This window comes from Protomyctophum parallelum (assembly GCF_964188405.1).
Source record: "Protomyctophum parallelum genome assembly, chromosome: 4".
In the NCBI taxonomy this organism is placed as follows: Eukaryota; Metazoa; Chordata; class Actinopteri; order Myctophiformes; family Myctophidae; genus Protomyctophum; species Protomyctophum parallelum.
The window spans coordinates 12323177-12448517 of NC_139700.1; the positions used below are offsets into that span (position 1 = coordinate 12323177).

Genomic DNA, 125341 nt, shown 5'->3' on the forward strand with positions numbered 1-125341 from the left:
TTTTTCCATCACTTTCGAGATGGAGCTTAGAATAGAAATAGGGCGGTAGTTGCCGGGTTCTAATTTACTCCCTTTTGACGTATGTGCAGTCTGCAATAAGCGCATGCGAAACGCTCCTGGCTACATCAGATCGCTGAGCCGCACAGTTTTGCTCAATTTGTTTCCATTTGGGGACATACGCACTTACAAAGATATAACCGATTCTATTTTTAGAGCATGCATATCCAGGGCTCACACTATCCGAGTGTCTGTACGTGTAGCTGGTATCATTGACATCAATTGGATCTTTCCAAACGTGCTGTACGCACGCAGTAAATTCCACGCTCAGACGTGCACAAAGGCTCTGTGGTGTTACTCGCCGGGCCGTAAGTCATTACTATGACATAACCATAAAAGAAGTGTGTGGTCCGCCATCGGGTCATTGGGAAATGCGATGCCACGTAGCCTATAGGTATCAGACCCATAGTGGCCCGAGTTCTAGATGTGAGGGCTGCGACGCGTGGCTGCCTGAACGAAGTCAACGAACCTTTAGTAAATCATAAAGCCCTTGATCTTGTTCAGCACAATACACAATACACAAATACATCTATGGAGTTCTTACTTGACTTGATCTATGGGGTTCAGTGGTTTCAAAATTCTTAGGATTATGGAATACTTTTACAAAAAAGAAAAACATTTCTATCACCCTCGCCATGTTTAAAACCACACTCAAAACCCTACCAAATCCCTCTTATCATATAGTGGTTTTTATTTTGTTTCTGTTTTTTGTAAAGCGTCTTTGATTATTACAGAAATAAAAAGGGCTATATATATTGTATGTATTTATTATTGTATTTTATTTAACTCTTATTACATTACGATAATGCTATAAAGTTTGTTGTTGAGGAAATGAGCAGAATTCATGTCAAAAACAATTCTGGGATAAGATCACCACACTTATGATATTATTGCCCCAGGGAACGGAAAACAATTTGGACAAAATTGTCCTGCCCACTTGTAAATGGTGCCAGTGTCCTCTCTATGCAATGTATTCAGTAGAAATAGGCCTAGTAATGTCAGTATATACTCTTATTCACAGTTCACACTTATGGGAAGTGTAGTTCTAATTGTCAGTTTGTAGTTCTGTCTACAGTAAATGGTGGTTGAATATTCATACATTAAAAAAGCTAAATATATAGGACACAATCAGAAAAACATGTCTAGCCTATAATGTAAATGTCAGAAACAAAATAACTGCACAGATATTTGGCCAGACCATCACTGCCGCTCAGAGCCTTAGTTATTAAATCACAAAACCCCACAAGTACTCCCTCTTATAACCAGTATTTGAAGTAAACCCATAGGATGCCTGGTATGTGTATCCAAAAAAGCATAAAAAGGCCAATCCGGCCTAACATGTCACCATATCCCAACAAGTGTGCCATCAGAATATGATGCATTTTTATAGCGCCTTTATCCAAGGCACTTTTATAGATTGTGCATTACATTCACCCATTCACACACACATTCATAGTCCAGTCCCGTCCCAGACGGCACGACACATGCACGTTATGAGTATAATTTATCACCATAGATTTCACTGTGTAGGCTAGTTTATGAATGGAACACATTGATAAAGGTCCGCAGCAAATTAAATATAAGTATTATAAGTATTAGTATTAGTATTAGGTGAGAATGTGACCTCAGAGTCCAGGCAGGGACTGAGCTTTATGGGTCCAGGTAGCCACGCCTCCAAGGTGCCACAGGACTGATTAGCCAATAGAATCCAAGCATGGGCCAATCAGGCCCTCCTCTCAAGGTGGCAGGCAGCTCATTAGGGACACATCACTCATCATCTGCAGGGGACAGAAGCAACACACAGTACCAGGCAAAATAATAGGCGTCCCTCTAACCTAGTACAGCTAAGCAAGCCTACTAATAAATATATATAGATAATAGCATTAGCCCTATATATATTTATCACTACTAATCAAACACAATAACAACTAGAACTGCACTCTGTCGAGTGCATACTTGCTTGTTGCACACTAGTAGGCCATAAATGGCCAACTAGTGCGCAAGCAGAGCGCGCATGTAATCTTTTCGCCCGCTGTAAACTGCCAAATTTCAGTATCTCTGTGAAGGAACGTTTGAAATGATTAATGTTTAGATGTAATTATTTGCTACCTACTATACATGTAATCATTTAGTATTAAGTATGATTCTAGTTTCTATCTATATAAGAAATACTGTTTTATTGTTGTAGATATATTCTGGATCCATTTTTTGTTTTTCAGAGACAAATAAATCATTTATATGTGTTGAAAAAAAAAGGTATATAAACTGAATTAAAATATGTTATACAGTATACTTTTTCTGTAAACGGTGGAATCTCAATATCTCTGTGAAGGAACATTTGAAATGTGTAATTATTAGGTGTAACTATTTACTACCTATCTAATTTATGTATGTAAACGCCTATAAAAAAAAGTATATAAATTGAATTAAAAATGTAATTTTAATTTTAAATCTATTTCATGTTAGACTATAGTGATATTAATACTAAATCATGGTCAGAGTAATATGTGTCTCTAACTTCAATTTCTATAATAATACTTTCACATTTGTTAAAATATACATGATCTAAAATATTTCCGTAATCTGTAGTTGGATTTGTATTTAATTGTTTAAAGCCTAATTTTGACATGTAGGTCTTTATACTTCTTTCTATCTCAGTATTATGGTCTTCATTGAAATCTCCTATTATCAAAATTGCAGAAGTCGGAGATGATATGTACTGTATCATGTATTCGAGAAATGTGTTTAATTTTGAAAGGTCTGTTTTAGGTGATCTGTACATAAGAATGATATATAGATTTTTATCTTTTACATGTATACATATATGTTCTACTTTCTCTAATATCCTGCTTTCAGTTGGAATTCTTTCAATGGAAATATCTTCTTTTATAGCAAACATAACTCCCCCACCTATATCTTTTTCTCTGTCATTCCTCATTGTATTGTAATTCGTGTTCGTTGTTTTTAATTTAAAAGTAATGTTATTATTTTTCTTTAAGTGTGTTTCAGTAAAAGCTATTAGATCCAACATTTCGAGTTGGGAATCTGAGTTTATATCTTCTAAATGTGGTAGATAACCTCTGACGTTCAATAATCCAATATTTAATGAATGTTTTAATGGTAATTGAGTTATTTTACGTATATTAGGATTTTCAAGAGGTGATTGTCGTAATCGTATCATTTCTCTCTCTACATTCTTATCTACTTTGATCTTCGTAGGATTAAAGTCAAGTATATATAGATCTTTTATCCTTTTTACTCTGCTGAATGCTACATAGGCTTGTCCCGGGTTAAAATGTGAGCCCTTCATAGATACGACAATCTCTTGTATAGTTAAACCTTGGACCTTATGAATAGTTAATCCCCAAGCTAATGTCAACGGGAATTGAAATCTATTTGTTGATCCTGTTTTTCTGCCTCCATGGAAAATGATAGCTTCATGTCTGTAAATTGGAACTGCTTCTGGATATTTTTTATAGGTACTATTAGCCTTCGCATTAAGACCAACATATTTGTCTTGGAATTTAACGAGTATTACTGTAACATACGTGCTGTTTTTCCCAAAGTCAATATACTCAACAAATCCTCTGATACCGTTGACTAATCCATCAGATACCATTACATTAGTAGTCAACATCACTTGTGCACCAATTGCTATACTGAGTGTAGTTGGTAAACCTCCTGTTTGTGATAGTTTCCTATTTGTGCAATCCAGATCAAATAGTCGTGTGTCTTTATCTTTTCTACTATCTTCTGCCTTTATATGATAAATAGTAATATTCAATTTTTCAAGTTTGTAGTTATTGTGTTCATCGACAGATTTATTCTCTGCAAACACATGAAGTGCATCTTCTGGGTAATTATCAGCATTAGCATTTATTTCTCTTGATTGTAACTGTTGGATATCCTCATCTGTTATTTTTCCTTCTCTGACTCGATTCAACATTACAGCAAAGTTCAAATCATCTTTCTGGCGCATTACTTCATTAAGTTCCAACAATTTAAATGAATCCCATCCATTACCACATATATTTGCAATTGCATTACTTGTACCTTGAAAGATGTATTTTTGCATTACTGGTGGTAATTGGAATAGATCTCCAACAGCTAAAATAGATACATTGCCAAATGGTTCTTGTACCTTTGAGCCATTTTCCATAACATTTGTGCCTTTAATTTGACTCAATCGTTTATGTACTTGGAGAAAAATGTCTGCACCAATCATAGAAATTTCATCTATAATTAATAATTGCAGATTTTGTAAGGAATTTTCTAGTAATGCTACCTTTTCTTGATTCAGTGGTAAGAAAGAATTTCCAAATCTCGATGATTTTAAAGATAAAGCTGAATGGAGTGTCACACCTCTAATATTGAAAGCTGCTATTCCCGTTGATGCCGTAATCATAGAAATAGTGTCATCAGGTTGTATGAAGTTGGCTGTTTTGAATAATCTCATGCAGTCGTAATGGATCAGTTTAATAAGATGACTCTTTCCTACCCCACCTGATCCACTAAGGAAGATGTGATATGGGACAGTTTTCTTTCCTTCCTTTAAATCAATAACTGTATTTTTACACCATTGACGATGGAAATCCATTAATTGTTTTTGTTTCTGGTTCAATGATCTCATCATTTTACAATATTCTTGATGAGATAATATATCTCTCCTAACTTCTTGTTTGAAAAGATCCCTTGTGTAGTGTCTTTGTTTGCTAGATACAAGTTCTGTGTTAGCATCCAGGTCCTCTTGACTTATTTCTCGTTCCGTCTCTTCATCCTCTTTTCGTATAAGTATTTCTTCGTGTTCCGTACAAGGAGCGATATTTTCCCAAGCATGTTCCGGTGGACCATTAGTTTCAAGGTTCCTTATAGCTGCATCTATTGCTTCTGGATTTATACTGTATTTCTTCTCATTTTTGAAAATGACATCAATCTTGGCATTATAATGATTTTCATAATTAATGTATTTACTTATTAGATCATCCTCTTCATTTCGCCAGGGTAAATACAACATTAACTCAGCACGGAAGTGTTTTTCCTTTTCCGTTTCTTTATTGTATTTATGAAATCGAATGACAGCTTCTTTACATCTTTTGTACATAATACCGAGTCCATGTTTTAGAACTATGAACTTATTTCTTTGGTTTTCTTCCTTTTTTTCAGTATAATTTCAAATTTTTCGCGGTCCGTAGAATATTTTGCATTTATTTCTTTAAATTGTCCGTCAGTGATGAAATAACATTGGTTTACTTCAATCAAATTAAAATATTTGTCACATTCTTGAGTAAATCCTGTTACCTTAATTGTTGCTGTACTGTCTGTAATCCGAAAGAAGAAGTATATTCCGTTAGTAAATTTACGTTGTTCACTTTTAGTAACTACCTTTCCACAGATTTTCCATCTTTCACGACTTCCAAATGATAATGAACTTAATGCTGAGATTTTAATTACGGGGTCCTTCTTCATCCTTTTATTTGAAGGTATATCTGTAGATAGTTCCATTGTTTTTCTGTATGTTTCGGTGTGGAGGTGTCCTATTGGTCTAGATCTGTGTTTACAACAGGCTTCCGTGTGAAATTGTCAAATGATCTGGAGTGTTGATATGCCCGAGTCTGTCTGCGTCTTCCTCGGAGAGTCCTGGTTTCAATATCTTCCTTCTTTCACTGTGCATAGGATAGCTGAGAGTCTTTGGCTGAGAGTCACCCCAGCTAACTGGTACACCTGAGAGTCTTTCACCCTTTCTAGCCTTCCCCCGTGGACGTGTCAAATGATCTGGATTGTTGATATGTCAGTTTCGGTGTGGAGGTGTCCTATTGATCTAGATCTGTGTTTACAACAGGCTTCCGTGTGAAATTGTCAAATGATCTGGAGTGTTGATATGCCCGAGTCTGTCTGCGTCTTCCTCGGAGAGTCCTGGTTTCAATATCTTCCTTCTTTCACTGTGCATAGAATAGCTGAGAGTCTTTGGCTGAGAGTCACCCCAGCTAACTGGTACACCTGAGAGTCTTTCACCCTTTCTAGCCTTCCCCCGTGGACGTGTCAAATGATCTGGATTGTTGATATGGCCAAGTCTGTCTGCGTCTTTCTCGGAGAGTGTTAAATGACTGAGCTTCTTGCGATATTATAACTTAGTTTTTGCATATATAATTATATACTTAGATATATATTTAATTTTGCAAACCACACTAATATTAATAATTATGGTAACATTTTTGACACGTTGTGACTTTTATACATTCCAGAATCATAATGTTGTATTACATACGTCATTACTGAGAGCAGTTATACAATATCTATATACGTATATAGGCATATACTATATACGTATATCTATATACTCTATACTCTATACTGTATAAAGTGTGTAGTTGTAAGTTGATTAGCGGTATTCTGTGATCGGCCTGGTCCAAAAACCGTGACAGCAAAAAAAACGTTCCGCCATTTCAGGACCCCCCCAGAAAAACATCAAATCTGTGCCCGTATTGCTGGACCAATGATGACGAAATGACCATATTTCTTACGTCATCATTTAGAGCTAGTCATACACATACGTGTATGACTAGCTCTAAATGATGACGTAAGAAATACGTGTATGACCAGCTCTAAATGATGACGTAAGAGATATGGTCATTTCGTCATCATTGGTCCAGCAATACGGGCACAGATTTGATGTTTTTCTGGGGGGGTCCTGAAATGGCGGAACGGCTGTCACGACAAATGGACCAGGCCGATCACATTACTTGCGCGCTCTGCTTGCGCAAGTAAAGACAGCCAACGGCTGTTACACCAGATAAACTAGATTTCAGTCAGTGAAGTGACCTTTGAACACCGATATGACTGCATGTGGGTTTTTTATTAAGAAGAAGACATTTCAGAATGAATGGTGTCTCTGTTCGTTGATTATTTATAGAGGGCCTGGGGAAATTTCACATACTTCCTATTGTAACCTGCACTGGCGAAACATGTGGCAGCTGTCCGGTCACAGTCACAGATGAACTTCTGGCATCGACTGTTTCTCTTCCCTGAATGACAAAAATGAATCCATAAAAGAAGATCATTAAGGTTTTGTACAACAGGTCATAAGCTTTGGACAGGTCATCAATTCTCATTTCAAGTGGATAGTATTAATGTAGAGACACATTGGTGCTTCAGCGAGATTCTTCACAAACAAAATAGGAAGGACTATAACCAACCCAGAAACAGACACTGGAGCAAATGGATCCGTAAACATGACTCTGATGAATGTCAAATGTTGATCAGGTTTGCAGTCGGTCGTGTTTTCTGATTAAATTATTTAAGTGTGTCTTTCATGGGTCAGCCCTTCCAAAATGAAGTTCCCTGGTGTCTTTATTGGATGAGTAGCATGAATGTTGGTCAAACTTTTAGTTACTGTCAAGTTTGAGTTTCCCACTGGGATTCCTGTTGTAGCCTATAGTGACTATAGTCATAGTGTTATCGGTAATTTCCATGTATAGAATACACCTAGAATTAAGGACATATCAGTGACCATCTATGTAACAAAAATAAAAGCTTGGGTACTGAGGCTAGAATACAGAGTAGAGTTTCACAACATTGATGACTGTCATATTGCTATCTATCTCAAAGTGCTGCCAGCAGGTGGTGGCTGATATAGATCAGGGTGGGAAGATGTGGTCTGGTTAGTTCTCTAAACTTGAATGTGCAAGTCATTGGCATCCAGGTTGAGCTTAATCCTCACATAATTTCTGTGGGTTGAATTTGAATTGTCTCAATACTGTAATGATTTAATCGACAAAACTTTTGACCATGGAATGACCATTCATGGCAAATTAACCTATTCATCCATCCATCCATCCATCCATCCATCCAACCATCTAGGTTCTCATCCAGTTATTGTTGAAAGGAGTTCTTTGACTTGTGTCAAATGCTGATGACTGTGCCATGATTGCTGTATACAAGCTCAGATGGGCTATAATATGTTTGGCAAATAGGTGTAGCTATAGGGACAAAAGAGCAGATGGAACTGGCCCTTGAAAAAAGTCCAAGCCTATCACAATCAATAAATGCCCCCCAACTGTTTAATGTAGGCCTACATATTTTTCTTTTTGATTACTAATCGTTCATGTGATTTTTTGGCAAAGTATCATATTTCATTAAATGCTTTGACAAATTGAATAAACAATTAAGTCATAGTGTTTTCTTGGGTTTAATCCTTTGGCCTTTAGCATCCTTTTGTAACTGTACATTCTGTGCTTTTCTTTTTTTTTGCAAGCTGTTAATAAAGTATTCAATCAATTAATCAAAGACCAGAGTGAAAGGGTCAAGTTTACTGTATTGACATTTTAAGACGGTTACATGTCTGAAAATACATATATGAATTCAACGAATATGAAATCTATGAACAGGTTGAATCTGAATTGAATCCAGCTGGCCCTGCCCACCACTACGGAGGTTGCGGGTTCGAATACACCGTAGTGCATCCGGCTTTGTCAGCCATCTATGCCAATGGTTCCCAAAGTAGGGTCCGGGGACCCCCAGTGGTCCTTGAGGGAGATCCAAAGGGGTCCTCAGATAAATGATAGTTAGGAACCAAATTGACCCTAATGGGTCGGTAACTCTTTGAGAGTGTACAAATTAACTTTGATTTTACAATATACATTGGGTTCCCAAAGATAGAAATGCCATATGGGGGTCCGTAGCCTAATTCGGGTCAAACCTGGGGTCCTTGAAAATCAATCAATTAATTAATGAATCAGTCAGTCAATCAATCAATCAATCAATCAATCAATCAATCAATCAATCAATCAATCAATCAATCAATCAATCAATCAATCAATCAATCAATCAATCAATCAATCAAAATGTATTTGTATTTGTATCGCAAAACTAGACTTTGGTGTTTACTGTTTACTAGTCCGCGGTAGTCTGGGAGCAGACCTATTTGACAACCACACACACATAGGTGACGAGATGGCATCACCATCATTGGATCTGCTGACATCTAGCGGCCAGTACCTGTAAGTACAACAACACAGTTGTACTTCCGGGTCTTGTGGACTTTGTGCAGTTGAAGTTGAGTTGACCGCTTCTGTGTTCTGTGTGTTTAGTGATTGAGTTAATTGTGTTGTGTTTAGGTATAAATAAATGCAACATGCACCACCAGCAGCAGCAGCCTGTACTGAAGAACAGACGGACTCTTCTAGAGAGAGCAGAGAAATTCATATCTGATATTTATTTCACAGACTGCAATCTCAGAGGACGGTAATATCATTGTCATCCATTCATTTCATTTATCCATCATTCATCCATCCATCCATTTATTCCTTGACTTGTGCATGCAAATATGCACATTTTATATGCAAATTAATAATCATAGTGTTTAGGCCCTATGTGCCCTCTCCGTACGCTCCCCCTATTCCCTTTTCCCCTCACTGTATATGTTTCTTTTCCCTTTTTGCTTCCTTTATGATGAATTCCTGTTCTGTTCTTTAACTATATAGAAGTGTCTATTTGTACGTCTCTAAATGTTTTGATGAATTGAACATGGTGGACCCTGTTGTAAACAAGTGTAATGCTTAATTGGGTCGTCCACTCACAGTTAACAGTCTTTGTATTGAGTTTGTGCTTGAAATGTACTGTAATTCTGCAAACTGTTAATACATATTTAAATCAATCAAAAACTCATTCTGTAGCTCCGAGCGTAGGGAGAGGGCACCTATGGGGCTAAGTGATCACACAGCTTTAACTGCAAACTGATGTTTAAAATGTAGGACGGCTGATGCATAGTGTGTGTGTGTGTGTGTAATTATCTGTTTAGTATCTATCTATCTATCTATCTATCTATCTATCTATCTATCTATCTATCTATCTATCTATCTATCTATCTATCTATCTATCTAGTATCAATCATTTTGGTTTTCCTCTACAGACTCTATGGAGACTCTTATCCACTGGAATGTCTCACCTCATTCCTGTCACCTACACGTATTCCATTCACGGAGGCTGCCAAGCAGAGCTTTGCACCATATAAAGTTGGCGACCCTTTTGGGCCTACGTAAGTTAGTACTAAGTATGGTGTGTATGTATGTTTTATAGCCTTGCTTTGTAAATACGAATGTGATATCGGCAATAAACAATAATGCTCATCTGAAGCTGTGATTGATATGTCTACATCAGATGGTGGACCTGCTGGTTCAAAGTGACCATGTCGATCCCAGAGTCCTGGCGAGGGAAGGAGGTTCATCTTCGGTGGGAGAGCGATGGGGAGGCGATGGTTTGGAGAGAGGAACAGCCTGTGCAGGTAATAACAACCGCAGTGATATTCAAGTTTTAGAGACCAGGATTACTGCATGTTTTTGTGAGGGTACCTACCCTAGGGGACACGGGGAGAACATGCAAACTCCACACAGAAAGGCCCTTTCGCCAACCCCACCTCGGGTATGGGCACTGATGGCGTGTAGGAGAGAACACACCCACAGCGTCCCGAGCGGGAATCAGGACCTTCTAGCTGTGAGGCGACAGCACTACCGACTGTGCCACCGTGCCCCAGCTTTTAACCACTTTAAAGTTTAAGGCTAAAGTTTTAAATTACGGTTAAAGCTTTTAACCACTTTAACAGTTATTTTAAACTTTAGCTGTTTAACATGATTCTTATTCATAAACGTAACCTCAGTAAAACTATGCCTAAAACTAGCCTTTTTTTCTAAACGTAACCTCAGTAAAACAATGCCTAAAACTAGCCTTAAGGTGGTTGCACACTGGAAAACCGACGGAAAAACGCAGCTAAAAATCCGAAAACGTGTGCAGGGACCTTTATTCCTTTTTTTAAATAATATTTGTTTTATTTGGAAAAAGAAGTACAGTATAGACAACATTTCAATATATACACATAGGACACAAGTGCATTTCCCAATATTTCTTTTTTTCTCACCCCTCTTCCCTCCCTCCCCCTCATCCCCCCTTCAAGTGGCTCCAGGGGACCTTTATTCCTAAACGTAACCTCAGTAAAACTATGCCTAATGCTAAACGTATTCCTAACCTTAACCTCAGTAAAACTATGCCTAACGCTAAACTTATTCCTAACCTTAACCTCAGTAAAACGAATACAAGAACCACTGGGGGCGAGCGGTCTGCAAAACAAATAATGGCAGAGTGTGTGGTTTGGGGCGAGCGTTCCGGTTATTTTTAAGTGGTGCAACCACTTTAAGTGGTGCAATCACCGGGGCGCGTTCCTGGGGGTCTGGATGTTCCAGAGACCCCCCCGGGGACCCCCGGGGACCAACACACTGTAACTCTGTCATTTCTCAACCGTTTCGGACGCGGGGCTGCCCGCCGGACCGGGCCGGCACCCTGAGCAACCCCCTGGTGTCGGAAAAAAGACATGCACCCCGTTCCTGCGGGTCTGGAGGTTCCGGGGACCCCCACACGTACTTGCACCACTTACTTCACAGGGGTGTGATTTTAATCTTTATTTCACCGTTCTCCTATTCTGAATCTCACCTAGCTGTGTGTAACATTATGTCATTGTAGGGGCTAACTAAAGAAGGAGAAAAGACCAGCTACATCCTGACCGAGTGTCTGACAGACGAGGAGCCACACAGGTCAGTCAGTTGATTTGATGATTTTCGAACCACTTTCCCCCTTGTGTCCCCTTGTTTTTTATGTAATGTCGTTTAATGCAATGCAATTGGATGGGACTTTTCTTTTTGGATGTATGGGTCAAGGCCCGAAAATAGTTTTTTGCCACTCGGTAGGTGTTCCCGCATAACTTCCGGGTTTGATGATGATGGCACGTGCATACCCTCTATATAGGTCATTATAGGCAAAATGTTTGCATCTACAAATGTGACACGATGTGATATATTGAAATATCTGTAAGTATACAATGATTGAGGATATGGTCCTCATTAAGTACAGAATGGCATGCCAAGTTTGTCACAGATGTTGCAATACAGGTGGCATCAAACCTTTGTCGTACCTTTCTGCCGCTCACCGAAAATAACATATTTTCTTCCTATGTCCAGCTTTGTGTGTTGTGTACCCCATAGCGATGATTTGATTGGCTAGCCGCTAAGGGTTTATAAAAATAACACCTGTGTGAAGTGAGGGGTGCTCTTATCGTCTTAATTAATTAATTCATGAAGAAATATATTCATTTTTTATTGGATGATGTACATCCAATAAAAAATGAATATATTTCTTCATGAATTAATTTGTCAACTTATGTTATTATCTTTTAACCATGATACAATGTTTAAAAAAACTCCTCTTTTCACCATGACATGTAAGATGACAACTGAATATATATGTACTGTATATATGTATATATAAGCCCTGAGCTGATTTAAAACCGTTGCACTGTGTTTAGAAAAGTAGATTTACTCGTCCACATATGACGTAAATTCTCAATTCATTGTCAATGGTTTGTGTTAGGACAAAATGGCCTATTTGCTCGTCCACATATGACGTGAATTCTACTTTCATGCATATTTCTTTTTTCATTTCATTTCAACGCATATTTTTCAATGTCGTTTCTTGGTCTTTAGGATCACCCTCTACGTGGAACTGGCCTGCAATGGTCTTTTTGGAGCGGGTCAAGGGTCCATGATAGCCGCCCCAGACCCAAACAAGAAGTATTCTGTCCAGAAGGCAGAGCTAGTGGTATTCAACCACGACGTGAGGGAGCTGCTGACTGACTTTGAGATGCTGGTTGATATCGTGAAGGTAAATTCAGAGATATTGTGGCATTTAACCATTTAAAACCGTTAGTTATACGTTGACTGACTGATTGAGTAGCTCTAGATAGTTGAATGAACATACAGTAGTTTACAGTAACAGTTTTTATCCCTCGGAATCTCTCAAAATAAAGGCGTTGGAGTACCCATCAGATGACAATTTAGGCATTTAGCAGACGCAGACGCTAAGATGGAGTCTGAAGAGGTGCGTTTTCAGACTGTGGCGGAAGACTGGGAGTGAATCTGTAGTTCTGATTGCAATGGGAAGTGCATTCCATAGTTTTGGAGCCAGAAGGGAGAAGAGTTTGGGACGTGTGGAGCGTTGTCCCGGCGTTGTCCCAGATGAGGCAGACTTTACTCTGAAAAACCCCGCCTTCCATTTCCCCCCCCAAAACCGGGAGGTATAAATGTTCCATTACTACCTCGCGCTGTGAAGTCTGATCTCTCTTTAGAAGCGTTAATATCGAGAGACGAGATGCTTGGTTTGGAAATTAGGACAGAACATCGGCGTTCTGATCAAAACCATGGACATCGTCATAGATTCAGAGATAATAGCAACATTTGTCGGCCCGTAAACCAATGAAGCTTAGAGAAGGAAAGGTCACGGTCACGTGACTGGGCTGCGCCATGACACTTTTATGGACACTTTAACTGTATGACTGCCAAGACTAAACTTACGCTGACACTTTGTCCTGCCCGTCTCTGTCTCAGCAACTGGGTGAAGGAGAGCAACGTGGCTACCAGGCACTTTTCACCGTCAATGAGATGGTCAACCTGTGTGACCCGGCGGATCCCACATCTTTTCCAAAAGCACACGGTCTGGCCCACAAGTTCTTCAGCCAGCGCAACGGACAGAGCCAGCACAACATCCACGCAATGGGCCACTGCCACATAGACTCAGGTCTCAATGTCTCACTTCATTGGGAAGATCTACATATACATGTCCTGTCATGTGGTCACTTTAGAAGAATGAGTAAATAAATTAACATCACCCTATATATCCACAGCCTGGCTTTGGCCTTACGAGGAGACCATTCGCAAATGCGGTCGAAGTTGGGTGACAGTGATCCGCCTTATGGAGAAGAATCCAGAGTTTGTGTTTACTTGCTCTCAGGTAATTGTACAGTCCACAATGCAACAATAGGTTATTGCAATAACGATAGTGTATTGCAATAACGATAGATTATTGCAATAATGATAGGTTATTGAAATAAAGATAGATTATTGCATTGCGAGTGGTTGAGTTAAAACCAGGGCTAAAAATAAAATTAGGGTAATTGCCAATGTTCACCCAGGCTCAGCAGTTCCAGTGGGTGAAAAGCTGGTACCCAGGACTTTACTCACAGATTCAGCATTACGTCAAGAAGGGCCAATTCATCCCGGTTGGAGGCACATGGGTTGAAATGGCAAGTATACAACCTATGAAATCACTATATGTTACTTTACTGTGCTTTACGGTTCTGGACCTTTTAACCACTTTAAACCCTGCCATCTCTATTTTGAGCACATTCTCTAATGTTTTCAAAGTAATTTAAATAAAATTCACACTCGTGTGAAGCCCACTGTGGTGCTACAATAGCTAATAGTGTGACATTATCATCATTATTGTATAGACTTGGCTGGCAAACAGTTTACAAGCATTTAACAAGCATAGACTTGGCTGCCACATGATGTAATCTTCAAAAGCCATGCATTTCTGAGGGGCTGACGGCCCTCAAAAATAGCTTATCTATAAGCTCGCTCGTGTGTCATGACCTTGTAGATTGGCTATTTCTGCTATTATGTCATACAATGTTGTATATAGTGCTTAATAGGTTATTAACCCTTGCTATTGTTATTATTGTGTATATAAAGAGGAATTGTTTGTTATCAGGACGGGAACCTTCCCTCAGGTGAATCCATGGTCAGGCAGTTCCTGGAAGGCCAGCGGTTCTTTCATCAAGAGTTTGGAATCTACTGCAAAGAGGTTAGCCTCGGTCCCCCAGCTTTACTCATCTGCCAAGAGAAAAGCCTGGTCACAACCTAAAGCAGAGCGTGCATAGCCGGAAGTGTCTAGCCGGAACATCCGTCAGATGTATTTCCCCCGGATACGATATCTTTTGACCAATCACAACACTTGTTTCATTCACAGAGAATGTAAACAGATGGATATTGTAATAAATAACGCGTCACATTTTCAATTTTTGAACTTTTAACATACTATACTGTATATTATCGTCACAATACCGATATTGAGGTAAATAAATGTTTAATATTTGTCTGTATTACCCAGCCCTATTGTACAGTAATTGTCCTTGTCCTCCTCGTTAGTTCTGGCTACCAGATACCTTCGGCTACTCTGCCCAGCTTCCTCAGATCATGCAGGGCAGCGGCATCTCTCGCTTCCTGACACAGAAGCTCAGCTGGAACCTCGTTAACGTATTCCCCGTAAGTCACACACCACAACCGGCGGCACCAATGTCAGTAAATAAATAATACGTCAAATTATATTTTCCTTTTTGCAGCACAATACATTTTTCTGGGAGGGTCTGGATGGCTCCCAGGTACTGACTCATTTCCCGCCAGGAAATTCGTACGGAATGATGGGCAAGGTTGAGGAAGTGAGTGAGCCTTCTCTGGCAACACATGGTTTTGAGTGTTACATGTTTGAGGGAAACGGTCATATTATGGCTCACATTCGTCATTCTCTCGTTTCCCCAGCTGGTAAACACGGTGAAGAACAACAAGGACAAAGGCCGAGCCAATCACAGCGCAGCTCTGTTTGGTTTCGGAGACGGCGGAGGCGGACCCACGCAGGTGATGCTGGACAGACTGCGCCGCGTCCAGGATACCGATGGACTTCCCAGGTCACTTCCTGTGGTGATTTTTATTTTTTGGCAGGAAATTTTGATTTTAGTTTAGTCATAGTCTTTGGAATAAAACCTTTTTCATTTAAAGCTATCCCCCCCCCCCCAATGGGTTAGTTCAGTCAGCACAACTCATGAATGGATGAAATATATATTTATTGAATATAAAATGAGCAATATATTTATTATAGTTTGGCGATGAATTGGATCTGCTTTTTAGGTGCGCATCAGTCCCAACCATAGGTACTCCGAATCCCTCGTACCTAAACGGCAGATCCAAAACGACAGATAGTAGCTGGGGTGGAGGAGGTTGAGCAGCAAAAGTTTAAGCAGACAGCAGCGCAGCGGAATCGGTGTGCAGCAGCAAGCAAGCAGGATGAGCAGTGCAAACTTTCAGTTTAAATGAAAGTATGAAGATGGAATGAGTGTGTGATTGGATGAAGCGAACCATGTGAATGAGAACGTGATGCTGAGGCAATGAACGGCCGGAAGAAACTGCACTGAGTTTAGTGACTGAACTTGCATTGTGCATGTGACTTGTCTGTGACGGGCACGACGCTCATTTCAATGAACTGTTGCACCGCTATTCCCCAGAGTGCAGATGTCCAGTCCTGACAGGCTGTTCTCTCAGCTCCATGCTGACTCAGCGTTGCTGTGTACATGGGTTGGAGAACTCTTCTTAGAGCTGCACAATGGAACCTACACCACACAGGCACAGGTAGGTCTTTGATTTCAACCCTCAATGCTAATATTCCACTCACTGTCTTCAGCCCTAAAAATGTTATTATTGACCCTACAAATTGCAACCTATACTCTGTGGAACCTAATCTGTGGAAATCAAACCAATTAATCGAATCGTTCCCGAGCGCGGTGCGGCTCACCGATCCAAGAGATGGGTCAAATGAGAACAAATTTCACTGCTGTAACGTGTGTGACAAAATGGTTCGACTTTTGGACTGATCCATCCCCCCAACAGTGTTAATTTTGTTGACTTAACACTAAAGACTAAGATTTTTATATTTAGTTGACTAAGTCTAGACTAAGACTAAACGATGTCAGATGACTAAAATAGGACTAAGACTAAATGGTGTGTATTCAAAAGAATTAGCTCGCAGTCCCACCCCCTTTCATGACGACAAGTGGGAGCTTTCTGAAACGTCTATGGGAAAAATGAATTGTAAATTCTCTTCCTCGTCGGGGGTGAGACTGCGGCGCTATATAGCTGCTAAAACCGCTTTTTTTCCAGATAAAGCTTGGGAACCGCCAGTGTGAGGCATTACTCCATGACATTGAGGTAGCCAGCAGCTTGGCCATGTGGAAGGACAAGGCCTTCCAGTACCCTGCAAAGCGGCTACAGGAGCTCTGGAGGTACACATACAATTGATTGGACTTGGCTAGTGTTGATCTTGACAGTACATTTTTAGATTTTTAGTTTAGTCTTTTGAATAAAGCCTAATTTAGTTTTGGTCATATTTTAGTCATCTGAAATGTTTTAGTTTGTCTAGTTTTAGTCTACTAAATACACAGTTGATTTAGTCGACTAAAATGTATTTTGGCGGGCCTTGATGCCGTCATAATGATTGATTTTACACTTGCAGCGCGACACGTTGTGAGCTTGTAGATCGACTATTTTCAGCATGCAACCAAGTGTAAAATGACTTCTACTGGATCTCTTGTCCACTAGTCCCTTCCCAACATTTCAGTCTAGTTTTTATTTTACAAAATTGTCAATATATTTAGTTTTCGTTAGTGAAAAAAGGCAGTCGAAGAACATTTTTTGTCATAGTATTATAGTCGACGAAATCAACACTGCACTTGGCTAAGAAAAAGCAGATTTAGATGGTCTGATGGGCATGGTTTCTATGATATGCTCTGTCTTGCAGGCTGCTTCTTCTAAACCAGTTCCATGATGTGATTCCTGGCAGCTGTATAGAGATGGTTGTGGACGATGCACTCGCTTATTACCAAGGTACGCTGAATCATTTGTGTTCCAGTGTGTATATATATATTCACCACAGTAAAATTGTGCCGACTGCAGCCATCTTAGGGTTTAAAATAAATGCATGAACAAAGGGGAAATCCCGTACGGCGTAGACCGTCTTCACTTCACAACCATAGTATTTATTGAGACAATGAGAATGCAACATTCCGATCGCACTGACCGTCATCAGGTATTGTATTCTCAATAAATACTACTGTAAGTGAAGACGGTGTGCCGGATCCACTTTTTTCATGCATTGACTACTGACTGTCTTTGACGTACATGTAGGTACTAGGTGTACAGAAGGACCATTCTTTTTAACAGGGTTTAACTCATTAAGACCTGGAATGCATCTGTGTCACGTTAGTTTTTAACCACTCTTAAACTTTACCTGTTGAAAAATAGCAGTTCTACAAACTCATAGCGTTGCACCGAGTGTCGCGCTACGAGCTTGTAGATCTGCTATTTTGAAAAATCGTGAAAGTGTGCAAATCTTTGGATATATATTCTTTCACAGCAAATGTTTTTAACTCATATCTTTGCTTCTGGGGGGGGGAGTCCCTGACTCCCTGAAACAAAATATTTTCAGATGGGGGTCAATTACATATAATGGTGGGGGTCCTTGACATGAAATTGTTTGAGAACCACTGGTATAGAAACATAGGTTTTTCAGAAAACTGTCATGATTTAGAATACATTTGTAGAATCTGGTCTCAGCTAAAAACACTCTTTTTCTCTCAGACATCCGTAGAGACGGTAGCCAGCTCCTGCAGGATGCCTGTAAATCTCTGGGGCCAAGGGAACAGCAGGGCCACTCCACTGCCGTGTTTAATACACTGCCATGGGAGCGCAATGAAGTCATACAGTTTCAAGATGCCACCGGCCAACCTCGTCTCGGTACATCACACATTTTGTTACATTAGGTATTTTTCGGTGGTGCTTTGAGCTTTCAAATCCACACAGGGCGGCCGGCAGTGGCTCAGGGGTAGAGTGGCCGGTAGACTGGCCGGATGGGAACCGTGAGGTTACCAGTTCGAACCTGCGCTCACCCAGAGTTAGTGTTGAAGTGTCCTTGAGCAAGACTGAACCCGTAATTGCTCCCGATGTGCAGGTTTGGTGCCTTGTATGGTTTCCTCCGCCATCGGTGTATGAATTGGTGAATGTAATGCACAATCTATGCAAAGCGCTTTTGATAAAATGCACCATTTATTTTACATTCATTTTATTTACCACATCTTGTTGTCTGACACACTACATGGTATTGCAGCTCTGGTGAAAGTTCCTAGTGTTGGTTTGACCATATTCGAAGACACACAACCTGTGATTCCGGTCTCTGTCACTGTGCAGGTATGCTATAGGCCTACTGTAGTGCATTGGTTCTCAAAGTGGGGTCCTTGGGGGGGATTCCAGGGGGTCCCTAGCATCACAATCATTTTAACCATTTTATCCAAATGTTGGCTATTCACAAACAGCAGATCTACAAGGCAACATTAACAGCGTTTATTTTTTGGATGACATTTTTTAACAAATCTCTTCTGGGGGTTCATTTTGAGAACCACTGCTGTAGTGCATATATGACATTTTATTCAAACTGCTATGGCATTATTGAAGTTGCATGACTCCAGGCCTCGTCCAATATTGCAGGCAGACGGTACTGTCCTCATGGAGAATGGGATTTTACAAGCCATCGTTAACAAGGATGGAAGCTTGGCACGTCTATATCTGATCAAGGAAAATCGGTAGGATCCACACAACATTGGGAAGGACTGTGTAGTCTGCAGTACATTACACATGGATTTCTCAGTCGCTGCGACTGATTTCAGTTGGGATTCCATAGAAGTCAGCATGTCTTCTATAGAAATGTTTTGCACACAAAAAAATAAGTTATTAGTTATTTCAGTCTTCCAGAAAACCCTAATGATCTCAGATATTTCGTAACCGCCTTCATTAATGCCTCAATCTGCAATTTCTTCAACTGGTTAGCTGTATGGCTACAAAAACAACATAATTGTACATATTGTGTTAAGTGTGTAAGGACACACGGCGCTAGTGTGTGGTGGCTCCTTTCACGCTGTTTCACAAATTACATTTTACATTACAAATGACATTAGGACTTGGCCTAGCAACAGTTTTCAGTCGTGAGATTACATTTTTGCTTTAATCCATGATCACATGTACACACACAGAGTTGTTGACTTGCTTCCTCTTGCCACTTGTTGCTTTCAGAGAGGCCGTCTCTGACGGCTGCCAAGGAAACCAGTTTGTCATGTTTGATGATGTCCCCTTGTACTGGGATGCTTGGGACGTAATGGACTACCATCTTCAGACGAGGTCTCTGCTACAAACATTACTTTCACCTTCCTTTGTTTTCTTTCTAAAATACAACTAACTTTTCTACAACTACAACTTTTCATCTATATTATATTAATCAAAGTTTTTTACTTTTGTTGGCAAAGCTGGATAGGAAATAACAAACTCACTTGTAGCATATTCAATGTATCAATGAAATACACCGTATTTTCATTAGCTCAGTTTGATTATTGTAAGCACAACATAAGCTCAGCAGCTGTGTTGACCCCACAGGAAGCCAGTGTTGGAGGTATCGCAGCCTGTCAAGGTGGTGTCCGCAGGTGGACTAAAGGGCAGTGTCAGCTTTGCTCTCAGGATCAGTGACAAGAGCACCATCACTCAGGAGATTGTGTTGGACGCCATGAGTCCTTACATCAAGTTCAACACACAGGTGTGCCATTCTTGTTCCACTTATGTACTTGTAAGGTACTGTATATCAACACAATCATTGCTGAAAAACATTTCTGGAAATATTTTGAAATTAGAAAAAACATTTTCCAGTCCTGGAAAAGGTTTGGAATTCATCAAAGGTCCTGGGAAATGTATTCGGATATGCATTGTTTTTGCCCATTGATTTAGTTAATAAAAGACATTTTCCAAAACATGTATAACGTTACACAAAATATGTAAAGTCATTTTTCGCCGAACAGTCTGCGTGATTTCAGCCTAATGTGTACCGGTACGTGAGAAAATTGACAGATCTACAAGCTCACAACATGCTGCAGTCGCATAATCCTATGATAGGTGTAGCAAAAAGGTTGACATGAAATTTGGAATGGAATTATACTATATTAATTATATGCTTTATTTTTGGTACACTACCTGACTTTGTGCAATGCACATTGCACATAGGATTAAGTAAGAGACGCATTATTGCGCTGAATTATTGTTCTATAGGCCTGGAAATTGGGTTAAATATTCAGGAAATGTTTTGGAAATTCGGTGGTGAAAATGTGTGGGAACCCTGGCGTTAGCATAGCATTTTAACTAAACTGTTTTATCACCAACCAAATCAAAATTCCAGGTGGAATGGGCAGAGTCGCATAAGTTCCTCAAGGTGGAATTCCCAGTGCGAGTACGCAGCCCCAACGCTACATACGAGATCCAGTTTGGCCACCTGCAGAGACCCACACACATGAACACATCCTGGGACTGGGCCAGGTTTGAGGTATAGTACAATTTAGACTTTCATCTATACAGTATTTAGACAAAGACGTTTTGGTTTGTTAAGTATGACATACTTTATATGAAATGATGTGATGTGAAAGTAATAGCAGTGAGAATGTCAAGCTGTACAAAACATGAAAGGGTGTGACTGTCTAAGTATTTAATGGAGCTCATGAATGATACATGCAGTCTTGTTTAAATTCTCAGGTCTGGAGTCACAAGTGGGCCGACCTGTCGGAACACGGCTTTGGCGTTGCTCTGCTTAACGACTGCAAATATGGCTACTCGGTTCATAAGAACACTATGACGTTATCACTGTGAGTATTATTGTTACGTACAACCACCACCACAAAATATGAATCCTCACAACTAGCTTAGCTCATTTACTCTACTACCGTACAACGGTGTCGCTCACCAGAAATCAGTTTTGTTCAACCAGGGCAAGTATGAGACTTTACTGTGAATGTCTCTCTCACTCACAGACTTAGAGCTCCAAAGGCCCCAGATGCCAACGCAGACATGGGGGTACATCATTTCACGTATGCCGTCATGCCCCATACAGGTGGGTTTCAAATGTATTGTGCACTGTGCAGGGAATTTACCCCCTGGGATTAGAGCAGTGTTGATTCCGTCTAATAATACCGTGACGAAAAATGTTCGCTGACGAAAAACTAAATGGAAACTATATGAAAACTAAGCTATGATGACTAAAACTAAATATTATTGACAAGTTTGTCGACAAATAAAATCTACACTAAAATATTAGGAAGGGACTAGTGGACAAGAGATCCAGTATAAGTAAAAGACAAGTCATTTTACACTTGTTGAATGCTGAAAATAGCTGTGAGCTTGTAGATCGGCTATTTTCAACAAGTGTAAATAAAATCAGCCATTAAGACGGCATCAAGGCCCGCCACATTACATTTTACTTTACATTTACATTAAATCTACAGTTGATTTAGTCAACTAAAATCTTATATTTAGCCTGATGGAGGGGAAAGGAACTGGTTGGAATAACGTGTTGCTTCCACGCGCTACGTCCAACCAGGGAAACTCCCCCCTGTCAGGTGTAAAGGAGCAACTTGGACACTCAGGCATGAAGGAAGCATGAGTTCAAGTCCGTTGCTCTCTCCTTGTCCCCCATAAATGGGGACTAGGTTGGTGGAGGGTGTGTAGAGCCCAGGATCACATTAGATGATTGACACAGGGGTGAAAAATGGGTTACAAAATCGTGGGATAGAAAATATTTAAAAAAAAAAAAAAATCTTATATTTAGTCAACTAAAACCAAACTAACAGTAAAACATTCCAGATGACTAAAATGTGACTGAAACTAAATGAAAACTATTCAAAAGACTATGACTAAAACTAAAATCACAATTTGCTGTCAAAATCAACACTGAATTAGAGCTTTGTGTGAATGGTGAAAAACAGCATGGCAGGTTGAGATTTGACTTCATGTGTGCTGTGAGTGACAGGTACTTTCCAGGACGCATCCGTTATCCAGTGTGCATATAACCTCAACTACCCTCTGAGGCTGATCGAGTGCTTCCCACACACCGCACCGTGGAGTGCCTTCTCTGTCAGCGCTGCAGCGGTCATCCTTGAAACGATTAAACCGGTAATATGCTCCCACTCTCAGCTTTCCACTCCAACCTGTTTGTCAGGGGATATTAATCAAATCTGGTAATACATTTATTACCAAGAATCTTCTTCACCAATGTGTTTGTAAGGGTGTCTACTAACATATCCCACATTGTTTTTTATTCAACCACCCTAGGGGAATTTTTGACAGCTTCTGAAAGTTGGGGTACCATCAACAACCAACATATGGCAAAATGTTCTACATTTTATTATACTTTTAAGTAGCATGTGACGTGTCAAACTAGTTTTTTATTTAATGATTCTGAACCCATTCCATGCATTAGTTTTGCACGAAAAACACTCCTTGGGCTAAATTCGGCCATAGCCACGTCAGCCCACGTTTTTAGCCCAGGGAGTGTTTTTCGTGCAAAACTAATGCTTGGAATGGATTCACAATCATAAAAAAACCCTAGTTTGACACGTTTCACATGCTACTTAAAGCATAATGAAATGTAGAACATTTCGCCTTATTGGTTCTAAAATGGTACCCCAACTTTCAGCAGCTGTCAAATGTTCCCCTAGGGTGGTTGAAAAGAAACCAATGTGGGATATGTTAGTAGTACCTTTACAAACAGAAGATTTTTGGTAAGAATTTTATTTCCAGATTTGACATTATTCTGATAATATTCCCGGACTATGTGAAGTTATTCCCTGATGCTGATTTATTTCCCCTACGCAGGCTGAGGACAGAAAGGATTCACTGGTTGTCCGCCTGTACGAGTCACATGGAAGCAGCGTGACAGCAACTCTCTGCACTTCCCTCCCTGTCCAAGAAGCCTGGCAGTGAGTATTTTCACCATTTAGGCTACCTGTAGTTTGCGTCAAGCAATGTTTTTTCTTACATTTTATTATTATATCATAAGATGATATTGAATCTGCCTTTCCATTCCATCCTAGTTGTGATCTTCTGGAGCGTGTGGATGCTACTCGGCCAGCAAAAATGACCAACGATGGCATAATGTTGAGCTTCACTCCCTTTCAAATTGTGTCTCTGCTTCTCTGCCTGTAAGTGAAGTAGCATCCCTCCTGTTCTAGATTTTCATTCCTGCAAAATGCTTTATTAGAATCAAATTAAAAGAATAGTATGATTGAAATTAAGTATATGAAGGTAACTCTGTTCCTAAGCTACGTCTGAATGAATCATGACACGTGTGGTTTTGGACAGGAACCCCTTTTTGGGAGTTTTACCCTTCTGGACAGGAACCCCTATTGGGGGTCTTGTTGCTGATTTTTGTAATTTGTTGAATAAATATTTGAAGTTTTTCAGAATATAATATTTTTTAGAATCGGACTCAGTCCTAAATGGGTTAACTTGAAAATCGTTCATGGCAGGCTGAAGACTTTTGTATCCAAGAGACAGAAGCTCTTGGACATTTTTTGATATTGTATAGTTGTATACAATAGTATATAATGTACAATACCTGTTCCTGTTCAGCTAGACACTTAACATCAACATGTATTTGTTTTTAATGGTATAGTTTCATATACTGTACACTAGTATATTCTGTTTTCTAAAACAATATGTATGTCTGTATAAAACAATACAAAACTGGTCCCATACAATAGTTTTGCGCCATCGTTAATGTGGTTATTGTGTGCTTAGTCTGCTCACTCTCCCACTCCGCCTCTGTGGAACTGGGGGAAAAAAGGACTTGAGTTACACCTCTACAACAGTACAGATCTACCAGCAAGTCCATTCATTAATATTCTGCTTCACGTATTTCTAGACTTGAATTAAAAAATATGGATCACCACCCACATTACTCACTTGGTGTCTCTGCACTGCTGCTTTCCCTGATACGTGCGGCCAGGCTGTTTTTGTCCCCAGTTGTATTGACTAACCAGCCTTTATGTCCAGACTTCAGTCTCTTTGAATCAATTTCTTTCTTTAGCTGCTTTGGTACTGGTTCCAGTTTTACTTGCTTTTCCTTTTTTATGCGGTCAGAATGGCTTTTGACCACCTAAAGAAAATAAATCAAAACTATTGTATTTTAGTGTTTGAGTCATTACCACTGTACAGGATGAAAATTGTGTTTTCTTTTTCTTTTTTTTATACCTTTTTCTTGCCTTTGTAATCATCGTCATCGTCTTTCTTTGCTCTCTTTTTTGCTTTGGGTGATTTTGAATCTGTGGGACAATACCAGACCATGTTCAGTCATGTAAGAACAAGATGGCCTAGTCACATATTTTTTTTATTCAATACAAACTATTCCTTACCCTTAGGTACCATGGGCCCAGGATCACCCTGCAATAGAGACGGTGGTTTTAGTGTCAATTGAGCAACATGAAATAATCTAAATTTGTTCTGTATATTTTCCTTACACGACTCATTAATGACAAATCCATCTGCAATAGTAATACAATAAGAATAACTTAGTATGCAGTCATAATAAAGGACCTACTGTAACATATAAAACAAATGCTAACTACAGTACACTACAGTTAGCATTTGTGTCAGGTAATAGATTTTTATGTAAGCTGCACCAGGCTTTCCACCTCAGAGGAATCATAAACCCGAAAAGGAATGCTGCCCTGCTGTATGTTAGGACCTGGCAATGTCAGTGTTACGAGGTGGGTTCAAGTAAACATTGCCTGCTAGTATACTCACACTGAACCACATAGTTCTTCCATTGTGGTCTCTGATAGATGTCATCCCATCCACGTAGTAACATTTCAGCCATGCCTTAAAGTCAGAGTGATCTGCCTTCTCGGGATCATAGCCCTTTCCACCTTAGAACGTTTAAATCACAAAGGAATGTGTCAAAGGAAACTCATGCATGCACTTCAAAGACAGAAATATGTATACTAACTGTGTTACAACTTATGGTAGACATGCTACCCAAAACACAGTTATTGATTGATTGATTGAAATGTTTATTTCACAGTATGCAGATTGGGTACATTTCAAACAAGTGAATACAAAAACTGTTAACTGTGGACGACACCATGATTAAGCATTACACTTGTTTACAACAGGGTCCATCCAGCATTTTCAATTCATCAGAACATTATTTAGAGACGTACAAATATAAACTTCTATAAAAACAGGAAATCATCATATAAAGAAAGTAAAAAATGGAAAAACAAGTAGTGTTGGGGAAAAAAAGGGGGTGTGGGGGGGGACTCAGACTTTATTTACAGGGGGGCCAGTTTAGAATTGCAGCCGTCCGTAGGTGTTCTTTGAGACCGGTTTTGAAGGAGTCAAGGGATTCAAATGTCTTAATGGCTGTTGGTAGTGCGTTCCACATTTTAGTGGCATAGGAGTGAAATTAATTACTGAGGCTTACTCAGCTGATATGGTGTGTACGGTTTTAACCCACTCGGCATGTTCTTATTTTTTACATGGTAAACACGCCTCCATAGACCAGAGGTTCCCAAAGTGGGGTCCTTCAGGGAGTTCCAGGGGGTCCCCCAGCTATAATGCATAGTTAGGAACCAAAACGTACCCATGGATCGGTACAAATGGATCTGTACAAAAATGTCACAATATAAATTGGGGTCCCAGAGATAGAAATGCCATAAAATGGGGGGTAGCCTAATACATGTCAAACTGGGGGTCCTTGAAATGAAACGGGTTGAGATTCACTGCTGTAAAAATCTTCTCTTATCCCTGGCATATCTTTTCAAATGGGGGTCATTAGCACAAACACATTTGGGAACCACTGTCATAGAAGACAAGACAGCAAACACAATATTGCCTACCTAAGTTGACCACCTCCAGAGGAACTGTGTGACACAGAGTTAGCAGGTCGGCAGCAGCATCCACTTTCACATTCTTCCTTGTGGTGCCGTCACAGGTCTATTGATCAGGATACAAAGTGGTGCTGTTAGAAAAAGCACAATGAATGGCGTTGCCTCTCAAGATCAGATAATCGCACATTTTGAGCTTCTCTGGATCAAAGGTGGTTGTGTGAGTATTTCACCTTCATGTCTATGAGTTGATCGTTAATAGCCGTCTCACTCTCAAAGACTTCCTCTGACCTGTTAAGGCCTTCTAGCACCTTCCGCGCCAGCACAAATGGTGGTATATTTAGCCTGTCAGGAAGGAAGGAAGAGAAATTGAGGCTCTATTCTTTCAAAAGTAAACACTATTGTTTTTTCGCCCAATGTGTGTGTGTTCTAATCATTGCCTCCCATGATTGTTGTAGGAGGGAAAAACACTATGGAATGTCATTAATTTCAGAGCTGAGTTTGAATCTTGAGTTTGAATCTAAACTTTTAGCTCAAGACCCTCAAAAAAAGCGATTAGACGTTTGCCCGGGACCCAAACTAATGAAAATAGCATATCTACAAGCTCATTGTGAGCTTATAGATCTGCTTATTTTCACAACTTATTTATGGAATTTCTTTTATCTTTATATTTCTTCATGAAATTACATGCAAAAAGTTGCTTTTCATTATAATAATAATGAAAAACAAAATATAGTAAACAAAAAAAATAAAGGGACCTACTGGGAAACAGTGATCCGATTCTAAACAATTGAACAATTTATTGTTCAGAGAAGAAAAGCAGTTATGACTTTTCTACAATTACCTGAAAAGAATCTCTGCCCTCAAGTAGTTGCCGATGCCATTGAAATACTTTTGATTGAGCAGAACTTCGCAGATGGGCCTGTCAAAGGCACGGTCCGATAGGTGTGTCAAGACGTTCTCTCTGCGGAAATACACCGACCAAGTTCATGGTCACAAAGTCAAACCTTGGTGGAGGCCGTGACGGCGTGGAGCCAATGATTTACCCAATACACTTCGTCATACACAACACAAAATAGGGACAACACCAGGTTGAAAGAGGATAAGTAACAGAACCAGTAAAACAACCAACAGATCTATTATAATGACTCACTCATTATAGACCTTGCATTGCTAGGGAATAGTTTGATTCCAATTGTATTCCCCCGTCAGCTGCTGATATTCACAAACACTGCAGCAATAAAGAAACTCAAGACCCATGGTAATTTGGAATACAAATCTAAAGACACTCTGAAGTTTTATCTAATCTCCGGCCCATCATTTCATTCCAACCTTCGTCCACTGACTACTACCAACCTGAAGCCTTTGTTCTCAAACATGACGCAGGGTCCTCTGCCAGGCTGCCAGGCCCCGTTGGGCTGCCAGCCACCGAACCTACGCGCGTCCACAAAGCTCAGCACTCTGCTGGGCTGCTCTTTGGAGTAGAATCGCAGGTGGGCGTGCTTGGGGAGCTCGTCTTCGGCGGTGAAGCGAAAAAAGCCTGACATCCCGAAACGGAAGACGATGTCCATGATGGGCTGGCAGTGGTCAGCCTGCCCGGCCTCGACTCTGCTGCATGCTCTCATTGCTCTGTCATCACCTGATTGATTAATTGAAATATGTATTAACAGTATGCAGAATAGGTACATTTCAAGCACAACTCAGTGCAAAAACTGTTAACTGTGGACGACACCATAAAGCATTACACTTGTTAACAATAGGGTCTACCATTTTCAATTAATCTGAACATTTAGAGACAGGAAATCGCATCATAAAAGGAGCTAAAAGATAATATACAGTAAAGGGAAAAGGGGGTGGGGGGGACTCAAGACTTTTTTACGGGGGCCGGTTTAGAATTGCAGCCGTCCGTACGTGCTCTTTGAGAGTTTTTGAAGGAGTCAAGGGATTCTTATTAATGACTGTCGGTAGGGCGTTCCACATTTTGGTGTCATAGGAGCGAAATGAGTTTAGTCCATTGTTTGTACCGAATCTGGGTTGCACATGGTTTGTTGAACTCTCTCTGGTGTACCTTTCATAGGGGTCAGCGTGAGCATCACTTCCTTGCCTCTGGACGTGGCTTTGATGCGGTACTCGTCGCAGGTGAAGGGCACCTCGGGACTCTTGCTGACCTCAGACTTCCTGACCGGTCCTGTGAAAACTACTCCTTCACACATTCTATTTACAAAAAGGCTTGCCAAGTGGAGTTCTGGTCCTTCAGGCATTATGCTGCAGCTCCTATAAGAACACACTTGTTTAAATATTTAAAAAGGAAAGGAAAATAAAGTGGTGACATTTAATAGGACATAAAATATGTAAAAAATTAAACCAATAAAAACTATACTTAAATAGGCTTGTTGTTGACCTTTTCTGTATTTGGTACAGAAAAGGTAAACAAGGGTCCCGAAAGGGGCTAGGCTAGGCTATAACACAGATACAATAAAGGATCTCGGTGAACAAAGATAAATGGTTGGGTCAGAGACTTGTTTGCAATGCATGCATGCGGCGGTTAGTTGACGTTGACTCACAGAAACAAACACGGCAAGCTCCACAAAACGACTTCACGTGTGATTGTTACTAAACATGTTTTAGGTAACGCTCCACGCAACACTACGCAACAGCAGCCCGCCTACTGTATCCGGTCCTTTAGTACACCATGTCCGCTCCGCTCTAGACACAGGCCGGATGAGCAAAATGCAACGCGACTTGTCCCAGTCTAAAACTCTAAAGTCTAAACTAATAAGCCAATATAGGTAAAGGCTGAAACAACACCGTTTCAAAAAGTGCATCCGCTGGAAACAGCAGCGTGAAAATAACTCAAGAGTGCGATTATGGGATTTGTAGGCATTGTGTTGATTGAGATTGAACGAAATCTGCCCCTGTAAATTAAGAGTGACTGAGTCACCCCCCCCCCCCCATACTGTACATGTTTTAACCTTTTTACATTTTCTTTATGTGATGATCTGTTTATTTTTATAGAATTTGTTGGTCTTTAAATGTTCTGATGAATCGAAACATGTGGACCCTGTTGTAAACAAGTCTCAGTGCTTAATCATGGTTCGTCCACAAAGTAAGTTTTTGTATTGACCCAATGGGATAAAAAAAATTCAATCAATCAAAAAACGACTGGGAACAAAGAATAATTTATGTCAGCTTTCAAGCATTTTTATTTATAAAGCAAATAGGATTTTGTTAAGTCAATTATTAATTAATATAATTAATATAATGATTACAAAAGTCAACTTCAACATATAGCATACGATATATACAAACCTGGTCCCCTTTGCTTCAATACTTGCATGGAATATCCCAGGAAACAGTCCCCCCCAACCATTCATTACACGGCTTGGTTGAATGCTTATTTCTTATTGGTCAATCGCTGAATTCAGCGGCGTGTTGTTTATTGATAACAGACCGCTGTCTAATCAAAGCCTCAGGAGCACCTGGCTACGATGCTTGGATTTTATGCTGTAACCAATATGACAGCCATGTAAACACAGTTATTTTAACTAAACATGAATGCTTTGTTTTTTTAAACATTTGAAGCGAGAAATAGACGAACCAGAAATTTGATTCCATTTGATCAACACTCACTTCCAACTTGGAATACTTTCATTACCGTAAGCAAGGAAATAACTTTGTCACTTTTGGGTCAATTTATTAATTTGTGTATTAAGTAGCTGTGTAATAAGCAGGATAATGTATGGCTGAGGCCGATTGTACAAATGCCTTCTAAATCCTGACAAAACCCATATGTTTCTATGTTAGTCAGTCAGTCAGTCGTGACATTTTCATGTCAAGGACCCCCAAAAATATATGTATTGGCCAACGACCCCCATCTGAAAATATGTTGTTACAGGAAGCAAAGATTTGAGCTAAAAACGTTCACTGTGAAAGAATATATTCAAAGATTTTCAGCACATTTTCACAATTTCAAAAGAAATAGCAGATCTACAACCGTAGCGTGGCACCGAGTGGGCTTGTAGATCTGCTATTTTTCAATAGCTAAAGTATAACATAATGCTTAAAACACCAACAGGAGTTCCTGTCCTGAATGGGTTAATCACCCTGTCTGTGATTTATCTATCAACAATGACCACCCAGCCTTACATTATCCCTTACTTATGGAAGAACAGGATACTGATATCATTATTAGTAATGTATTATTTAAATATATATATCCAAACGTTGACAAACTAGATAGGTAATGTTCTGGACACTATTTTATATTGAGAAAACATCCACAGATATTCCTACCCAGAAATATCTGTTTGTTTACAAACATTCTGATCCGGTCTATTTCAATAATTACTTGGGTAGCTATGTCACAGAAGTACGGCAATTTTGCAATGGGGTTATGTTTTGAGATAAAGCAGCAGGAGCCCTTTTCTTTATTTAATACGGCAGGGGCCCCTGAGATCAGGCAGGGTTAGGAATCACTGACAAATAAATATGGCACTTTAAGAAGTCTATCTGTATCTCTGGTTGTGAGATACCATTCAGATTCAGTCACAGTCACAATAACATGTATCCACCAGTTGATGTGCATACTTCATTGTAGTGCATTCATCATAGCTTGGGCTTGCTTCAGCTCTGTAAAAAACACAAAGGAAAAACTGTCGTTAGGCATAAACCTGTAACTGGCTGTAACAACCTTTACTGATCCACTAGTCCAGTCTTGCATACCCAGATAATCAGAGATCTATCAGCAGTATCAGGTACAGTCGCCCATAATCCATCTCGCCCTGGTTTCTTTCCTGCCGACCTCACACCGACCGCTCGGTGCGGCGGTTCTTGCATTCTTTATTTTACAATAATTGTTCATCAGTTTTAACAAAACACAGAACTAACCTGTCAGCAAGACTCTGAACTTGTCAGCAGAAATGGAGACAACAGTGGTTTCAGTGGAGCCTGACTCTGCACCTTGCGCCTGCAGTTTAAGCTGCACCGTCGGTTTGTTCACCTCCCTCAGCTCACTGGAGCTCAGCGTGTAGTCCACCCGCCAGGAAACTGCCTCTAGACGGCCAACTGAAACACAACATAGCAAAGTGGTGTCCTCACCGTCATTATGAAAGTCCCTGTCAAAACCGCAACAGGTTAAAGTGTGTGTGTGTGTGTGTGTGTGTGTGGGGGGGGGGGTAGAAGGGGTACTTGTCATTAGTGATGATGTGACAGGTTGAAGTGTGTGTGGGGGGTACTTGTCATTAGTAATGATGTGACAGGTTGAAGTGGGGGGAGATACTTACGTCTCAAGCTTGTCTCTCTCAGTTTGTCTTGCAGCGCACTATGCTTGTCCTCGTATGACTTGCACAGCCCAGTTGTGTGTTCTAATAGAAAAAATGCATATACATAGTAATAATGCCCAATGAATATTCATCTCTCTCATATATACACACACACACACACACACACACACACACAGTGTTCATATTATAATTAAGAATTTCACCCACGTGGGGCGCCCGCTGGCCAAGTGCTCCAGGCGCATGCCACATTTAGGCTTTGGCCTGACAGTGCGTTGTGTCTCGTTCATGACGACCTGCAGGTCTCCCTCCTTCTCTCTCTCCCCCATTCCTTTCAGTGTTCACTTGATACTATCAATAAAGGTAATCCAGCCTGACAGCGTGTAGCGGGTTCGAGTCCCGATCCCGACAACCGCTGCATGTTCCCCCCCCCCCCATCTCTCTCCCCCTTTCCTGTCAAACTACTGTAATCTATCAATAAAGGCAAAAAGCCCCAAACAATATCTTAAAATAAGATATTAAAATAATAATAAAATATTTAGATGTGTAAACCTGTGATTTATTTGACAATAAAGTTGAATGACGTACACAGCAACATACTGCATTCATTATGAAACTGTGGCAGGACAAATGAGACTGTGGCGGCTCACCACAGTCTAATTGATGGAAAAAATTAAGGGAGTCGCCTTTCATGCGGTGTACAATGTCACATTCACAAATCACAAATACAGACAATGAGACATTGAAAAACATAATCATTCTGAGCTGCCCTTCAAAATAAGCATGCCCCTTTCTAGGAATTGTCTGTGTTTTGTCTGGAGATGAGTCCTGAAAACATGCTTCTCGTGCAATTCTTCTCAACAATGTCAACAGTGTCCATTACAACCATGTTGCATCGGCAGTGAGTGTACAACACTTTAACCAAGAGACCCCGTTTCTGGTGAAGCCCGACCCTTCACCCTTAGGTACTTTTCAATAAAAGGAGTAGCAAAGGGGCTTTTTTCCCCCTACCAAGAGACTCTAGAAACTACTGCCAAACTGACCCCAATTGTGCAGGATTATTGTCTCCACCAGGCCGAAGGCATGTGGGGAGAGTATGTTTTGCACTCCGTCCGTCCGTGTGTGTGTCCGTGTGTGTGTGTGTCCGTGTGTGTGTCCGTGAACAGCTAATCTCGGCCACCGTTAACCCGGTCGATGCCATATTTTGCACACACACTCCCTGGATGCCAACCATGAACCTCTGCCCCAAACTTTCCAGAACGGCCTGTTATAGCGCCACCAGGAGGCCGCTTTGTGCAAAACAAGTTTTTCAATGCCATATTTTGCACACACACTCCCTGGATGCCAACCATGAACCTCTGCCCCAAACTTTCCAGAACGGCCTGTTATAGCGCCACCAGGAGGCCGCTTTGTGCAAAACACGTTTTTGCACAGTACACCTACAGATTTTGTCCAAACATCACGCAAATTGGTACACAGTCTCTCTAGAGCCATTCAACGAAACGGGTCTTTCAGATTTATCAGACTCCATCCTGATTGGTTAAGATTGGCTTCCAAAGTTCACAGGAGTGCTCAGTTTCAAACAAAATGCTGCAAATCATGAACACATCGCGTGATTTCCGTGAAATTGTGCACCCACATTCCCACTAGGCCGAGGACGAAATGCCACATGAACAATTTCAACTCAGCCTCAAGGTGGCGCTATAACTGGCCGAAAAGTGTTTTTACCTCTAACTGCACGGATCTGTGGATAACCTGGTGGAGACCTGTGCCCGGAAGGGCACTTTTTCTAGTTTCTCCCTGGGTCAAACAGCCCTCCTGTCTGGCGTCTGCCTTACCAAACCCTGCCTTGTAGCATAACTCTTCAACTGGCCTCGCCTGTCAAGTGAGCACCATCTGAAAACAACCTGTAGCATAGACATACGAGACCTCTCAAATCTTCACAGGCAAGTAGAAAGTGTGGGACCCACCTTTAGGCAGACCAAGCTGCTGCAGCTCACTGGATAGGGATTCACTGTCAACGTCATGCTTTGCTGCACTGGACAGAATGAAGCTGAGCACTGCAACACTGGCTTTGATGTCTCCACTCTCTTAAAATACATTTACAACATAAACGTAAGCCAAGGCATAGAAATAAAAGAAACATACTAGTGCTGCAGTGCATTGCTATTGTGAAAGGGTGGACAGTGTCCAGTCTAGCTGCAGCCACACACAATTCAAATTTAGAAGAAAAACAATATACAGTGTATATAGCCAGAGGCCAAAACCGTTTTGTGCAATTAAGTTTAATCGTTCCCTTAGTTTTAACAGTGCAACATCAAGCAGAATCAAATTATCTTACCAAACTTGGCATCTGCAGTAAGTTTTGCAACTTTATCATACTGAAAGAGAAGTATGACAATTAAACATTAGGTGCGCGACATCTTAATATTATATGACTTAGCCTAAGATTTAGACTCTCATAGATAGTATTTTATCGATTTCGACATTTTCAATGCACGAGAGAAAATGTAAGGTGCTTACCCTGATGCCCCAAATGTTAGAGAGGTCTAGAGTGCTTGTGCAATGTATTTGTTAAGACATGCTCTTAACATTGTAACTTCTATTATGTACAGAGGCAAACTATTATTGTTTTGATGCTTGTTTATGAGTAATTGAACACTGATCAGTGCCACCTGCGGTGGGCGTGCCGTGTATCTGATTTCGGTGTGTAAAAAGCCTTCCTTGCTGTGAGGACAGCGTCCTGTGGAGCTGTGAACGTCTCCATTCTTTTGATTTCCCTCGTCAGTGTGGTGCTATTACAGTGGTGGTCTACAATGCTGGGGCTGTGATGAACTTTGTTTAACAGTATTAGTCCGTAGTTTTCAATAAAGAAGTGTTTTAAACCGGTTTGTGGACGATCCTATCTGAAGTTCCCACTGGCCATAGATGGCGGTACAAGTGAGGGGGCGCATCCGGTGAAAGACGGAATTACGCTCAACGTAAACAAGAAGTAAACGAGGAGGGAAAATGGCGTTCGGCCAGATACGGGATTAAAACCCTTCTTTATTGAAAACTACGGACTAATACATTACACAAGACGTCGCAGGCCTCTCTAACATTTCGGACATCAGGGTAAGCGCCTTATATTTTGCATGTTTACATGTTCGGTGCCCTAAGGGCTCAGCTGGTGTCCGTCCTTTACCCTCAGGGAAATAAAGCCTCTCGTAGTGTCGGACATCTACGAGGGTCTAAAATCTAAATAGTAGGCTAAATATAGCTATGCATTGATTGATATTGATTGAATACTTTATTAACAGTTTGCAAACCCGTACAGAGGTACAATTATACATCATGCTAACATGATTACACACAGTCTTGCAAGGCTGCAATTTGCAACTCTAGATCCCATTATATATAAAATATAGAGTTGCAATTGCGGCTAATTGTGGTCCTGCATCAGGCAAATCATTGAACTCACATCAATGCCCTCTCCGAGTAAATCTTTCAGTACTTGAGCGCAGAGGAGTTTCATCTTCACACTTGACTGCAAGGCAACGCAGAGATGGTAAAGTGTTTTTGATCATTTATTGTAGCAGCTAGCTAACGTTAGCAATGCATTTAATTTACTAGAGACTAGTATACTTACTATCTTCGCCAATGTGCTTATTTCGGCGAGCACCCAGTCTGGGCAATCCAAATCTCCACAGAAACGGAACCGCTAAGAACAGAACAAGTGTTATGTTATTATAAGCATTATTATTAGCATAGCTAAGCTCGCTAACTTAATTGGTCTGTCTGTATTCAGAATCGTTGTTTGAATCGAAACAACGAGGTCAGTGAACGCATTACATGCATATCCACATTATATGCAAGCTATACATAAAGGCGACTGGGAATAGTTAGTAGTATGACAACTTTGTACTGAAGAAAGCGAACAGTAAAAAAAAAAAAAACTTTACCATAGTTGTGTTCTGTTATTGTTGTTGCTCTGTCAACGACCTATCCTATCGCGATAGTCACGAGAGACACCACGTTCGGTGTTGCCGGATTGTGGGAGAGAAATAAGCGAGCAGGTCCAATAAAACAAGCCCAATAGAAGCCTGACTAGGCTATTTAACATTTATTCAATTTATAGTTCTCTTGTTTCTTCCCAAACATCCTACACTTTTTTGGATTGAAGTATACATGGGAAAGATAATTTAGGACTGCGGGAGGATTTGTGGAGAGAGGCACAGACAGTATTTACTCTTCCTGCGAGTGCGACTGTGCCTGTATGTGTTTAGTTCAATTCAAAGTAGTCCACAGGATTCATTACACTAGGGCCAAGCTGAGCATCATTCCCCTGCAGACCACACACATACTTTTTTCTCTGCTTACATCTTTCTTTGACACCCTGTCCCTCACTGTCCAGTGTCCATTGATCGCTATTTTTGGTGTGTCTCCTGCAGTAGGCAGATTCAATACCGGAAAGATCTGGTTGCATTTGCTTCTCTTATAGCTAGACGGGGGAGCATATTGCTACAACATCCTGGTTAAAAGACCTGTCATCATTTCTTCATTTAGAGAAAATAAAACTTACAGTCAAAGAGGCCCCTTGAATGGTTTCCACAGAACCTGGGACCCATTTCTTGCATATATCAACTCTCTCACTGAGATTGATTGATTTTTGTTCTACCTTCTTTTCTCTACCCATTATTTTCCTCTATCTATACATATTTTTCTTACTCTATATTTGTAATTACTATTATTGATTGATTATTTATTAACAGTTTGCAGAATTACAGTACATTTAAAGTACAACTCAATACAAATGAAATAAACTGAACAACTGTGAGTGGACGACACCATAAAGCATTACACTTGTTTACAATAGGGCCCACCATTTTCAGTTCATCAAAACATTTAGAGACGTACGAATATACACACAACTATATAGTCAAAACAGGAAATCATCATAGAGGAGCCTCCTCTGAAGAGGTAAAAAGAGAAAAGAAACATAATATACAGTGAGGGGGAAAGGGGTGGGTGGGGGATTCAGATTTTACGGGGGCCAGTTTCGAATTATTATTTATTATTATAATACTATTCTCCCCTCAGGGCGGGTGGGAGATGTTTTTATTGTGTTTCATGTTTTGTATTGTTCCTTTTTACAATAAAAAAGTTGTTTAAAAAAAAGAAGAGAGAATCACTGGTTTAAACGACATTAGGAAACAAGCCCAATATTTACAAGCTACTTTACAGAAAAATAAGTTCAAAGTCTCTTATAATAAGCGGACATGGCAACACTGCCAACGAGAGTAAGCTCCGAGTTTCCAGCCACTACAACTACACTGATTAGTCACTGACTACAGCCAGTGAGCACTGTACTGTAACTGTAGTACCTTTGGCTTTCACAGTAACTTGAAGTACACATCTCGCCGTGGCTGGAAACGCACACGAAAATGGCACAATGACCACAAGCAAGAGGGGGGAAAATGAAACCATTCATTGTCATTTATCTTATTTGTTGGTATTTTCATTCAAAGCTTTGTGATGGATTCAGAGATACACCACCCAGTCTCGGAGAGAGGGATATTCCCAGGTTGCTGTTAAACCAAGGTAAGCTCTGCCTGCATGCTGCTGTGGGTTGTTTGAAAAATAATCAGTCAAGTAGTGTGGTGTAAAAAGTTTTCAGATTATTATTTATGTAGAAATACACCCTGCAGCAGCTGCCAGCTGGCAAAGGTTTGATTTGATTTGAATTACTTTGTGTTTGCTGCTGGGGTAGTTTAACCTGTCCTACATCATAATTTATAAATTATTGTATGATTTGTAGTATCACTTAAACAAAACAAAGTGTTTTGTTAAATTAAAGCTATATTCTGACAATTTTGTTGTTTGTCCAGCTTAAAAAATAAAATAATAATCAGTTTCCAATTCCAAATTGTTCTGCTCATTTATTTAATCACTTCCAATTGCACTTGTTTATCCTGTATGGCATGCTATATCAGATATCGCTCCTTCTTGGATGAAATTGTTATCCTGACCTGAACATGTAGCCTAATTTATGTTTTCTAAAGAGCTGGAGATATGGGAAGACTTACATCTGCAAAGTAACTATATGACTGTAGGCTATGGATGCTTTAGGCTTATGATACTTTTTGCGCTTTGTAATTAAAATATATTTTCTTTGCATCCAAAGAGCCATTTTGGACAGATTCTGTGAATAAGCATTGCAATACTATTACTATATGACTTTGTTGACATTGAGCCATCACATACATATGCCCATTTTCTGAAGTCAATTCGAAAAGAAATCCACTCCTTCTGAGACGGTGCAGTTGAGCTATGCATGCTGCTGACCATTCACAGTAATTACTTACTGGCACAGATCAATTTGTCTTCCAAAATTGCTCACAAACACAGACTATTATGTCCAACTATCTCACAGAAACTAATGGTCAGCTGCCATATCCCAGCACTCAGAACCATAGCGTCTTCTTCCATCCAGAGGATTCTGATGAACTGTATGTGGGAGGGACTGGCTTTGTGTTAAAAATCGACGTGGATAACAATAGTGTTATTGAGGTAGGTCACTTCAGATAACTCTGTATGCTTTATTTCATGTACCCGTTTTTATTCTCAACTTCAATTCATTAATTTCTAAACTTCGCTGCTTCATTCACTTGCCACTCCAATTAAAATACAGTGTTTTGTCTTATTCAATATATAGGGCTTCAGGCCTGAAGGATTGAAACCCTATTGTTTTTTAATTTCTTCTCTATTCTTTTCCTACTCGTAATTTACAGCCAGATCTGTGCTATGCCATGCACTTCTTCAGCAATGCCATCATCCCCTACTTTTCAAATTTAAACCCATTTTGTCAGCTTAATTAAACACATTATCAATCATGCACATTAGTTCCATGTGCATGATTGATAATGTGTTTAATTAAGCTGACAAAATGAGTGCACTGTACACACATGGGTCAACCACTCAAACCTGTTATGAAACATATACCCTTGAGTTTGTTTTATGATTGGACAAAAATGTTCTATTTAGGCCCAGGCGGTGGCGTAACCGTCTGGGCACCCGACTGGTAATCCAGTCACAGTGTGCCGCTGGTTCGACTCCCGAGCCCGACACGGCCTTTACTGCATTTCTTCCCCCATCTCTCTCCCGTTTCCTGTCAGCCTACTGTCTGTCCCTTCAAAAAAACAATAAAAGGCCTAAGCCGCAAAAAGAAATCTTAAAAATAAATAAAAAATAAAAGTTCTATTTATAATTGGATTTGTGTTCAGCCACACATTTCTTGCATTTGTAATGACCCTAGTGGTTGATTTGAATGAAACATTGAGGATATCTTTCAGGTTGTATACAGTTGTACTGATAGTATGTTGACATGTTTGGCACATTTTGTGATGAAATGAACCTTGGCAAAAGGAAAAAGAATAAGCATAAAAACAATAGAGGTTCAGCATCCCTAATTACAATTAATAAAATGTGTTAGAACAAATCTATGGAAATTGGAAATCCATTTCCAAAATAGGAAGGAAAGCAATCATGCCCTTCCTCAAAAACAAACAAAATAAACAGACAAAACAACATCCCTTCCCTTGGAAGGTCTACTCTACGCAATGAGAACCAAGTGACATTCAGTCATACACCAGATAACAGCTTTCAGGACATCACACACAAATTTGTACTTTACTACTCTTAAAATAATCTACTTTTAGGTGCTTTAAAAAGCTTTACTAGTCTATTTTATTAAGTGGTAGCACATAATCCTACAGTATATTGCCTGTTTGGTGTCTGTCATTGATATACTGTATGTATGTGTACAAATCTGACTGTAGTTTATAGACTTGCAATAAGTAGCAGTGTTTTGTAACAGGTTGTCGTCTGTTATGCTATTGTGTGAAACACGATGAATAGGTAGTCTGGAGTGGAATAAAGCTCCAGCAGAACCACAAGGCTTGTCAACGGCTGATGCCTAACACAAACAGGCCATGAAGACCACAGATACTACTGTGTAGTTTCCTTGGAGTGGTGCAGCCACTCCAAGGAACAGCAATGTGTGTCCCTTTGTATGTCTGTACCAACAGGTGACAAATTGGTGCTGTTGAGCTTTACACTTGATGGGACGCTGAGTTTTTAGTGTAACACCATCACAGAGCACAGTGCAGTACAGACTACATAGTCCGACAGCCAATAGTCCGACACCCCCAACAGCACCCCTCAAGTTCAGACGGGTCTGATTTTTATTCCACAAGTGTAAATGAGTTAGGCTCATTAGGGTTAATTTCCGAGCTACAATCGGAATTGAAGATTAATTAGTCCGTGCAGGTTACATCTATTTTGGAAATCGTGGGCAAAGTCTTTGGCTGATCTTATATACCGTAATACAAACAAACCCAACTTGAGCTTGGGTAAGTTGGGTTTGTTTGTATGACTTGTTTCAGGGTGTAGGAGCCAGAGGACGGAGGAGGTGTAGTTCTATTTCAGAAATCTATGGCCATGTTGATTCACATTTTTCAGATTCTTTCTCCTCCCATGGATGCTTAGTCACATGACAACAAAGCATTGTCAGACTAACGGACTACCATTGACCTTGACAGAATTTATTCCTGGCCAATATGATCGTTGTTTTCGGCTCATACAACTCTTTGCATCCATTTCCGATAATTATGTGGTGGAGCATATATAACATTTGGTACAAAAGAGAATTTCTCTCTTAGCCTGAATGAGAGAATTTTCGTCCAGATATACCAGACATTCTTTGGTCAGAAAAAAGTGTTGTTTGGGCACTGGGGCATGGGAATGTGGATTTTGGATGGATGGATGGTTCAGCTGCTTCTTGACAGCTTTGAGGAATCGCTTTCTTCTTCTTCTTCTTCTATTGAGAGACCTCATTTAACCTAACCTAAGTGGTATTACATTGAATTTAAAGGACAATAACATTTCTTTCCCCTGCAGGAATTCTTGCTGAAAACAACTGGCACACAGGAGGGTTCAGAGGTTAGTAAATAGAGAATGATGTGTAGAATTATATATACTATTTGCTAATTCTACAGCAGTACTGTTGATAACAGACTCTATATTGCAGGGCCCACATCAAAATGTCATCACAGTTATTCAGAGGTTCCAGGACAGTCTTTTTGTCTGTGGAACTAATGGCCACACGCCACAGTGTTGGAAGCTGGTGAGTGTGCATACGCCATACAGTACTTACACAGTTTTATGCACAGAGATACTAGAAATCCGTCTACCATGTGTTCACGTTTTCTTGTGTGGTGGCCTAGTCATCAAAAACAGGACTTATAGGGGCTTATGTGGTTTTTGGGGGCGTGAAGCTGTAGTGTAGCTGTAGCATTCATTACACACGTAATGAATGCGAGCGTCTGGGTGTAACATTTTAATTGAGTGAGGCTGAATTGTTATGTTCTGCTGTCTTACAATACACTGTTTGCTCATTGCTCCCTCAATTCTATGGGATTTCCTATGATGTTAATCTTCATCTTTGCAGTTTTCCCAGGTGAACAATCAGTCACAGGAGATAATAGAAAGCTATGAGGGAACTGGAATTTCTCCCTATGTTTACACACATAACTCACTGTCTCTCATAGTAGGTATGTGAAATACAGTTTCTTGCATAATGTTGATATGTGTCGTTTAGATTTAGAAAAGCATATTTAAGTCTGTTACATAACCACTGTGAGCGATGAAGTAGAGAGACTAGCTAGTGCAATAACACAGAGATACTAAATTATGGAAACTAAGCTTTTATCCATGTAATGTCTGTGCTATTCTTAGAGGGAGACTTATATGCAGCAGCACCCTTGGATAGTGATGGGAGTTCCCTACAGTTCAGAAGGAAAGCAGGAGGTAGAACCAATGTCTGGATGTATGAAAAGTGGGTGTCAGGTGAGTGTTCACATAATCATAAAGAATCATACTTCCCCATCCTGAGGTCATTGCGGCGCATATCAAGTTTGCCAATGTACTGACTTGAAATGGGGGCGGGGGGGGGGGGGGACCTATGTAGGCCGGGGGGCTAGGTAATGTAGGTATATAGGCTTTAAGTTATTAAATGAACTTTCTCTCTCCTCACAGAGCCCACCTTCATCTCTGCCTCCTGGGTGAAACGGGAGAACGACCCAGACAACGAAAAGATCTATGTCTTTTTCCGTGAGAAGAACTCTGACAGCAGTCCAGAAGCTGACCCGTGGATTTCTAGAGTGGCCAGAGTCTGTAAGGTACTTAACTGTACACGAACAACTGTACACACACGAACAACTGTACACACACCACAGAGCATTCAGTAATGAGGCCAGTGACCTGGTTGTTATTGCTGGGAAAGGAATGCAATGCTCACCTACGGTAAGCAGACGGAGTGAAGTGTCCCCTGCTGAGAGATTAAGCTTCTTAACTTCAGCACAAATAGCCTGCCCGATAACGGTCTCAATCTCGTTAAGTAAGGTGGTGTAAGGACATTACTTGTGATATGGACTTTTGTAGGCACAATAAGAACACAGTGTAACTACTTAAGTAAGGTGAAAAGTAAAATGTGTATGCAAAGTAAGTGCAGAACACAGGCCATAGATATTTACAGCAGTTGTTCTCAAACCATTTGCATGTCATCAACATTTTTCGACCACTGTCGAGATCATGGATTTCACAATGCCATGCCAGACTTCGGTTCCTCATTGCCATCGCCAGTTCCTGCTTACTGATGCATGTGTCCGTAGCGACGACATCAGGGAACGACAGTTTTCTACCTCTGGTCTGGTTTGAGGCAGGAACAAACTGTGTTCTTCTGGATCGGACTAGTGAAGAAACACTGGGAACGTTGCCGTATATTAGATTAGTCGAATTTGCATGTAAAGGACCCCCTTCATTTTAGAGTTACAGACCCACAAGGGTCCATTTTGTTCCAAAGTATCATTCAGCTGGGGACCCCCTGGAACTCCCTCAAGGACCCCTGGGGGTCCCCGGACCCCACTTTGAGAACGACTGATTTACAGTACACACTGTAATATGAAACAAGCATTGTTTTGAAGTTGAACAAATCTGGAAAAATGCAGAAAATGATGAAATATTACATAAAAAATAACCATACAATATCTACTACAAAATGCCTACTGACATTTTAACACGTATTTCACTGAGCTAATCTATAAGACATCCCTCAATGTAACACTGTAGCTTTGCATGTTTGTCACTGCATTTCTTTCATTTCCGCTCTACAGTATTTGAAGACGGTGAGAACATACAGTGAAACCCCATTGCCAAGCAGTTTTCTGTTTAGACTCTTAATCAGATCTCATCTGTAATATCAGCCACTATTCATGCGTTTCATCTCTTTGTTTTTACCTTGTGCATTTTTTATATGTCCACTCAAATGAATTATTTATTACACTGACTGCGCTGAGAAAGAAGAGATGGTAAATGCAGCAGGTGTATGTAATGACAGCCTCAGGCCATGATAACCCGATGGTTAGTCTCTGTCCAGAGTGGGCGTGTCAAGCCCAAAGCGGGGTCACCCAAGTGCAGAGGCGGTATGACTGCTTTAAATTATGGAACTAGGAACAAAGAATCAGGAAGAACTGGAAACATAGACGGGTGGATACAGTAGAACATTTGACATTTAGTACTACCCAGACAACCAAATGCAAAACAAAACGCTCCCAAACGTAAATCTATTCTGTGAGACCATACATAAATGGTAACCGGTACGGTTGCCCCTTTTCCATCTCGCCCCAATACTCTACCTAGCTGTAAATAACAAACATCATTCATGTTGGTGATTATTTAAAAGGTATTATCATATTAATTTATCATTGTTAAGTTCACTCTGTATATCTACGGGCATAATAGCATGATGATGCCATTACAAAACATGGGCTACATGGAAGAAATGTGTTTAATAAAACGAAATTAACTGCTAGAAGGTCCTAAATTAACTTAATTAAGCAGTCACCTTTCTACATTTTACATTTTACAGAGTATAGAAATCGACTACTATACAATCAAATAAATCTGTATACAATTTAATTTCAGAGAGTGAGGGAAATACTAAATTAACTGTTAACTACATAAAAAAAAAACGCGGGGGCGAGTTGGTAAAGGGGCAAGTCGTTTGGTATTCTACATAAATCACTCAATTGGTCGGCCCTACCAACGTGTGCGTGTGTGCATGCACTGTGTATGCACCTCGGAACTGGACAAAAATACTGGACAGAACCATGACAGTGCAGGGGCCCATGCCTCGATCCAGGCCAAAGTCAATGTGACTTCAGCCATTTGCAGTCCAACCACCTGTACTCAGTTACTCACACTATGCACATCATCACCTCATCAGGAGGCATCATGTGCAATGGTGAGGGCTGTGTTAGAACAGCTAGCACAGCATTGTAGCTATTTACCTAGCTGAATCTCCTTTTCCAAGGAGACCTTTACAGTGCGGCTGTGTTTTATGTTTTATCTGGCATCAGTGGCATGGATACCCTTGGCTTCTGGACATACCAAGACTATACTAGCCTTCTCAGTGGTTCGTTTGTTCTAGATCAGGGGTGGGCAACTTTGACGATGGAGAGGGCCACTATTATTTCCACACTCACTCCAGAGGGCCACATTGCATATTTCTGTCATAGAAAAATAGCCGATAATAGCTCAACCGTCTGAGCCAGCCTGACGGCGTGCCGAGGGTTCGACTCCCGATCCTGACGGCCTTTGCCACGTGTCTTCCCCATAGAGTATTAAAAGGATAGAGACTGATCTGGCGCGAAGCTCCGCCCCCTCCGCTATTCATGTCAGTGGAAGTTGCTCAGTGGCGTTTTGAAGCAGCCCGAAGGACCGTCTATTTCCGCCTTTTTGGGCGCATTTCCGTATGCGGAAATGCAACCGAGCGCTCAATGTTAAAGCCCAGCTGCACGGGGTTTCCTCGTCATGAATCCACGGGTCCGCCTGCAGTCCTTCCTCTTACCACTAGGGCCCAGCGCTTCAACATTGGAGTGCCTAGCTGGCCCCTTGGTCTTCCCCCCCATGTCTCTCCCCATTTCCTGTCAGTCTACTTTCATCCTGTCAATAAAGGCAGAAAAAGCCACAAAAAAATAATATATACTGTATATCTTAAAAATAGCCAATCTAGCACTTGCCCTAGCCCCTCAGATAAGCAATTTATGTAGACTTAGATAGCATTTTATACAGACTTATAGCATGTTACGTAGACAGCACTAGAATTGCATTTTATGTAGCCATAGCACTTTATAGTATAGTATAGTATAGTATAGTATGTATAGTTTATATGTATAGTTTCATTATATAGATATTCCACGGTTACGTTCTTAGCTTAAGCATGTTAATGATAACTACTTTTTATATATGTGATGTATTGCCATGCTTTTTTTCTTGCTTAATGTAAATCGCTCTGGATTAGGAGCATCTGCTAAATGCCTAAATTGTAAATCTGCTGCTATATTTGAATTTAAATGCTGAATTCTTTTTTTTGCTATTTTTTTATTGGAATCCTGAAAAGTAACCTTTTTTATTTAATTTCAAATACATTTAGTTATAGTTATATTTAACTTCATGAACTAAATTCAAATACATTGGACATAAAAAGACAATAAAATGTTAATAGTCATTAAGCTACTAATAGACTGACGTAATTAATTATTTGGAATAGCAGAAATCATTAATCATTAAGTGAAGGTGGGGGCCGCATGTGGACTCCGGGCCGCCAGTTTTTCTGCATTTTCTGCATTTTCTAGATTTCCTGTCTGAACTGATCCTACTGATCAGAACTGTTGCATGTGTATCTACATGAAAATTGGAAACCACTCTTAGAACTCTTAATCGACCAACTTAAATGATTGCAGGTGGATGAAGGTGGTTCAAAGAGATTCTTCCAGAACATGTGGACCTCTTTCCTGAAGGCCCGGCTTGTGTGCGGCTTTCCAGATGAGCCACTCTATTTCAACCGTCTTCAGGATATCTACGTGCAGCACGCTGAAGAAGACTGGCGTAAGACCAAGGTCTACGCTCTTTTCACAAGCAGCTGGTTAGTCGTTCTCCCTGCCTGTTTTATTGGCAACCAAGTATCAACACTTAATTTGACCATTAACACTTTAGTCCACACACACACACACACACACACACACACACACACACACACACACACAGACCAGTGCAGTACAGCACAGTACCACTCACTTCAGACGGGTCTGATTTTTTCTTATGGCATAGGCATAGCTCCTCAGAGGCAAGCCATCTAGAAGAGGGTCTGTCTGTATATCTGTCTTGTCTGTGTGTCTCTGGAGCTAATCTCGCAGCTGGACTGATCACGGCCAAATCTCTTGTGCTCACTGCCAGTAGGTGACAGAAGCATCTCCACCACTAATCTCTTTTCACTTATGTTTTATACTCTTTGACATAGTTTCAAAGCATTTTATAATGAAAGGCAATGGGGTTCTGAATGGGCTGAAACATTGCCCCATTTTAATTGATTTCTAACACTTAACTATTAACTCTAGTTTTGTTCAATGGCAAGTTGCAGGGATAAAAGGGTGACAAAATAAAGTAACAGTAGCTAATAAACAGATTTGTTATGCACGGAACTGTCTAACTTCATCTCCATTTCTTTCTAGGAACTCCACAGCACTTTGCATCTACTCCATTGCAGACATTGAAGAAATATTTGACAAGTCAACCTTCAAGGGTTATGATAAGGAGATTCCAAACCCTCGGCCAGGAACTGTAAGTCATCTTTTTTTTCTTTTGTTTTTAATGTGAATGTATGACTAACTACAATGGGTGTGCTGGAAAATGTTTTGATAGATGGGAGGAACTGTAGAAAATGTGCTTGTTTCTTCTCCATGAGAGCAGTTGTATCCTAGCAACAGCTAGTGTACAACTGTACACATTTACATGTTAAGCTCGGCTAGATTTTCAACTGTACCTCTGTTAATTATGTGTTTTTAAATGGCTTTATGTTTTGCTCCAACGTAGCTCGCCAATCTCAGCTTGTTGTTTCCATCTTTCCATGATAAAACTGTGGTGGGCTCCATAACGTTTGTACAAGGAGGCGGTTGAGATTTGGATTTGTACAAATTGTTTATCTCCACCCATCTCAAACCACATTTTGTTTGGTCTGTTACCGTTAGAATAGCCTTGGGTACCGATTCGTTGTTCACTGTTATGACTGCAGTCTGCTCTCAGTTTGTGAACTGTTTGTGCACAGTGTCTTTAAGATCACCAGCTCAGTGGCCTTGTGGTTAGAGTGTCTGCCCTGAAACTAGGAGGTCGGGGTTTGATCGGCAGAGTCAGCATCAAATGGTTGGTTTGGGGGTTAGATCAATTACAAAAATGATTCCCGGGTGTGGCACGGCCGTGGCTCACCGCTCCAAGAGATGGGTCTAAATGCAGAGAACAAATTTTGCATACACATGTATGATAGCCTGGCTCCAGCCCTGAATCGCTAGCCACGCCCATTAAGAAAATATGTTCTGGCGATTCAGGTCTGGAGTCGTATGATAAATAGTTTCTTTACAGAAACAGGTTTTATAAACATCATCATCCGACATATTTGACTGCTTTTGTTCACATGCTAGTAGTGCTCGTTGGCTGTGGTTTGTTTGGTTCGCAAACGGGTTAGCCATAGCCTCATGATTGACAACAACGTCATCTTGTCACACTCCAGCTCTGCTTGACTAGTGCCTGAGTGCTCAGTTTCTGACCCCTCAATGATGCAACTCTCCCATCTAAAACTGGTGGATACATGGATATGTAATCTGACTAATCTCCCAAGACAGATTCAGCACCACTGCCTTAATCATGTAGTTTTGTTAGTAGGAATAAATACAGAAACAAAGAGGCAAAAACACAGAATGGGTTCCGAGATTGGTGGATATTGTGAACTTGAAAAAAGTGCTTCATGTCCGTTTGTCTGCTTGCAGTGTATGAAAAACAGCAGGAGCCTGTCACTGGCCACCGTGAACGTTGTGAAGGATCACCCAGAGATGAGTGACTGGATCCACCCATTACACCATCATGCTCCATTCTACAAAAACAACTACAACTATACCAAGATAGTGGTGGATAGGGTCCAGGCTGCAGACCAGAGGACTTACAATGTCCTGCTCCTTGCCACCGGTATGTCATTGATGGATACTCTGCCTCATTTATACTTCATTGATAGACAATGATACTCATTTATTTTTGTTATTGTTGTGTAACTGTCATACTACAAGTAATAATACATATTATTACTTGCGCAAGCAGAGCGTGCAAGTACTGTTTTCGGCTGCGTACTGTATGTCGGTGACTGCCTCGGCCAATCAGGGATTGTGAATTTTTGGTGGTCCCCTTGGCCAATCTGGGGTGTATTATTGGTGGCGTCGCTCGAATGGTGGTCCCTTATTGGCCGTTGATGGTAACCTAACGTAACGTAACGTTTCAAGGTTGGTATAAGGTCAATAACGGGTCTAAAGGATTTAGAAAAGCAGTTGTAATAGACATTAGTTAGTAGCAGTACTTGCGCTCTCTGCTTGCGCACAAGTAGGCCATGTATGGCCTACTTGTGTGCAAGGCAAAGTTGGCACCTCGACAAGAGTGCATTTCTAGTTATTATAGTAGTCGATTTTATCCCAGGGTCAGAGGATGTTGAGAACAATGGACTGAGAATATATAAATATATCTGTTTAAAATCAAACCGAAAACAATCTAATGGCATGAACTATTCACTGTTCAAACTATTCACACTGTCGTCACCACACAGACTCGGGGAAGATCCACAAAGTGCTAGAGGATGGATCTGAACCTTTTATCATCGCTGAAACGGAACTCTCCAACCACTCAGCCATTCAGTCGATGACACTTGACTCCAAAAAGGTACAAATATCATTACAGTAAAGGGTGATCAATAGTAGTTTATACATTATAGTGTATTAGTGTTTTGTCATCTAATAAGCAGAAAAATACCAGGTTGCCTGTGGATTATTGTCACTTTGCAGTGCGTTGATCAGCGTGGTCGGGTTTCAGTACCCAGCATTGGCCGGGTTATTACATGGGTGAAATAGAGGCTCACAAGCTCCTTCTCTCCCTCACCTTCTCTACTCTCTCTGTAGCGATGATTGAGCTTTTTTTCTGACCTCAAACATAACTTCCATCCCTTTCTCCCTCCCACTCCCTCCCTCTCTTTGATCGAGCTCTGTTGTGACACACATGGCTGTGCAGAGAGCACTAAGGGGGCAGGGGCTCAAACCCCAGAATAGGGCACATGTGTGGGCGTGCGTAGCGTGCGCAGATTTTTGGGGGGTCCGTCCCTTGTGCCATTTCATGTCATTGGACGGTAAAATAAGCAATACGTTCTCATTAGTCTGAAACTAAAACTGACTGATTGCAGCCAGCATAGCACATTATGATAGTGGAATTATCATTTCTTGTCAAATGTCCGTCTTGTGATTTGATGTAAAAATGCAGCATGTCCTTGAATTGTGATTTAGAATTGTTTTCTTTTGAATATATTTGTATTTTCCGTTTTGCCCTTCCATACAGAAAAAGCTAATAGTGGGCTTCCGAGAGAAAATCTCCATATTGGACCTCCAGCGATGTGAAGACTATAACAGTTCCTGTGAAGCGTGTGTCCTGGCCCGTGACCCTTACTGTGCCTGGACTGAGTTAGGATGCAAACCTACAGTCCCGTAAGTAGAACTATTGAATGTCAGAGCCTATATGGATTCATGCATCATACTGTACAGTGGTGAGTCCATAGCTGAATGCGTAGGGAGTATACCAGGGAGTTGCAATGCTCTGGTCATCAAGTTGCTGGTTCGATTCCCCGGCCGGCCATAGTATTTGCTGAATTTCATCCCCCTGCTCTCCCTCCACTGTCAATCAAGGTTGCTTTTCATTGTCCAGTTCTAAAATAGTCAAATGCACCCATGAGTAATACTAATCTAAGAATATTATTCTTAAATATAGTGTCTGATATTTCTCTGTTTCTACAGACTGTTTTTGTTATGAAAAACACAATGCACAATAGTGAGCTGTTTTAGGTGAGAAGTAAGGAGAAGTGGGAACCTGTTATCTCCCTTCCTCCAGACATGGGAGGGAGAGAGCAGAGCGCTGTTCTCTGTGAATGGGTTATTGTCCTAAAAACATTTAGCTTTCTCTCAACAGCAGCTGCGAGCTGCTGGTCTTGACACAATGACTTACTGTAACATGTTGATTTACTGTCCAGGGGTGAAGGCTAGCGAGCTTTAAGACAACTTAATGGAATTAATAAATTATTACTCTGACACATATTGGTTATTTCCTGGTAGGGATGTGCCGATGAGACATTTTGGCCGATATCAATATCCGATATAATTAATTGGTGTTATGGCCGAAAACCGATATTACCAATGTCGATATGATCTCATTCTGAATTAAAAAATATATAATAATTTTATACATTCTGAAGAATGCATGTATCTGCACTGCAGGCAAGTCAATTTTAAATGTAATACCTTTATATTTAATATTGTGAGCTTGTAGATCTGTTCAAGCTGTTACTCTGGGCTCGTTTATCTGTAAAGACAATCGGACTGATGCTGATTAATCAAAAAACAACTAGAATCAGCCAATACTGATGTGTTTGCCGATTAGTCACTATTTCCTGGGCATTTTCAAGCCTTTATAGTACAATTACGTCAGTGGAATGAGACAGGAAATGTCAGGGAGGGAGGAATGCAGCAATGGTTCTCTTCACTTTTGCCCCTTTCTATTACCTCAAAGTTGTAGGTGTCCCAAACCAATTACGATCCAAAATGTAAAGAATAAAACATATTGACTTTTTTTCTTCTATTTACGTCATATGTTTTTACTTTATTTTATTTTATTAATATGTTACAGCGTGTTAAAAAGTGAAGACACAAAATGCTAATCTTGTAGCGAAGCAGCAGTTAAATTGCATTTTGCATGGGTCAGTGTGGGACATCAAGTGGAGCTGTCATGTGGGAATATTATAGCCTTGAAGCTGCAGGCCCCACGGAAGACAAACGTGATAAGATGGCTTTCTATTTCCAGACAGTTTCCCACTAGAATCTAGTGGGAAAATCATTAGATTACCCTATGGTGAAGCAAAAGAAGACACTGCCAAGGATCCCTTCATGTTGTTTCCTTCTCTCCACCACTATACTGAAATAGTATTAATGCTGCTTTAAATGTAGTTCTTGTCGAACCAGAATAGTTTGAAACATATTAACAATGCTGCTGTTGTTTACAGAGGGGCTATTCAAAATATCCCTGGAGTCCAAATTAATATCTCCTCCTGCCCTAACACTGCAGCAGTAGGAGGTAAACTATAAAGATTACAAGCATTAGTATCATACCATATTCAGATTATAAGTGTGGAACAGCTGTCCAAATCTCTCCATTTGGTTATCCTCTTTCCCTCTAGATTTAAAGAAAACAAACAGGACCAGGCGGGAGAGTGCTTCAGCCATGCCGGGGGTTTTGAGGGCAGTCCATTCTGTTCCCTTGGGCGTCCCGTTCTATCTGTCTTGTCCAATAGACTCGTACCACGCCCAATACACGTGGAATCACCAGGACCAGAGCAGCCCCTGTCAGCAAATGCAGTCTGACTGCCTGCACCTCATCCCTGCTATGACACAGGAGAACTACGGGAACTACCAGTGTGTGTCCACAGAGAGACAGTACACCAAAGTGGTGAAGGAATATCGGCTCGCAATGCAAAGCAGCCCACGCACAACCATCAGCATTGACGAGAAGAGTGTGCCCGAAGGTAATGGTGTGGGACTTGTGCCTCCGATGGGATGGGTCATGTGTGTAGCAACTGCAGTTACTGTGTCACAGCTTTTCAAATAGTATCCTTTTTTGGAATGAACATCTGTATCACCGTAACACGCCTGACTCTCTGTGAAGTCTGACTGCTACACATCATTCAATATGTCCTAATGAAGTTCTGACATGTGTGCACTGCGGATACGAGTCCTTGCAGGCGCTTCCGAGGCCAGGGCATGGGTTGGACTGCAGGAAATCCACATACAGGTCTGAGTCCCTCAACTCCGGCAATCTTCAAGCACTTGGCTTCCTTTAACAATTGAAATATTAACAGATGCTCTTAGCTATTAGCATGAACTGAAGTAAATAGAGTGCAATGAAAACGATTGTGGGATACCGAGTAAACATCAAACATAGCATCTGTCTAATAAACATGCAATCTAAATAACATACTTCACATCTGTGGACCAGGCAGCAAACAGTATGTGTCCCTCTAAACAACATAAATAGCATACTGTATGTGAACAAGTAACCAACATAAGTCTGCAATCTACAGTATAACTAGCGTCTATGGAGGAAAGCTAGAGGTTGAGGTATGGAGTCTGAAGGGTGAGTTTTCAGACTTCAGTAGATTTATGAGTCAGTGGATGTGCAGCACTGACTCAGGCCGTCGGAGGCGGGGAGGTCATTCATTCCACAGCTCCGAGCAAGGAGGGAGAGGAGTCTAGGATGATTGCAGTGTTGGCCAGGGCGAGAGACAGACAAATGTCCTGTGTTAGCTGATCTGCAGTATATTTAAAGTGTGTGGAAAGAGGTAGGGGTGGATCACAATAACACAGCTTGGGAGCAAATACGGAGGGTTAAGAGTCTAGAGGACGCTTTAGTGTTGGCAACTATGGTCATGGTGTCGTATAGGGAAGGGACAGACAGGCGTCCTGTGTTAGCTGATTGACAGTGTACTGTTAGTGTGTGGGGTGGATCATGTCCGGAAGACAACTGGGTGCCATGCCCTTGTTTCCCTTGGGTCAACACCAGTGTTTTAAATTGGATGCTGGTAGCCAGTGAAGGGAATTCAGAAGGGGGAAGGCATGAAGACTTAGGGTAAGTTAACATTAGATGAGTTAGACAATTTTGTTAGTGGGAAGAGTGGAGAAAGAGCTTCTAACATCAATGATGTCTTATCAGCTTCACTGGAGGGCGGTTACAAAGGGAGGAGAAGGTGGAGAAGGTTTAGAGGTAGAGGACTGAATCTAAAGGCCTATTCATACTCCAGTTTTAGGTGATAAAGTGACCACCAAAAACATGGTGACGTCACGTTACGCTATACGCGACTCACCGCTGACCTCAACACATCTCTCTGTTTTTACTAACCGCCGTTTCGGTGGTCACCTTATCACCTAAAACCGGAGTATGAATAGGCCTTCTAGTAGTATGAGATGAGTGTCACCTGCCGGTACAGAGATGATGATAGTATCCACTCCTGCAGAGTGACGGGTTATGTAATTGAGGAGTACAGATTTGCTTGATTGAGTGTTTGCAGCAGGTGTCTATGCAGGTGTGTGGGCTGTGATGGAACAATTGACTGAAACTATAGACAAATTGATGTTTAATTATCCATACTCGGCACTGCAAATTAAGCACACAACAAAACAATTAAAGGGACATTTCACCGTATGGAAGAAACTCCAGTCACTCAATGTTAATAGTATTTGTAGTAGATAACAGTAGCACAATTTATGGCCAGAAAAAGAATGTAGTCTGTGTTTGACTGGATTGCTCGGTTACCACAATGACCATGATCCTTTGGTGCATTTACCCCACCTTGTGGAGAGGTGGAGGGCTGTCTTACTAACATGTAGTCCAGGAAGGACCAAATCAGTATGGGTATTGTAGTTCAGGAAGTGAACCCTGTGTCCATGACATCATACATGGAGCCCATGAAATACTGAAATATCTAAAAACACAAATTACCCACGTAAAAATCCCAGGAAAGTGTTTCTTGACTCCCAAACATCATTAAAATAAGATCTGGTTGCAAAAGGGGTGAAGTGGCCCTTTAACTACTTCATCTAGTCCAGAGACATACTGTAAGTTCAACACTTCACACTTCCTAAACTTGCACACTTGCACCTTTTTGAAGATGAGCTCACATGGTAGATTTATATAATATTTATATCAAATAAATCATTTATTTTTAGACAGAAGACCAGATATCCTGTGTAACTACCTCTAGGCTCAGTCTATGCCCTCATTTTTTGAATGTTTTGTTTTCATTCGTTAGGCGTTCATAGTCATCTGATGTTTCTTTTTATTTCATGCATTTGCCTACTGTAGCACTTTGAGAATGGAATGTAAAGTGCATTATAAATAAAATCCATTATTATTATTATAATTATAATAACCGACTTTGTGATTGGTGTAATTACGGTACACATTATTATAGCTATTCTGAAGCCCAAACATGGTTGACTGTTTGTTATTTACTTGCCTATACTCTCTGCCCTAGACCTAGTGCCCAACCTTTCTATTTCCATGAACCGTGACCGTTCATGACTGGGGGGTGGGGTTGTGCGTCGCGGTCACGCATCATCGTACCAAAACACGAAAGACAGTTGACTGGCCTCAAGTAGCCTACCCGCTGCTACAAGTAACACGTGCGAACGCAGCTCGTAAATTGCAATAACAACAATGATGTATGGTACTGTAAAATTAGTGAAAACAGGGCCGGCTCAGCACCGCTAGCTATTTATTTTTGGCTTCCATAGTAACTGCGCCCTATCCTGTTAGAACTGGCTTAATTCCAGGCGTGTCCATTCGATGTTTTGGGAAAACATGCCATGGAAACGGCCCTGTTTCTGACCTGTAGCATGGGTCAATTCATGGTTACACTTTATCAGTGGGCTTTACACAAAATGACATTTGCTGGATCTTCAAATGACAGAAACGGGTGTATTCTTTTACACCCGTTTAAAAAAACATGACTTTACGGTTTTAATGATTTGCTATCCTTTAATATAGCCCTTGCTCACTAATGGGGCTGAAAGTGGAGAAAAAAGGATAATTTAAAGTTATTATTGGTGGGGAATTTGGGTGGGAGAGTATATTTTATATTAGCTGAAGGATTAACGTATTTTAAACGGCAACAAGTAAGACGCGTGAACGCTGTGTCAGACTGTGGCAGTCTGTGGCAGTCTGACACACACACACACACCTTCTTTTTTCACGTTTATTTATTTTTGTTCTCTTTTTTTGTAAAGTTTCCTTTTTTTCCTTTTTTTTAGGTTTTCTTTTCTTCTTTTTTTAAGTTTTCATTTTTCGGCACATTCCAGTAGGTGGGACATTGTCTGACTCTGCACTGATCCACAGCTGCAGTGTTTTCTTCTTGATATTACTACCGGTACTTGTTTGGTTGTCTGGATGGGCAGGACTGTCTGCATGAAACTGGCTCTATAGATGGGAGTCTGCGTGGCGGTGCTACGAGGCCATGCAATGTCCATCTCCTGTGTTCTCCGCTCATCTGATGTGTGAGGGGGGGGATGCCGGCTAGCCCATAGAGGAATGGTTGAATCGGGGAAACGCTGGTTGAATGAGATATACATCCAAGAGGACAAAATCTGATACAGCCGGTAGCTCAATCTCTGTATACTTACCTTATATACCTGTAGTGTATACTTACTCTGTATACTTACCTTATATACCTGTAGTGTATACTTACTCTGTATACTTGCCTTATATACCTGTAGTGTATACTTACTCTGTATACTTACCTTTGCATGTTGTTCTGCGATAGCGCTTGACTAGAGGAAAGGCCGTCACCAAATTCAGTAGAGTTCAACCTCTGGGGAGCACTAAGGTACACAGCAATCCAACCAGTAGTTTTATTAATTATCTATCTTGTTTTGGTTTGGGCTACACAACCAACCATATATTATGAACCCTTGTGAATATTTGGCAAAACATAGCTGAACTACAAGCTCACAACGTGTCATGTTGACCTTGTAGATCGGCTATTTTTTAACAAAGATTTGGTGTAGACGGGACCTATTGTAGACCCCCGGGGGACTCCAGTTAATGAAATATAATTTTAGGGTTTAAAGAATATATGTAAGTGTAAGTCATGTAAGTGTAGATTAACAGTAGTTTGATAGGAAAGGGGAGGAGAGAGATGGGGGGGGGGGGGGGGGGACATGCAGCAAAGGTCGTCGGGATCGTGCCTCAAACTCGAACCCGGATTACCAGCCTAGGTGCCTGCATGGACCGCTCGGCCGGCCCAGGCCATGTAAGTGTATTTTAAGTCAAATACATGAGTGTAAAAAGGCAGAAATCTCCAATCTGCACAGTCAAAACTGCAAACATCATAGTTTATTTCAAGCTTATAGACTTTCAGGCATAACGCAATGGAATGTAGCAGTATAAAGGCCCATTCATACTCAACTGTGGGCCATAGCCTTATCAGCTAAAGTCCTAAACGGTGATAAGGAGTCGAGGCCATCATACTCCCTCCGTCCGGTTCAGATGTGCAACCAACTAAAGGCCTTCATACTCCAGTTTTTAGGTGATAAGGTGACCACCGAAAACTACAACATATCATGCCGCGGTGATAAGAGACTCACCGCTCACCCCAACACATCTCCCTGATTTTACTAACCACCGTTTAAGTGGTCACCTTATCACCTAAAACTGGAGTATGATGAATAGCCCTTAAGGGGACCTCCCACCCAACATCTAGACCAATCAGTGATCGGGGTGATGTTGATCAGTAAAAACAGAGAGATGTGTCATGGTGAGTGGTGATTTGCTATAAGTAAATAATATGTTCCAAAAAACTGCACTTTTTGGTTGCCATAGGGTTTAGCTCTGGCTCATCTATTTTGTTTTTAATACTGAGAATCTTTTGTCATAATAAGCTTACAGTAGATAGCATTGATTTGTATTTTAAATTCATGAGCTTCCTGTTGGTGAGTGACTTTATTAACAGTTGCAATAAGTACAGAGATACAGTTATTAGGCTATACAATAATGCTAAAAGGATAACACAAAAAGCCCTGAGGGCTTGTTTCCAATGTGGTCTATTTTCCTCAACAACTATGCTGTATGTGATTCATAGGCTCCTCAATGTGATCCTTAACTGTAATTATGAACAATTTGGAATGAAACTGAATAGATTTTCACCATCTTCCAACTCAATGACGGGTCTATAAGACCGGGGTAGTTCAGTTCCTTGGTCATGTTAAATGAAAGTAGCAAAATGGAGTTGTATAACACGTTTTTCTCCCAAACTGTTTAGGTTACAGTAAGGCAATAAGGCCACATACTTTAGTATGTTTGGCTGTTTGCTATGTGTTAACTATGTATGCTCCCCTGGTCTCTCAGCATGGCAACGTGTGACATAGTGAACACATCACCAAAGTATGTCTTGACCTCCACACCATTCATACCAGCTCATCAGTTGAGTCAAATGGAGGCTGAGTCAGCCTTAAGCTAGTACTAGCTCTGGTCCATAGCGTTAGAGAAGCCCTTAATGCTATGGCTAGTAGTGAAGATATATGGGTTGTGTTAACGGTGTGTAACAGTTGCCTATAGTCAGTGACAGGAAGTTGATGATTCTGTATGTGGTCATGCTGACTCTCCATGAGTCATTTGCTGTAGTGACCCAGGTCAGGCAAGACAGAGTGAAATTTGACCCAAGCTCTATGAATGAATGAATCAATGGCTGAATAATTGTATTTTCGTGTGTGAGTGCCTCGACAGACACAACCTTATGGGATTATTGAAAGAACACAGAGTAGGCCTATTTCCAGTGCCAACATGCTGACACCAAAATTATAAACAAAATAATAAATAACAGACAGTTTAGTAGTCTAAGATTTCTGACAGAGAGAGAGAGAGAGAGAGAATAAAAGGAACACAGACTATTTTATTGAGATATTGAGATACAGTATCAAGTTTTCGAGAGGGTCCTAAAGACAGCAATATATACTCTAAACATAGAATACAAAACAATTGACAGAGAATAAAAAAAGAAAACAAACGAAACCAAACGAATAACAACAAAACGACACAATCAGGGTATTATAAACTATGCGCACAAAAAACGGATCATTTGTTGAGTCAAATATCGACATATTTAGTTTAGTAAATCATAAATAAATATATGTATGCATAAGTATTTATGCATAAATCATAAACCAGTGCTATTGAACACCCTTTATGTCTGTGTGTTGTTTAGAAAATATTGAACCAATGGAAAGTAGTAAAAAGAACGCTTTGGACAAAACTTAACTCCATTGGACCCTCAAACTGTCTGCTAAAGCAACTCACTCCCATCACCTCTTCCCCTCTCATGCAAGTAATTGACAATATATAAAGTCACAACACCAACTTTGATGAGGCAGTATTGCTTTGTTTTCAAAATATAAGGTTTTCTTAATTTTCATTTCCTGAAAAATGAACATTTTGGAGTTAGGTGGTTTCTTCCCGACAGCAGAGATGCCATCCAAAGACCTCAAAGCATTCAACATCAAATCTAAAGAATGTCATTGGTCTGATCTCACCATGTGGTTAATACCCCTACCATTAGGTTCTTCTTTTTCCCCTTCAAGTGGCATTTCTTTTGGAATTTCATTAACCACTTCCTCACTATCAGCAGCACTGAGAAAAGGTCTTGATGGCACCACTGCGTAGTTTACAATCTTGGCTCTGAACCATGACCATGCCATTCTTGTCTGCAGCATAATATGTGCAACAGTCCTTGATGTTTTTTGGTTTTTTTCTGTACTAGTAGGCTACAGTTGTTTCCTGTTGGTTTCCCTTGTGCTTGTCCTTCTACTTTGAAAGGAAAGAACGTTGGAAGCAACCCAAAACTTTCTTTGTACTGAAACAAAACCCTGAACCTGATGTTTTGTTCTTGAATGACGTTTATTTATCCTCAAAGGAGAAACTACTTTGCCACATTTAATAAAGACATTTATACACAACAAAGACCACCAGGCAGAATCATTGAAATATAGGAACATGCATTGCATGTTCCATTGCAACAAGTCAACAGGTGAGAGACAGCGAAATGCCTTCACGACGGACGACGTACGTCGCGACGTATATTTTTCCGTCGCAACGTATATTCGAGTACGTCCTGGCGTAAATATCAATTCGTCCCGGCAGAACGGACTCGTCGCGGCTATATCTACCCGTTTGCGACGTAATATGTTGGCTATTATATTCCGTCGCGCCAGAACGGGACTCGTCGCAGCTATATCTACCCGTTGTGGCATGAGCTGGACTCGTCGCGGCAGAACGTGACTCGTCGCGACTATATCTACCCGTTTGAGACGTGCGCCTCGCTGGTCCGGTCTCCAGGCGAGCCTGCGTCCTTCATATATTTTTTTTTCTGCTCTCGTTGGACTTAACTTTAAAAGTCCAATGGAACACCTCTTTGTAACGGGTCGCTGTAGTATAGTGGTCTAATTCCTCGCCTCTCTATTCTTTTTTTGCTGAGGACGCTGGTTCAATTCCCGCTCGCGGCAAACCAAAATTATTATATTTTAGACAGACAGACTGCCTGTCTGCCTGCCTGTCTGCCTGCCTAATGTATTGTAAATAATGTATTCATTCCATACGGCTATTTTCTTTTAATATAAAAACTTTTGTCTTTCGCGCGATTCGAACCAGCGTCGTCAGCACCAAAACATTGAGAGGCGAGTGATTAAACCGCTGGACTACAGCGGCCATACGTTACAAAGAAGTGTTTCATTGGACTTATAAAGACAATAGCACCCAGCTGCAGTCTCGCAAGGGGAGGGACCGGAAGTGCTTTTATTTCCGGCTTCCACGTGCACAAGCGCACATACACGCACGCGAAATATAATGCGCGTGCACGACACGCACTTGCTGGTGCGCGCTTAAATGCCGGGTGTATATAGTACCATCTGTGCTTAAACATAATTACGTGGTCGGTTTGGAAAAGTTTGAAGTAGTTTGTTGTAGGTAATATTTTAATTGAAAGCTTATTAGTTGGTGGTATAAGTGTGCATATTTGAAGAAATGCAAATCTAACAATAATAAAATGATATGCAATAATAGGCTAGGCCTATATGGTCGATTATAACATAATGATATCAAGGCATTTAAGTAATGTAATAAGTTGCTATAACCCCGTACCCCTGTCCCACACACACCATGTCCAGACCATAGATCACAGACACACGACCATATGCATTTAATTTACTATGAAAACCTGCATTTCCCGTCAGTCAGTCAGTAAGTGTGTCATGTCACGCCTCGTGTCATGCCTCCATATATGGTCACGCCTCATGACACGTCACACCGCCATATATGGCCGTTTCCATATGATATAAGATCCCGACACTGACCTCATCAAACCCTGGATAGCCATACATTGAAAAGACTGGATCATCACCTAGATCTCCATATATGGAGCTGAGGCGGCCAGCAACTCTACATCTGACCTCATAATGTAATAATCAGCTCATAATGTAATTAAAAGACGAGCACATAACTTAATAGATTTTTCTATAATGTAATAATGTGTTACATTAAGAACCTCCACATAGGCGACTCATACTGTAATAAAACTTCATAATGCAATAATGTCTTTATAATGTATGAGCTGATTATTACATATTGCATTATATTTCGCGTGCGTGTATGTGCGCTTGTGCACGTGGAAGCCGGAAATAAAAGCACTTCCGGTCCCTCCCCTTGCGAGACTGCAGCTGGGTGCTATTGTCTTTATAAGTCCAATGAAACACTTCTTTGTAACGTATGGCCGCTGTAGTCCAGCGGTTTAATCACTCGCCTCTCAATGTTTTGGTGCTGACGACGCTGGTTCGAATCGCGCGAAAGACAAAAGTTTTTATATTAAAAAAAAATAGCCGTATGGAATGAATACATTATTTACAATACATTAGGCAGACAGGCAGGCAGACAGGCAGTCTGTCTGTCTGTCTGTCTGTCTGTCTGTCTAAAATATATGAAGGACGCAGGCTCGCCTGGAGACCGGACCGGCGAGGCGCACATCGCAAACGGGTAGATATAGTCGCGACGAGTCACGTTCTGTCGCGACGAGTCCAGCTCACGCCACAACGGGTAGATATAGCTGCGACGAGTCCCGTTCTGGCGCGACGGAAAATAATAGCCAACATATTACGTCGCAAACGGGTAGATATAGCCGCGACGAGTCCGTTCTGCCGGGACGAATTGATATTTACGCCAGGACGTACTCGAATATACGTTGCGACGGAAAAATATACGTCGCGACGTACGTCGTCCGTCGTGAAGGCATTTCGCTCCACCTGGAGAAGGTTCTATAAAAATACTAACGATACAATAAATGTGCAACCAATAATATGTTAACAGTATATACAGTAAACACTCATCAATACGCATAAGTAATTGCCAGATACAATGAATAATTTGAAGAATATTGCAGCATTCATTAACAAGCCTATATGTGACTGCTGCATGGATAAAAGACTCCCTGGAACTTTCATTAAACCTATGATTTTGTCATTAGGAGCCAGCTGATCCTCACCTCACCTGGGCCTCTGTATCCTGTTTTAGTAGGCTGCTAAAATAATAATCACACATTATTAGTAGAGAGATTGCTTTGACATCTAGAACATTAATTACAACAGCAGCATATGCCTTGCCTACGTGTAAGCAGTGTAATTGCATGCTGTGTACTGTAGATGTCACTCTCGCCCAATATAACTTAAAGAGAGAGCGAGAGATTTTATAAATATCAAACGGGAGCATTTAAATGATCACTTAATCACTTAATAAATGAACTAAAATTAACACATTGCAATTTGTATTTAATTTAAATGTAGTATCTCTACTTGTCTGTATTGGTTCATTTGTTTTTGCCTACTATATTTGTAATGTAGTAATGTTGGCTATCTTTATTCTATAGTTCACATTTGGAGAGAGAGAGAGAGATTCATTGGGCATTATTACTCATTATGTAGCCTATGCACTTTTGCTATTAGAACACACAACTGGGCTGTGGCTATGCAAGTCATACGAGGACAAGCATAGTGCGCTGCAAGACAACACACACACACACACACACACACACACACACACACACACACACACACACACACACACACACACACACACACACACACACACACACACACACACACACACACACACACACACACACACACACAGAGAGATTGTCGGCCTACCAGATGATGGCAGTATTTCAACAGAAGATTGAGGTTAATAGTTATTTAGTTAGTTGGTTCCCACTTCAACACAACAGCCTATATGAAGTTATTTTTTTATAAATAGCTATAGTATTATTACAGAGTAAAAAAAAGGAGAAGGGAAGACCTCAGATTGATCAGTTTGTGAAGGTTTGTTTTTAGGATACAGACTAATTAAATAAAATCACTGACAAGTTATAGTATTTTTCTTTTATGAAACAATATGAAAGCCATCGACATCCTCTGCTCATTGACTGCAGTTTATCCTAGCTGATAATGAATCCAAGTTACCAAACCAAGCCCTTTTCTGAATCTTAGTCTAAAACACAATAACCAAATTTCATCCAATTTCCTTGCATTGTAAAAGTATGTCCAAATGCTCAGCCTAAAGTCATTATATGCACCCGGTCAAATTTCATCTCACCGGGTTCCACTTAATTTAGCTTATGGCTGCAAGTCTTTGTGCAGACTACTGCACAGACTACTCCTCACAGAAACTTCAAATATTTGCCACATGACGTTGGAAAACACTCGGTCGGATGGAACAAAAACAATGTTTTTTTTTTTCTTTCTTAAAGCTCCCAAAGCGAATGAGATCAAAGATTAGTTCGACAGTGTAATAAATAAAACACCAGGGGTTGCGAAATTATGAATTTTCTTTGAGGGTGGAGACTGGAGAGCAGAGCAGCCCAGACTCTGTATCTTTAATAGTGAGGAGAGACTGGAGAGTGAGTGAGATGGGAGAGGCTGCGCGTGCACAATCCCTCCACTCCACTCTCAGCTGCTCCGCAGACGCGTGAACGCGCAGTGGATGGAGACAGGAAAAGAGGCGTCGGATTGCACAGGTTTTTTTTTTTACCCACCGGAGAAAAATGTTTCCTCCACCGCCCATCATCACCAGCGCTGTCGTGGTGCTCAAAAGTCGCGCAAAAGGACTGAAATTATTCGAGGACATAATCTTTTTTGACCTTTAAACTTGAACTTTTATTTCAGACGACTTTGTTGTGCCCCAAGAGAGTGATTTTCTTAAAAGCACCGGGATTGGAAATTGACATTGGACAGGTAAGACAATTCAATAAGTCTAGGTAATTATTATGGAGTTATGTCATGACAACCATGCCTAATCAGATCATCTTTTTAAGGGGGTAAATTTCAATTTAGTCGCAATTTAGGAAGTCTATTGCTCAGAAGAAAAAAAAACATCAAATTATTTACTACATGTATAGGCTATGTTTAGTATGTTAGGCTGGACTCTGTTAGGATTTGCTTATGAAAAATATCAAAGATTAGTTTTTGTACCTGCAAACCCGGCGATTTCAGTACTATATACCTAGCCCTAGTACCACGGACAGCGTCCGGCGCGGCGCGCGCTGGCAACAAGCGCAGTTTAGAAATGCTGACTCTAAATTATAACCTATTTCTGTATTTCCGCATTGCAAAGTCGTTAAAACCTGTGCTGTGCATAGACCAACCACACACACACACACACACACACACACTCACACTGTGAGTGTGTGAGTGTGTGTGTGTGTGTGTGTGTGTGTGTGTGTGTGTGTGTGTGTGTGTGTGTGTGTGTGTGTGTGTGTGTGTGTGTGTGTGTGTGTGTGTGTGTGTGTGTGTGTGTGTGTGTGTGTGTGTGTGTGTGTGTGTGTGTGTGTGTGTGTGTGTGTGTGTGTGTGTGTGTGTGTGTGTGTGTGTGTGTGTGTGTGTGTCAGTCATACAAGCACCAAAGACACAACACATTGTCAATTCGGTATTCATTTGAAATATATTCCACCAGGACACTTACATTGAAATGACCTGATAGGCAATAACAACAACAGTTGCCCTCATGTTGCAGTATAGACTGTTTTGTTTGTATAACATGGCATTGCATCAAACTGCATATCTTGCTGTTGCATGTCCTCACTGATACATATTTCCATTGACAGAAATGTTAAGTTCACAACTCATACATTTGAACACTGTGGACTATGTCTATGATGATGATGATGTCTATGAACCCTTGACAAAGCACATGACATGGCTGACAACAACCCATCTATCTTTGTGTTGCAATCATCTTGCAGGTGCTGAAAATGGCGTCAAGGATTCTGCAGCTCCTTGCCTTGTGGACTACTATGGTTGGCGTTGTCCATTGCTGCCCTTCTCCATGTGTCTGCACGGATAAATATTCCCACCAGTTCGCTGACTGTGCTTACAAAGACCTGCTGGTGGTTCCCACCACAGGCTTCCCCCCCAACGTGACCACCTTCAGTCTTTCTGCCAACAAGATCACATTTCTAAAAGCCAAAACCTTCATCAGTGTCACCCAGACGACTTCTCTCTGGCTGTCCCACAATCAGATAGTCACCGTGGAAAGGGACACCTTGGCTCCGCTGATCCAGCTGCGCAATCTGGATTTGAGCCACAACAACATTGTCGATTTTCCATGGGAGGACCTGTACAACCTCACGGCCCTGCAACTCCTAAAGATGAACAACAATGAAATGACAAACCTGCCCAAAGATGCCTTTTCCACTCTCACAGAACTCAGGTCCCTGCGCATCAACAACAACAGGTTCACCGTCATTGTGCAGGGCACATTCGACGCCCTCTCCTCCATGTCTCACCTTCAGATATTTAACAATCCGTTCACTTGCTCCTGCAACCTTCAGTGGCTGAGAGATTGGATTACGACAACCAAGATCTCAGTTCCTGACCAGGAATCCATTCTGTGTGAGGCCCCGGAGCAGCTGAAGGGTGCCATGGTCACCAAGACTAGACTGGAATGCAAGGCTCCTGTTGCCACTATAACCTACCAGCCTAACATTGAGAACACTGAGCTCTATGAGGGATCCATGGTCACATTGAACTGTGAGACCAACGGAGCGCCGCGACCTGAAGTCACTTGGGAAGTCAAAACGGGAAATGAAGAAATTCTGTTCACCTTGCCTTTTATTACCGAGAGAAGTGATGCACCCATCAATGACAAAACCACCAATGGTCGATTCCTTGTCTTTCAAAATGGCACCCTAATTATTCCTCGTATGAGCAAAAAGGAAGATGGAAACTATAGCTGCTCTGCGGTCAACGAAGTAGGGAGGGCAAATGGTAGTGTCAAAGTAGCACTGGCTGGTACCCAGAAACATGCCACCAACTCAATACTGGATACGGCAGAGAACCCAACAGTTCACAAGTCTGACATTACCCCATCGGTTCACAAGCCTGTGGGGCCCAAAACCTCCAAAAACAATGTAATTAAGTCCGAAGACAGGCTCAAGATCGGTACAACTGGTTCACTGGGCAAACACAATGCCACGGGGCAGGCCGGTGACGGGTCACCTGCAGACAACTCACCCAGCAGCTGTGGTGTCAACGATGGAAATGAATACATCTCCAACCACGCGTTTAACCAAAGTGTGAACAACCTCAAGCAGTACACATTTGACTTTGGCGTCATCGCACTGGAGGTGTCAGAAACGGAAGCTAAAGTGCAACTCAATCCACTCAAGCTTCCAAGTAGCAAGGATAACCTCCACATCAGTCACACGCAAAGCCAACAAAACCTGGAAACGGTGTACAAGGAGCTGTTCAAGTTAATACAAACCACACCAAAGAAAGAAGCACCCATAGATATGCTGTATCTCTGTGTTGACACGGGCAATGGACACTCTAGGGTGCAGTGGTCCAAGATAGAAGAGGGAGTGAATGCCTATCGCTTTCATGGTCTGCAGCCCGGCACCAATTACACCCTCTGTTTCACCTACGGGGGGCAGGATTGCCAAGTTCAGGTTGTTTTCACGACCAGAAAGAGAATCCCCTCTCTGCTGATCATCGTGGTCGTCAGCACTTTCTTGCTGGCGTTGGCCACCGTTCCCTTGCTGGGGGCCACCTGCTGCCATTTGTTGTACAAGTATCAGGGAAAGACGTACAAGCTGTTCATGAAGGCCCAGAATCCGGATCAGCTGGAGAAACAAATGGCCGGGGATTTTGGGGATCATCATAGGGCGTCTTTTGTGGAGTCTGAAAAGACTTTCAACCCCAGTGAGCTGGGCGAGGAGGGGGAGGGGGTAGGACGGCTGGCCGAGGGAGAGGAAGACGAGGATGAGGAGGGAGAGATAGAGGGCAGCGTTGAAACGGAAGCCATCCCCAGTTCTTCATCGAAAACCAACAACGAGGAGTTCGAGATGTGCTCAGAGTACAGCGACAGGTTACCGCTGGGAGCCGAGGCGGTGAACATATCTGAGGAGATCAACGGCAACTACAAGCACCCGAGTCGCTGAACGATCGAGTTTGACGTACGTCGGCGCGCGTGGATCATATCGTTATTGTATAATACTTTTAAATAGCCAACATTTCTCATTATTACACACTTTTAAAAAGGTATTCCTGCGAGAGAAAAAAAAGGATAAACAAGCCTAATTGTGTTACCTCAAGTCAGAAGGTAGCCTATAGGCCTATATACTCCGGCAATGACGGGGATTCGGAAATGTTTCTTTGTAGAGAGACATGTTATAGATCAAACATGGTGACATTCCTCAATATGTAGCCTTATTTACCGTATAAGCACAGCTTTCTACATGTTTTGTCAGACCTCAAAACAACCGGTTTATTAAAGCACGTTTCTACATTTTTATCAAACCCTCAAAATATCAATTTAAGCACAGGTTTCTACGTTGGTTGTTTTTTCTAACCGAGAAAACATCCTTATATGTTGTTGCCTGTTGTGTGGGTCTTGGTATATCAATGATAACACCGTGTCAGTTTCAGGAGGCTGTGACGCTGGACAGCGCATTGCAGCCTGTCGGTCCGTCCGTTCCCAATGCCCCGTATATCCGAAGAAAGAAAGAAATTATAAGAAAAGACAAGACACACTTTTACCTGTTGTTTAACGGAATGTGCTGTGCCGGTGCTTTGAGGAACACCAGGTCAATTTATTACCAGCTGTTGTTAAATGTAATGTAGGGCTTTAAAATGTGTGACTTTAACCTATCAGCTCAACGGATGCTTGCTATATAGGCCCAGGCCTGATTTCGCTTTTTACAATAATATTCTGAAAGTGTCTTTTCTCTTTCGGAGATTTGTCCATGGCATGTCACATTTTCATGTGGTTTATTAGTGTAGTCTTTAGATCTTAATGTGATGTAGCTTATATAGCCATGTGGATTTTTTTTTTTTTACTATTGTAAAAAGTCTATGAAGTATCAAGAAAGCAGGCTTCACTGTCCTGTAATTTTATGTAGGCCTATAGTCAGTTTTTGTGATCAACTGAACGTGAGCTTTCAAGATTTTTTATATAATTTTATGTACGTGGAATTAATAAAACAGGTAAAGGTGAAGTTTTTATTTCTCATTGTTCATCGGTCAATTAAATGTAGGCTATGTTTATGACAAAGGCTATAGCCTAGATGTTGGAATTCGCTTGTTAGAAATTACATTACTGCACAATTCACACAAAAGGGCTGAGTGTATGAGAGCCACAGACGCTGCTTTGATATAGCCTATTATGTTAAACGCAACATTTCGTTTGTGAAAATGGTGGTTTGTTTTAAATTAAAAACAATAAGAGAGCCTACCCTATAATTAGACTAAATCATATCGTAAATTACTGGCTTGGTTTATTCTTAGTTTATGATAATGTACACAACGTTTTTATTTTTGTAGACGCATCGATGCATTAATTTGCAATCGTTACATTGTTAATCACGACGATTAGCCTACGTTGTTCAATCACAATATTATTTTTGTCCAATCAAATGTCACTTGAAAGCCGTCGTCACACAGTTGCCACATTTGGAGAACAGAAATCAAACGAGAGTAGGCAATGGGAATTTATACAATCATTTTAATCGAAAATATATTTAAAGTCTTATTTTCATAGAATTACTACAAAAGGACTGAAATGTAGAAATAAACCATGACATGTGGATATAACACAATTAAGAGGATCCTGTGTGGATGCTTGGCATTCATTTTCACAACTAGACAAGAAAGAAACCACACACTTTTGTCTCTCTCTCTCTCTCTTTTTGGAAGATAAAGTCCTACAAATAAAACAAAGCCATGGGCTTTATTTGTCTGGTTCAGGTTGTTTAAAGTCAATTACACAGAATAAGTGAAACATTTAATACCAATTCTCACAAAAACAGTCAAACATTACATTCTGTACATTCATAAATAGTCACAATCTAACCTCACGGAAATGGTTAGACAGTTCAGTGCCACACCAGCCTGCCTGCTGGACTAGAGCTCCTGGCTATCATACACAATGCAATGCAACACTTGGTTGGATATAGGCTGCACAGGATAGATATCGCATGCAGTAAATGCACAGTAAATTGGACTCTACTGAGGCACCAAGCTACAAATGCGCCAGACAATTGATATATGTCAGACTCATTTGTCCAAAAAAACATAAACCGGGAGAGCCTTTGCTCGCAAGAGAGACACACAATCCTTAACAGCCGGAGGAGGTGTGTCAGCGTCAGGTTCAGTCGCTGACTGCAGCCTCCGTCTCCTTGCTTCCTGCCTCCTTCTTGGTGAGGCTCCCGTTGAGAATGCTCTCTGCGGTGCAGTGGCGCTGCTGGAAGTGCTTCCTCGTGCCCACCAGCGACGGGTTGCTGACCAGGGTGTACAGGAGCTGCCAGTGTCCACGAGCCCTCTTAGCGTGGGACACTTTGTTCAGCTTCTTCTCCTTTTGGACCAGCTGGATCCCTAAGAACGTTCAGAATGCCACGTCAGCGCTGAGGTCTTTCCGGCAGACACATTCACGTCACAAGACTTCATGACGAGGGCTGTGTGAGTTATAGCAATCATGGCAATACCAAAATCTATAGTCTCATGATCAGCACATTAACCCATTCTGGGCGGGCACCCATTTTGGTGTCAGCATCATGTTATGCTTTAGCTATTGAAAAATAGCAGATCTACAAGCTCATATCGCGCCACCGAGTGGCGCGATACGAGCTTGTAGTTCTGCTATTTTTTGAAAAATCGAAGAGCGACTGACATTTTTAGAATCTGATCTCAGGTCAGAATGGGTTCATCAGACCAGTGTGTGTCCGGCGGAAACCTCGTATGAATCTGATCTCAGGTCAGAATGGGTTAAAACCACTACATAGTTGACCAGAGTCCCCTAGGGGTCTATACTGGGCCCCCTCCTTTATGCCTAGCGATGATTTTATTGGCTGAAGGTTTAAAAAGTGAGGACGCCAAAAGTGATTGGCCGGAATGTGATGTATGATGATAAGAGTGCCCCTAACTTCACACAAGTGATTTTCTTTCTCTCTACACCATGCAAACATTTGATGAAACTAGCCGATCCAAGCTCAAAACACGTCGCAACACAATGTATCTTGAGCTTGTATAGATCTGCAATTCTTGCCAAATATTGGCCCTAGAATACCAGAGTTCATATAAATAGTCTTTCCTTATCTAAGGAGAGTGTTGTAGATAAGGAAGGGTACAGCAGTTACTTCACAGAGTAATAAGGTGAAGCAATCCTATTATAATCCTCAGAGTGTGGTTTGGAGCATATTAATTAACTCATTTTGGACTGAGGCCGATTCTAAAAATGATTCTAAATCCTGACCTAAGTTTTCTGGAAAAAATCAAATATTTATATAGCAGCATCAAACATTTTTGAATACTGTACAGAACCCCAAGAGGGGTTCCCGTCCAGAAGGGTTAGAAGTTAGAACACCAAAAGGGGTTGTCGCCCAGAATGGGTTTTCTTGCCATTAGACACACTGAAAGCTTAAGCCCTGTGTGCCACATGAATATGAAACGGTCAATTAGACTCAATATACTAATCTGGAATCAGCTATTCTATGCCTGATTTCATAATTCAAGAGATTACTGATAATCAATGCATTGTTCTTTAGATGCAAAGTTGCAAACAAGTAATAACACCAATTGGTTTCTTTATTTTATTTTATTCCAGGCCTATTACAGGCAGCTGGTTTCCACTATGCTGTGTGAATACTAAAGCATTTGCAAATCTCTCTATGTTGTAGAGCCTCCAGTGACCATACATCATCTAGTGACACCGTGGCCATTTACCCTCACATGGAATGCCCTTATCATGGAATTCAACAACCACGTTGACCCACAAGACTTACCTAGAGTAGGCTACCAATTAGCAAATCATAATTGTTTCCCTCAGTACATTAACCACATAACCCCCCTTCTCCATCTAGCCTAAGCCAAATCTCTTCACTGAAAATAGCTGATCTACAATTGTCATGTTGTAAGCCTATACAAAAACAAGCACTTCTACATAAAAATAACACTGCCTTTCACAGTGGCTGAGCTCTAAATACAGCCATCACCATAAGGATGGCCCATTAGTCAAAGACAGGTCTGATTGAGGCCAGCAGTAGGATTGTAAATGATTCCATATGAAGACTCAATTTTCACAGACTAATTCAATCACAGCCACTGAAATCCCATTCCTTCTCTACGACGTGCAAAGACAGTGTTCATGATCTTATTATGTATTGAGTGACCTGTCAGTCTGTTTGAATTCTTTACACCTCAGGAGAAATTAAAGGTGTCACAGCCCTGTTATTTAAATAAAGATTATGCAGTATAACCCCCCCCCCCACACACACACACACACTTTCATTTTTTCCCAAATACTTTTGGTTGATTCCATTGACTAATCCAATAAAAACATTTACAATTCTACAGTCTTTACAAACCTGTAATTATGGAGATGTATACATTTCTATTATAAATGTATAACTCCTACTGTACAGTACAGCTCTACCAAGGCGTACAAACCTTCCTCTGCATCCCGCCCGCTAAGTGCAGCGTTGCCCCCCTGGCCGGCACACTGGAGCAGCATCCCACAGAAGGCCTTCATCACAGGATGAGACTGGCTCACCTCAATCTTTAGATAATGAGCATAACAGCGGTAGGCTGCGGAAACACAGAGGGTGGGGAATCACTGACTGGGCAAAAGCAATAAACACGAGGGGATTTCACCCAGGCCTGCCTCAGAGGCAATCACACCTAATAGCCATGATTGTTTTTTCAATCTCATCTATTCCTTTCCCAAACAAAAGATGTCTCATAGCTGCAACCATTTTTGTAATCGTCGTGCACGTATGTATTGTACTGTATTGTATAGAGATCATAAAGGGTTTGTTTTAACAAGCTTCTATAGTCTGTTAAAGTGGATGTGATTTCTGGCCTCTAAGTGGGCTCATTAGAGAAACATACATTTATAGTAAAGTGCTTTGCTTTGCACGATGATCTGAAAGCACTGTATCTGCAGCAATGGAGAGAAAATACAGATAATTAACAAGGTGGAAAAATAAACATACTGTAGGTGAAATAGTGTTCTGACCTGTATACTTCAGGTCAATATCTACATGTAATTCTTTATGATAAATAAAACAAAAATCCATTAATTAGGCACTGAAATCCATCATGAGATGCACACTTAAACATTACTATATGGTGATAAGTATTCAAAAACATTTCTACTGTATATGGTGATATACTATCTCACAGAAAGGTTCAAAATGGAACCAAACAGTTCTTTATAAAATAATTAAGTGAAGCGAGGGGCGCTTTTATCATCATACATCATCATGCGACATGCATCATCTCATTCCGGCCAATCACAATTTGCATCCTCACTGTCTTCAATTTTTGTGTTTGCACACTTTTATCTTCAATGTTTGTGTTTACGTACCCCTCAAAAAATGTATTTTTGAGAGTGCCTGTCAAGCGGTGTGAAGCCTGCTTCTTCTGACTTATATTAACACATACCCTGCAGATCACGACATTCCTGACTAATTGATAAAAAGATCTCTCCCTGCGGATCACGACATTCGCGACTTTTAAGACATACATGGTTTCCGTAGGACATCTGTGACACGTCACACGTTTGGATCACGTGACCGGGGGAAAAAACATTGACGCTCGATTCTCAGGGTGAGAATGCGGGTCAACCACACAGCTATACAAGAAAGCTGAAGAAAGCTATAAAAGCCATTTCCATGTTCCAACTGTTCTTTTGGCAAGTGTGTGGCCAAACAATTTTTGTGTGGCCACACAGGTGACACAACAGCTAGCTCACTGGGGTGGTTCAGACGGATATGTGCTCACCTGGGTCAAATACCTCCACATTGCGGTTCATCAGACTGATATCTGTGCGGCCCAAATGGACTATGTTGAACAGTGCTGTGATGACCATGCGCCATACTCCCAGCAGCACCCCAATCAGAACATTGACCGGAAACAGCAGGTAGGTCAGTAGAAACAGCACTCCCCTGCAAATAATTCAGGTTAGACCCACATTCGCTGCACAACACCCTCTTACGATTAAGCATAAAAGATGTTGACATGACCGTAACCTTTGAAACCCAAAAGTTAATCATCTCTTTGAGTCAACCTACTGATGATCATTCCCACCCAGCCATCCTTTCGACGTTGACCTACATAAAGTGTGCAGTCACCTACTTACAGTAGCATATTGTCATGCTGGAAAAGCTTACAAAAATAGTATACTTCAATAAAAGCATCATAAAACTGAATTTAAAAGATCCAGTACAGTAGCAGTTTTACCTGTTGTCTAGATCGCGTGTGCCTGCTGTCTTTTTAATGAAGAAAAACCTGGCAGAGATGTGTTGAAACAATACTGCTAAAAGCAGCATCAACCAGAAGGGCCTAAGACAACAGATACACAATCACACATCAATGGTGAGAAGAAAAGGTTACTCCAAAACACAAATTCCTTAATGAGAAGATAATATGAGAGGCCACAGTGGTTACTGAGCAGAGGATATTATAGAATGGAGTTTAGATATTGAAATTAGCAAGGCTGTGGATTCAGCAAAACAACAGTCAAGATATCACAAGCAGCATCAAGTAGTACACACTTCAATGCACACCAGGTCAGACAAAACGCAATTCAGTCCAGACTTATTAGATTGTAAATGAGGGTCTTAGCCATGCAGAATGTTGACAAGCAAAGATGAGTGTGCTCGAGCACCCACCACATGCTCCACAGCATCTTCAAGAGCATAAGATTCTGTCCATGCAAGATGGGCATGATGATGGAGAAGACAGCGATCAGTAGACAGAGAAAGAACACCATGGTCTGGATGATCATGCCTGTAGGGGAGACCAACTTTCAGTTCCAGACCTTGAATACATGAGTACATGAACCCCCCCTGTTAACACATTACAAGCACCCTCTAGGGAACCAGTGTCAGAGAAATCAGTGAAAAAACAAAGAAGAGGAGCAGCCATCTGACTAACCAGGAAGTGTAGCAATCCATAGCTGTTATGGTCTCCGATGGATACAATATTAGCAACCTGCGGTGGTAGCATCATTAGCTTAGCTTGTTTTCAGGGGTTACTATACTTTGATCCGACGGAGCATTGATCCGATCGACAACCTACCTCAAACCCTAACCCTAACCTCCCCCGGGGCAGACACCAAAACCTAACGCCAACCCTCTCCCGACCCCCAGCGCACCTCGGACCATTGCTCCTTTGGAGCAATGCTCCGTCGGATCATAGTATGCCTCCCGTTTTCAGGTTTTCTAAGGTCCAAAACATCCCATATTGACTGGGATAGAGCAGAAAAACAGCAAATAAGCACGGGTGTGTGCACGTCGGATGCAAAAAAGAAATCACATTAAATAATTTTTAAAAATCGAAATTTTTTATTTATGTTTTAATCCAAATTTAATCAAATCTCATAATCTCATTTTGGCACAGTGGGGTACAGTAGCTATTAACGAGATTTTCTCGTTTCAGCACAGATTGTGTTTTAAGTACCGAAGCAGAAGTGTGCTGCCGTGAAGCTGGTGTATCCCATCCAGCAGACCAGAGCAGGGCGGGACGGCCTGATACTCCTCTGGCAGTTGTACACGTTATAGATGTCTCCTCTGTACAGGCTCCTCAGGTTTGACCTGGGGGAACATCAACATTACTATGACTGTAGATTAGAGACACTCGGCCACAGATCGGTGATCGGCCGATATTCACTCCAAATGAGTCGAACGGTGATTTACCCTATCGTGTACAGGCTTTAGTTCCGAACTTCGAATACTATTGGTCCAATTAGACCGACAATCTACTTCAAACCCTAACCTAACCTGTGTGTGCACTGTGCATACCACCCTATCTGGAGAAACCTTTTACACCAGTTAAGTGGTATAAAAGTAAAATCAGATATATCATTTTGCATCTTTGTGACAACTTACTCCCCACACACACAGGAACAATTTTGACATGGGGTTTTGACATAATAATTTTGGAAATGTTCAAATTTGCCCATTACGCACAAGATCAGTATTGGTGGTATCGGTATTGGCCGATCATGAGAAAAACAAATGTGAATGCCTGTAAAGCCATGAATATAAAATAACTGGACATTGCTTAAAAATGAAAGCCCTATGTGTTTTACCCTGTGTGTTGTAAAAACTAATTCGTCATTAGCTGCACAAATTTAGCCTGGCATTGCTACAGTAGACCATAATGGGATCATGTCCAACGTGGGGCATGTGTGAGTGATCCCACATGATCAGTCTGGCAGTGCCAGGCTAGCACAATTAGGTGACAAATTAAGAAGGAACAAGTGTAAATTGCAACTCAACTGAATACTCAATTAAGAAACTAATTCCTTTCAATAAGGCATCATTAGCGTAACAAATTAAATGTCTCATCTTAATAACCATTTACATTCTTCCTGCAGTCAATGTTCTTCTCTGGGTAATTACAGTATGCAACTCTTTGCGTGACATTAACTGCAATCTGTGTCATTACTCAAAGAGAGATGATGGAACCTTTACCGATTTTGGACCTAACTCCATTTTGTTCTGATGAGACTAGTAAGGCACAAAATTTGTCTTCTGTGTACTTAAGAGTGTGCAAACTGCATATAAAGGTACGCCCAATGACATCAGATGCTGGTGACCCTTTCCTGGCTCTAAATACACAGAAGACACAGGGTATTTTTGCCACACTATCTATAGGATTTACTACAATAAAGAATATAGAGGCCCAGGCCGTAGCGTAACGGTCTGGGCACCGGACTGGTGATCCAGTCGCGGTGTGCCGCGGGTTCGACTCCCGGACCCGACACGGCCCTTACCGCATGTCATCCCCCCATCTCTCTCCCGTTTCCTGTCAGCCTACTATCTGTCCCTTAAAAAATCAATAAAAGGCGTAAGCCGCAAAAAGATATCTTTAAAAAAAAAGAATATAGAAAGAGTATAGAGGCAGTCATACTGTTCTATTGTAGCCTCGCGTAGTGATACTAATATCATTGCGTGGATATTAGTCTCGTCCCTCTCAGTGTTAGATTTGTTTTCTGCAATGTCCCGCCCCATATTTGCATACTGGGTCCTGGTTGGTTAGCCGTGAATTTCAGCCGTGAAGTCCTCCCACAATTGCGAGGGGCCAGACTTCATCTGCCTGGGGGCAATAGGCAGATGAAGGCTTTTATTGTGAAACTTACCGATGCAGAACCATGGATCGCATGAGCATAGCCAGGTTCACTAGGCAGGCCAGGGTCATGGCGGAGATATAACACACTGCGAAAACAATACGACAGAACACCACATAGGCTGTTTACTCAGTTATTGACATTCAGCTCAATCAGCAGAAATCTGTTTCTGCTGACCAAGAGTCCATCCTATGTGAACAAAGCATGATGTGAATCAGTGGCCCGTATTGCTGAGCTCAACTAATCCAGCTTGCCTTTGACCTTGTTTAAAGAAAATATGGGTTATTAATCAGCATGGTCTGATAATTGTACTGGGGAAATGCCCGCGGAGACAGCTTGTCTGAGACGGCAAGTGAAACTGGACTCGGATGTGATATTACCACCGAAGTAATATACAGAAATTCCAATTAATTCAGTAAGTGATCAATACGAGCTGTGTACATCCCCATCGATGAATGGCTCGATTCCCGGCATCCACTCACCTTCCACACACCACATATAGTGGACCACTATCCGGACCACTTCCGCATTGTCTGGAGACAGATTGATCCTAAAACCTTGAAGCAAGTAGGCAATTTCTTCTGTGACTCCCATGCGGGCGATCTGGAGGGTTGGCACCACTGCCAAAAGCAGCAGGAGCGCCATCTAAGAGAGGGACGTTCATTTTAGTTTGAATGTGTATGACAACTGCATACTCTTTCTTGGTGATGAAGCGGTTTAAGAGGAGCGTAGCACACCTTTACTACAGGAAACAGTGCATACGTGTGGATTATGCTATATGAATGGATGTATGAATGGATGTACTGTATGTGTGGATGGATGAATGATTTAATGTCATACCACACAAGTGGCCCATGTCACATGGGATTACAAGACACTGATATTACGTATTCCAACTATTTCAGTTTACAGTACCACTAAACTTCACAATACAGAATGAACATTATCCTCTTAATAAGACTAGTACCAGTAAACACACAACAACATAATATATAACATATTGTAAGTATAGAGACCAAAATAAAGGAAACATTGATGGGAGTGCATGGGAGATTGTGGCTACCATTATTGTCTAAAGTAAACTATGAGTCTAGTAGTCTACAATAATAGATTATGTTACTACCTGGTATACAGCGATAAATGACACAACAGCAGATATTGCCAACTTCAGTGGAAACCGGAAAACTGGTGGGTAAAACAAGTTGTGTGTGAGATTTGGAAGGTGACAAATAAACCATCATCAGCTAATGTAAAAAAAAGAAAGAAAGAAAAGAAAATACACAGGAGACATATTCACCCTCTTCTGGTGTATAAATATAGGGCTTCACTGCATCCTTTATCCTCTCAGCAAGTGTAGGTTTCTCTGTGCTAGACCTGAGGAGGAAATACTTAATTACTTATACTGGTTTTTGGTTAAAACATAAGCTTCATCTCACATTTCACTGGATCTATGATGATTGAGAGTAAGGCACTCAACAGGATACAAGAGCTTCCTCCCATATTCCTTTGGACATCCTAATCTATTTCCACCCCCCCCCCCCCCCCCCCATGTCTACTCAATATGTTGCACACCCAGGTAACCCCCAAAAGCAGGATGGAAACGACGTCTTTCCTAGCACCCATTCACCATGATGGCATCAGGAAATTTATTTTCGTTTGCATCACTGACAGGCTATTTGCATTCCAGGGACAATCTGCTGCAAGATCCATTCATGAGTGTTAGAACTTAGACGTGCAGACTAATGCATTAATTATTGGTCTGCACAAAGACATTCCCACTACTGTCAAAGAAACCTCAAAAATCAACCAACCATCTGACTGGGCTTTTGTAATATAATAATACTAGTATTCATATAATTATGCGAAAAGATACAGTACATACCGTTTGATTTAAAAAATACTTTTCTGATATATATACAGTACATACACTCAATATATTAATATATCGATCATTCTTTTCTTTTTAGATAACACCACTTACCTCTTTTCCAGTGGTAACTAATTGGCAAGTGACTGGTTTAAGCCAAGTGGATTTCATTTTATTTGCATTATTATGCAGGCAATCATGTGGAAACCCTTGTTGATTGTATCTGAACAGTGGATAGTTCCCTGTATATGGGAAACCCCTGCTCCTACAACAGTGTCACGGAGTGTCACTGAAATGTGTCTATTAGAAATGTCTTCCCTGCGCTTTGTTTGGTGACCTAGTACACTTACAAATATTAATCAAACTATATATATTTTTTAAGTGCGGTATACTGACATAACTTGGCCTAGTTAAATAGTAGCTGACCATTAGAACAAGTTTGATGAACCTCAAGATGTGTTTCACCATGGACAGTGTTGGTGTAATGTAATGTGTGACAACAATCCATCTGAAAATGGATTCTCACCTGATGTTAACTGGCTTCTTCTTAAGGATTGTTTTCACGTAGTCTTTATAGTAGCTGCTGTTTAGATCCTAGCAAATAAGAAACAATAGGAACAGTAAAGGGTAGTTCAGACTGCTGGGATGTCATAATGCTTAAATGTATGCTCGTTTTCGTATAACGTTGTCGCACGACGAGAATAGACCTACAAGCTCACAGCGCATGCGGATGTGACGTGTTGTGAGCTTGTACGTTGGCTATTTTCGGCGCACGACAATGTCATACGACAAAGTTTAAATCGGGCTAAAGCGGTTTATTCTCGTCTCAAATATTTGTTCTGAAATAGGCTTATGGAATAAACATTTTGGCCCTATTTTCGTCAGTGCTAAACCCCTTATCCCTAAAATTCTTTGCCTTTTTTTACTATATTGAAACACATTTTTGAATAGTTCAAGCTCAAGCTACAAGCTCACGTGTTGATGTAGATTGGCTAGTTGAACAATTTTAATGTTTTTAAAAATAGTAAAAACAAGGCAAAGAAGTTTAGGGATAAGGAGTTTAGCACTGACGAGAATAGGGCCCTTTGTTTGGCAATTCTGAACAAATTGATGTGTTTTCCAAGACTGTTTATTTTTTTCTTTATTTGAGCTCATACCAGGTGGATCTCAGCTTGAATGCGTGTCAAATTCCAACATTCTCGTCTGTATAGTGAAGCGAGTGTGGGTGAGGAAACATCATGGAGGCATCATGGTATTGGAGGACGTGTGTGAGGTGTTTATGTAAAACTATGGCTTACAACGTGTAAAACACTGTATGCTCTGTGGTGTGATGATAATCTGGATGTTTATCAAGCATAAATCATAAAAAAAGGTTAGCATTTCATAATTTACTCATTGTTGAATGAGTTGCCAAAATGTGAACATCGTAAGGCTGGTGGTCTTTAGGATTATGTCTACAGCGGTGAGTGAGCAGGGGCAGGGAAAAGGAAAGGAAAGGTACTATGTTTACCCAGGGTAACTGGACTAAGCATCAGATACTTGTTTACAGCCAGGCCCTGATTTTTTCATAGAACATTTCATGGTAGTGGTTCAATGCCTAATTTTTAACGTGTCGGACCGCTGATTCGAACTGGCGACCTTCCGGTATCAAGACCGCTCCGCAATCCGCTCGGCCACCGCTGCCACAGGGGCCGGGCATGAATCAATCCCATTCCCATCCGAGACAAAAATCGCCTCACCACAGTTTTGTCACAACCATGCAGAGATTAGCATGAAATAAACACTGCATTGTGCCTACATAAGAGTGAAAACAACATAACCTTTTTTTTGTAATCTGGTCGGGTGCATAACGTAAACCAATTACATGAAATCTGCTTAAAATGATTAGGCCACTGCCTGGTATGCTGCTCTGGAGCTCACTCTCCCTCTGCCTAGCTGGTGTGAGCACACCAGCACGGTAAGCTTAGTGCTTAACTGGCTGCTTATGACGGTTTCTCATGTGCACAGAATCAGACAAGAATTGTTGTGCCTTTTCATTCTTTTCTTTTTTCTTTACGAGTCAGTGCATTTTAACAACTTTCATTCCCATTTTGGGCATGACATTATGCCCAAATTATGCCCCCCCTCGAAATCTTCAAAAATGGCAGATCTACAAGCTCACAAGGCATTACAATGCGAGATTGTAGATTTTCGCTATTCATTGTAACTTTCCCAAGAATAACCACTTATCATTTTTTGAGGGGCTATATTCAGCTATTAGTGTAGATTGTTGTCATAACACAAACATTAAATGCCATTAACAATGAATAGAGAATTGTAGACGAGCAAATCGGCTATTTTTGTCCTAAATGGTTTAAGAGCGCCCCTCACTCAGGTGTGATTTTTAATATCAAAGGTAGCAAAATTAACAATTGTGCAATTGTGCATGTATAGTACATGGGTTCCTCCTTTTCTCTTCTCGACAAACAAGCATACACTCAACTGAAACACTCACCTCTTTGCCAGAGTTGTCCTCGGTGCCCTTCAAGCCCTTGAATAAAGCCAGTGGATACTGGAAGCTAAGGAATGCTAGGCAGGCTATCTGAGGCAGACTGGAGAAAAGCGAGTAGTATTTGTGGATCTGCAAAGAGAAATATAGGAAATCTTCATCCATCTATGAGAGTGTCTGTCTGTCTGTGTCAGTCAGTCAGTCAGTCAGTCCACGGAGCTAATCTTGCAAGCCGCCACTGGCCCAATCACTGCCAAACTTTGTATGCATGCTGCCTGTAGGCCACAGAAGTACCTTTTCCCCTATTGAATATATTTAACTCTTTTATAATGGAAGTCAATGGGGTCTCTGATCAGGCTAAAACGTTGCACAAAATTGAAGTCACATTGGAGTCAACGACTGACGTCTTAAGACAATGGCCACAGGAAGTCCGAGATCCACACTGGACCCATGCCATTCCCACGTGGTTCTCATCATTGAGCAATTTTTTTTATATGTGACCATGCCATTAAAAATAATTACAATAGCAAGGTATAACAATTAACACAACAAAAGAACAGCAATTACAATAGACCGTACGACGTGTGGGAACGTCATAACTAATCCAACCGACGGGTTGCTAGCGCATTTTCATTGATATAACGAGAGAAATATATTCAGATTTTTTTCAGTTGGCCACTTGGCCTCTCCTTCTGCACCATACTCCTTGCTGTTTCGCGCATGCGCGTTGCCGTTTACTTCCCTGTTTAACACTTTGTACTCAAGTACATTTTGGATTCCGGACTTCTACTTGTAACAAAGTATTTCTATATTGCAGTATTTATAGTATACTTTCACTTAAAAAGTACACCACTGCCCGTCAGTACAAAAGTAGGACCAACAGGGTGCCCCAGGGGGTTTAGCACCAGGAGAAGACCATGGCACAACGACAAGGCTTTCACTGAAAAGACACTAAAGAGATTAACTGTGACAAACCCCCTCTATTAAGACAAAACTACAGAGCCGATTGTTTCAAGTCAGTCATGAGCATTCACGGCTTAAAACATCCACACAATACAGCACCTGTGCAAAGTCTAAGGGCAGCTAAGCTAGAAGACGTGAGCTGTGAAGATGAAATCATGTGACCGTGAATCCAAACAGACAGCCTTGCACTCTTGTATTATGATCACATCTCCTGCATATCACACAGACCCGGCTTTGGTCTCGCGTCAACGGGTGTCCAGACGAGAACAAACCGGCGGTTGTCTTTGCAATAATCCCTGAAGGCGGGACAAAATGAGTCACTACAGAGACTTCAGAGAGCTAGGTAGCCCTCTAAACAGGGGGAGCATGCTGACAGGAAACTGTCAGTGTTAGGGCCGATTCATACTCCTATTTTCCCGCATTTTCGGCGCTGTAGTGCCGAAATGATTTCGGCTCGTCAGAAATTTTCAGTAGCACCGAAGAGCCGACTTTAGGACGGTACCCGCCCCCCCCGAACCCAAAATGCCGTCACATTGTAGGCCCGGGACTCCACTCCCATGAAGCACACATTATCACCGTACAGCTACCGAGTGCGATATGCGAGTAATCTGTTACACAAAATAATGCAAACCATGCTTACCTGAGGTGTCTTTGGGCAGTCGATTTTTTGCCAGACCAGTACAATGAAATGCGTCCACGATAACAGGCTACCAAGGACATAGCCAACTTTATTACGTAAGGTGCCACATGCCAGGAGAGGGTAGTAGAGCACGGGGTAGTATATCACAGCCAGAATCATCCAATTCTCTGCAAATACAACAGAGGAATGTGTTAGGAATCAGAGTAATGTGTGTACAAATCCAATATATTAAGTACTGCTTGGAATCTGTAGACTATTATCCACTTCACTTCACATCCAAATATACTTATTACTCCCCTCCCACCACCGCCACCCACCCACACACCCACACACACACACAACTGGAGACACCTTTTAAAAAAAACTGTGTGTCCCCATATATGGGTCATGGACACATTTTTATGGGTCGCGAGTAAAAATGTAGACTATAGTTCAAACGCTATGTAACAGTCATATCTCTATGACTATTGAGAACACTGTTTTCACAGTTTGGAGATTGTATGCAATTTAATTTCAGAATAAACTAAATAAATAGTCTAGTCTGGGAAAAGAAAGAGGGAAAAAATGATTGAAAGAAGGTCCAGTCCAACAGTCCAGGCCCTACAACAGTAAGTATAATAGAAACAAAATATTCTTTAAGTAACACCAGTTGCTTATACGGCTCTTGTAGTGATGGATCAGTGTGTGGCACCTGATATATAGTGTATTGTTCAGTCTGCTGTCAACCAAACATTGCTTTTGGACTCATGCCCACCTCTTCAAAAGGGGCCGGTGGTGAATCACATTCATATGATACATTTTATTGAACAGTGTCTCACAAAATGAGCAACGTTTCCCAGACTTGGGTGGTCTGTGAAAAGCTTTACATTTTACATTAAGTATACACCATCATAAAATTAAAACACAAAACTATTACTGTTTACACCATTACAACTAAACTACTAATAAGGTTTAAGCTAATAAACAATAACCAATAACGCAAGGTAATGCAAGCTAAAAGAAATACAAGCTAAGGGGGATTTCCTCATGCTGTGAAAGGTTGCTTGTGGCAAGAATGTACAAAAGAAAAGATCAGACCCGTCTGAACTGAATGGTACTGTACTGTACTGCACTAGCCTCCCGTGTGTGTGTGTGTGTGTGTGTGTGTGTGTGTGTGTGTGTGTGTGTGTGTGTGTGTGTGTGTGTGTGTGTTAGCCCAAACCACACCAAAGGGTCGGGTTGGGACAAAACAGCTTTTAAGGTAGACCACACCAATGCAACTCATTGCACCTCAATGAGTTGCATTGGTGTGGTCTACCTGAAAAACCGTTTTGTCCCAACCCGACCCTTTGATGCGGTTTGGGCTTTAGGCTGCACAAATGCTATTTCCGTACTCGGACAGACAGAGAAACACAAACACAGGGACAGACACAGGAACACACATAGCTGTCTATAGGAGTGACTAGCACCACTCAAAAAGAACAAAGATGACCTCCTCACGTTTGTTCTGGGAGTCTGTGATGAAAGGGAGGGGGTTTGGTGACATCACTAGGCCACACAGTTTGCAGAAGAGAACTCCAAACACCGCTACTGCCAGGCCCTTGTGCTGGGTATGGTCCAAAAAGTTTACAGGACTGAGGATTCAAAGCAACATCAAGTATTTAGAGTATACATACTACCAATTACACATTCAATAGACATTTTTATTATAGAGCACAACTGATCAAAGTGATTTTTGGAGAAATATAGGTGGAAATTAAGACACCGCCTCACCTAAGTAAACCTGGAAATCCTTTCTGTCCATCTGACAGCTTCATGCGTCTGGCTAAGATCGCTAGGACCAGCATGACTACGAGCTAGAACACAAGAGATACCTCGGTTAAACCCAACACTCCTTCGGCTAAAAACAGCCATAGCCACCATCACAAATGTGATGAGGTCATCATCACATTTGGACTTTCGTGCAAAACTAATGCTTATATAGGTTGTCAATGGTAGCCCAACGTTCAACCCCTGAAATGTTCAATACAACAACTTTTAATGTAATTTGGATGACAACTAAGGATCATAAAAAACCTTGAACGATTAAGATTTTTGGGTCAGGCCCCTTTTTAGCTTAGATTGACTGGCCCCATATAGCCGTCTTCTGCCCCAGAACAAAGTACCCTGCGCAGTATAGTGAAGTTAACACACTCCAGGGTTCAGTCTGGCTCAAGCCGGATTTGTGTTTCATTGTACAATGGTGTCACAGAAACGCTGAAACTAGCCAATCTACAAGGTCACAATAATGCGACTCGTGAGCTTGTGCATGGGCTATTTTCAGCATGCCTTCATATGACAAAGCATAAATTAGGCATAAGACTGGTTCAGGCCCAAAACAAAGAGAGGGGAGGTCATGCCACAGAAGACTAAACCCTGATTCTCTTCATTAGAGAGCTCTCCTTGGATCCGATCTGAATGATTGACATAAATCAGTTTAGGAAACACACTGCTGGAGAAATACCCATTCAATGACATGGGCCAATTACAAAGAATCTTTTTAAACCGACAGTTTTTCACTGAGTTTTTCACATTGGCTACTACTATTTGCAACTGAATGGCTGGAAAGTCAAAATGAAGATTTTACATATAGTACATATAGTACATGCATACACCTTCCCTAATGATTATATCTGGTTTCAGTATTTATTTAGCTATATATATATATAGCTAAACAAGCACATTGACATAACATACTACTGGTATGTGCAGCATACTGTCTATTGTTGAAGGCAATGGGCTTTATTGTATGAAATATTAGCTGAGTTCGACAATTTTTTGCTTTGACTACTTTGCCAACACTTAGTCCACAGCAGGTCACTTTGTTCAGAATTAGCTTATGCACGGAGCGACTGCACATTATTTTCTCTATATAATCCGGATTATATCAAGTAATTAAACAAAGCAAAGGAGTGTTACAGTCATGCATTTCATAATCTCAATGACAAAATCTAACCTAATCGAAATCGAAATCTAATCACGATGACGACATGATTAACATTAGAATGACATGGCTTGATAGGCTACCACACACACACACACACACACACACATACACCATGAATAAATGACAGAGGGTGACAGGACAGACAAATCCGGGCTAACAATACGAGAAGGGACTCACAGATATTGCCGAGATACATATATGGTAGAGCCTGTCATTGGCAGTGGGGTCACAAGGTAGAATTTCTCTGGAGAAAAAAAAAAAAGAAAAACCACCAATTTACAATTTAAACATTTAGCAGACTTAATTTACAGTATTCAAGAACAAAAACTTGGCAATACATAAAAATCATGAATCATACGTAAACTAATAACCAAACGATGATAAGCTGCTTGAGTGTAACTACAAGGCACTTGGCTCATGGAACACAAACCCACTCCTCTGTGAACCACTCACTTCCAACTGGAAACTTTGCCACTGGCTTTGTATAGCTCTCTCTCTTTGTATAGCAGAGATTTGTATTTAAACCAGATTGGTTTCAACGTGACACAGGAAAACAACAAATGTGTGTACAGACTGTACACTCATGTTCCCAACTTCCCATACATACACCAGAGGAGTTGGAAAGCATGCTGGTGGGATAGTAATTACAAGTCTCATGATATACAGTTGTTCGACAAAGTCTATTGTTGTGTGACATGCACCAACGCATGGTGCCTTTTTCTTCTTAGCCTATGTAGCCTATGGGCGTGTGTAGTTGGCAGCTTCTTGCATGGATGTCATTACATTTTTCACAGCAGTGTCTTAGCTGTCCAAACATTGGGTTCATTCATAACTTGGCACGCCGAACGATAGAACACACTATGGCAGCAACCTGAGCCATTTAGCACATTTACAGCTCTGTATAATTCAGAGCATCATATAATCTCGGAATTCTCAGGACATATTGAACATTCTGGCTATAGGAAGGAGGTGCAGCAGTAAAATGTAAATGTTAACCGGTGCCACGAACGATGTGCCTGATAATAACTTGATGTGTTTAAAACGTTGTCATAATCTCCCCATGATCATATCTGACCCCCTTTTCAAGCCAATGAAATTGGAGCACCAAGCTTTTTCTTATAGCAGAGAGAGGCAGACTAGATGGATCCAGGAAGACTTACAGTGGAAACCCTTCATGGTGTCTGTCTGGCTGTTTGTGTTGTGGGATGGGCCCAGCAGCCCTGAATTACAGTATGTTATCCAAGGGAATGTAATACTGGACATTGTTCACTGGCCTTTTTTTTATTATCTGGACTAATATCTAGTTTAGTGCTGCATTTCTGTTAACAAAATGATTTCATTTCTGACAAAAAAAAGCATTCCAGTCGTAAATCAGAATGGCCTTTGAATACATCCATATTGAATAGTTTGGCTTAGTTGTAGTTTCAAATACAATATATCGTTGAGCCCATAGTATGAATAGGTACTGTATATGCTACAGTACTGGTTTGCCCCTTCACCCCCTAAATCCATTATCCCACTACAAATGTTAAGACATAACAGCAGATTTAACAAGCACTGTTACGTCTACACACTGCATACACTGTGTACCGCTTATTTCTCATGGTTGGCGGTCTTGGGCTTTAGCCTAGCAGCTATATTCCACTGTGTAGAGGTCATACAAACTTTTATGAGTGCTTGAATATGTATGCCACTTAAGTAAATAGGGATTAGGGAAGGAGATCAAAGGCAGAACACACAAACATCCTCATCAAACTAAGAAAGCGAACATGGTTAAAGTGTATGTGTATACTTACTCAATCTGAACTCTGGGTGGGTATGGCTCTAGATCAGGGTACTCATAGTCTGTTATAGTGTCCCCCATCGTGCAGTCTCTAATTCAAACAGATCCTTATGACGAGAATAAGACACTGTTCACCGGTGGTCCCCCAAACTCTTCAAGTGGTGTGGTCTTCCTGAAGGAAGGAAGGGGGGAAACCTTTCTCCCAAGTTGAGCTACAAGTGCCTCGTGTGGTGGTGGTGGTTGTCTTTGTCCCCCCTGTCTGGTGTCTGGTCTCCTCTCCCTCAGCTCTCTCTCTCACTCTCCTGGCTCTCAGGCTGTATTCAGGTGGCCCTGGTCCCACTGCGGAGCTGAGAGTGATGTGACAAGTCCTGGCTGCAGCGTGCCACCCCCTCTCTCTCTCTCACACACACACACACACACACACACACACACACACACACACACACACACACACTTCAGGGCCCAACTTTTTCAGATGAGGATTACAACCACACTGGAGAGAGAGAGAGAGAGAGAGAGAGAGAGAGAGAGAGAGAGAGAGAGAGAGAGAGAGAGAGAGAGAGAAATATTCAGTGTTTGTAGTAGCCAATCTGCTGGGCCACCTGAAGCTTTACACCCAGGGATTAGATGTAAAGTTATTTGGACCTGTGGCTGGTGGTGAGAGGGGGGCGAGGTGTTTTAGACTTATAACCCCCCCCCCCCCCCCCCCCCCCCCCCCCACAGCTAGGATGGTGTGGGTTGCTGCCTGGACAGGACAGGGACAGCCAATCAGATCAGTGACAACAGGGAAATTCTATGGTTGTTCCCAGCATGGTTATCTCTACGAAAGGTTGCCACTGCAGAGCCTAAATGTGTCCCACCTCCTGCATTGTGGAACCAAACTCCACGCCTCTGCAATGCAGATGAGATCATAATGAATATGTAGACACACACAGTATGTATCCATAACTATGTAACTCTGCACCTTCATCTCGATAACGATCAAGGAAGAGTGAAATCAGCGCAGTACTTTGTTTTCAGCTGATAAAACAATTAAGATAACAAGCTTGTGGTGTGTGTGTGTATATTTTAGGATTAGCTTCAAATGCTTTAAAAACATTTCTAACTTTGTTGGTGTGTCATCTTAAATGTGTGGATGTTTGGGGAATGGTGGCAAATAAAAAATGATCAAGAATTAGATCTTGACAGGTTCATCCTAGGCAACATTGTTTTAACACTCAGACACAGACTTATTTAAGCCCATAGATTTGATCAATGTAAAATAACATAGACTTACAGCATCATAATTGAGGGCCATATACAGTACACAAAACAAACCCATATTTTCAATGGAATGCTCAAAGAATAAATGAAATGCATTCACAACAAGTAGATTAACAAAATGATGATGCACACAGATGCATGAATGCAAAATCACCTTTAAAGAATGCAAAATCTAGACATTTCATATGAGCACCCAGTCAAGGGAGAACTTGACCCTGTATGGGTGCTTTATAGAGGAAAGTTGAAGTCAAGGGTCAGACCCAAAAACTCCAGATCAGGTCGTACGGCAGGGGTATTCAACTAGATTAGGCCGGGGGCCACAACTGTAGTGATTGTGTGTGGGGGGCCGCACAGCGTGCACGCAAAGGTCCTCAAAATGCATTTTGTGTTCAACCACGAAGATTTATGTAATACATTTGTGCACAGTATATGAGCAAAGGGTATGTTGTCTATACAAGTATATCGTTACCTTAGAATCGATGTAGACCTATTTGACAGTGCATAAACATAACGAACGCACGCACGCACGCAGAGAGACGCACGCACGCACAGAGAGACGCACGCACGCACCCACACACACACACACACACACACACGCACACACACACACACACACACACACACACACACACACACACACACACACACACACACACACACACACACACCTTTTGCAATCCTGGCCTCCATGTCAGTTTACACTCATTATGATGGGATTAAAGTCAGAGTTTGTTAAAGAAAGGGAAAAAAAGGAAACAAAAATCCTACTTCTAAAACTCCTGAGAAAACACCATATCTTGAGCCCCCCAAATCGAATGTGTTCCCAAAGAAAAGAAAAGGTGGCCTTGCAAAAATATTGGGGTCGATGAACAAAGAATGCTTTGAAGACTTATAATTATACATCATGGACGACGGCAGTTTGATTGTACCACTGCCAGTCAGTTCCCTTGTATCAGGTTTTGACATTGCTGCTGGTGGTTAGATGAGATACAAGTAACATTAACTTGAAAGTAAATGTATGAAGCACGTTCCTTGTCATAATAGAACGTAGGCTGCCTACTTTTAATTGGATTATTGACATACTTACAAATCTAAACACTATAGCCTACTGGCTGCCATCATACATTTTAACAACAGAGGCCTGGGGACCAACAGAGGTCTGGGGACTCCCAGGGGTCCTTGAGTGGGTTCCAGGGGGTCCCCAGACAAATGATGGATATAGTTAGGAAGAATAGGATCCAAATGGACACTGATGTGGCTGTAACCCTGAGAGTGTACAACTGGAACCAAATGGTCCCTAACGAGTTCATTTGGTTTCATTTGTACACTCTCAGAGTTATATTATGGATTATTATGGTGGTATGTTCTCAAAGTGTCAACCAGGGTCATCCATTTTCAAAACAATCTTGACATTCTTTGAATGTTTGAATATATTTTTGAGGGGTGCTGTCCCTCCTATATCCAGCTTTTACTGCATGTTCACAAACTTTGTCCTATAGGCTAAAAACATTAAATTCCCATTGACAATGAATGGACAATTTCACGTCATATACGATAAGACGATGATAAGAGAAGTCTTGTATGGGGTCCTTTCCTTGCTTGGCACAACATCTTTCAGATGGGGGTCCACAGCCAAATACTTTTCCCTGACATGAAAAAGTTTGAGAACCACTGCTGTTCCAAACTGTGGTAAAGAAAGACTGATGCTGCTCCAGCTATCCACTTGATCAAGCAACACTTTGGGGGTCAAGGACCCCCAAATTGACACTCATTAGCCTGCGGACCCCCATTAGAAAATAAGAGAAGAATTTTATTTTTATGGCACTAGCAGTGATTCTCTTCATTTCAAGGACCTGCAGGTTTGACCTGCATTACGCTACAGGCCCCCATTTAATGGCATTTAAGTTAATTTAACTCTGATGAGTCCATTTGGTTCCATTTGTACACTCTCCGAGTTACAGACCCATATGGGTCCATTTGGTTTCTATATATCATTTAGCTGGGGAGGGGACCCCGCTGGAACTCTCTCAAGGACCTCTAGGGGTCCCCGGACCCCACTTTGGGAACCACTGGATATTTGGAATGATTCAATGTTGTGTTTAGCTAGGATTATGTCCCTGAACATTGACAACAATTAGACCATGGGGATTGAAAGCGTTCTGCTGCAAGCAACCAAACGTTGTCATTATCTATGGGGGAACGTGATGTACTTGGTTAAGGTTTTATAGCGACATGATATGCAAAATGCAGGCCTTTGAAGTTGAAATGGATCTGTCCTGGCTACGACAATGGAGCTTTTCAACCACTCGGCCCACACACACACACACGCGCGCGCGCACACAACGCAGCAGGTGAGTATCAAAGGGAACTCCAACCAATGTCTAGATTATGTCTCTGTTCAGTTGTCCCGTCGGTGGAACGTCATACTGCTGTCATTTTGGGTTGGCCCGATCATGCAAATGCAGAGTCGCTGGCGGTGCTGAGTAGGTACCATTCATTCAAATCATTCTATAAATGCTTTTGGCTGAACGTTACGCTCATAATAATACTCGGATCATTTCGACGTTATAGTTAAGCATTTTCTTTTGACTTCTAAATAGGAACAAAATGCATTTAAATCGACGGAAAGTCTTTTCAGTTGAACATATATTTTTTAAACGTTCCAATGAATGAGCAACTCACCGACCAACACACGTGTGTTTGTTGCACCGCCAGTCAGTCCAGGTTGGCGTGTTGTGGAATAATGACGCATTAAAGTCCGACAGAACTTCAAAAGGCTTTGCAGCCTTTTGAAGTTCTGTCGGCAATGCGCAAAAAGGTTTGAATGAAAGATGACCGATTACCGAACCAAAACGCCGGCGAAAGGTGTTGAGTGCAAATGAATCTGGCTGATTCTGGCATGCATGCAGTGTAGGCCTGTGGTTCTCAAAGTGGGGTCCTTGTAAGGTGCAGGGGACCCAAGCTGCAGGGGACCCCGTGGAACGCCCTCTAGAGGGAGTTCCAGGGGGTCTCCTGCAGCTGAATGATAGTATAGGAACCAAATGGACCCTTATATGGGTCTGTAAATTAACATTGATTTTACAATATAAATGGGGTCCCAGAAATAAAACATGCCTTTGAAATGGGAGTCCGTAGGTTAATGCATGTCAAACTGCATGGGGGTCCTTGAAATGAAAACGGTTGAAAGTGACTCCTATATAGACCCATACAAATGGGGGTCCACAGGCTAATAAATGTCAATTTGGGGGTCCTTGACATGAAAAAGTTTGAGAACCACTGGTGTATAGGCTACTATACATTACATTACATACAGTACAGTACATTACTACATTTCCCACCTTCCTCACGGATTCCATAAAAGTTCTGACAGGAAAAACAGCCTACCTCATGCCTTGGAGGAACCTCTCGATCTCGTCTGTCGTCTCGAACTCTTTATCACAGGTTAGAAATTCTCTTGTTTTATGAAGTAGGCCAATAATGTGCCTGGTGGTGTATGTGTGTAAACAGTTTGGAAAGGCCAATACATAAACAAAACAAAAATTGTCAGCAACAAACATGGCTTTGTATTATCTGATCAGCTGAACACCCCAGCTAGTTTGCAATGTGTGGGACTTTGACCTGCCTCTATCTTCTTATTCCAGCCTCCTGCACCATAAAAACTGCTGGTGCATGAAGATTGTGTGTGTGTGTGGGGGGGGGGGGGGGGGGGAGACACTTAGGAATGTAGTCTAGTTGAATTTAAGTCCAGGATCTGTGACCCTTATCTATGAATTAACAGTATTACAAGATGCACCTGTCTTCTTCATTTAAGCCCAGGATCTATGATACTTTTGAATATTAACATTATAATTTAACTAAATATTATAGTAACCTTACCTACTAGGTTTATACAGTATTACACACACACACACACACACACACACACACACACACACACACACACACACACACACACACACACACACACACACACACACACACACACACACACACACACACACACACACACGTTAGATCCAAAACACAGTATTGGCTATTATTGATACTATTTGTCAACCTTTATAGCCAAGGCAGTCATTGGTGCCGCTCATCAATGTTGACATTTCATCTGAAAGAGGGATTGGCACTGTGGTAGCTCACAGCAACATAAACAAACTCTGTGAACAGAGAACACTTGCAGTCATATCGGCCCCTTATTCCGACATATTTCACTTATCGCAAATCCCCACCCACCCGATACAAACACACACACACACGCGCTTTGTTAAAATGCTGAGGAGTCGCATGAAGGTAGAGGAGACGGAGCTTGACTTTGAATTTGAAGTGGTGAATGTCCAGTTCAATCGCGTGGGCCGGTATGTTCTGGTCCTCACTGTGGAGAACCCCCTGCTGGGCGACTGTGGCGAGGGCGTCCAGCTTCGAGTCAGCGATGGACATGTCCTCCAGACCAACTGTGGACGCACAGACACCATCGAGCAGACCGGACCCAATGAGGTCTGCACCTGCATCAACAATAGATTTGTCTTCACTTTACCCAAAGGTATGGAGAGTAACACATTATACTAGTCAGATATGGTCCAGAATATCACCTGATTTCAACCAACATAAATTCTGCCCACTAAGATGGACATGCCTGGATGAATCAGAGATTCAGAGTCTGATCGAGGCCAGTTCAATTTAAGTCATATCACTAAACTCAACTAGTCAGATCTGGCCCAGAATAAGCTATATTATATAACTATATTATGGTGAAGATGTTCTGGAAATGACATAAAGATCATCCCCATATGGGCTGTGATCTGGCCTAGTCCTGAACGTCACTGGATGACGTCATCATGACGTCATTTGGCTTGTTGGGAGCTGACTTACTTACTTGACTTAATCCTCTTTAACATGTCGAGGCAGGGCATAGGGCGCCCACCAGAGCGCTCCGTACCACATTTACAAATTTTGTTATGATTCGAGTGGCCCAGCTTTGTGCGTTTGTGCTTTGTGGCTGAATGTGATGCTGAACAGAACGTGATGTATGATGATGATAAGAGCGCCCCTCACTTCACACAATTTTTGTTTTATTGAAGAATAAAATGAAATCTGTACATTTCATCGTCCCATCTGGGATTTGAACCTGGATCTCCAGTGTGGGAGGCCAGGAGATGTATTCACTTATGAACTTCAGGCAGTCCTACTTAACACTAGGGTCTACATTTCTCAACGGAAGAGTATGGAGACCACCTCCAACCACTGCAGATGTGCAAGTTATAACATACCATGCTGTCATACAGATTGGTTAAAATTATGTTTTCTTTTCCTCACAGCCCTGCGACTAAAAAGATGAATAACAATGAAATGACTAACTTGCCCAAAGATGCCTTTTGTGAGATTTAGTCTGACCAACGTGTTTTCCTCCGGTTCGCTCATTGGCAGGTTTCTGTAAGAACGACCAAGACCACGACGTTCGTCTAAAGGTCGAGGCATTGCGCGTGAGAGAGTCAGACAACACGGCAGGGCACGGTACCAAAGCTGGCGAGGGATTTTTTGCCATCTACCCACGAACCAACACCCCACGCATCAACCTGTTTGTCGGTCAGGCCGAAGAGCTGTACCAGTACAGTGGAGTGATGGCGCTGCTGCGCGTGCACAATGACTATCTGTCCATGCACTGTGGTCGGCTGGCGTACACTGTGTCCTTCCATGAGGCCAGACCCTTCTCTAGGGACGCTCGCTGTGCTACCCACGTGGCTCCACTCTCGGGAGGCGTCCATAGTAAAGGTTTTGTGACATTCATTTATAATACTTTGTATGTTTTTCTTTTAGGTTTTATGATCTCAATTACACCCACACAACCTGAACTTTGAACATTCAGTGTATTTGCTGTGGTCTGGGGGTTTTCTCTGTGTGTTTCGAAGCCTTTTGAGCTGCAATGAAAAAAGGCAAAAATCTGCTGGCAAATTCGGGATTCACAGTCCTCACAGTCCACAGAAAATCTACTTAAAAGTTCAGATTTTTTGGGGTGCAATTGAGCTCAGAAAACCTTTTTTTATGTCACAATCTCTTTAAAGCAACCGCTGAGGAACCTCCTGGACCTGCACCGAGTTTGGGGTCAGATTGTTCCACACCAACGTGCACTAAGACATCCACACGATACTTACCTCAAACACAATTGGAGCAGGTACGGTAGTTTGTTGCTTTAATATGGTACAAAAGTTCACACATAATAAAATGTTTTTGCTATTATGCTCTCTGAAAGTTTAGGCCAAGATATTATATCAAGGAGAGGCGGTTCTATAAATGTTGAATGAGTGTATATTTTTGGTGTTATGAAATGTTGCTTATACTCTTCTCCCGTCTTTAGCTTCCTACTGTTGGCATTGAGACAGAGCGCTCCAGTGTAAACCTTCCATCCAGTCCAGAGGGCAACGTGTCCTCAACTCCAGACCAGTACACCCAGAACACAACCACAGGCAACCAGTTCTCTCTCACCCAAACTCCAGAGCCCTTTCCATACAAGAAAGTGAGTACGTTAAATCCTCCTCTATTCTGCATGCTTGACGACAGATCATTTGTTTTAGCTATACAGTGAGCGTAATGTGGGTTTTGCACATTGCAGTGCCATACTATATTTGTATTAAGGTTTACCATATTTTCAGTTTCTTCATTACTACTTGCATTGAAACCATACACAAGCTATTTTCATAATTGCGACAAATAAAAATAGCTACAAGCTCACAACAAATAGGGATGCCAAGGTTAATGTGGATAACTAAAAGCTGAACTGAGAACTTCCAACAGGCAAGTTTTACATTTGAAGTTGTGTTATTCATGTTTGTTGAAGTTACATCAATCATCCCAGATGTGGGCCTTCTGGTCTGATGGGAGTAATTACTGTGGTAATCTTCCCTTGCCGTCGTCTACCATGATGCCTGTGTCACTCATAATCAATGAGCCTTGTAACACTAATTTACAACTAATTGGAGTCACTTCGCTCGTATTACTTAAATACATTCGTAACCTATAGATATGTGCATGTTCGTGCTGGAAAACATGGACATTAACCTGACAAGAACTGCTTATCTCTGTCGACAACTGGAGCTACACTGTAGACTGGCCTTACAGTGTGCAAGAATTCTGTCCATTGTGTATATTTGCATTCATCTTACTGGATAGTATACTGTACACCTGTCTCACACATTGATTAATATGGAAGAGAGACCTGCTGATGGAGTTTTTTGTCACCCGCAACCACAAATTCATTATCCGCCCGTTATTCAACCGCATTAATTATATAATCCTAATTATATTAACCGCATCATCTGCCAACCGCGAGCAGCGCAGGGAAGCACATGGGATTCTATACTGTACCCTGATATTTTGTGCATTATTTCACCCACGGTTATCCAATATTAACTAATAATATATTGTATTCACCCAAATCCATCCGCAACTGTGGTTACCCGCGGCAACCGCGGCTAAATCCGCCATCCGCAGGTCTCCGATATGGACAGTTTTGATTTATGTTTATCTAAGTTGAAATTGTACTTGACAATATGGCACAAGTAATGCAGCGAAAATTGCCAATCTCATGGATTAAAGTTATCAGTCTGATTTAAGTCATTTGGATTCCATAGAATCCAGCATGACGTGACTTGGACCAGCAGAGCAGAGTCATCCACGAACAGTAACAAATTGCAGTCACAAGCGGATGTCGTTAACATATAATAGGAACAGTAATGTCCCGTATGCTTTCTTGTGGAACACCACAGCTCATTGGGAGAGGAAAGGGTTCCACCCCTCCCCTCCAGATTGAATTGCATCCACCGGAACTGATGCTATCAAAACCAATTGCTTTTAGCTCATCAATACAACGATTTCGATTTACGGTGTCATTAATGTTCAGAAGCATTAACCATGCAATCTTAATAGTATTTCACTTTATTTCATATGGTATAGAAGCAAATGTTTTCCTTTCACCTATATTAATTATTAAATATTATTTGTTTGTATCTGCCATGGTTGGATATGAGCTGATCACCCAAGTTTCTCCGGTCAGAGAGAGGATTTGTGACACCAAAGTAAGTTTCAACAGAATGGCAGTTTTATTTCTCCATTAAGCCATGAGCCATGGTTTATAGTTCAAGTATGCATGGCTGCCTGGGTTGGAGTTGAGTTGAAGAGTAGACTCAGTGAGAGCTGCATGTGAAAGCTGGAAACTGAGTGAGGACTGTGTAGTGAGTGACTGGTTATATGGCATACCCGGACTGTCATTGGCTAATGAGTTAAGTGGTGTGATGGCACATGTGTCTCATTGGGGATGCAAAGAATGGGAACTGTCCACCAGAGGCTGCCATTCAGACAGCATGGAGAAAACTCACAACACCGCCCCATAGTAGTAGCTCAGCTACTGTGAATAAAGAGAACTATAGCATTCGACCGGCCTTTGGCCGGTCTCACTCTAGCGCCGCGCCACGCCATCCAGGTGGCCAGTGTACTGTACTGTACTGTACTGTACTGTACTGTACTGTACTGTACTGTACTGTACTGTACTGTACTGTACTGTACTGTACTGTACTGTACTGTACTGTACTGTACTGTACTGTACTGTACTGTACTGTACTGTACTGTACTGTAAAACGTGCTTTGGACAAACCTCTTCTTAGCTCCATTGGACTCTCAAACTGTCTGCTAAAACAGCTAACTCCACCACCTCTCCCCCTCTCAAACTGTCTGCTAAAGCGACTAACTCCACCACCTCTCCCCCTCTCATGCAAGTAACTGACAATATATAAATCAACAACACCAACTTTGATGAAAAAGAGAAATAAATTCCGTATGATGCTTTGTTTAAAAAATATATAAAGTGTTCTTAATTTCCTTTAAAAATGTAACATTTTTGAGTTGCTGTTGATATCGCTGCTGTCTTCCTGACAGCAGAGATATCAAATACGTTCAGTCATGTCCTCAAATGCAGTGGTGGATCAGATTATAAAAAGCTCCTTTGATATGAAATGTTGATTGGATCTTCAAAATGGCCACCGGTAGCAAAAGAAAAAAAATCAATTTCAGTCATGCGGGTCATTTCTGTTGTTGTGATTTACCCCTGCTATTCTTGTAGGGCAGGCTGCTGAGTATGAAAGGTTTAGATCTCCCCGCAGTTATGAGTACTGTAAGTGAGATGTTACAGCCAAGCCAGTGACATGTACAAATCTTCCTGATGGTTACTAAAGCGGTGATGATCACCTCGCAACAGACATGCCACCGCACAGCTCTCAGCCTGTCACGTTCACGCCGGTGCTGCCAGACGAGCGCTCTGAATTTATAGTAGGGAGAGAGACGGGGCTCACTTCAGAGCTGCTGTAAAATAGAGTTGTTTATTATAGAGACATCCTAGCCATTTTCTTTCTTCTGGAGAACACCTACCGGGTACTGTAGCTCTTTGCAGGAGGAAAACTTGATTTTCATCTCTTTTAAATTTATTTGTAAAACATTTTTAAAAATACATTTCTGTTTTCTTAGATAATGACGGGAACAGAGATAGAGAGAGGGTCTGCCGTCATATGCAAATTAACCACTTTAAACCTGGAGTCGCTAATTTGGGCATGCCATTCATTATGGGTGAAAATTCCAACATTTCCCAATTTTTCTAATTCGTCAAGCGGCGAAGTAAAAACAACATTCATTTTGGAGTACGCTCTAAGATCTTTACTAAGCTATTCCTTTCGAGCATATACAGTTATAGCTAATCCTGCTATACATATCAAGACAAAGTGCAAACTCATACTGTGAAACTAAACAAAGCTTAGACATATTTTGAAATTTATTTTGGTATTTACGCGATGGGTTATGTGCATGTGTGTCTGCGTATCTGTAAATATTGTATGTAGTGTGTGTGTGTGTGTGTGTGTGTGTGTGTGTGTGTGTGTGTGTGTGTGTGTGTGTGTGTGTGCGTGCGTGCGTGCGTGCGTGCGTGTGTGTGTGTGTGTGTGTGTACACGTGCGTGCGTGCATAATGCGTATAGTTTGTATGGTCTATGTGTACCAGCATACATTTAACGGATTGTGTTTGCATATCTGATCTCATGTGCTATAGGTTGTTGCTATATATATATATATATATATACACATACAATTCAGGGTTTATTCATATTGATGCGTTTTCATACCCTTTTATTTGTATTCCCTTCATGATATTCTGATAAACAGGATTGAGCTTTTCGTGTTTTCACTGTAGCTCAAGGATGTTACTTTTATGTATGCACGAGAACATGCAACCAAACATGCTTTTTAAATCGGTAGAACGATTTGCACTGAAAAATATTCATATACACAGTCACAGTCACACACAGGGAAATCATTCCAGAAGCCTGGCTATGAATATTGATTGCCTTGTATATGTTGTCTGGAGTCTCTGGACTACTGTCTAACCTGGTTAAGAAATGTGCATTTATCTCGGCTGTGTTTTAATTATGATAGTAAATATACTGTAGCCCCAGCATGCCTAACATAATTGATATCAAAATGAGAGATTTGCTAAAATGTCCCAAAAGAACTAATGGGCAAAGAATGCAGATTGGATTGTAATGCTGTGCGGGTAATTCCGTCTCTGTTGACTGTCTCTCAATGTAGAAATTTAGTTCTGACGAATTTAACAAAATGCAAGTCTTCTTTAGAGCTCTATTAATTTCTACACATATTTACATCTATTTTCATGCCCTATCCTATAAGCAGAGATTTATAACATACACTATGTCTGGATTTAGAGGACTTAAACAGCATATGAGGACATTGGCTGATTGCCAATCTCGCCTGCAGACTGCTGGCTCCCCTAGCCACCACAGTGTTAGAAAGCATAAATGGTGCAATTAATATTGGATTATTACATAATATTGTATTTTTTTCTCTCCGAGTAAATCATGTATTTGTAGCGGTTTATTCAAAGCTAATTTAAGATCAGATGAGTTGGAATATCTTTTATGAGACCATCATATTTTGTCTCAGTTAAGCCATTCGATTTCTGATGAATAATGTATTCATGGTTTGAAAGCCTGCGGATATCTGTGTGTGTTCAGAGACTCTTGGTTTTCACACGTCCCTGCAGAAATGAAAGTGAATGCTGAGCCAAGAGCTTCCTGGTTATCAACTGTGTAACGGGATATACTTCTAGACAGAAAGGTAGAAAAGGGAAAAATGTAGTTTATTTTTTTGTGTCTTGGCTGATGGAGATATTTCCCTAGCTAGTAGTAGCTACATACTTGCCTAACAGGCACTATATACCAGTGTTGATTTTGGCAGAAGATTTTAGTTTTAGTCATAGTCTTTTGAATAGTTTTCATTTAGTTTTTGTCACATTTTAGTCACCTGGAATGTTTTAGTGTTGGTCTAGTTTTAGTCGACTAAATATCATAAGATTTTAGTCGACTAAATCTACAGTTGATTTAGTCGACTAAAATGTATTTTGGCGGGTTTTGATGCCGTCGTAATGACTGATTTTACACTTGCTGAAAATAGCCGACCTACTGTGACACGTTGTGAGCTTGTAGATTGGCTATTTTCAGCAAGCCTGGGTTCCAGCCTGATTCACTGCGTTCCGCGGATCTGAAATGTCACTGTGCTACTCAGCCTGGAGAGTCTCCTATTCTCCACAGGGAGGCAGGACATATGAAGGCTGAAATGCAGCCGAGGCTTCTGATTGGTCTGTGTATTACTTAATCTGACAATGGACTACTGAATCGTTTACTTTTTACCGTAGGTTTTTACTCTCAAGTCTCGAAAGGCGCTATTTTTGTCAACAGTGAGAAGCATGGAAAGAGTGACGGCTGATGACGTATCAGCAACAACGTGGCCACGTAACAGGTGACGTTATGAAATGCGAGTCAAGGAGCCTCTATACAGACTGAGTAGCGCAGTGACATTTTCAGTTCCACGGAACGTAGCGAATCAGGCTGGAACCCAGGCTAATTTTCAGCCTGCAACCAAGTGTAAAATTACTTATACTGGATCTCTTGTCCACTAGTCCTTTAGTCATCATAGCTTAGTTTCCATTTAGTTTTTGTCAGTGAAAAGAAGTAGTCGCCAGCCTTTTCTTTGTCATAATAGTCGACGAAATCAACACTGGTACAGTACATACACGTTTGGATTTCACTGGAAAGTATTCACATTCATTTATCTTTCCGGCCAAATAGGTGGAGCACTAGTACACTAGTCAGTACACTAGTACACTAGTACACTAGTACTAGTACATCTTTCTTTCCTCTTGAAGGTTGTTTCTACAGTATATGGTGTATTAATTCCTCTTGATATATTTAATATATCCGGCAGTCAACATTTTGGACTAAAATATTGTCTATATACATACATTCATCAATCCATTTGCTGACCGGCTGTCAGCATTGAGCTTTTTTATAGGGGTTTATATGTGACCTTACCATTAACATCCTATAAGGCAAAAATGTCAAAATGTCATTATGCTTTAAGTAGCATGTGAAATGTCAAACTAGGGGGTTTTCATGATTCTGAATCCATTCCAAGCATTCGTTTTGCATAAACTAGGGACACCAGGTTGAAAGTGGTTAATTGTGACAAATAATACATAATTTGTCATTATTTATACACACACACACACACACACACACACACACACACACACACACACACACACACACACACACACACACACACACACACACACACACACACACACACACACACACCCTCACGCACGCGCACACACACACACACACACACACACACACACACACACACACACACACACACACACACACACACACACTATATGAATTTTTCTTTCTCACCAACTGAATTTATTATAGGCCCTATAGGGGCTGAAATCTGAGGCTACTGCCAAATTGAATCAACATTAAGAATTGCATCGGTTCCATGTGGGATAAATGTAATCAGATCTGTTGCCTGCTCATAACAAATGCTATTGTACAGTGCAATATACAGTACTGTATATAGATAGCTTTACAGATATTGGTTTCTATCTGGTCTTCGATCAACTAAAGGAATTTGACCGGCAGTCATAAAGTGCTGATGGTCAAAGGAGAGATAACCATGTTACGTTACTCCTCAAAACAAACAAATTATTATCATGCAGGAAAGATAAAGAAATATGACAGCATGTATTGCAATCGAAAGCCAGACAGATAATGCTGTCGCGTTTATTACCCACAGTAGATGTACTGTAGATTATGCTAAATGGTTTCAATGTAAAATAGAGGAACTTTACTATAACTTTTGATGTTGTTCATTCATTCCTTAACATTGTTTAGTCTTGTAAAATAAACCCCATGCTAAAGGACCACCCTGAGAACCAATCAATCCGATGTCCATCAGGACAAAAGAATTTCTGTGTGTTTCTCTGAAGGCAGGGAAATGGCCAGCGTGATCATTTGTAAAAGTCACTTCAGTACAAAGGACCATGACATTGCTCCGTGAAGTTACTGGTTGAATTTAATTTAGTGTGTACTGGTCTCCGGCTCCGCCACCCATGAGTCGATCCCCTGCTAAGTCGATCACTCACACCACACTCCATTAGGAAAAGGCTTCGCTCTTACCCGCACTCTTAAAGGCCTTATATTCACTGCCAGCGGCCGTAAATTAAATCTATAGGTAAACTATCACGATATTAAGTTGTCTGAGGAATAAACCTTGCCTGGCTCCAGCCCCTCGAATCGCTAGCCACACCCGTTAAAATTCAGACTACTATCCGTCTGGGCACATATGAGCAGACAGCCGCGGACAGAAGAAGCTGCGTTTTACGTAATTTCCGAGTTTTTAGACAGCTGGTGGATGGAAAAGAAGCTCCACCCCCGCAGCTGACTGACAGATTCCCGGAAACGCTCTCCTCCGCGTCAGTCAGCCGCGGGGGTGGAGCTTCTTTTCCATCCACCAGAAATGACGTAAAACGCAGCTTCTTCTGTCCGCGGCTGTCTGCTCATATGTGCCCAGACGGACTGTGTGTCAGGCTAGAATAAACCTTTATCGTTTGCAAATGGCCAAGTTGTGTGACTCTTCAATGGAAGTTTGAGATCTAGCCAATCATAGAGCAATCGGCCCTCCATGCTATGGGATATAGGGCCTTATCTTGCGCCACCCCCTATACCTATTATACCTAAACTTACTTACAAATCAGCTAGCTGAACTATTTTAAAATTGTTCAGCTAGCCGATTTGTATCGGCATGTTTGTGAGCTTGTAGATTGACTATTTGAACTATTTTAAAAGGTTTTTCAAAATAGTAAAAAATGGCAAATAAGTTTAGGCATAAGGGGGTAAGGAGTGGCGCAAGATATAGACCATAGAGTCTAGGTGGTACCTAATCTCGCATCACCACGGAGGAAAGCCTGCACTGTGTTCCAAAATATGGGTCCCCCTTGTTTGTTTTTAATCTCGCCAGTCGCTACGAGTTGGAATAAAAGATGGATATACCAAACAAACTATTCCAAGAATTACTTAAAGAAACTTGTCGGATGGGTAGGCCCTAAAATGACGATACCCTTGATAGCAGGGAATTATTTTTGGGTAATTCTGATTCCGGTTTGGTGGCTCCGGCCTAGACTACAAACCAGTGACTACAACATGATCCGCTCCCGACCGGATCAAAAACCCGGAAATGATATGAGGCCCAGGCCTCCCTCCTGTTTATCTTGTTTATTACAACAGAATGATAGCTCTTGCACTGTTCGTTCTTTTTTTTTAAGAGTGATTTGTTAAGACAGGGACTGCTGGCTGTACCAGCAGTCGGTCTTAAAGACATGGTTGCTGACCTCTGGTATACAATATAATTTACACTTCCTTTGAAAACATCTGGCCCAGTATTATTTTACTGCATCTTTTGTACCGTATTGGTCCCCTGATGCAGGGATGTGATATTCAGCTTCTGTCGCAATGACATCATGGTGCTGATTCCACAGACAGTGAGTCATGCTTCCCGGATAAGTCATCATGGACCAGAATGAATCATGTTTGTTTGATCAAAGACAGGACAACAGATGAAATTCAAATAATGTGGGAAAAACAGTACCTATATGTTATAATGTGGCATTCTGAGAATATAGCTACTATGTTATACTACATTTTGGAAATTGGTGTTTGAACACAATGAATAGCTGGTTTTGAATGTGAGACATTTACAATGTACATTTATCGGCCAATATAACTTGCAACTTCCTCTACTCGTGATGCTGTCCAGATTTATTTTTTCAGCAGCTATGGAGAACCTTTCTAATTTTAAGTCATTTTCATACGGTGTAATAAAGCAACTGATGTTTTTGTCTAGAGGTGGACTTGTATGTAAATATCTGAAGTTGTCCCTTATCTGTTGCCCTATCTTTAAAGTGAGGTGCTTAAAATGCTATTCACAAGCAGCCTGAGCTGCACTTAAACTCATCATACACCCACTGTTCCCACTTTCGACACGATGCTTATCAAAACAAAATCTTCCTCATTCCTCATTGAGTTTAACCTCACAGCGGTCCTCTTTCATATGGCCCAGCCCTTCATTAGTGCTGCCTTGCACGTACACGTCCCGCTGGAGGAGGGGGGTGGGGGTGGGGTGGGCATGAAGGATAGTGACACTTCAGGGAGCGTTTGCTTGACAGACCCCCTGAAGGCGCAGTCAATTCAGAGGTGTTGTTATCATTGCTAATTGTGATGGTAGATGCAATTATTTTTCGTTGGGCATCGGAAATTGACTCAAAATGAGAAACATTTTGGCCCGTTTTGCGCAATGCTTAATTATCCTCTGTTGCTGTACATGCCATTATAATAATACACCCACTAATGTGAGACTTTTGATGTCCAATATCAATACCGGCTATTGATTTCACCTGCAATCATTCAACAGAGCAGCCCCATGAACACTGGGAATCCAGAAAGAAACACCTTTCCTGGTGTGAACAAAAATATTATAATTTCCAACCACCAAGGCAAATAAATGTCAGCTCAATTACTCTCCAAAATCAAATAATAATGTAAATCTGCTTGCTACAGTATGTGACTTTGTGGGGTGTTGTATTCGATAATTTGATTTATACCAAGAGGTAATGAAAATACCTCCTGATTGAATGTCATTCTTCTTTTTTTTTGTCATCAAAGTTTTTTAATGATTTTAAATAAAGCATACAAAATCCACATGACTTACACAAAAGAAAAAGACAAGAAAAAACAAACAAACAAAACACACCTAGCAGCCAAAAAAAAGAAAACCCCTGGACAACACCCCTCCACACTCTGTTGTTGACACTCGTGGTTATATCATATGTAATGTACAAATACAAAATGTTACAACAATCCTTTGATATACAAATAAAATAGTCCCATATCTCATGGAACTTCCCTTTGACGTTATTCCTCCTGGCTGAATGTCATTCTATTCATTATTCAGAGGTGTATTTGGAGTGGCACTTGATATGTACAATAGGTAAGGGAAACTCCTCTATGGAGAACCATTCTTTTTCAAACTGTACCTTTCCTTGCACAATGCCAGACAAAGGGTTCCCCCGCTGGGAGTTTTCCATCTCTAGAGATTTGAGCTACATGGCGCTGTGAGACTCCTTCTTTCACATAGCAAGAGACATACTCACACGTTGCAGGCCTTTGGCTGTTTGCTGTAGTTGAAAGACAAAGCCTTTTATCTGAGCGTATGCAGAAACGGCGCTTTGTTCTAACATTGGCACAACATCTGCTTGTTAAGTTTTGATTTTTGTGAATTATGTGCCCTGTTCTTTTGTATTCATTTCACGATCAAATATTATTGCAAAGCTAATATGCTAATATAAGTAACAGGCTGTTGAAATACAACAACATACTGTATTAGAGGAAATGGACATAAAGAACTGCATCCATATAAGCAAAATAATATAGGCCTATTAAGGCACAAAAAATGTTTATTAGACAACGGTTAGGTTATACATTCTATGGTAAAGATGCTTGTTAAAACTTGTGTCATCCTGTGTCAGACACCCATGCATGGGTTTACACCTATTGAATAAAGCGGAAAAGGTTTCAAGGTTCAATTATTATCTTATCTCTGCTCACATGTGGCTTCATTATCATCATAATGATGATGTATTTTAAACCTCTGCAGAGCTGATCACCCACAGTGTTCTGTGAAATCCACATCACATTAGTTTTGCCCATCATTTTCACCATTTGTCACAGCATTGTCAGGCATACACATATCACTGGTTGTCTTTAATAATGCACATCATCACTCATTCGGAATGCAAATCTTGTCTGTGGTGATTTGCATCCGATTTGCAGACATTGTGCTATTGCTCTCTTATTAATAATTTCTGCTGTCTGTATTTGCTTAGAGGACAAATTTTTCTTTTCTTTTTTTCTTTTTATCTGGCCACAAAAGATCCCGAGGATCTACTGGATGCGAAGGGGGATACTAGGGGGCTTCCATACTGTGTCGTAGGCTCATTATGTCAGTTTGTTACCTCTCCCTTCATATTCAGTAGATCATGTGATCTTTTGTGGCCAGATGTAATTTCCTGGGATAAAGAAATTGCTGTATAAATAAACATATTTAGCCACTTGTTCGAATGGCCCCGCCCCCTGTCAAAATCGTTAATACGATTCAGTTTGCTTACGAAGAAAAAAAAAGAAAAAACACTCAACAAACAAAAACATGAACCTTGGTTGAAAAAACTAAGTTGTCCTTTATTGTAGTACAGTATAGGATGCATGATCTATTCTATTGGGTATCTTGTATAAAACACTGTCTGCAGAAAATGCAGTTTGTTTTTCCCACACACACACACACTCCACACTGACCGTTCTCCTATAATGGCTGTGTAGGTGATTGACAGGTTGAATCTCACCAAATCCAGTTGACATGTTATATTGCTCTGGGTCAGATGCAAGCAAACTGAAGTAAGCCTCCACTCTCCTCTCCTCTCATTCCCTGTGTGTGTGTGTAGTGTGTGTGTGTGTGTGTGTGTGTGTGTGTGTGTGTGCGTGTGCGTGTGCGTGCGTGTGTGTCTTCCCAGTCTACAGTCTTTGTCTGCTTACTGTATGAAATTTCTCGGCCAGCACTGAATTATTGACCAGTCAATCCTGTGAGACCCAGCTGACGGCGAGTTCTTGTCCATTTTCAGAAGCATTTTTTTCTCTCTCCTTCTCAATACCACATATAGCCAAAGAAAAACAACATTTGAGGGCTTATCATATGTAGTTTGACAGAATGGTTGTGATAGCATTTCTCTGCCAGCCATCCAAAAGGTAGCAGAATATGAGACTGCCCTTTGGGGAAGCAGATATATCAGAATTTGACCGCATTATGTGATCTCATATCTGGAGAAAATATACAGTATGACGCTTGTTTATTCACAGTAAATATTTCTTTACCTCTAATATAATTGTGTAAGATATATTTATCAATACATAGTTCTAACCTTTTACCTTTTTTCTGTTTGGCATTTTTCTCTTTTCTCTCTCCAATATATTGAGTAAGATGTTGATTTTCAACCTTTTACCTTTTCTCTGTGTTTTGCAAAACATGTGAGTCTACTTTGTTTTGATTGATTTGTTTGCCTTTGAACATTGTCTTGGCAAGTGAACTTGCTTCAGAAAATAGATTTAATTCCCCAAATCCTGCTAAATACTGAAGGTGTTGCTTTCGTCATTAATAATTCCTTTTGGTCTGGTACTGTAGGTTCTCATTTAAAGAACAACATTTTTTCAACAAATGTTCATGTTTTAGGTTGTTATTAGAGAAACTAAAAGGTGAATGTTAATTTTCTTTAATTTGCTGCTTTCTTTCATTTTAGGGATTTTCACAGTTTTTGACAGGGGGTGGGGACATTCGAGCATGGGGCAAAATATGTATTTTTTTTACAAATTTGTATGGCAATTTATTTTTTTATTATTTACTATAGTCCTACTAGACCCCAATAAATTACATCTGGCCTCATGAATGTGACATATTGAGCCTATAAGCCTTCCCCCAGTAGGCTACCTTCACATTCAGTAGATCCTGTGATCTTCTGTGGCCAGATGTAATTTCCTGGTTTATTAGGACTATAGTAAATAATAAAAATAAAAATCACCATAACATTTTGTAAAACAAAATACATATTTAGCCCCATGCTCGAATGCCCCCGCCCCCCTGTCAAAAAGAGCTAAAATCCCTAAAACGAAAGAAAGCAGCAAATGAAAAAAAAAATTACACTCATCTTTTACTTTCTCTAATAACAACCTAAAGCATGAACCTTGGTTGAAAAAAACTAACGTTGTCCTTTAATTTAATTGTTTCAGCTTGTAGGGATACAAGCTGAAATGGCTGACAAGGGGTCTGAAAGGAGTTGGCTTTATCATCATATTCATTTATGCTGGGAAACCACCCATTATGCACGGGAATGTTGATCCATGTGAGCTGCCGGAGAGGACCTTGGGTTGAAGATGGATTCTGCTTCATTGTCTTGAAATGATTATTCCACTGAAAAGTCTGACATTGCCCCCTCAGGCTTTGAGCAATGCAGAGTGGCTCAAGGTTGCTGTATATGAGGTGATTTTAAATTGACGTTTTTAAGAATGCTTTGTAACCCAGCTGTGAAAAGCCGTCGCATGCACAGAATTGTATGCTGAGACTCACCTGTTGCTTAGGAACTGTGACTTGATACATTGGAGTTTAGCTCTGAATAGTGGTAGAAAGAAGGAGTGCTGTCTAGTTGAGTCTGCTGTCTGAGTGTATTTATTAATGTGTATTTATTAATGTGCCAAAGCCAATTCTTCGTACTGTACATTTTAGCAAGTGAACTTGCTTCAGAAAATAGATTTAATTCCCCAAATCCTGCTAAATACTGAAGGTTTACAGCTAGTACAGTAGCTAAGCTTATAAACATATTCTTTGTCATTTTCTTTAAAAAGACACAGGCACAGTTGTTATTTATAATTCCTTTATAATTCCAGTATCAACAATGTATCCATGCGTCACTGGAGCCTTTGCCGCTAGAGATCAGCAATACAATGTAACCAGTGTGCATCAGCTGTTCTGGGGCTGATCGAGTGCCATTCAACATTACTCAAAGACTTCATTGAACATTCTAAATAATAATTTAATTAAATAAAATACACAATTTATATAAATTATATTACCGGTATGTTGTATTTTAAGTACTATCGGTCCCTTATTTCACAGTGTGGGACAATATGGTTATGAATGATAATCAGTGTACCAGGTGTCTTTCATTCACACCTCAGCATTCATCTCACCTGTGACTCAGTGACCTTGCTTGTTTGTTTGTCCTCCTTTGTACTTGCACCCCTTGAAAGCCTCCCAAGAAAATGTGTGAACCCTTATGTTCACTGTGTGTGTGTGTGTGTGTGTGTGTGTGTGTGTGTGTGTGTGTGTGTGTGTGTGTGTGTGTGTGTGTGTGTGTGTGTGTGTGTGTGTGTGTGTGTGTGTGTGTGTGTGTGTGTGTGTGTGTGTGTGTGTGTGCGTGCGTGCGCGCGTGCGTGTGCACGTGCTGCATCAGGTTATTGAGGATCCAAGTAAAGGAGAAGCCTTCCTTGATGACTTTCATGTATCCAGCCCTGGAACAGAGAGTGCTGTCATCACCCTGCATGGTGCTGTCAATCTCCCTCCTCTGAGTGACGGAGAGCTTCCACGGCCATTCGCCATAGTGTGAGTAAACACCGTTCTTATATGTTATATAAAAAAAGGAATAAGAAATGCACATCCCCACAGTTTTTAAATATGGTGCTGGACCCAAAAAAATTATCAAATGAAAAAAAGAAAAAAGAGAAAGCCCAGAGGGTTGTTTGTTAGGTTGAAATAAAGACGGGGAGCAGACATAATTATATTGCGTGCGTTCATTCCATTTTGTTCTTCATTTAAACACCGTTTTTAAAGGACCTATAACATAAAATTCTACTTTTTCAATTTATTTTGTTTTTGGGGCTCCCATATGTGTTTTCTATCCCCACAAATAACCAATTTTGAACAATCAGGCTTTCATATCATAATGGGTGTTTTAATGGAAATTGCTCTCAGGAACAGCTCAACTGATTTTGGCCTTATCGTGATGTCATCAATGTCACCCTACTTATATAATTCCTCCTCTTCTTCAGTCTTCAGTTCCAAATTTGCATTTCCACTTTGTTTACAATGTCCACCATTGTTGATTTTCCAAGCTGGCATGGAATGGAAACAAGCCTGGGTTTATCTAGCATCAGTATTATAATGAATCAAATATTAAATAATCTGCATATCAGCACCCCACCACCTCAGGACATTGTGGTACTGCAGCTAAAACTGCTTTCAGAGTCCAGAAAGAATTGACAAGGACTGGTTATATCAGAGTAGTGATTGAGGCTCAAACCATTAGAAATAAGTTTGAGGGACATAGACAATATGTTTAACAATTTTAAAATGCATGTTATTTGCGCTTTAACACTTAGTCCACCATTGGGGTAGAATAGATCCACGGCCATTAATGGCAATTGATAAATGTTACGCTCCCCGCCAATGCCGTAGCTCTACGGCAATTGGTCTTTTATAGTGCTTTTGATTGATCAATGATCAAATCATAATAATGTTACTCACGTTAGCATCAGGTTGCTAGCTGGCCTGGGCATGGTGGCACAGTCGGTAATGCTGTCGACCTCACAGCTAGAAGGTCCTGGGTTCGATTCCCGCTGGGGACGCTGTGGGTGCTGGCGGCGTGTTCTCTCCTCCGTGTCATCAGTGCCCATACGCGAGGCGGGGTTAGCGAAAGGGCCTTTCTGTGTGGAGTTTGCATGTTCTCCCCGTGTCCCCTAGGGTAGGTACCCTCACAAAAAACATGCAGTAATCCTGGTCTCTAAACTGCCTCCCCCTGGCCAGCCGGGGTGCCTGATGGAGGGGAAAGGAACTGGTTGGAATAATGTGTTCCTTCCACGCGTGTCCAACCTGGGAAACTTCCGCCTATACCTTTTCGATCATGTCAAAAGAGATTAATATATGATTTTTGTTCCAATGGCATAAGATCGAAATAAACCATTCATTCATTCATTCATTCATTCATTCAATGTCACGAGAAAGACGCCGGGTGCTTATGTGCATCTGGCTTGTGATCTCTTGCTCAAGATGAGATGAGACCCCATCAATAATAAATACAATTGTTATTGTTCAGTGTAACTGTGGGGAAAATGAGACAAAATACAGCTGAAAGATGCAAATGCAATGGGGATCAGAGAAATGTTTATCCCCCCTTCTTTATCCTCCTCTCTCTCTCTCTCAACCTACGTGTCATTCTTTCTTTCTTTCTTTCTTTGCGCGTGTCGAGGGAAGGGTATTAATTTTGGCTTTACAGTCAGTAGTGGAAGTCTAATCAATTTCTGATCATTGTAGACAAGCAGGAAAAAAAATCCATCCATCCCTCTGATTTGCTCTCCCACTGTGGAGAAAAGTGCTGGTTGGGGGGTGGGGGCTGGGGGGGCATCAGAGGAACCAGCACTTCAAATGGAATCTGAAGGGGTTTCAAGGCGGCATACAGTCATACATTTTTCATAATGCGACTGGCTTTGAGGCAGGAGAGAGAGGGGGCAGGCCAGCCGGGCTTCGAAGGAAAGGCTTCTGACAGCGAACCGGGGCGCTTGGAGACAAACTATAGACAGACAGGGGGAAGGGAACTTGAACTGAGAAGGACAACTGTTCATTATTTACAGCAGATATACTGTACAAAGAGCGTCGCATTGACATCAACGTTTGGCTATCTGACCGTGTTGAATGGCAACAATTTCAAACAAAGGCAATCAAAAGGAAAAATGTTTGGATGCCTAGGGTGAACAGTATTCAAACGATGGCAGCTGCTACAATTCTTTTTATGAAAACACTCATGCTAACCTTTCAGTTAATACATTTAAATTACATTGTACAATACATTTTATATATATATATATATATACTTTGTAACTGTACACATGTGTGTGTGTGTGTACAGTTACAAAGTACAGTTACAAAGTATAGCATAGGACCTATAACAAAATTAAAAAATATAACAAGAAAAGCCTTTTTGAATTAGTTATTGTGATGCTTAGTATTAGTATTATTGTTCTGTAAAAGAAGTGTCATTTTGGTATAGGTTTTTACAGGTTTTAATGATAAGAACTGTGTTTCCATTGTCAGTTATGTAAGAATAATATGGCAGGTACATTACAAGGTCTTTGTTTTTCCATATTTTTTCTTTTCTAAATGAATATAATAAATTATTGAAGGCCATTTCGGCTCAGAGATGGCAGTCCATCTCTACCCCGATTCAGAGTTTTTAAAGTGTTTTCTATGCCTCTGTCCATCTGGCCTTTCCGTGGAAATCTTCTCAAAACCTTTACGGACATCTTTTCTTATCCATGTGGTCAATCAGAAATATGAACCACGATGTAGTGAAGACATGCAACACTGCCCTGCTTCCCATACGCACACAGACAGACAGAGCGCTGTGGAATCGCTGCAAATTTAATGAGTGATTTCCCAGCATTGGCCATAGTCCTGTGGGTGCAGAGTCTGCCTGTCTGGATGCTGATGCAAGCTGACATCTCCTACCTTGTTTAAACAACCATCCTGAATGAGTCACAATGAAAAGGGAAATTAAGGGAAGGTTATGAAAGAAAAATCCATCCGAAATGTTCCAGTACACAACTTTTAGCCAGCTGTATCTTTTTGTTTACTTTGTTGTGCGTGTCACACTGCAAAAATAGCCGACCTACAAGCTCACAACGTGCCACAGAGTGACATATCGTGAGCTTGTAGATCTACAATTTTTTTAACATGGCTACAGTTGCCAGGTTGAAAAATAATTGCTCACCCCTACTGTAGATCCACGTGGTATGCTCCATACAGAACCTGACCTCAGATAATTTAATACGAGTATCATATCATTTTAGAAACCTTTTTGGGTGGCACAAAGCTCACATACTGGTAGAAAGTGCATGACTGTTTTGCTGGAGATGATGTGCAATATTTCATGGGTTGTCTTCCCAGCTATGTAAAATTTCTAAGTGGGGAAAAGTATTTTCTTCCCTGTGGTAGATATAATACACCTCTTTAGATCTTAAGGGGTCTTTCATCGAAGCAGATAAGGGATGAGCAGTGATGTTTCCCAGTGCTGATAACTTAATGTAGCTCCCTGTGGGACTGTGCTTTGTGGTGGAAGTGAGTTAAGTTCAGAGTTGAATTGTGGTCACCAATCAGGGCCAAGTGTACAGTATACATGTATGCAGAGTTCTTTGTTAGAAACATGCATCATGCATTAACAAGAACTCAAACACAGCTAATTCTAAGCTATCATTTACTCTGAGAGGGTAAAGATAGAACCGCAAGAAACCTGAAAGGCAACAGTACTGTTCATTAATTTTGGCTATTTCAACAATAACCATTTGCAACGTTAGGACATCCAAACACTTTTATTCCTTCTGACGACCTGAATCAGTTGCGTGTGCACCATTTAGAGAATGCGATCTATGGTCATTTGTCTTACTAGCAGGCTAGACCCGCTGTTTACGTACAGTACAGTATATTGTATGTGTCAGGTCGTTTGGTTGATTGATGGACCCTGAAATTGGAATTCATGTACAGTATGAACAGAATGAAAGGACCATACCGGTGGTCTGCCATGTTAAGGTCATTGATTACAACTCAATGTATACTTGACATCACTGCAGAGTTGACTATTTTATTCCAAAGCATATTGTGCTTTATTTTTTCCTTTTTGTTTCCAATCAGATACTATTCATTTGAATACGCCCTTTATATCAACTTGTAGGGACTTAATACAACACATTGAACACAGTTATCTTTTGTCAAAGTTATAGTGTAATTGTAATTGTAAAAATAAAACAATACAATAAAATAAATAAACTTTTTTTCCCCAAACAACAAAACACTTCAAAAGCATTCAAAAGGATACAAGATCTGATGAATGATAGCCTGGGTTGGCCAGACACATAGTGTGGATTCACTGACGCCTCCGGTAATGAAGCCTCAGTGAATCTACGCTATGAGTCTGACCAAGCCAGCCTATATGCTGATTGATGACACAACAGTGATAGGTCGGTTTATCAACCATGATGAGTCTGCCAGCTGCATATATGAGATCAGTTTACTGGCACTCAGTGGTGGAAAAAGTACTCAAATGTTTTACTTAAGTTAAAGTATCAATACTGCAAGCAATGTAGAACTACTCCGTTACAAATAAAAGTCGAAATGTACTTAAAGTACCAAAAGTAAAAGTACTCACTGTGCAGAATGTCTTATTTAAAAATTTCAAATGTATAAAGATCTTTTGAAAATAGCCGATCTACAAGCTCACAATGTGTCGCATCGCGACGCATTGTGAGAGAGAATTGTGTCCTACAGTATATACATGTGTGGCAGAAATTCATATAGGGCTGAAGTTGTTATGTTTTGTGTGTTAGTGTTGTAACACAGCCTGACAGGACAGCCTGGTATGGAAACTACACTGCCCGAGAAAAGAAAAACATACAGCGGGTGGTGCGGTCAGCAGAAGAGGTGCGTAGTCAAGGCTCAGTGCATCAGTCACAAACAGGGACGTGCACACATAGACATCAAAGGGAGCCCCTGCCCTTTTACCCTTCTGTTAAACATGAACTGCCCTTTCCAGACCACGAATGCAGCATTTACTATATGGTGAAAGAAATGCAAATGCCCCTCCTTTCCATGCCATGCCGGAAGCGCCATTCAGGAGAAAAGTCTCCTGAACTTGAACACAGTATTTTGCGTTGAACAAATTAGTTTGGAAATCTATGTCATACGCCCGAAAATAGCTGATCTACAAGCTCTCAACGTGACGCGTTGTGAGCTTGTAGATCTACTATTTTCAGACTTTTTTTGTCCAAAATTGCCCTCTTAGGGGATTTCAGCCCCTGCCTCTCTAACACTCTGCACATCCCTGGTCACAAACTGTTCAAACCCCTGCAACGACCACGGCCTACCTTAGTATCAAGGGCCAGACAGGCAGGTTTATGAACAGCTTCCACCTGGCTACCATCAGAATGTTGAACGAGACATGACCACCGACTGTCGTCGGGACTTTTGCTTTCCTAAACGTGGATTATACCTGAGTATTTTCACACTTTTAGAGCATATCGTTTAGAGCATATCCGTGGCATACCTTACGCCAGGGCTCCACTGGGCGCGTCTGCGTCGCGTCTGCGTCGCGTCTCCGTCAGTGTCGGGAATGTTCCCTTTTAATCAATGGAGGGTGGCTCCACTGCCCGCGTTGCGTTGAGTTGTGCTGCGTTCGGTGACTCAAAAATTGCCCCGGTTCGTTTTTTTTTACGCACGCACGCGTGACGCGACGCGACGCGTCCAGTCATGTATAAAATATATATAAATATGATTGATTGATTATAAATATGAAGCCCGCGGTGGAGCACCTCTAGCGTGACGTTGACGTTCTCATGACGCGAGCAGGACGTGACGGAGACGCGACGCGACGCTCCCAGTGGAGCGCTGGCGTAACAATAGATCACAATAATCAAATAATCAAATATAGGGCAGGCCCAGACAAAAATCGAACTTGAATTACTTCCTTTGAACAAAAACGTGCTTCGTGATGACGTGTCGAAGCATGCATGAATAAAAATGAATCTTGATTTCATTCACCTGTTTGATTCCCATTGCTGCGCGTTCCTCTTTGATTACAGAACTCAGTCCTTAATCTCATTGAAGATGACATCCAGACAGTCATTTTAAACGTAATCAGCACGCTAAAATATATATCTGAAAACATTATAGGTTAGAAATAAGACACGTACTGTAGTAGCAAACTGGCTGGCTGTCTGTCGCACGGATGCAGCATAGACACTAACGATGCAGGGCCGTAGCTGACCATTTGGTTGCCCCCCTCCCGACGAGAGCACTGCTATTCCTCATGCAGATCGGCTATTTTCACTGTTTGTGAGGACTCACACACAGCCGCTCGTCATTATGCGGCGGAGCCGCAGAGAAAATTGTTATTTTGAGGGTCGGCTTGGCACTTTTTGGCACATTTTGTTGCCCCCCTCGGCGTGTTGCCCTACTCACAGCGCGTACTGTGCGTATAGGTAGCGACGGCACTGCCTGAATGGATGCAACGGTTTAGAAAGACACAGAGGCTTCCGTTTCAGACTTCAAAATAAAAAGACCGAAAAGGCCATTGCCCCCCCCCCCCCCCTCCCCTTTCTTTCTATGTCACTCACTGTGTTACACCTGTAAACCTGTGATGAAAAAAAAGAGGATTCTGATACTTCCCGGACCGCAAGTGGTGTCTCGAAATGTGTTTGGATCTTCTGATGGTCTTTGGACGGAGCTCTGTTTAGGCGTCTACAGACTGTGCACTTGGATCCTTGTCAGCTATTCGGTAGTTTAAACTCCATTGACCATACATTAGGATATAACATAACAACAAAATAGCTGTTGTATACTGTATATGAATATAATGCTCAGGCATATGAGGCGCATAATTCCTAATGATGGTGGTGTAGGAAAGACATGGACGTCTGTGTTCATTGTGAGCTGTTAATGAGCTTGAATGTGTTGTAAGAGAACAGATAGCTATGCATTAAGTTTGTGAGATTAGGCCAGCTCTGTGTCACGACTCACGAGGGCCAATCATCCCTCGAGCACTACCATTGGAAGCAGGTGGCACGTTTCATCATACGACCCCACAAAGAGGGATTAAGCCTCTGGGAGGGGAGCATAGTTCAAAGGTGTGTGTTCATGTTATTACCTATTTGAACCAGACTGCTGATACGTGTGTTTATAGCCTGACGTGTTCGAGTCCCGTTCGTGACGACCTTTGCTGCGTGTCTCTTCCCTTCTCTCCCTCACTCTTTCCTGTTATTCTTCACTAGTAACTATAAATGAAGGCAAAAAGCCTTCTAATCTTAAAAAAATCACAAGTATAATGCATTTGTATTTCTGTGTGTGTGCACTGCAGGAAGAGTGGAGTGGATGAGTCCCTTGCGGGGAGGAGTGTGGGGGTGACCCGCTGCACCCAGCAGCCCACACAGTGCCCCTTGTGGAGGGAGACGCTCTCTGTCCAGCTGCAGGCAGAGGGTAAGCAGACAATTGGCTAATGATGTAGCCTATGGTGCTTAGACTAGTACATTAAAAAGAATGAGGATTGCGGGCATGGCACAGCCAAGAAAACTGAAGAAATGATGTGCCCTGGTTAGGTTTCACTACAGTAGCTTGGGTTGAGCTATTACTGTAGCAAGAAAACATGGATAGATTTCTAGCATATCCTTTTAGATAGCAATTTGAGATAGCTTGTGGCGTGTGTGCCAAAAGTCTTCATAGTTTGATGCAGTCCCCTGACAGTCTCGGGTTGATTTGTCTTTTAACCCGATAGGCCTGTAGAGTTTTGCATGATGTGAGCAGGAGAAAGATGGAAACAGATATTATACAGCCCTACATTTCACATAAAGTGCACAGTAAATCAGTGTTCATTTAACTCTTGAGAGTGTACAAATGTAACCAAGTGGACCTGCGTACATTTGGTTTGTATACACTCTCAGAGTTACAAATTAATACATTAAGACTAGGGCCTAGGATTTTACATGGCATCTTATAACTAATCCTATTAGACAATTCTTATCTTGAAAAATGTTGTAAAACAGTGAAAATAGTCAATCTGTCCTACAGCAACACGTTATGAGCTTGTAGATCGGCTATTTTCACAGTTTTTAGGCATAAGACACCACACAAATTATATATATATATATATATATGTATACACAGAAAGGTGATTAGCCGGAATGTGATGATGTATAGTAAGAGTGCCACTCACTTCACATATAATAGGTGTGTTTTTTTTTAAATTACATTTAAGGCTAAATTTTACTACAAATGCTACGAATTGATACAACACCTGTGATACCTGTGAGAATAATGGGTTGTATCATATATTGTTTCTGTAGACCAGGTAATCGACAGCATTTAACTGAATTGCACATCAACAATTGTGTTTCTCTAAAGTCTAAAGGCCTATTGTGATAAGGTGACCACCGAAAGGGTGGCTAGTAAATACAGAGAGATGTATTGGGGTTAGCGGTGAGTGACTTTTGGATTATCACCGGGGCGTGACGTCATGTTGTAGTTTTTGGTGGTCACCTTATCACCTAAAACTGGAGTATGAATAGGCCTTAATAGGTTGCTGTTTTGAGTGTGTTGTTTCTGTATTCCTTCACTGTAGTAAGCCCTGCTGTTGTAAGCATAACATTTCACGTGACCTTGCAACCTTTGAAACCACTCCCAACACAAGGGGAAGAACAATGCATCATTCTGCATGCCTCCATGTCCCTGATGTCTCTAGTCTCACTCTCTACCACTGAAAAATAAACATTGATTTGGGGAAAAAGTACATAATGGGTTTCATAATGAGCCATTGTTGCACTTGCACATTGGCCACTATCTAATTCAACACAGACATTTTTCTTTGGGCTGTAGAGGAAAAAAAAGAATAGCAACCACTAAAAGCATACTGTGTGAAATCATTGGGCCTACATCTGCTTATCAGTCCAGTTGAAAGACCTCAGATGATAATTGTTGAGCGTGGGCCTGCATATTCCTGCAGCCTGGATCCTGCCAGTTCACTAGTGACAGAATAATTACACACAAGGCTTAATGGCTCTCTCAACGAGTGATTGCTGTTGATGTGGAGGGAATACTGATGGTCCAGAGAGAGAGAGAGAGAGAGAGAGAGTGGCACTGCAACACTTCAGACACCAAGCTCTGTCCCTTTGTTCGCATCCGCCTTTTATTCGCATTCAGCCTCCTCCCCTTTGCGGTGAGGCAACCTCATTGGAGGACAGCAAAGTCAGAGCGTTGACGAGTGCTGACAGCAGGTCCTTGGCGTAAACGGTTCTAACTGTTGCTAAGGTATTGTAGGTCAGCTGCCCATTGCCAGAGTTCATGGACCATCTTTACTCTATAGTGTTCCTTTTTTCTCCTAATGCTAGGCGATTGCAAGGAATGTGATGAGCCCATGAAATGAAAAACATCAGAAAGCTTCAGACAACATCTCTTAATCACAACTTGTTGGATTGCTGGTCCTTTCCACACTTTGCAAAGAGAAGTTTCTGCTGTCTGCAGATAGATAGGCCTGCTTTAAATGGAGCAGGGGGGAAACGTCCAGAGTTCATCTTTAGTTCAGACTGAGCTCATACAGAGGCGAAGCCTCCCCTTAGTACAGAATGATCACATCACTGAAAACGGTTGAGTTCACTTTAAATTCTGTAATCCAGGCTCATACTCAATACCAAGACTTATTGTCTCCACCAGGCAGAAGGCATGGGGAGAGAGTATGTTTTGCTCTCCGTCCGTGTTTCTGACCGTGTGTCCGTCTGTTAACAGCTAATCTCCGGCATCGTTAAAACGTTCGATGCCAAACTTTGCACACACACACTCCCTGGATGCCAACGACGAACCTCTGCCCCAAATTCCCCAGGGCGGCCTGTCATAGCGCCACCATGAGGCAGATTTTCACATTTTTACCTATAACTGCACCGATCTGCATGGAACGTTGCATGCACACTCCCCAGAGGCAGAGGCAGAGGCCAAGGAAAAACCTTTGCCCTGCATTTTTCCACATCTGCCTTTTATAGCGCCACCAAGAGGCTTACTTTTGTAAAACACAGATTCTGTCCAAACATCCTGCACATCGTTACATAGTATCTCTATAGTCATGTGCTCGAGACGGATTTGTCCGATATTTCATATTCTATCCTAATTGACCTATAGCTAAGCCCCTCCCCAAACTGCCATGGTCGAATCACAGCTAAGCATAACATGGGTTAGACAAACTTATCCACCAATAGCTGTCCTATTATGATAAAACATTGTTTTAAAAAAGAAATGTCACGCACATATTTTTCCATACAGCAGGCCTTGTTGACGGTTTTGGAAGAGATTTTGAAGGTCTGGTTCCAAAAATGAACCAGTATTTAATGTGTAAAATCCATGATATTTACATTGGAATGAATGAGCCTGGCTGGACAGTGTCCAAGTGGGAGTGTCTAAATTGGAGAGGCTTAGCTAAAGGTCAATTGGCTAACATTGGCTTCCAAAGTGTGCAGGATTGGCCCGTTTTGAACAAAAATAGCATGCAATTTACATGAAATGTTTCACACACTTTCCTACTAGTTCTCAGTTCTGCAATGGACTATATTCTTTGTTTGAAATGTTGCTACACTAAGGACATGGCTTTCAATATTGAATATTTTAGATTGAGTTACAGTTCATTTACTCCATTTCAAGTGACCGAATTCCTTTATCTGCACAAAATGCCTTATACGATAAATTACCATAGTTCCTGTTCTGATCATTTTATGAGCAATCATCTCAGATACTGGCTATTATGAATCATGTACTTATTCTGTATTCACAGTGGTGGTCCTCGATGTGGCCGACAGTAAGAGCAAAGAACTTCTTGCTCACTACCGCCTACCTGTCGGGTGTCTGCAGCCTTTTCAGCATTACCACTTGGAGCTAGTGCAGGTGAGCTCAACCACACATGGTCATTGATTCCATATAACACCCACAGTCCGATCACCACTTTCACCTGTTTTTGGGCATGTCATTTAAGCAACAAAGAAAACATAAAAATAGAGGAGAATTGCAGATCTATAAGCAGACATGTCACATCGTGACACATTGTGAGCTTGAAGATCTGTATTAAAAAAATCACACCCGTGTGAAGTGAGGGGCACTCTTATCATCATACATCACATTCCTTGCTCACTGCTCAACCAATCAAATCATCACAAATGTAATTCCGGCCAATCACAATTTGTGTCCTCACTTTTGTCTTCAGTGTTTGTGTTTACACAAAAGTCCTCACTTTTGTCTTCAATCTTTGTGTTTACACACTTTAGTCTTCACTCTTCAATGTTTGTGTATACACAATGTTTGTGTTTACACAAACACTCAAAGCTGGACATAGGAGGGGATAGTACCCCTCATAAAAGTGTAAAACAGGGCATAGATTTATTTAAGAAAAATATACAGAGATAAAAATGTAGACCCCATTTGAAGAGATACAGTATTAGCCTGGTTAATAAACCAGACTAATATCGCACGGACCGCGGGATATTAGTCTGGGGAGGCTCAGCTCGGATTTCATTTCCAGGGGGGCGGGTTGAAACATTTTCTCTTTGACGCAATTGGTCAGAGCTACTGTCAGTCAAAGGTCTCAAGCATTGAAAGTCACTGTACCAAATCCCGCCCATATTGCATACCGTGTCCCGATTGGCCGCCCCGTTTCTCTGGTGTAGGAAATGGGCGTACAATTGAGCCTCTCCAGACCGGGCAATTTATTTTTGCCAACGGCTGATTTGGTCTGGTTTATTAACCAGGCTAATACAGTATGCCAGGGACTCCCATAAGAGAATATCTTTACAGCTCTATAGCAGTGATTCTCAACCCGTTTTATTTCAAGGGGGGGCCCCTAGTTTGACATGCATTAGTCTACGAACCTCCATTTAATGGCATTTCTATCTCGGAGACCCCAATTTATATTGTAAAATCAATGTTAATTTAACGGGTCCATTTGGTTCCATACACTCTCAGAGTTACAGACCCATAAGGGTCCATTTGGTTCCAAACTATCATCTAGCTGGGGACACCCTGGAACCCCCTCAAGGACCCCTGGCTGCGGGTCCCCGGACCCCACTTTGGCAACCACTGCTGTAGGCTACATGTGCCTACTGTTTCACACACTTTTGCACTCCATCTGTGTAAGCTGAATGGAGTGACAGGTTCCCGTTGCTCCAGCTGTGCCACATAAAGCAGAAATGGCATGATCTTTGCATCCCTCGGTTAGACTAAAAAATGAGCTCAGACGAACGCTATATCAGCCACGGGCGCACACCTCCCTACTCTATAGCCTCTCTAGTCTGCTTCCCTCTCCTTGATACCCGGTTTAAATTTAGCTTCACCTCAGATGATTATGTCTGGGCGTAGAGACAGAGACGAGGAGAGGAGAGCTGCCGGCCGTGTCTGTGATTCCGGGAGAGCTCGTCATCATCGGGGGCTGAGTGGAGGCAGCGTGAGGCAGTGTTGCATGATGGGACTGTTGGTATTGAGCAAAGGAGGAAGGATGGCCGCGGGCACAATCCATCAAAAGAGAGGACTGTTTGCACTGAGGGAATATAGGCATGAATAATCCATGCTCTCTTTACTAGCGGTAACCCTGATGCCTTTCCGTGATATCCATCTCCTGTATTTGTATTTAGCAGGATTCATTCATTCATTTTATTAATAGTGTTTGTCTGAAGTCTAGACCGTGTTTGCAAATTTTTATCAGGAAGGCGCTTTGCACCTTAAACTAAACTTACAGTATAGTAATAATAGCTGATAGCTTATGTACTGTAGGGCCGGATTTACCCTCCCAAGGGCCCCCGGGCTAGACAAAATTTCAGGGCCCCCCTGGGCTGTGCGGTGCGTGGGGTATTTTGTTTTAATTTCGCTGTAATTTTGGGATACCCAGCCCCTCCAAAAGAGAAAGGCAGGCAGGCAGACTGACAGACTAGTCGCTGAATGAATGAGTAAAATATTTCTAAAATATTTCTAGCTGGGTGGGGCATGGATCTCCAACTTCCATCGTTACCGACTCGGTGCTCTACAGGTGGACACCGGTCTAGTACGACCAAATCCACCACTGCCTTCATTCTATGGCATCCTTGATTGGAAAGACCTTATAAATGTGCCATATAAAAGAAGAAGAAGAAGAAGAAGTAAGACTTTACTTGACTCTTTGGTCTCGATCCTCGGTCATTCTGTGTGCTGACTTTTAGCTTTTTCATTTATATGAGAGAAAGTGGAGGACTGCTATCAGGCTAAATCCTATCTAAACCTGCTTCAAGTCTCACTACGTGTGATGCTGTGCAACGGACACATTTTATGGCCTCCCTAGTTTGCTGATTTTATTTTATTTTTTATGGTGGTCATAAACATTGATTTGGGCAGTGTTGTTTTAATGGAGGAGCCTCTGGAGACCCCTGGGCCATAATAACTGCTGGTGAAGTCCTGTGGTTCTTCTCGTTTTTAACTCCTCAAAGAATTATGTTAGCCTCACCAGCTAACAACCCTATTTCTGCTTGAATTATGCAGCAGCTGTTGCAGAATACATTGTATCCAACACTATGGACAGTAAATGTGTGTGTGTGTGTGTGTGTGTGTGTGTGTGTGTGTGTGGGGGGAGGGGGGGGTCATTTGTGATAGATTCTTGTGTTTACATTTTTCGTTCATCTCCTATTTTTCTGTGTAAAATTAGAAAAAGGAATAAACAGTCATAAAAAAAGAATAAAAGTAATTTTGGGCTGAAGTGGACCTCCAGTGATATTTGGGTGCCCGTGCTGGTGTGTGTTTTATAGTCTCACCACTCGGTTCCAGCTGGGGTGCGTCTCTATGTTACTGTGGTCCGGAAGGTCAGCATCCTTCCCAGACAGCCTCACTTCTCTTTCACTGGCTTTGAGGTAAGTAGCATTCTGTCCAGTCCACTACTACTACTACTACTACTACTACTGTATTACACAAATGGTTCATACATGATACGTCTTCCCTGCGAGATTGGGCCAGTTAAATTTCACAGATCGCCTTGGCCCTATAGGGCAAGATCGGATGAGATAAGGGTTTATAATGTTTAATAATGATTTTTACCGGCTCTTGGCGTCATCGTCGCCAGGCAAGGCTTTGCTTCCGCGTTGGTGACGTCATTGATCTTTGATTGATTGATTGAAATATTTATTAACAGTTTGCAGAATTACAGTACATTTCAAGCACAAACTCAATACAAAGACTGTTAACTGTGAGTGGACGATCCAATTAAGCATTACACTTGTTTACAACAGGGTCCACATTGTTCAATTCATCAAATCGGGTCCAAATCGGGTCAAATCGGGTCCAGGGCTAGCGGCGATCTAAAGAATGTTTTGCATTGGAATTGAGCTCAGATCGAGGTGATCATACAAAAACATCCATGTTTTTGGAGGTCAATAAATAATCATCACGACCTCGCGGGACAGTTTCAGTGCTTACGACGAAAACGAAAGTATCTGCCGTGTGCCCCGGAAATGATTCTGTGTTACCGGAAGTACGTCAATTCCGCTGGTGTCGCTTCAAAATTGGGCTGTGCAGCTTGAAAACAGTGGCGCTCTGAGCCAACAGCTAAACATTATGCTATTCAAACATTGAATATGCAATATCATAGCAATATCAGATCATAGCAGTAACTATGAGTTTCATAAATGCATTATGCCACTTAGAGGTGATGGCGAGGAAGATTTATTTTATAATAATTACATCTCAGTATATTAGAGGAGACATCCAATCTCCATTTTCCTAAATGAAAGAGATGCTAACTTGATTAAGCGGAGTGTGAATTTGTTATCAAATGAATCTTCCCATTGATCTCCTGTAGACCAGGAGATATTGAATGGCACATGAGTTCAAATGCGTTCCTGCTCTGTGCGTGGTGCTGCATTACTTAAAACTGACTGCTAGAGATGTGCTATGTTTACAGAGTGGACAATGGAAGCTCGCTGCGTGTGTCACTCTCTCCCTCCCTCTTGCCTTCTTTCTTTGTTCTCTCCTTTTCTCTCACTCCATGTGACTCTCCTTTTCTTTTCCCTCTATTTTCACTATCTCTATTTCTCTATCTCTTATTGGTGTCAAAGAGATTGAATTCAGCAATGCACCGCGATTCGTCCGTGCACGGTTCTGCGTCAATGCAGCAACGTGACATAATCGATAATCGAAGCCTATATATAATTGTAATACTGTATATAATATAATTCTAAAGAATATATGTTGTATATCTGACCACTTGTATTCACTGATATTTTTGCCATGTTGTGCAGTAATATAGAAAAGTGCGATGCATCGTACAATCGAATCGTTACCTGGTGAATTGTAATCGAATGGAATTGTGAGGGCAGTGCCAAATGCCAATGCAAACCTCTACTATCTCTGTCTCTCCCCAACCTCCCTCACCTTATTCATAACATGTTGCTTCAAATATCCTTTTTAATCCTACTGTAGGTGCTTCTGAAGGCTATGGAGAAGCCCCTGAAGGACCCAGTTGGTTCCCTGCTCACCGTGGCCCGTATTGTGCCAAACTACCACTCCTACAGGTCAGTGACGAATATACTGCCTTCACTTGTCTGACGGTCCAACGAAGGATAATGAGACTGGTCGGGTCAGCCAATTCTGGACAACCGCCGATCCGAACAACTCGACGCCGGGCACCGCACTGCCTCGAGTGGGCCGCTCTTGTCATTGTTCATCAATTTAAGTTAGCGGACATTTGACATTGCTACATACAGTAAAGTACTTGGCCAAGCGCTCCATGTGTTTGGTTAGCCGATTTGCTCGTTTACATAGGATGTAACTTAAGTATTTCCTTCAATGGCGTTTAATGTTTTGATGTTTAATTTACGTCATATTTAGTGGAATTATCAGCTCGGGCAGGGACAAAATTTAGCGGACATTTGACTGGAATTCTCTTACCGTGTCAATGGCAAATCTAAGCAAAAGCTGTTTATAGAAGGGGCTAGTGCCCCTTAAAAATCACACCTGTGTGAAATTATACATTATCATCTCTTATTATACATCATCTCATGAACAACTGAATTCATGTGATTGGTTAGCCGATTTGCTCGTCTACATATGACTTAATGTTTGTGTTGCCACAAATTTAAGTCATAATCATATTTGAGGCACATATGACCTAATATCTCCTTTCATTGTCAATGGCAAATATATGAGACGTGTGGGGACAAAAGCTGTATATGTGATTGGTTAGCCGATTTGCTTGTCTACATACAGTATGACGTATATTTTCCCTTCATTGTCAATGGCATTTAATGTTTGTGTTGCCACAAATTTACGTCATATTTGACTGACATATGAACTAATTTCTCCTTTTATTGTCAATGGCAAATATGAGACGTGGGGGACAAAAGCTGTATATAGCTAGTGTGAAAATCTACACTAATGATAGCTGAATATAGGAGGGGCTAGCGGCCCTCAAAAAACGGTACAAAAACTTCGCCCCATCGGGCTTGGCCCCTAATTCTGCTCTGAACGGTCCAGCGGTTAATTGGCACGATGAACTCCAGATAGACGGACCGTAAAAATCGCTCAGTGTGGGTTGTGCAGCTGGTGGGGACGAGGCCGGACTCTCCCTCACAGAGAGAACCACACAACAACATGGGCACTTAATCCCTCACACTAATGCACCTCGGGGCCTTGCCATCAATTAAGAGGCACAACGGACAACTGCCCTGTGCAGCATCATGCGCTAAAATTAGAGTGCTAAAAAAAAGACTTAAATATGACAAGTGAAGCAAAATGCCATGTGCGAGGCCTGATTGCAGTGCAGTTAGACGTGCTGCATTTACTAATGAGACCCCTCAAAGACCCCTTCCCCCCCCCCCCCAGAATAATTAAGTGCGTGCATTGTGTGACATTGTGTCACCAAGAACCTCACTTAAAGCGATTTGGGAAGTTGCATAGTTTCCATAATGTTATTTCACTGTCAGCAGCTTCCGTTTGTGTAATTAGTTGGAGTTGATTTTGTCCAACATGCATCTTACTGTAACAAATAAGTCATTAACATATTGGGGGGGATACCCCTCAGACAGTACTCGGACAGTAATTGTCCTTAATTGCAACTCAAGTGTGTAAACCAGGGCCAAAAGGTAGATTGCGATCTACCAGTAGATCACAAAGGCTGTGCAGGTACAGTAGTTCACATATGGTCCTAAAGAATATAGCCTACCCTAAAAAAAAAAAACTATTTTTGGCATCTGCCACTTGGTGACTTTTATTGACATCAAAAAGGACCTGTCAGTTCAAACTGACTACACAATATTTGGTTTTCAAGTGTTGCTGTGCACAAAAATGTCGGTAGCATTACAAATTTAATACAAAAACCCCTACTATAGTCCATTTCTCAAGCTCTATTTCCCATTCCAAGTGCGTTGTTAACGCCAGCTCCGCTATTCCAAAGCACACTCAGGTACTCAGGTACAAACTATTTTCAGCAATGGTATAATTTAATTATTTTGGTGCATGGGTAGATTTTGTTGAGCCAGTCATTTTGAAAGTAGCTCTCAAGTCAAAAAAGTGTGGGCACCCCTGGTGTAAACTATACAAATACAAATGTAATGTTGTACACTCTTAGAGTAAAGTTAACACTATGCTATACAC

General features: G+C 41.3%; 6 protein-coding genes across 8 annotated transcripts; 3 read left to right on the forward strand and 3 right to left on the reverse strand.

The window, feature by feature from the left end:
- Positions 1 to 9118: 9118 nt before the first annotated feature.
- Positions 9119 to 23823, forward strand: man2c1 (mannosidase, alpha, class 2C, member 1). The gene is made up of 26 exons (XM_083763497.1): positions 9119 to 9297; positions 9965 to 10090; positions 10213 to 10336; positions 11566 to 11636; positions 12582 to 12759; positions 13482 to 13671; positions 13778 to 13884; positions 14066 to 14176; positions 14644 to 14736; positions 15081 to 15197; positions 15275 to 15370; positions 15471 to 15616; positions 16211 to 16334; positions 16863 to 16984; positions 17500 to 17585; positions 18339 to 18494; positions 18865 to 18944; positions 19242 to 19336; positions 19824 to 19928; positions 20181 to 20337; positions 20971 to 21114; positions 21321 to 21430; positions 21596 to 21675; positions 22591 to 22733; positions 23436 to 23539; positions 23654 to 23823. Exons 1-26 carry the CDS (start codon positions 9188 to 9190, stop codon positions 23763 to 23765), a joined length of 3087 nt encoding a protein of 1028 aa, XP_083619623.1. The 5' UTR covers positions 9119 to 9187; the 3' UTR covers positions 23766 to 23823.
- Positions 23824 to 23951: 128 nt separating this feature from the next.
- Positions 23952 to 29104, reverse strand: neil1 (nei-like DNA glycosylase 1). 3 transcript variants are annotated; one of them, XM_083763502.1, is made up of 11 exons: positions 29011 to 29104; positions 28515 to 28720; positions 27803 to 28085; positions 27291 to 27410; positions 26680 to 26791; positions 26459 to 26555; positions 25365 to 25486; positions 24974 to 25001; positions 24813 to 24883; positions 24525 to 24717; positions 23952 to 24391 (listed from the first exon to the last, which is right to left on the reverse strand). In XM_083763502.1, the coding sequence occupies exons 2-11, from the start codon at positions 28705 to 28707 to the stop codon at positions 24345 to 24347; spliced, it is 1266 nt and encodes a 421-aa protein (XP_083619628.1). In that variant the 5' UTR covers positions 28708 to 28720; positions 29011 to 29104; the 3' UTR covers positions 23952 to 24344. The 3 variants fall into 3 exon arrangements, with proteins under 3 accessions (XP_083619628.1, XP_083619626.1, XP_083619627.1); XM_083763500.1 differs by having other exon boundaries at positions 29001 to 29096; XM_083763501.1 differs by lacking the exon at positions 29011 to 29104 and having other exon boundaries at positions 28515 to 28809.
- A 662-nt stretch (positions 29105 to 29766) lies between these two features.
- commd4 (COMM domain containing 4) lies at positions 29767 to 35720 on the reverse strand. The gene is made up of 8 exons (XM_083763027.1): positions 35667 to 35720; positions 35354 to 35425; positions 35186 to 35251; positions 34067 to 34106; positions 33696 to 33815; positions 31729 to 31809; positions 31334 to 31510; positions 29767 to 31075 (listed from the first exon to the last, which is right to left on the reverse strand). The coding sequence occupies exons 1-8, from the start codon at positions 35667 to 35669 to the stop codon at positions 31035 to 31037; spliced, it is 600 nt and encodes a 199-aa protein (XP_083619153.1). The 5' UTR covers positions 35670 to 35720; the 3' UTR covers positions 29767 to 31034.
- A 1355-nt stretch (positions 35721 to 37075) lies between these two features.
- Positions 37076 to 53863, forward strand: sema7a (semaphorin 7A (JohnMiltonHagen blood group)). Its single transcript, XM_083762374.1, has 14 exons — positions 37076 to 37305; positions 38138 to 38274; positions 40663 to 40704; positions 40793 to 40888; positions 41213 to 41315; positions 41500 to 41610; positions 41800 to 41942; positions 45567 to 45748; positions 46335 to 46443; positions 47643 to 47838; positions 48464 to 48576; positions 49243 to 49388; positions 50954 to 51024; positions 51128 to 53863. The coding sequence occupies exons 1-14, from the start codon at positions 37182 to 37184 to the stop codon at positions 51553 to 51555; spliced, it is 2001 nt and encodes a 666-aa protein (XP_083618500.1). The 5' UTR covers positions 37076 to 37181; the 3' UTR covers positions 51556 to 53863.
- Positions 53864 to 63781: 9918 nt separating this feature from the next.
- islr2 (immunoglobulin superfamily containing leucine-rich repeat 2) lies at positions 63782 to 66133 on the forward strand (the record flags this gene model as incomplete). The annotated part of the gene is made up of 1 exon (XM_083762552.1): positions 63782 to 66133. One exon carries the CDS (start codon positions 63782 to 63784, stop codon positions 65966 to 65968), a length of 2187 nt encoding a protein of 728 aa, XP_083618678.1. The 3' UTR covers positions 65969 to 66133.
- Positions 66134 to 68175: 2042 nt separating this feature from the next.
- stra6 (signaling receptor and transporter of retinol STRA6) lies at positions 68176 to 85943 on the reverse strand (the record flags this gene model as incomplete). The annotated part of the gene is made up of 17 exons (XM_083762676.1): positions 68176 to 68399; positions 70470 to 70607; positions 71805 to 71968; positions 72264 to 72365; positions 72695 to 72812; positions 73485 to 73618; positions 75169 to 75244; positions 75639 to 75801; positions 76280 to 76341; positions 76454 to 76530; positions 77550 to 77617; positions 79518 to 79643; positions 81115 to 81281; positions 82594 to 82727; positions 82867 to 82949; positions 84257 to 84323; positions 85876 to 85943. 17 exons carry the CDS (start codon positions 85941 to 85943, stop codon positions 68176 to 68178), a joined length of 1971 nt encoding a protein of 656 aa, XP_083618802.1.
- Positions 85944 to 125341: the final 39398 nt, after the last annotated feature.

Excerpts from the sequence above, each read along its gene's own strand:
- man2c1 (XM_083763497.1), top strand. The coding sequence starts at position 9,188 with ATGCACCACCAGCAGCAGCAGCCTGTACTGAAGAACAGACGGACTCTT. Across the intron at positions 11,637-12,581 it reads ACAGACGAGGAGCCACACAG|GATCACCCTCTACGTGGAAC; the intron begins GTCAGTCAGTTG and ends CTTGGTCTTTAG. Across the intron at positions 16,985-17,499 it reads CGGCTACAGGAGCTCTGGAG|GCTGCTTCTTCTAAACCAGT; the intron begins GTACACATACAA and ends TCTGTCTTGCAG.
- neil1 (XM_083763502.1), bottom strand. The coding sequence starts at position 28,707 with ATGCCTGAAGGACCAGAACTCCACTTGGCAAGCCTTTTTGTAAATAGA. Across the intron at positions 25,487-26,458 it reads TCTGGAGGTGGTCAACTTAG|GTGGAAAGGGCTATGATCCC; the intron begins GTAGGCAATATT and ends AAACGTTCTAAG. Across the intron at positions 24,718-24,812 it reads ATTACAAAGGCAAGAAAAAG|GTGGTCAAAAGCCATTCTGA; the intron begins GTATAAAAAAAA and ends TATTTTCTTTAG.
- commd4 (XM_083763027.1), bottom strand. Across the intron at positions 33,816-34,066 it reads TACTGCAGATGCCAAGTTTG|AGAGTGGAGACATCAAAGCC; the intron begins GTAAGATAATTT and ends ATGTATTTTAAG. Across the intron at positions 31,810-33,695 it reads GCAGCTTGGTCTGCCTAAAG|AACACACAACTGGGCTGTGC; the intron begins GTGGGTCCCACA and ends TTTTTCTATTAG.
- sema7a (XM_083762374.1), top strand. The coding sequence starts at position 37,182 with ATGAAACCATTCATTGTCATTTATCTTATTTGTTGGTATTTTCATTCA. Across the intron at positions 40,705-40,792 it reads GCACACAGGAGGGTTCAGAG|GGCCCACATCAAAATGTCAT; the intron begins GTTAGTAAATAG and ends TCTATATTGCAG. Across the intron at positions 41,611-41,799 it reads GTATGAAAAGTGGGTGTCAG|AGCCCACCTTCATCTCTGCC; the intron begins GTGAGTGTTCAC and ends CTCTCCTCACAG.